Here is a 116,069-nt window from a genome sequence, read left to right as displayed (position 1 = left end):
CATAAAGGGTTAACGCCTGTCGAAATGAGAAAACAAGAATACATGCTCGGATTTTGTCCATAGCCACCTATTTAACGGCAGTTGCTATTCATAAGAGATAATTCAGATGCATCGTTAAGCCACAACGATTTCCGTCTATAAAGGCATGTTTTAAACGGATTGAGATAAAGCTTAACAATTACCTCATTCGCATAAAGTTTTCATCATTCCTGAGTGTCAACCTGCTGTTCATAAGAGTGAAAGACAGCAAAATGCTGTTGATAACTAGGAGTTATTGAACGCTTTCTCAGTCAAGTCTAAACTAACGACAGCCTTGGCAGGCTATTTTTTTAAAAACATATTTTATTACTACACTTGCTCTGTTATACAGTTTGACCTGTGTTCACAATAAGCAGTTTGGACAAATACTGCCTGTGTGAACCTGTTTATTTTCATGAAGCATTACAATATACAGTATACCAGTGCTGCTGATGCAGTCGGTGGGAAATTTGGTCTTGCTTAGTATTACAAAAAACACTGATCGAGCCTCAGTGCGAGGCTCAATCAGTGTTCGAAAGGGAGTCTTTTTTTTCACGCACCACAAAACAATCCATTTTGTGTACAGTGTGCAACTATGACGTGAAACTTTCACAGATTCATAAACATAAACTCGCCCCTGATTGATTCCCTGCTTTAAGCAGGGTTTATTATTATTATTATTATTATTATTATTATTATTATTATTATTATTATTATTATTAATAATAATAATAATAATAATAATAATAATAATAATAATAATAATAATTAAGAATTTGTAAGATTAACATTTAAAGTATTATTATTATTATTATTATTATTATTATTATTATTATTATTATTATTATTATTATTATTATTATGTGCTTTTTCGTTCTTGAACGACTGTATACCGATTCATAAAGTGCTTTGCGTCACCCTTATGCTCAGATCATTTTATGAATAGCAATATGGATGACTTTCGTTAAATTTAAACTAAATTCAGTCGGCAAGTACTTTTATGAACAGGGCCCTAAGTGACTTACACTCAAGCCCGGTGAGATGAATCTGACTGATATCTCAAACTCAGCTTCAGAAGGTGAATGGTTAACTCAGGATTCCTGCTATCTTGTAGACTATGGCCAGACATGTCCATGCTGATTGTATATGTTACGCAACTGGTGTTGTACAGAATATATTTTACATTACATTCTATATACAACGCATAGAAATGTTTAGAAGACTGTTTGAGTAGGTCACACTGGGATAACAGTGTGACTTTTATAGAGGTTGACCTTAAAAATTGGATTCTTCAGGGGCCTCATATTTTCACTTGCAATGAAATAGTGCTCTGATGGGTTTTATCAAAGTAAGTGACTATAAAGCCAATCTGAAACACACAAGTAATCACAGACAGACATTTGAGAGCAATCTCTTTACCCTCCTTTGAAAAGAGACGAGAATGCTTTTCCATTAAACTATTAACACCTGCTCCAATGCTGAATGCCGAAGGTGAATTAATAATCGTAACATTTTGTGCAAATTATAATCCAAGGTTTAACTTTCTGCTTACAGACGGGCTGTGTTGACATGACCTGCGTGATTATAATTATGGACGGGGAGGGGGAGGGAGAGGAATACTTGTAATCCCCTGCCCACATAATTCAAGAACATTACTGATGAAAAGAAATGTCAGAATGAATCACTGAATCATCCCCCACATGTTTCATGCTCCTTTGTATCAAGTGGCAGGGGCTCTAATTGCTATCCACTTGACAGTGCCCTCAAACATTTGTACTGAACATATAGCCAGACATTTTCTTTCCTTGCTAATATGAATATGGTTAACAAGCATGTCAGCAGTATTCAGAGGGGGTTGACAAAAAATAACACTGAGTGGTTAAACGAGTTGTCCCTCACATTGATTATGTGAATGGCACATATGTTTCCCTGTTGTATATAAATGTTGTCTCTCCCTGTTCAAATCAATTCAAGTTGTGATAGGCAAGTACACTGGAAAATGCTTACAACCTTTCAACTGAATCTGGTAAAAATCTGGTCACTTTGGCTCTGAAATTGTATAGATGCATTGTATTTAGCTCAGTATGGTGCAGAATTGTGTACAATAATTTCCAATCAATTTGTAATGTTTACTGGGATGTACACAAGCGCAAATCAGTCTTTATTGTGCATCATTAAACCGTTTTAGTTACTGTCATGTATTTTTTTTTATCTGTGATCTTTAGTTGCTTTTGTGCATTTTCATTTGCAAGTGAACTGTGACATTAGAACCTTATCGAGCACTATATTCTGCAATGTTTAATACTGACTTTGGATACTGTTATAATTCAGGAAATTTTTTGCTAAATTGCTTTGCCTTTTACGTTTTATGCAGTTCTGTGCATGGGTAACATTTTAATTTAATTTTGCTTTTGGGTCATTAATGAGGAATTTTACATACTGCTACAATACGTACCGGATTAAAAAGTATGTTTTATTCCAGTCCATGTGTCCACAGTCGTCTCTTTTTTAAGTGATATTTTCAGAATCATATCGTTCTGAATTAAAATACTTATTCTGTTTAAAATATAGTACTGTACCAACTAAACCAACTACATAGATCTAAGTGGAAGCCTATTTATTTTAAAACACGGTCCTTTTAGATATGTATTTTTGACATTGCATCTTTTTTTTGTGTTCCCTGAAAAACGGACAAGAGTTGGAACGGCCAAAATTAAATAATCAGATATGCGTCACACTCTTTTAACCATCACTGAAATCTAAATTTTATAGGGCTGACTGTATTAATAATATGGTTATTGATCACAGGCATAAGGTTTTATTTTCTTAATTTTTTCCAGATGTTTCTAAAGGAGGTGGAGAACTACTGGGAAATAAAAAAAATGGCAGATGCAAAAGGCATTGCAGTGACCTGTAACCATGGACAGGCTTGTTTGATGTTAATCCAGTACAGAGAGTCCACACACAGATTGTGGTTGTGCAATATATTAGGGCTGAGGTAGCATATGAACCGGTGACCCCCCACACAGCTGGACTCTTCTGCTTTCATGATAATAGAACGTTTAACCTCATCTGATTTCATTGACAGGTGAAAGAATCATAGCACTCAGCACATTTATTTTAGTAGTCAAATCCTTCAAGCCATACATAGTCTAGTTCACAGATCAGATACTTCTATTATTTAGCCCACTAGTTAACCCACATTGCTCCAGATACATTCAAGGCAATCCACTCTCCTCACAGCTAAGGTGCAAAGAAATATATAGCCAATTTTATTTAAAAAGATCATTATAGACCCACACAATTGGATCCACACTTAAGCGGGGAGGGAGTACCACAGGGGGGCAGTGTGCTGTCTTCGCCAAGGTGAAGAGCTCAACCTGTGCCCTCCCGAATCGTTCCCAAATGCGCTCCACTACCTCAGGGTGGGGTCGCCACTCTGACGGAAGGGGACCCTCCCTCGAGAGGAGGTCCGCTGCCCAGTTCACCACTCCGGGAATGTGCGTCGCCCGCAGGGACAACAAGTTCCTCTTAGCACTGGGAGGAAATGGCGGAGAGCAAGGGAGACCACCTGCAGCTCCAGCATGTTTATATGCAGGGACGTCCAGTGCTCCGACCAGGATCCGTGGACTCCTCTGCCTTCCCAGACTGGCCCCCAACCCAAATTGGAGGCATCTGTCGTCACCACTTATCAGCTGAAGACCTCTCCCATATGTGCACCCTCGTGCAGGTGAGAGGTCGTCCTTCACCAGCGTAGGGCTGCCAAGCACACGTGAGACACCATCAGCCGATGGTGTCTGTCGCGTTTGGGATTTAGGTGGAACGCACTAAGCCACGCTTGTAGCGGGCACATGCGAAGTAGACCCAGCTGAATGGCCAATATGGCTGGGGCCATCAGGCCCAACATTTTCTGGCACAATAGGAGGGTGACCTGCGATCCCTGTCGAAACAGGGGGAGGCAATCCTGGATAGCTGCAACTCTGTCATCTGACAGGTACGCGCATCGTACTGGAGTCCAGCTGGAGCCCCAAGTACGTTGTGCACTGCACCGGTGTAAGCCGACTCTTTGCATCGTTGATGGTGAGTGCCAGCCTCGCCAGATGCTCTGTCACGACCGCCGTGTGGGCCACTGCTCCCTCTCGCGACTGGGAACAGATCAACCAGTCATCAAGATAGATTATTACTCTGATCCCCTGCAGCTGCAGGGGCTCCAGGATAGCATCCACACAGCACAGCAAACTCGTAAACGCTTCCCTGAAAAGCGAAGCGGAGATATTTCCTGTGCTCTGGACGAATGGGAACGTGAAAGTACACGTCCCGTAAGTCCACGGTGGTGAACCAGTCACCCGGCCGGACAGACTGGAGAATGTGACGGTGAGTCAGCATCTGGAACCTACTCTGTTTTAAGAACCCTCAGGTCTAGGATGGGGCAAAAGCCGGCATCTTTTTTGGGCACCAGAAAATACATCGAGTAGTACCCCTCTCTGTGGGAGGTGGGGTCTAGGAGACAAATGGCTCGCTTGCACAGCAAGGCGGCCACTTCCTTCTGATTCAAGCATTCAAAATTCTAAAAGGTATTGACAATGTCGACCCAGGGGGCTTTTTCGACCTGAAAAAAGAAACAAGGACCAGGGGTCACAAATGGAGATTAGATAAAGGGGCATTCAGAACAGAAAATAGGAGGCACTTTTTTACACAGAGAATTGTGAGGGTCTGGAACCAGCTCCCCAGTAATGTTGTTGTACTAACAACCAAACGAGCAAGAGGAGCCGAATGGCCTCCTCTTGTTTGTAAACGTTCTTATGTTCTTATGTTATTCTTATGTTCTTATGAAGTACCGAGGCCTGGAGAGGGCCTGTCACGAAAGTATTCATGATACCTCGAAAGGGAGGAGGTCCCAAGCAGAACTGAAGTGCGTAAACGTTGTGAACGGTGACGAGCACCCAGGTGTCCAAGGTGCAAGTGTACCAGTACTGCAGCTGTTGTGCTGAAAAGGGGGTCTGAGGCCTCCAGCCTTCAGGGGCCCTGCCGGGGCTGCTGAAGATTGCGGCGGGGCAGTTTGGGATGGCAGTCTAGGGCATTGGCCCTGGAAACGCCTCCTCAGATGCTGGTGTGTGGGCTTGCCATGTCCTGCATTCCATCTGCCTGCTGGGTGGGCCCAGTTGTTCACTGCTGGTGTGCCCTGTAGGCGATGCCTTAGGTCACCCAGCAGAGCCATGGGGACTGGAACTGAAATGACCTGCCCCATATGGGAACGTGGGGAGGGAGCAACGTGGCCACCTGCCAGGATGCCTCACATTCCCGGTGGGCTCTCTGCAGGATCTCCTCCACAGCTGGCCCAAAGGTGTGTCACAGGGAAATAGGCGCGTTTAGCAGCACAGCCTTATCTGCATCAGGGACCCTGGTTTGTGACAACCACAGCTATCTGTGAGCCACGATCAAGCTAGCCAGGTTCCGGCTAAGAGCTTGCCGTTGGAGACCGGAGATCTGCAGCAGCGTGCCGGACAGGAGACATAGCTCTGTGGCCACCGGATTAAGGAGCAGGGCCTCGCGCAGTACACCGTCCATATAGGCCATCAGCACACTCACCGTGTTTGACAGGCGAGTTGCCTGCACCTCCGCTGCATACGCCCGCTTGAGGTGCGTTCCTGTCACCCTGCACTGAGGGTTCAGGCACGCCAGGTCTCTGGTCTTTCCACCCACCGACTAGGCCTTAACCAGGGTCGCAATCGTGGAGTCTACTGGGGGGAACCCTGCTAGGCCCAGCTTTTCCGCGCCTTCTAGAGAAGCAAGCGGTGCAGCCTGGATCAGCACGCTAGGACCTGAGGCCGGACAATCCCAGGAGGAGTGTACCTCTTCCATGAAGTCTGAGAAGGCCGGGAACTTTTGAGGGCGAGGAGCCTCGCCTGCGTCTGGAAAACGGACCGGCATGGTTCTGTCACTGGCTTCCAGGGGACCTGCAGGAAAGCTGCAGCACATCTCATCAGTGCCAAAACTGAGCTAGACAACGGGGGAGCGCTGGCTTCCGAGCCTACCTTGAAGCCAGGTTCTTCCTCAGCAGGGGGCTTGAGCTCCCCTCCTACCTGCATGTCAGAGGAGTAGGAGGCCCCATCCCCAGAGGCCGCTATAGAAAGCGTGTCTTCTTATACCAGCTGGGACGCCTCTTCCCATCCACCCTGATCTCCCCTGGGGGAGGTGGGGTATGGCAATTGGGGCTGTAATGGAGCTGGGACTGCAGCCAGGGCTGCAGGTGCCTGTTTGGCCAAAAGCTCCAGGACCTGGGCCATCTGGGCTTTGAGGTCCATAATGTCCCTCGCCTGTTTCGAACACTTCACCTTTCTTGCCTGCGGAGATGGGAAGTGACTACGTGGGGGCTGGGTGTCAGGGATGTCCAGCAGGGCGTCCTGGGACAGTTTTTCTTTCTGCAATAAATCCTAAAGAACTTGCTGCATACAAGCAATAATCGCAATACCTTATTTTTGTTGTGTTTATTTTTTTTTACAATTTCTTTTTGGATACTTTTCTGCAGTTTCTTTCTGCATGCAAATTTTACCATCGTTTTTTTTTTGCTCGTAGTTTCTCCATCAAGTAGTCTGGCTCCAAGTGGTGACAAACACACACATTTTTCGGGGAAATGAATAGGGCTGAATGTAAAGAGTTAAAGGGAGAATACAACTGATTTTTGGGCTGTATTTACTGGAATAACATAAGACTGATTGACTTCTCTGAAAGAAGCTAAGTTGTTTGAGTAAACAGACATCCAAAGAAAGCAGACTTACATTTGACATTTTCAATTGAAATAAAACATACTGGCACTCCCTCTCTACAATGATCTGTTAGTAAACATAGGATTCATCCACAAATAGAAACAGATAATGTAACATGGAACTTGTGAATTATTTACCAAGTAAAAGGATTAAAGTACACGGTCTCGCTTTTATATTCAGCCTACAGAGGAAAATGGCAGCATATACACAATTTCCATGCAGTAGAACGAATGGCAGCTAAAAATAGATTATGTGGGATCAATATTGTTTTCATTTATTTCATCTTGTATCCTAAGGGCTTCACTGAATTTATCAAAGCTTCGATAAAGAGAAGGTATTTCTCCACTAATGTAAAGCTGGAAAATATATTTAAAACTTGTATCTCCCTTGTGTTTAGTCAAAAAGATTTTGTCCAGTATGGTGTATTTTAGAAGGTCTGGTTTCTGAAAAGAACAAAATGTGATTCTTAAGTCTTACATCAAATACTTCAATATCTGTTGGCTTTGGTGGGAATCTTGATGTGCTGTATAACCTTCTAATGTAAAGTCAAGATGTAAGCAATCAAGTGTTGCTCCTTGTCTCTGTTCTGAGTTGTTTTTGTCCTGTTTCATTTCAAGAAATGAAGCTTTCTCAGCAGGTTTTTGTTAGCGCTAGATACGATTTTACATCATGAGGTGCACTGAAGCACTTTCATTTGTAATTTCTTCAGACACTACATGCCATTTCTTTAGTTTTAACAGTATTTAACCTTGTATTCCCATGTTGAAAATACACTCATTTCTTATTGTTGTCTGCTCAACAAAAACACCATATTGAATATCATTGTTGTTTTTTTTTATAATATATACTGATGCACAAAAGAAATGCAACACTCAGGTCTACTGGATTTAATCAAATATTTTAAACATATCAAACAAAATCACAGAAAATGTGAACAAAAATACAGATCAAAGTTTTCAGTATGAAACATGACACACTGTCAAAATGAAAACATTACAAAGTTAGTATCGGGTATGACCTCCCTGAGCATTAACACAATCCTGGCAGCGTTGATACATAGACCTAATCAGCCTCTGGATAGACTGCTGTTCCGCCACTCTTCCTGTGCAGCTGCAGCCAGTTGGCGAAGGTTGGCTGGTCACGGTGGTCTCCTGTGGATGGCACTGGCGATTTGGTCGCACAGATGTTCTATTGTACTCAGGTCAGGAGAAAAAGCTGGCCACAGCAAGATCTCGACATTGTTTTCTTGAAGTCGTGCAATTGTAATCCTAGCACTGTGTGGTCTTGCATTGTCCTGCTGGAAAATCGACACTTCCGGATTGGCTTGCAGGAACAGAAAAACTGTTGCCTCAAGGACTTTGTCAATGTATCGCTGAGCAGTAAGGTTGCCCTCAATCTGCATGTGAGGGGCACCCCGCCCCTGTGTGTATTTTTGTGTTTTATGTTGTATGTGGTGTGTGGTGGCATATCTGGGGGAGCTTGTGAATGCCAGGTCGCCTAACGTGAAGTGATTGTGCAATCCCTGTGCCTAAATACAAATATACATTTTAACAACACTTGTGCTACATAGCCCAATTTAAACCCTGTGCACCAATATATCCACACCAACAATAACACCCCACATACAACATAAAACACAAAATACGCACAGGGGCGGGGCACCCCACCACACTTCACCAAAGGCATTCTTGTGTTAAAGGAGATTCCTCCCCACATAATCACACTTCCACTGCCCATCGGTTGGCTTGGACAACCTAACAGTCAGCATAACAGTTCTGGACCAGCGTGGTGACCCTCTGGCTTCCAGGACGTGGCCTGTCCCTCACAGAGCCGGTTTCCTGGTTTCTCTGGACTAGTCGTCTGATTGTTGAAGCAGAACATCTCATTCTCCAGGCAACTTCTCTCACAGACAAGGCCTCCTTCAATCATGGTCATAACTTTCACTGTTCTTGCATTAATTAAAATCATGTCTTTTCAAATGGCTATTTATACAGATTCTTAATCAACTCATGGAGGAAAGAATGAGGAGTCACCATGTAAAATGAACATGCCCTTTTATTCACAATACACACAGGTCAGGAACTGGCAACACACTACAACCCCAACCAGACCACTGCTCTCTTATATACAGCTCAGGCGAACCTGCTTGGTGAAAATCAGACAATCAGAGATGAAATTTATGTAAATTAGGCACAGGAAACACCAATACAGATACAGACGTAACCAATGAGAAACAACACCCTCAGTCCACAGTCCAGGGGCCACGCCCCCTTTTTGTGCTGCACCTTAGTATTAATGTACCCTTCATGATTACATATTACCCAGGGCACCATATCAGTCAATTCTTAAAGGGCATCAGTTTCAACATTCGGCAGGGAATAACAAGAAACGACAGATATAAAGACAAAAGAGAATGGCTAAAAAATATTGTGGTTCATAAGGCTAAATTCAGTTACTAGGCAACAAGAGACTGGAATGTAAATGTTAACTCAAACAAATCCAATGCATGTTCCCATAGGTTTTAAACATTTAAATATATATACAGTATATATATATATATATATATATAGTACATATTTCTTACAATATTTTTTAAAAAAACCCTATTTTATCAATTTAACAAGAGTGTCAAGGGGGATAGAAAACATGTCCTCGCAGCAAAAACCCTTGAGGAGTGCAAATCTGGACTGTAACCAAGATATGCTTTCACAGCAGATTACACAGGAGGTTTATAACCATGGAAGAATAATGCTTAACTATGAAATTACATAGTAGTCAGACACCAAGGAATTATATTTTACTGTCAAACTGGAGTTTACTGAGGGACACTGCAGCTTTAAGTCAAGTGTCTTAGTAGGCTGAAAAAGCAATGCAAATATTAAATTGCAGCATTGCAAAAAATAGCTTGCCAATTATGATTTTATAGTTCTGTACCTAATAGGACAAGGAACCATCAATATTATTTGTTTACATAGCAGACGCCTTTATCCAAGGCGACTTACAGAGACTAGGGTGTGTGAACTATGCATCAGCTGCAGAGTCACTTACAATTACGTCTCACCCGAAAGACGGAGCACAAGGAGGTTAAGTGACTTGCTCAGGGTCACACAATGAGTCAGTGGCTGAGGTGGGATTTGAACCAGGGACCTCCTGGTTACAAGCCCTTTTCTTTAACCACTGGACCACACAACCATACAACATTAAGAGAAAATAATGGCATATCTGTTTGAAATCACCAGTACAGTCAATTGTTTGTCTATTTTTGTTATTTAACTTCTTTTTTTATAACCAATTGTATAACTAATCTTTGTCCTGTTATTAATCTGAAGCAGACAGTGTTTCACATTTCTCTTCATGAGAGGTGCATTAAATGAATGTGTTGTGCTCATGCATGGAATGGTTCCAAGACCGTCTGAATCCATGACGACATTCTTGGTAAGTAACCCACAGCGTTATAGCTATTGCTGAAGGTCAGGGCTGAATACAGAAACAATAAATACCAAAACCCAGGTCCAAAATTACAAGGAGAAGTGACCATAACATAAACAACACAAATGTAAAGAGATTGCAAATGTTGTTGAAACAAACCCTGTATGTTAAACTCACATATCCATGATTGTTGTCATAGAAACGGATAATTCTGTGTCTCTTGAAGTAGCCGTTTTTTGGTTGTTGATGTTGTTTTTTTTTACTTGCTTTTTTGAAGATTTTAAAGATAATTTAGTGAGAGGAATAAATAAACTGCAGGCATTCTTTTCTGGGTAAAATGTTCTCTTCGTCACATTCACAGACAAAAATAATATTTAAAAAAAAAATTTAAAGCAGGAAATGATTACTGCAAAAGCAATACATTTATTCAATTTCTTTTAAACTCCATTTTAGAGCACACCATGATTACTGTAAAAGCAATACAATTCAGAGGGAGTGAGACACTTCACACAGAGATGTGTCTATGAAATGGGTTTCCTAGTCACCTGGCTCCATTAAGACCCAGCTTGACATAGTTTTGCGATTAATCACTTACTATAAAGACATGCATAGATGGGCCAAATTAACTTATGTTCTTATATATTAAATTACAACATTGAAAAAATATTGCCTGCCAATTGGGATGAAACTTTAAAACATTTTTGTATTTGTGGCAGCCACGACCTCCTCTACTCTACAGTCCAGGTTGCTATCCAAACTACGCCATCTACAGTTTAACGAGGAATAAAACCTCCAATAACCCTATCTATATACCAGCAATATTTGATTACCCCACACAGAGCCCCTCTCAAATAAATTAAGACAAAAGAATGGAAAATGGTTGTGCTCTTTGAGCAAAATCTTTATTATTGACAACAAAATAACAAAAACCAAAATCAATAATTGCTGCAGTGCAATAGAACAAAACACAGCGACACCTAGAGGAGAGATAGATAAACGTCAATCCAATTGATAAATAATGTTGGGCTGTTCCACCCAATAAAGCCAAGAAGGACAGTCAAGCACCACCTGTGATAAAATAAACAAAAGAAACCACACGTGAATAATTAAGTAAATATATATATTAAGTGTACCTACAAAACAAATCACCACATAATAAATAATAGTGCACAATTCAAAATGAAAATAGAACCCAGCACCTGACTTGACTGAACGTTCAAAGCTCTGTGGGGCAGAGCAGCCACAATAGCGACGCTCTCCCTTGCAGCTCCTATAGACACACACATTAAAAGCTAGCTAAACGCCGCACGGTACTAGTAAAACTATAAAGAAAAATAAAACCGTGCGTATACACAAACTAAAACAAAGGGGACAATAATTACAAAAGCAATGTGCAAGATATAAACACAGGGAAAGAAAACTACCACAAACAGTGGCTGGCGGCGTTCCACTTCCTACAATAAAAAAAGAAACCCGGTTACGCTGCACCGCCACAACAGAAATTTAATACAAAAATTACATTAAAACACTGTTTACGTTACCTCGGGAGAGTCCGGAATACTGACATGCACAGTATATCCAACGACTCGCCCTACAATATACCAATATTACAATATACCAACAAAATAAAACAACAACACCACAAGAGTACTACATTCACCAACAGAGATTCAGAGGGAGTAAACCAATAGTGCAACCAGCTTACCTCATCACAGGGGGACCCACAGGACCCCAGGAACACAGGAACACCAATTACCTCGCTCTGCTGCACCTTTGCGCTGCCAGTATTTATAATGCTGGCAAATTCACACTTCCTGGTTTCCACGGTCCCACCCGCTACATACTGAATTTCAAAGACAGAAAACAACGGTATCTCGTATTATGCTTTAAAATTCCAGCACATTTACTATTATTTCATGTTTGAAATACAAGGACATAAGTGCATCTGTAACATCCATTCTCAGAGGAGCTACAAAGAGAGGCTGTGTGGTCCAGTGGTTAAAGAAAAGGGCTTGTAACCAGGAGGTTCCTGGTTCAAATCCCACTTCAGCCACTGACTCATTGTGTGATCCTGAGCAAGTCACTTAACCTCCTTGTGCTCCGTCTTTCAGGTGAGATGTAATTGTAAGTGACTCTGCAGCTGATGCATAGTTCACACACCCTAGTCTCTGTAAGTTGCCTTGGATAAAGGCGTCTCCTAAATAATAATAATAAAAGAGAGGAGATATTTTTAATATGTAGTCTGACTACGCCAGTTCAGTGCGCTAAAGCATAGAACAATATTAGATAATAATTGATCAGGTTCTTTTTATTCGGATACAAAGCTAAAATACAAGGAACACTGTCACCAAGAAAAAGAAACAGACACTAGATGCATATAAAAAAAAACTAGTCTTACAACTATTCAGTCAATCAAAGTGATCAATTACTGAGTTGACAAAAGTCGTTTTAATCACAAAAGTGCAAACTGCAATACTTCACTTTAGAAAGTGCTTAGTGCATATAGTAAGGGTACGGTTCGTTAACCAGGCATACAATAGAGGACAATAATAAACACAAACACTGACCATTTATATTCAGGTGGGTAAAACTATCAATAACTCAAATAGTAGGTACACAATAAGGAATGACAAGTGAACTGTGTGGAGAAGCTACTAGAAAGTGATAAATCAATTACAAAGTGTTAGTCAATAAAATATAAAGCGTGCACTAATCAAATCAAAAGTGTAAAATTATATAAATAAAACACACAAGTGACAAATACATACATGAAAGATAACAGGGGCATTATTGATCCTGTTACACATCCTTTAAATTAAGGGCAGGAGTACATCCTGTGGCTGCCACTTTAATGCAGATCTTCAGCTGCCTGAAGGATTGAGTTTGCCACACACCAAAGGGAACATGCTGTGGTAGACCTTTAGCCTTCACTGAGATTTTAATACAAGGAGACACTAAGGATTTCTCTACTGGTTGAATTGAACTAGATGGCCTGTTGGTGTAACCTTGTGGCAGCATGGTTTAAAGCACCAGCCTTTTTCAAGCTCAGCTACACACACCCCTATATGTCTGTAAATATTTAACCAAAAAGAAAAAAAAAACAATGTACTGCACAAGTAAGACTACTTGAAAAAGTTTTCACTTCTATATATAAATACAAACCCTCCCTAAACTACACGCACATACTGTTAATAAGAGTTGTTAGAGCAACCCTACAGTAGTCTATACAGCTATGGCCAAACGTTTTGCATATTAACTAATTTTGCATAAAGTCGAATGAACCCTGCTGATTTATGTTATGTTAACGTATTGAATTGCACACCTCTTTGTAGTTTTCCATATACTTAACGAAAAATGTGACATTTTGAAATCTAACATGAAATACTGTATTACTATTATGGCTTCTGGTAGACTTTTGCAATATCATTTTGTAGTTTCTTTGATTACATGATGTTAAATAAAAAATATCTAATTTATGTTCATATAGTTTATTTTTATTTTTAATACCTCAATAGTAAAATCCGAGGTGATGCAAAACTTTTGGCCATAGAAGTAGATATTAAAATAGAATGACAGGGGGTCCCAAGGTTAAAGATAAAGCACTGCCGCTGGGAGTGCAGGATGTCATACAGCTTGGACAGCACCAGTTCACCTCCAGGCTGTGCAAAGAGGCCAAACTTTGCTGAGGACCCCAAGGGGGGGCGTCACATTGGCCCTGATGCTCTCGGGGTGGGGGATGGGAAACCTGCAGGGATTGCTTCTCCTCATCGTGCAACAGCGAACCCTACTGGCCAGACATCAAGCAGATTCAGAGTGGATAAAAAGAAGGGCTGATCTCTGTTCTCCAGGATCGGTAGCCCGCCCATCTCTGCTCTGGATTGCTCGGTGTAAAAGTGATTCTGGATTTATGCTTGTGAGATCGGAGGACACTCACACACCCTCAGAACGTCTGTGCTGTGTGGGGACTCGCTGTGGTGATGAGAAAAAACATAATTGGACATTCCAAATTGGGGGAAAATAAATAAAAACAATAATTGGTCAAAAATAGAATGACAGCGCTTTTTATTTGTTCATAAGGGGCTTGACAATAGCAGGAATATATATATATGCATATAATGAGATTATAAATGAGTCTCTTCAGTTTACGCAAAAAAGTATTTTATCACAATGACTCTCATAGATCTTATTACACTGCTGTTACTAATTACAATGGACATCCTTTCATGCTTTGTCTTAGTAATTAAATATCTGACATTGCTTTTTTGTAAATACTGTTTAAGAGAACATTCAGCTTTTAAAAAATGAAGCTGGGCAAAAAAAAAACCAAAAAAACATCAACACACTGAGATCTCCGCAGATTGAATGCCTCAAAGCCATGAAATTAAATTAAGCAGTAACAAAAAAAGAAAAGCATTGTGTGGTGGTCCAGGCTGTTACAAATTATTTTCTTTCACTAGCGTTACATACAGTACCATAGGAACTTGCTAGGCCATATCCAGAATGCCACAACATTGTTTCATTGTACTGTAGCTGTTTAACCCTGTGTTGTACAGTATATCTCATTTTGAAAATTCTAATTCGGTTTCCCATTCTAAATTATAACATTTTCCCATGTTTTGCAAATTATTATTAATTTCACAAAAGCTTAAATGTTTGAAAAGATTTTGCTCAGTATTTTGGTCAGGCGGCCATCTTGCTTTACACACAAACACCTTTTTGAAAGAGTCAATTGTGTTGACACAGGAATGATGCTTGTCAACTTTGGAGTCAATCAACTAAACTGTGTTCAACTGAAGCGGTTTTAAATTTAAGAAAAAAACCTAGGTCTGGCTGCCATCTTGTTTTACGAAAGGACACCATTTTGCCATATTTGGATTTCATTGTCCCCAGGATGACACCTACCAAGTTAGGAGTTAGTTGGTTAAATGGTTTGCAAACAGAAGCAGTTTGATGTTTGGGTGCGTTGAAGCAGGTTTGGTTGCTGATGACATATGCAAAGTTTCAGATCAATCGGTTTACCGGTTCCCAAGTAAAAGATTTGGAAAGGTTTTTCCAAAGAATGCATCATCTTGGTTAACGCAGGAGTGCAATTTGTTTTGCATCTTAAATGCAATATACATTGGATGATACCTGCCAAGTTTCATGTTGATTTGATACAGTGCATGCGAACAGGAGCAGTTTAAAGTTTTGGGAGGAAAAACGACAATAAAATAAGTAAATAAATAAATAAATACAATCTTTACAATAACAATATGCTTCCCAAGCCCTGCCAAAAAAGCATTTATTGCACATTTCTACATACAACCCTTTACAACAAAATCCCTTGTCAGAATTAAGAAAATTGCCCTTTGCCACAAAAGTTCAGCCTCCTTTCATTGACGCTACTATATATTTTTGACCAATAGTGAATATATTCCACTCAGGCCCCTTATTAAATATCTTGGTTTTCCTGAATAGATAACTGTCTCCTATTTAAATATCTGCAAAATATTATAATTAAAAATCTGTCCCATGGGTGTAGTGGTATTTTCCAATCAATTTAATGCCAATGCAGAATGACTGAGAGGGAGAATTGTTCCTAACTTATTCTCAGACATATTTCAGCAATGGTCACTGCCAATGTTGGTAAAAAATGTAAGCCTTCAAGTGTGTTTTTCTGTTTTAAAAAAGGTGTGGTTCATGGCTATAAAACTGTGATTTTCCTGACTGGAAAGAAATGAGATCTGAACTGAATGTATTCTTTTAATTTGAATGTCAGAGGCCAAACAGAATACAGGAAATCCCCCAAACTTCTTATAAAATTACACTATATTTATTTATTATCACAAAGCATATGCAGTAAGCCACATTCTCAGACACCAACACGTGCACTGTTGATAAAGTACATTATATCACATTACATTAAATTAAATAATAATGCTGTAGTTACTGTACAATATGTGGTATTTCCCTCCAAGGGCACATAGCTTGTCTTTTTCACACCATAAATGATCAGGGAAGTTGCTGGGCGAGAATCACTACCAATCAGAAGCTTGGTTGCAACATTGTTGTCAACCATCTGGGGATCGAGAACGGGAAGCCGTGTCTGCTTGGGATTGGTGGCTGGTGCACCAGGGGTGTACCCTGGACGTGGGCATAAGTAACAGGCTGCTGCTGCTGGGCTGGAGGAAGGAGACGAACAGGCTGCTCCTGAGATGAACAAGCTGCTGTTGGAGTACCACGACAGCTTCACCACCAGCTTAGAAGGAGCAGGCCAGACTCACATGGTACAGCATCACATTGAGACAGGGGAGGCCACACCTGTCAAGCTGCAACCTCACAGCCTGTCCTTGGCCAGAGAGAAGGCTGCTGAGAAAGTACTGAAGGAGATGCGGGAGGCGGGTCTGTTTGAGCCATCAGCCCCTGGACGTTGTGATGGTTCCCAAGAAGGACGGAGAGTGGTGCTTCTGCATCGACAACAGAAGGCTGAACGAGATGAACAAAAAGGGAGAACCCTTTAAATGGACAGAGGAATTACAAGCTGTGTTTGAAACCCTCCGGGAGGCACTAACTCAGTCCCCAGTGCTTTCCCCCCCAGACCACATCCTACCATTCCTGGATGCCAGCAATGAGGAGATCGGAGCTGTGCTGTCCCAGGAAGGGCCCACTGTGAGAGGGTGATGGCCTACTACAGCTGGTCCCTCAACAAGGCTGAGCGGCGGTACTGCATGACCTGGAGGGAGCTACTAGGTGCTGCAGGACCACCTGGAGTTGGCCCACGGCTTCGCCAGGAACCACTTGCAGGCTGTGGACTCCTGGCAGAAGAGAAACTACGACACCAGAGCACGAGGAAGGCACTTAACAGCGGGGGAGCTGATATGGGTGTACAGCCCCAAATGGAAGCGGGGCCATTGCCCCAAGCTGGACAGCCACTGGCTAGGACCTTGCCAGGTCTTGGAGAGAATCGGGGAGGTAGTCTACAGGATCCACCTACCACCCTGAGGATGGTGGGTGGTACTCCACCAGGATTGGCTCGCTCCCTGATGAGGGCGGGACCCTGTGCAGCCTGGCACAGCAGCACCTGTCTCCCCCTTACCTGACAAACCTGCTCTGCCACCCTTAAGCCCTGGCCCTGGCCCTGCCTGATAGTCCCCCGCCACCTGGACTCGACAGACCACCACCTCCATACACAGAGAGCCCTGAGTCACCTGGGCAGCCAAGACCCCAACGCCAACGCAGACCCCCACGTCATTTTCGGGACTTTGTTGGTCCCCTCGGGGATGAGGGACTTTAAGGGGGAGCTGTGTAACGACTCTGCCATCAATTGCCACCAACCAGAAGCACGGCTTAGCACGCAAGCGGGACCGGTTGCAACATTGTTGTCACAAACCAAGGGACAAGATGTTGCAACCATCAGTGGATCGAGAACAGGAAGCCGTATTTAACACTAGAACTACGGGAGCGGTCATTTTGACCGATCACGTTTTTTAAATGCATTTAAAAAGCTAGGCGCCTGTGTTTTGTTACATTTCCTAAATATACTGTATGTATTAGACATCTCGAAGCATCGGTAGACCGAGGCTTGCAGAAACTTATGCAGATATAATACGTTATACGTAGAACTACCAGAGCTGTCATTTTGACCATCATAGTAAAAACAGTGGGTTAAGCTTAGTGCATGTGAGATCAATCACATGGTTGAGCTGCTAAACTTGAATGATTCACATTTATTTTGTATAGCTACAACAGGAGACTTTTTCAGATGTGACTTATTATTTATTTATGTACAAATACTTATTGTTTAGTGAAAATGAATAGACCAATACAACCTAGGACTTCACAGCAAGTCATGCAGTACTGTACTTTCAGGAGTTATCAGAAGACAAATATGGACACGGAAATCAGTGATGAAACTTACTCTAATCACAATGAGGTTAGTGATAATGAAGGTGATAATGAAGAAGCAGAACTTTTGGGACAGGGATAAACACAAGCAGTGGAAAGTGTGTGGCAACGTGGCAAATGCACTGTACATGTACAGAACTGGCATGTCTGTGTTGATTGCACAGACTAGACTGCACAAGGTTTTTTTTTCACATTCCACATTTTGAACAGTTGTAAGTTCCATCCTTTGAAGAGTTGTAAGCTTTTAAACATGTTAATAATCCATTTTTTATTTAGACTTGTTGTGCATGATTATATTGAAAAATTAAAATAAAAGTTACGGAATAATAATGTAGCAAACCAGCCACTGCAAGATGAGATGGAAATTACCATTGAATAGCCAACAGAGTCAAACTCAGGCACAAAATAACAGACGGGTAAACGGATGGGCACTTTGCCAACTGCCCGGGCATTACGGCAACTGCCCGATTTCGGCAACGGTCCACAACATATATATACTGTATATTATTTTACCAGGGAATGGTATAATGCTATAGCTAGGGGAGGAGCCTAGACTAGACAGGTCTATATATGGAGCAACCTAGTCTAGAGTGGGTTAGTTAGTTTTGGAGTGAAAACAGATGAAGAGGTAGCAGCATACCTCTTAAAATATAAGAAAAAGCTTTTGTTTTGATTGTGTGTGCTTCCAACTGCTAAAAGTTGAGTCTTTTTTTTAAATTTATTTTATAAAAACGTATTATTTTTCATTACAACTACGCTGAGGTCATGTCTGTTTCTTGCTAATCAGAACCGCTCGGCAATCCCTCACAACTAAGCAAGCAGGTTTTACTCTATGGTGATTCAGGCTTTTTTAATACATCATCAGTGATGATGCGTATGTCAACGCTGTAAGCGCAGTGTTTGCAGAATTCCTAGCCTACCTGCTGATAAATGACTCTCTCTTGAAGTTATATTTGGATGACAGTGAAACCAAGCTGGTTCAGCTTTTATTGCAGTTGAAGGAAATTGAGTGACTATTATTCTGCTGCATCTTTATATTTCACTTGGCATTAACATGTCTCTGCAATTGAGATGAATGTCAAGTGTGCAGTTTCAAATGTCATTTTAATTTTGTATTTACATGTATTTTACTATTCTATGGCGTTTGCAGTCACTCTGAGTTATTCTGGATTATTTTGCTACAGTTTTAAATTACAAACTGCCTTTACCTGGCTTTGAACTTGATTTAAGATTGTCTGGAGAAACCACTACTGAGACTGAACAGCCTTCCTCATTCTGTGAAAATCATTTGACTATATGACCTTGGGAAGCCTTTGTGATAGTGTCTACTTTTGCAACAGGACATAAACAAACACCTCACATTAGTGCTTTTCTGTGTGTTCACACTCCTTTATTTTGATATTCAAATCCGTGTTTACTTTCCAGGAGTGTGTGTCTTTTTTTTAGCTAAGTAATTTCTTCTTTATAACTTTATAACTACTGGTTTGTACAACATGTTGCCTTTTTTCCTTGCAGAGATCACTTGTAATATTGTTTACAATGCTATTTTTGTGGTGCTGTCTAGTATGCACTCTAAATATTAAATGAGAGAAAAGCTACAATCGTCATTTACTTCAATTAATTTTGTGACTTTCATTGTTTCATTTATACAGGATAAAAACATATTAAATTGTAATAAAAGGAACACAAAAATGAAGGTAAATATGCATTGTAAGTGCTGTAGAATATATATTGTAACATTAAAATGCGAGCTGAGGGTCTTTGTTTCCCCCCCGGCCGGATTATGGAAGTGCACGCCCTCGTTAGCCCTGCCCTGTGGGCCAATCACCAGCCTAGACTGATGGGTCTCCAAATGGCTCTATGAGTGATGGCGTGGAGACACAGGACTGCTGTTGGTGGTTGGCCACAGAGACTGGGGGAGGGGGGCAGAGGGCGGGACTAGCAAAGGTTATAAGACTGGGGAACGATCATGTTCCCTCTCTTGGTGAAGGGACAAGAACTGTGAAGGAACTACGTGTAAATTAAAGTATCAAAATATATTTATAGCGTGGTTGTGGCCAACAGGAACCACTTACATTCCGTGCACTGGTCAGTAACAATAAATGTGGAGTTTAGCCCTGTTTCAGCCTCCGAGTCAATGTAATTTTCGAGTATATTATATATATATATATATATATATATATATATATATATATATTGCCACGTTCGGGACCTTTTCACTGTCTTATTGTGTATAAAAGAAGTACTTCCACAGAGTAAAGGGAAAACAGGACGGTGCCAGTATGTTTATTTGTTTTCACAAACACAAAAAGAAATCAAACTAAACAAAAGCCTAACTCCATCAAGTTGTGCTTAAGCTAAACTCTTCACAAGTCCTTAAACTAATACCAGATATTTTTTAAGTATCACAGTACCTTCCGCTTGATACGCCACAGATCTCAGACCTTAGCCTTAACACAGACCCAGACCACAGGGTTTCCCCTTCTTTTTATCTATGACTTAATCAGCCTCAGGTGTTTCTCACTGATGACCCAATTACTCAGCACATTGTCTCTTGGGTAATGTAGTCCTAATTCCCCCCTGGACTACATTTTCTCCTGCCGACAGTTCTCATGGAAACATACTGCGCTGAATTCTAGAACTTATGTACCATCCATCCAAGATTTTTCCTTGTGCTTCACCACGAAAAATATATATTCTGTGTATATATATATATATATAGTATAGTGGCAGAATAGAGGTATGTAAAGGGTACACTGTAAAGATTACAGTAATGTACGTAACAGAAATGTAAAACCACATGCCACATTGTACATAAGAACTCAATTTCCCAACAACCCTAGCAAGGTCAGCCAGTGTCGTCTGGGTAACAGCGGCAGATTTAAAAAGCTGTCTGAACTAGAGAGTGGGGCAAGAGCGAGAGGGGGAAGTGAAGGGATAGTGAGCAAAGTAACAGAGAAACGAGAGCGAGACGCTGTACATCACTAACGTGAACATACTGCAAGTCTAACTTTAAAACAAAAATCTTCTAAAAAAGTCTTCTAAAAAATAACGACGAGTGCATTTAAAAGCTTGCATTCATGATGCATACAAAATAATTATTCAGTGTCGATATTGTGCTTTAACGAAGCAAGCTGGGTGTCTACAAGGGTTGTTTTTGATGCAGTTCAACAACCAGGATATACAAAGCAAAACAAAGTTTGAAGACGGATGCCCTGCTGCAAGGAGCCATTGCAGGAGCCAGGCGTAAGCACGGGAACCAGGAAGGACAGAAACGTGAGTACTGCTTGTCCATTCAATGCTGGTTCACTGTTTTATATGGAATGGGACTGTTTGTGTTTGGCTTTATAAACTTGAAACAGTTTGTTTACCTGTGGAAAAGAGATTCATAGGTCTATCAGTGGACTGCAAGGAATTCATTTGTTTGTGTTAAACAGAAGTATCAAGTCTACTGGTGCTGGTTACAAAGGGAGGGGGGGGGGTGTTTTAAATCTCCTGCAGTTGTTAACAGGAGTAAAAGGACCACTCTGAGACCAGCATTGTTTAAAAAGAAAACGTTTATTTTGAGCCAGAGTTTAAAAGACCAACAGCTTGCTTTTATTACCCACATGTGCCAAAGCATACTGGGTTTCCATCGCATTCCAGGAGGGGGAGTCAAACCCTGGAAAAGAATAACTGTGGATTACAAACTTACAAGTATACTTGGAATTGTGAATGTTTCCACTAATACACAGACAACAGTAATGTGTTTGTTCCTCCAGAAGGGAGGGGACAACTGTGGAAAAGTACTCAACTCACCTTGTACTCTACATCAGAGGATCAAGCTGACATTGAACCGAGCTCTGGAGAACTCACTCTGGACTGTGCTAAAAGAGAACTTTTCTGTGTTATTTTATTGTTTATTTGCACTTTAAGTTTTGGGACCAGCCCAACCCTAGATAGTCCCTGGGGGGAAGTTTACAAAAGGGCCCTAAACAAGGTTTTATTTTGTGTTTTGTTTTCTTTGCACTGTTGGAAAAATAAAACCAACTGCCTCTTGTCCTGCCTGTTTCTTCAACAAGTTCCAAGAAGCTGCTTGATGAGATTCTGGGATGAATAAGCTACTACAACCAAACAAGCAAGATGGGCCGAATGGCCTCCTCTCGTTTGTAAACTTTCTTATGTTCTGATGTACAATCAGTCAGCGATCCTGCAATGACATGAGTCTCCTGGTTCACAGTTGGTGTTAGGAGTGGGATTGCTAAACCTGCAGATTTACACTACAGTACCCACCTGTCTGTAAAATGCCACAAACAAGATGGCTGATCTCCTCACCCTGCCTTGTATGCTTACAAGAGTCACGGCCGCACAACAGGAGACTCTGGTGAATGTCACAGCTGCCCAGCAGGAGACCAACAGGCTGCAGAATGAGCAGCTACAGGAAGCTATGTTGGAAAGAGTTGCCATGTTCCAACATCTGGAACAACTGGCTACCATTCAAGCACCAGCAACCACCTCAGTCAGGTCAACGCATGAGCTGAACAAGATGGCCATCGGAGATGACACCGAGGCTGATCTCTTAGCCTTCGAGAAGACCACAACATGGGAAAGATGGTCACATGAAAAGTGGGCTGGCATCATCGCACAATTCCTAGTTGGAGACCAGAAGGCCTACTTTGATCTGGCTACAGCGGCGGCTGACAACTATGACGTTCTTAAAGCTGAAATCCTGGCTAGGGCTGGGATTATCACCACTTTAATAGCACAGAAATATCACAGCTGGATCTTCAAGATGTCTCTTCCACCTCGATCCCGGTTGTTCGATTTAATCCATTAAGCCAACAGGTGGCTAAAACCGGAAGCGCACAACAGTCACAAGGTCATCGAGTTGCTAGTGATGGATCGATATCTCCGTGCCTTGTCTGCCCCAATGAGGAAGTGGGTAGGCCAAGGAGATCCAAAAACCCTAAATGTGTTCATCTCACTAGTAATGCACCAACTAACAGCCAACGAATTGTCTCGTACAACCCCGACATCTGGTCCCAAAGCTTCAGCGGTATGGAAGCAACGTTCCCACTCCAAGACGGGTAAGCCAGTGGCTTTATGTCACAAAGGGACAATTACATGGACAGGGGTTACTTAAAAGGGGGGGGGGGGGTAGATTACTCCTTTTGTAAATGTTACAAATGTAATCAAATGGGTCACATTGCTAGGTGACTGGGGAACTAGAAGGAAAGGGTCCCTATGTAGCACAAGTATGTGTCAATGGAACTAAATTGAATGCTCTCATTGATACTGGTAGCACAATTAAACTGGTAGCAGCAGATTTAGTGTCTACTAATTAATTAGATCATAATCTCACTACAGGGATTATCTGTATACACAGGGATGTGAAACATTACCCCACCACTCTCGTTTTAAGGGCACTTGGGAGTGGTTCATAAATTACCACAAAGAGTAATCCTTGGAAGGGATTATCTAGGATTTAAAGACCTGGTAAAAATAAACGAGAGATGGGCTAGCCGAGAATCAAAAAACAATGTTGGCAGTACCACTACTGAAAGTTTTGTCACCTTATTTCCATTTACCGATGTAATGTTATTTTAAGCGCTGTTTAGAAAAACAGAAGTGTCCACTATTATTATTATTATTATTTATTTCTTAGCAGATGCCCTTATCCAGGGCAACTTACAATTGTTACAAGATATCACATTATTTTTTACATACAATTACCCATTTATACAGTTGGGTTTTTACTGGAGCAATCTAGGTAAAGTACCTTGCTCAAGGGTACAGCAGCAGTGTCCCCCAACTGGGATTGAACCCACGACCCTCTGGTCAAGAGTCCAGAGCCCTAACCACTACTCCACAATGTATAAATGCTTTGTTGGGGGAAAAGGGAAAGAGGGCTGTAAAAGGTGTAAGCACAGTGTTCTCCCAATGAAATCTTAGAGGAAACTGGAGAAGAAGTAATTGAAGCGTTTTCACCTTCAGCCAGAAATTTTGGGCGGGATCAAGCTCAGGATCCAACTTTAATAAATATCCGGGAGAGGGTAGTTTCCCTAAATGGTGCACCAGTGGATGGCATAGTTGTAAATCCACATGAGCACTTTATTGTTAAAAATGATTTGTTATACCAAGTCACCGTAATTAACGATAATCAGGTGGAACAACTACTGGGACCTCAGGCATACCACTTAATGGTGTTGAAGTTAGCCCACAACTATTTGTTTGGTGCACATCTAGGTTAGGGTTAGGGTGAGAAAACTTTGCAAAGAATTGTACAAATATTTTATTGTATAGGGATTAACAAAGAAGTAGAAAGGTTCTGTAAATCCTGAGTGCCAGAGAGCCAGCCCAAGGCCACATTTCAGGGCTCCCCTCAAATCCATGCCCATAATTGAGGTACCTTTTGAGAGAGTAACCATGGATTTGGTGGGACCAATGAATAAATTAGCCTGAGGACATGAGTACGTTCTCGTGATACTAGATTACGCCACTAGGTATCCCAAAGCTATTCCTCTAAGGAATATGACTTATAAAAGGCTAAGGAGCTAAGGAGTTAATTCAGGTGTTTTCTAGGGTGGGGATCCCCAAAGGGATCCTTACGGATCAAGGGACTCCATTCGTGAGTAAATTAAGGAGGGACTTATGTAAATTGCTAAAAAATCAAGCCGATTGGGACTTTCGTATACCACCCTCAAACGGATGGTTTAGTTAAACATTTTAACAAGACCCTTAAATCAATGTTGAGGAATGTAATTTCTAAAGATGGGAAGGACTGGGATCTACTCTTGCTGTATTTAATATTTGCTGTTTGGGAAGTGCCCCAATCTTCCACAGGTTTTTCCCTGTTCAAGCTGTTATACGGACGTCAGCCCTGCGGAATTTTAGACATTGCCAGGGATACGTGGGAGGAACAGACTAACATGGGTAAGAACACTGTAGATCATATTATCCAGATAGAGCTAGTCACACCCATCTTTACAAGTCACCTGAAACAAGCACAAGGTCATCAGGCCCATCAGTATAATAAGTCTGTTAAAATAACAGTTTAACCCAGGAGATCGGGTATTAGTGTTGGTTCCCATACCTGAAATGAAGTGCTTGACCCATTGGCAGGGACCTTATGAGGTTATAGAGGCAGTAAGGCCCGTGAACTATATGGTCAGACAATATGATAAAACGCAATAAGAAACAGATTTATTATATTAACCTGTTGAAGCTGTGGGTAGACCGAGAGGCTTTGATGGTTGAGACTGAGAAGGGTAACCACAGTCCAAATCCGTCAAATAAGAGTGATAATGAAGTAAAGGAAAATAAAGCAGGTCAAGTAAATATAGGACCTGAGTTAATAAAGGAACAGGTGCAGGAAATACACAATATGGTACGTCGTAATAAAGATGGTTTTTCGTCAATGGCCGGTCGAACAAATGTCGTACAGCATGACATTGTGACTCCGCCCGGTGTAAAAGTAAAATTAAGACCCTACCGTATACCTGAAGCCAAGAAAGCAGACGTCCTTAACCCTTTGCGGTCCATTTATTCAGCGCCTGTCAGGCGCGTCAGGTCCAATTTATTTTCACACGCGCCGTTTATTTTACACTCACTGTTTTAAAGTAATTTTATTCATAGTAAAACAGGTTTAAAAGGCACTGCATATCAACAGGACACTCAGTACTGCATCTCCAGCCCTGCCCCACTCCTTGTTCGCTGTATTTATCACATATCTCTTCATAGTAGTGTGTCACAGATGGTTCTGACACGTCCCTTTTGTGCTATAAGTCATTAGATCCTTTTTGCATGGAAGATCTCGGTTGCAAGGGTGTGCGGTTCTTTGATGGACCCAGATTCAGTTAAAATGTGTTTGCCCACTGATGATGGGAATGGGAATGTAGAGATGGGAGCCCAGCTAACAAGATTTAAGTTTTTGGAGGTAGCAGACTTTTAAAGACTGTCACCCACACCTGTGAGCAGAAACTGACACACTGAGAGCTGAAAGACAGTCACAGCTACTGGAAGCAGGCTGATCTTTGGGATACAAATTGAACATCTGTGAAACTGCAACAAATATTGTAATGACTAATGTATTTTAAAGAATATACAACCATTAGAAAATATTATTAGCAGATCTGTGTAAGGCCTGTGAGAAGGAGCTAATTGCATTGAAGGTCAGACTGATCTGCTGAAAGTTCCAAACCTCCCTTATCAGGGAAAAGCATATTTTTTAATTAGACTCAGAGTCTCAAAACATTCTGATCCAGAGAGAGCAGAAGGGTAGAATCTATGGAGCACAGTTAATATGCTAGGTTTGATTATAGTAAGAAAAAAATTATTTAAATAAATAAGAAACCTAATATAATAACATTAAGTAAATGTATGAGCAGTCCTAAGTTTAACTACTCAATTAATATTAATAATAAAAATGAGCCTCTTGCCTTCTGTGTATATCAGTGAAGTAAAGTACAATTGACATATTGCTATACTGACATATCTGAATTAGAACTACATGTTATAAAATCATTTAAAGTATAAACTGTAACTCTAACAGTAAACTTGCTGAAGGAATGCAACTAATGTTGTAACCTCATTCTCACCTGCTTGTGGTACATTAATAAACGGAACAAACGGAAATACCTTTCGGATAACAGAAGATAGGAGTTTATCTTACAATAATCATTTTCTATCTATAACAGAAATTAATTAGAACCTGGCAGAAGAGATGGGAATGGAAAGCGTAGGACGTGTTAATATGTTAAGTTAGATATTGGTTTGAAATAATGAGTATTGAAAAATGCTTACGATAGCGTTTCAGATTAATTAACCCTAAAATTGCCAAAAAGCAAAGGTTGTCTTAAAACCTGCTTTGACTGGATTTTGTATGAACAGTGAAGAAGGTCAGACTTAGTTCAGTCACTGTAGCACTATGGCATTCTGGTATATTAATGCTAGCCTGTATTTAGATATAAATAACTGGACCTTCCATTAAAATCTTGAAAGATTTATCAATGGAGTAACATAGTATTACAATTTCTAGGAGCATTGATACAGACGTGCTCAAATTTGTTGGTACCCTTACAGCTCATTGAAATAATGCTTCATTCCTCCTGAAAAGTGATGAAATTAAAAGCTATTTTATCATGTATACTTGCATGCCTTTGGTATGTCATAGAATAAAGCAAAGAAGCTGTGAAAATAGATGAATTATTGCTTATTCTACAAAGATATTCTAAAATGGCCTGGACACATTTGTTGGTACCCCTTAGAAAAGATAATAAATAATTGGATTATAGTGATATTTCAAACTAATTAGTTTCTTTAATTAGTATCACACATATGTCTCCAATCTTGTAATCAGTCATTCAGCCTATTTAAATGGAGAAAAGTAGTCACTGTGCTGTTTGGTATCATTGTGTGCACCACACTGAACATGGACCAGAGAAAGCAAAGGAGAGAGTTGTCTGAGGAGATCAGAAAGAAAATAATAGACAAGCATGGTAAAGGTAAAGGCTACAAGACCATCTCCAAGCAGCTTGCTGTTCCTGTGACAACAGTTGCAAATATTATTAAGAGGTTTAAGGTCCATGGAACTGTAGCCAACCTCCCTGGGTGTGGCCGCAAGAGGAAAATCGACCCCAGAGTGAAAAGAAGGATAGTGCGAATGGTAGAAAAAGAACCAAGGATAACTGCCAAAGAGAGACAAGCTGAACTCCAAGGTGAAGGTACGTCAGTTTCTGATCGCACCATCAGTCGCTTTTTGAGCGAAAGTGGGCTCCATGGAAGAAGACCCAGGAGGACTCCACTTTTGAAAGAAAAACATAAAAAAGCCAGACTGGAATTTGCTGAAATGCATATTGACAAGCCACAATCCTTCTGGGAGAATGTCCTTTGGACAGATGAGTCAAAACTGGAGCTTTTTGGCAAGTCACATCAGCTCTATGTTCACAGACGAAAAAATGAAGCTTTCAAAGAAAAGAACACCATACCTACAGTGAAACATGGAGGAGGCTTGGTTATGTTTTGGAGCTGCTTTGCTGCGCCTGGCACAGGGTGCCTTGAATCTGTGCAGGGCACAATGAAATCTCAAGACTATCAAGGCATTCGGGAGCGAAACGTACTGCCCAGTGTCAGAAAGCTCTGTCTCAGTCGCAGGTCATGGGTCCTCCAACAGGATAATGACCCAAAACACACAGCTAAAAGCACCCAAGAATGGATAAGAACAAAACATTGGACTATTCTGAAATGGCCTTCTATGAGTCCTGATCTGAATCCTATCAAACATCTATGGAAAGAGCTGAGACTTGCAGTCTGGAGAAGGCACCCATCAAACCTGAGACAGCTGGAGCAGTTTGCTCAGGAAGAGTGGGCCAAACTACCTGTTAACAGGTGCAGAAGTCTCATTGAGAGCTACAGAAAATGTTTGATTGCAGTGATTGCCTCTAAAGGTTGTGCAACAAAATATTAGGTTAGCGGTCCCATCATTTTTGTCCATGCCATTTTCATTTGTTTTCTTATTTACAATATTATGTTGAATAAAAAATCAAAAGCAAAGTCTGATTTCTATTAAATATGGAATAAACAATGGTGGATGCGAATTACTTTTGTCAGTTTCAAGTTATTTCAGAGAAAATTGTGCATTCTTCGTTTTTTGTGGAGGGGTACCAACAAATTTGAGCACGTCTGTATGAAGTAACTTAATTAGAAATACATCTTATAATGTCATTTAAAGATAAACCGTTGAAAGAACATAGTAAAAGTTTATTATAACAGAAGCATGGCGTTGACAATATTGCAACCATATTGTTGACACATTTGCGATAATGTTCATTTCATTTAATCGATTTAAGAATTAGTTCAGTTTCTCCAACTAAACGAAAAGTCTTTTAGACATTACTGTATCAATTAAACCAAAGAATATACATGTTTAGTTTATATAAAGATTTTACTGCAGTAATAAACAGAGGTACTTATTTACAGGGAAACAGAAAAATTTTAAAGTGAAAGAATTAAATGTTTGTCTCAGACACACAGTAGAATTCTGGAAGGGCATTAGACCTTCAAAAAATAAAGTTTAGTCTTTGGCACCACAAAGTAGGATTCGGTGTTGGCTCTTAAAAGTGGGATTTTCCAACCTTCAACCTTCCAACCAACGGAAGGTGCTTTAAGAAAGACAGGAGTATATATCTTATTATATTATAAGAAAATAATGAGAGCTGAGTTATAAAAATTAGGATGTAAGCGTTTTTTGGTATTATCTGAAAAGATACCGGTCCAGGTGTCTCTTGAATCGGCCAAAAAATGACTTCATGCGGTGAATTTGTTAAAGTGCTTACTGTGGAGTTTCATATTAATTAAAACACTAGCCTTGGCAAGTAAACAGGGTGTCTGAAACCTGCTTGTGCAGGCGAATTTTAGAAACAGAGAGAGAGGTCAAGCTTGGTCCAAGTATGGTACATGTTAATATAAGGCTATTATATTTAACATGTTTTATTATAGCTTGAATTTAAATGAAAATAACTGGACTTGCCACTGTATGTTTAGTGGTCTTATTCAAAGGCTCATGATAAACCCCTACACTCTTTGTCAAAAACTTTGTTAACACACATTTGTATATGAAGTTAAACTGACCCATTGACCATACACTGAAAAGGTAACATAATATGTGGCTAGGAGGGACATATATTTTTGACTCAGCTAATAGAGCTGGTTTTACATATTAAAAATATACTTGTATTATATCATAGCAAGGATTCTGTGAACTTTGGTCCACCTGACTTTTTAGATAAAGGAGGAGTTGGAAAAAGAGAGTGATGAAATCATGTTCCAATATTTTTTGGCAAGAAGATATATCTCAGTTTTGAAAAAGGAGTTGACCAGATCCTTCTAGAATGCATGATTAACTTAAAGATAAGAAATGTCAAGGCCAAGTGATGATTAGATTTACTTGGGACTTCTGATGTATTCAATGGAGGGAAAATCCTATAAAAACCAAGGTAAAACCCCAGTCAAGTATCGTGCGACTTGCAAACTACAAGTTGTGTGGTCCATGCTCTGAAGATCTCTGAAAAAACAGATTGCTTTTTGGTCGTATTCACAAGTCTCTGCCTTTTGATGACAGTTCTAATTTTTCAATATATCCTACACTACATTTCCATATACTGGAAGGTAAGCATATATTTTAATTTAATATCTCTTTTATATTGATGCATTGCTATAAGGTATAGAAATTATGTTTTAGTCTTATGAGAGTGATATATATTGAATGTTCTAGAATTTAGAGGTGTGCGTTTTTAGCTTTATACATGCATAGTCTGAAGGCTAAATATTCGTATTACAGTACTGAAGTACTAATGCTGTTAAACCTGTAAAGCACTGGATCACCCAGACTGCTTTTTACTTGGGATTTACGGTGGTCTGTGCAACCAACCAATCCAATTTTTAAAGCATTTAATAAACCGAAAAGAGTACTACTACTGCTCTGATTTGTTAAAACTTCAAATTAAATGAGTCTGTGTGATTTTTTCGAATATTAAAAAGTTGTCTGGACATATAGTCAGCCCAGTGCATGAACAAAACCACTACAGGAATTTAAAATATCTCTGTCCTTCTTGAATGTCTCCCTGAGTTTAAGAGTGTTCTCAGAGCATATATATAAATAAAAAGAGTATGTGCGAGAATTGTGACAAGTGCATACTGATAAATCATCTCCTGATCACTCATTTTATCACCAAACTCCTCAATAATGCTATCCAATTCATTATTTTAATACTACAACATCTCAAAAAGCTTGGCAAATGTCTGTGATATTCTTTGAGTGCTGGATGCGGAAGCAGCTCTCTTCTGACTATAAGTATTGCTCAGATCCGCCTCCTTTTTTTCAGCTTCTCTCGGCTTCTATTGGACCCACTTGGCCATTGACAGCTTTTCTCTACTTTTTCCGGAGAAAAAACGACTAGAGAAATGTGCTTGACGTCTTTTTGATGATGTCGGCCAGGACCGCAAAGGAAAAATTGTAAAACCGGACCAGAAAGGAAAAATTGTAAAACCACAAAGGGTTAAAGAAACTGAAGTAATGAAAAGCCTGGATGTGATTGAAGAATCACCTAGCCCATGGAGTAGTCCAATTGTCATGGTGGCCAAGCCCAATGGCACATGGTGACTTCCACCAGTCAAACAACGTATCTAAGTTCGATGTCTACCCAATGCCTAGAGTAGATGAACTTATTAATAAACTAGGTGAAGCGAAGTACTTAACAACTTTAGACCTTACCAAGGGGTACTAGCAGATCCCGTTAACCCCAGACACACATGAGAAAATGGCCTTTGCCACTCCGTGTGGGTTATTCCAGAACAAAGTGATGCCTTTTGGGCTACACGGAGCTCCCTCAGCTAAACCTCTGGGTAGGAGAGGATCCCTCATGTCCTTTGTGTTCATCACCTGCAACATTAAGGCACATTTTGACAGGATGTAAAGTGGCTCTTAGCCAAGGATGGTTTACTTGGCGCCATGACCAGGTGTTGCGATGTTTGGCCTTAGCATTGGAAGACAAGCATAACATGACCAATAAGTTGCCACCAGTTCCATCAAAACATTACACACAAAAGACAACATTCCTCTGCCCAGGAGAGCAAGCACCAAGAAAAGGTGTTAAAACCAAGCCTTGCCCAGGACAACTGGAAGCTGCTAGAGACTGGAAAATGCTGGCAGATGTTGGTCAACGGCTTATTTTTCCACCTGAGATTGCCACCACTAACCTTCGACCAGATATTGTCTTGTGGTCTGGATCAGCACGCATTGTTCACCTGGTAGAGTTAACAGTGCCATGGGAGGATGCTGTAGATAAGGCGTATGAGAGGAAGAAACTGCGGTATGCTCAACTAGCCACTGAAGCGGAACAGCGAGGATGGAGAGTCCGAGTTTACCCAGTGGAGATGGGTTGTAGAGGATTTGTGGCACACTCTACAACCTGGTTTCTCAGAGACGTCGGATTCAGTGGCCAAGAATTGCGTCGCACAGTGAAGAACTTATCTGAAGCAGCAGAGAGGAGCAACAACTGGCTGTAGTTGAGATGGAAAGATTCTGGCTGGGGATCTCAAGCACAATAGAAAGAAAAAAACGCTGATGTACGGGTAAGTAAGCTGGGCTGAGTTGAGTGGGGGACGGAGGGGGGTGATTCTGGGACGCCAGAATCACCGTCGAGCCCTCTTGAGGTGTTGTGGGCTAGTCGACGAAACACCGAGGATGGAAGGTGCCCACTTGAAGACCCCAGAGATGTACCCTACTTAGCTCAATCCAGACGGTTGTCATGCTGATGCGCTGGGGAGACTGCACTGTGGTTGATCCCCGGAGCCAGCATCGCAGCCGTTGTGTGTGCTGATGCGCTAAGGAGGCAATAAGCTGATCTCTGGAGCTAGCATTACACTTCAGCCATCAACACCAGACAGAAGGATATCTACATCATCATATGGAAGGAAGCGCAAATGGATGGAGACACATATGGATCACATTAGTTTACTGTAAAGCTATGTCTTAGTTGGTGCTTATCTTGGCGAGAGCCGAGTTCAAATCAGCATGAAGTTTTAACATCTACTCTCGTGTAATGGAAATCTCAAAAAAGTTTATTGTGCAAACAGATACTGACCACTCTCCACTCAAGCGGATGAAAGAGAACAAAGAGAGCAATGCTAGAGTAACTAGATGGTTTTTGACTGCAGCCCCATAAGTTTAGAATTGAACATCTGTCAAGAGTTCACTGCTGGGGTAAAAAGGTCACTCAAACCGGTAGGTTAGAGTTGGGAAAGAAGATATGTGGCAGAATAGAGGTATGTAAAGGGTACAATTGTAAAGATTGTAGTATTGTACGTAACAGAAATGAAAAACCAGATGTCACATTGTACAGAAGAACTCATCGCATTTCAGGAGGGGGAGTCAAACCCTGGAAAAGAATAACTGTGGATTACAAACCTACAAGGGTTACAGGACATGACTGCGTGTCTATTACCGCAAACTTACAACCACACATCCATCATCGCGTGACCCAGTACAGCGCAACCCCATCACCGCGTGACCCAGTAAAGCACAACTCTACCACCGTGTAACCCAGTACAGCACATCCGCACCACCGCGTGACCCAGTACAGCACAACTCCACCACTGCGTGACCCAGCACAGCGCAACCCCATCACTGCATGACCCAGTACAGCGCAACCCCATCACCGCGTGACCCAATACAGCACAACCCTACCACCGCGGGACCCAGTATAGCACAACCCCACCACTGCGTGACCCAGTACAGTGCAACCTCATCACCGCGTGACCCAGTACCCATGACTGCGTGTCTATTACCGCAAACTTACAACCACACATCCATCATCGCGTGACCCAGTACAGCGCAACCCCATCACCGCGTGACCCAGTAAAGCACAACTCTACCACCGTGTGACCCAGTACAGCACATCCGCACCACCGCGTGACCCAGTACAGCACAACTCCACCACCGCGTGACCCAGCACAGCGCAACCCCATCACTGCATGACCCAGTACAGCGCAACCCCATCACCGCGTGACCCAATACAGCACAACCCTACCACCGCGGGACCCAGTATAGCACAACCCCACCACTGCGTGACCCAGTACAGTGCAACCTCATCACCGCGTGACCCAGTACAGCGCAACCCTATCACCACGTGACCCAGTACAGCGCAACCCCATCACCGCGTGACCCAGTACAGCGCAACCCCATCACCGCGTGACCCAGTACAGCGCAACCCCATCACCGCGTGACCCAGTACAGCGCAACCTCATCACCGCGTGAGCCAGTACAGCGCAACCCCATCAACAACGTGACCCAGTACAGCGAAACCCCATCACCGCGTGACCCAGTACAGCACAACCTTACCACCGCGGGACCCAGTATAGCGCAACCCCACCACCGTGTGACCCAGTACAGCGCAACCCCATCAACAACGTGACCCAGTACAGCGAAACCCCATCACCGCGTGACCCAGTACAGCACAACCTTACCACCGCGGGACCCAGTATAGCGCAACCCCACCACCGTGTGACCCAGTACAGCGCAACCCTACCACCGCGTGACCCAGTACAGCGCAACCCCATTACCGCGTGACCCAGTACAGCACAACCCAGCCACCGCTGGACCCAGTATAGCGCAACCCCACCACCGCGTGACCCAGTACAGCGCAACTCCACCACCGCGTGACCCAGTACAGTGCAACCCCATCACCGCAGGACCCCTTACCGCGGGACATCTTTCCAGCGACAGACCACCACTGCGAGCCCAACTTTGTAGCTATATTTGCTGCCTGCCCGAGATGCATTCAGGGTCTTAAGTTATTGTGAAGTACCTGAATGATTTGTTTCAAGTTATTGTTATTATTTATTATTTTTTTATTTTTTTACACATTACCTTAAAAGTTCCTCTTCTTGAGTAAAGACGTATTTTCCATGCAGAGTTCCGATAAAGGACACTTCAGAAGCAATTCATGTTCAAAGCACTTTTTTTTTTGAAATTATTATTATTTGGCATACAGTACCAAAATAAATAAATAAAGTCAAAACAAAGTGAAACGACATTCTGCTTCCCTCTCTAACAAAAATAGTTCCAGTGTCACACTAATATCTGCTCGGATGGAAAATAAAACGTACAAAGAATATACATTAATAATAATAATAATAATAATAATAATAATAATAATAATAATAATAATAATAATAATAATAATAACCGTGGCTTCTTTAAAAATAAACATGGTTCCTCTTTTTTGCGTTACTTTACGATATGCTATGGTAAATTACGATTAAGCATTGAACAAACGAATAACGAAAACAATGTTAAAAAAAATTCTCAGAAGATTTCTATTTAACTGCTAACTTTAGCCTTTAGAAGTTTTGACAGTAGGTTATGCAGGATTTCTTTTCTTTTCTTTTTTTAATTGTTAAACATTATTTTGTTGTCTTTGCTTCCCACCACAACTTTTAAGCCTGGTCATCCCATACTGTTGGTTGCTGTTAAAACGGAATTGTGCTCTTTGAAACTAAAAGGGGGCTGTAGTCGGGTAATTTACCTTTATTGTAATTCCCTAAGCCATCTACTGCATGTTGCAAGTTTTTACCTCTTTTAAAAGATTTACGATTGTACACTCTGAGCTAATGCAATGAGTGAATAAAGGCTATCGTTAAAATGTATGGTTTAGATTTGAAACCATAGTTTTATTGCTTAATAATAGGTCAGAAAATCCCCCATTTTGTTATCTACCTCCCTTGCCACCTGCTACATTATTGTAGCGATCTTGGTTAACGCAGGCAGGCGCATCACACAGGGCGAGGCAATCCACACTCAGGCGAAGGGCAGGCGCAAACCTGGGACCTCTCGCACTAAAGCATAGATCCTCCTGGTTCACAATATATATATATATATATATATATATATATATATATATATATATATATAATTTAAATATTATTTGCACATATTCTGTACCATCATTGTTTTTGTATTGAATGCCAAGCTAATGTGTTGCATTAAGATTACATTCACAGGTTTTAGCCAGTGTGAGTTCACATTTTTGCGTGAACCTGGTTTTGTTATTTTTATAGACAGAAAATTACTTTTGGAGAAAGGTAGAGCACAGGTCACTTTATTAATTGCCATTGTTTATTTTACTCCTGCTGTTCTTCTTTGTAATAAATCGTGGGTTATCTTATTTAATTTACCCTGTAGATATGCACACTTTATTGTATTCACAAATAAATAGTATTGATGTTTCTTGGTTTCAATTACATAAAGATAACATTTCATAAACCTTTGGAAATCTACAGTATCTAATACACAAGATCTGCAAAGTACACAGAATACTTCTGTATGTATGGCATTTACAGCAAACAGTGTGGGTGGAAAAGTCATCACGTTCATCAGAGACATTTACTGGTACAGTACTATTGGGTTTTTAATACTTTATGGCTTCTGGGGCTTACCAATTTACTGTCCAGATGTCATTTATTTCTGTGTTTCATATCCACCATATCTTCATGGTGTGTTTCAATGGCCTTGTACAGCGATTGGTGCCTGTCATGGATAGATCAGACTGAACTGCAATCTCTAGACCATTTTTTTCAGAGATTACTGAACTTCTAGACAGAGTCAGCCTGATTCAGGATTCTTATATACGTTTCCATCTTCACCCTGGATAGATCAATAAGTGATTTGCATCTCTGTCTGCCGATTGGCTGGCAGAAACAGGTCAATTTATGACGATGTGACTGTTTCCATATGCATTTAGGGCACTTTCACAGCTAGTTTGTTTGACCCTTTGAAGCGGATTGAAGTGCGGTTCGGTTCGCTTGGAGTGATCTGTGAAACCGTTTGATAACCACGTAATCGTACCAGGATGTGCATCAAATCAAGTGAACCGAGATCACTTGAAATGGTGGTCTTGGTTCGCTTGGAAGTGGACTGGGTATGTGTAGCAGGGCGGTAGAAAGCCCTGCTGTTTAAATATATTGTTTATTTATTTTTAGAACGGGGTCTCCCTCTCCTCCACTGTGCAGTTTGTTATTTTGAATTTGTTTTGTTTTAGTTGTTATTATTGTGATTCTTGTTGTTGTAGCTGTAGTAGTATTATTATGGTATTGTATATATGACGGCAAAGCACCGCGTGTGTTTGTTATTGTTTTGTTTTCATTTAAAATGTGCTCTGGCAGAGGCGAGATTAGTGCTCGTCCTCTGCCAGGAATAATTAAAAATACGGGAGAGCGAGAGGAGAGAAATTTATTTTTAAAAAATAAACTAGGAACGGTGAAGGCGATTTGCCCAGCCTGACCTGGATCTTTTATTTATTGCTTGTGTTCCTGACTTGTTTTGTTTAAGTCTTTTATTTTGCTCTGTGAGCAAGTCTGTTTTGTTTAAATATTTAATTTATTTTTGTATTTAAAATAAACAGCACGCAGCGTGTTTTTGGCTGCAGTATCTGTCAGTGTTATTCTTTCCTGACTGGTCTGACGTCACCACTCATCCATCCCTGTCACAGTATGTTTGTCATTTTGCTCCATTTCAAGTTTTTGCAACATGATACCAAACGTACTCCAGTTCACTTGGTAATGAACCGCTCCAAACAATGAAGCAAATTGTGGAAGTGATGAACTTCAGCAAGCACCAAGCAAAGTGTCTCCCCCCCTCTCTCTACATACGCAATGCAGAACTTGTCAAAAAAAGAAATAAAAGGATAAAAAATGTACGCATGTCTAAGGAGCCGTATATGCGTCTCTGTCATTTACTGAGACCTTTCTGGGAGTGCCAAAACACACAGATGAGACTTTTGGTATCAGTGGAAAAACGAGTTGCGGTCGCACTGTGGCGTTTGGGGATGCGAATTGTCCCATATTGTTTTATTTAAGTTGCAAAACCAAAAATACAATTTTTTTTTCTTACAGCAGCATATTATACAACTGTATTTTGATTAAATATAAAAAAAAGTATATTATATGTAGGGCCGGCCTAGGTGGTGATGAACATCAAACATCTGTGCGGTGTCCAGATCATCAAATGTATACTACAGTAGCAACCGTATCTTAAAATTAGTATATAGGTGCAGCATGTAATCATATGCACCTACATATACTGACGTTAAGATATGGTAAATAATATTAATGATATTATAAATACTGTTAATGAGTACAGTTTGTTTGTTAGACTTTATCATGTTATAGAATTCACAACTTCAAAGCACTCAGAATTCCAGTCTACTTCAAACACATCACATATTAACATTTCCTAAAATGACCATGCCCCAGTAGGCCTATTGAAAAATACTGTAATGCCTAACTATAAGTGGGTTCTGACAAGTCGTGGCGAGAATAACCAGTGAGAATTAAATAATAATAATAACAAAAAAATCCCTCTTTGACACTGTGTGCAATGCCACTTTTGTATTTATTTCTTAGCAGACACCCCCCCCCCTTCAGTTTGTGTTTGTGTTACAGTAAATATTTTTAACAAAATGTACCCCATATCTAATCACACCCATATTTGTAATATTTTGTAAAACCGAAATTCTGCCACATCTATCTCCATGGCAAGACTTATAGCAGCCTGTAATATTACAGTCAGCAGTCATATATCCGACCCTATCAAATTTTGACTTCAGTGATGGTTATACACATGCGACGCATATCTGATTATTTCATTTTGGCCCGTTCCAACCCTTGTCAGTTTTTCAGGGAACACAAAAAAGATACAATATCAAAAATACATATCTGAAAAGACTGTGTTTTAAAATAAGTAGGCTTCCATTCACATGTACTGTATTTGTTATGTTGGTACAGTGCTATATTTTCAACAGAAGTAGTATTTTAATTCACAACGGCATGATAATGAAAATATCACTTGCCAAAAGAGACGGCACATGGATTGTAATACAGTACATACTTTTAAATCTGATATGTATTGTAGCAGTATGTAAAATTCCCCGTTAACGACCCAATGGTAAAATGAAATAAAAATGTTACCCATGCACAGAACTGTAAACAATGTAAAGGTAATGCAATTTAGCAAAAGATTTTAAAAAAAAACAGACACGCACACGCTACACGTCTATGCTACCAAGTGGGGTCTATGATTCTCCATCAGCTAAGTGGGCACCATGACTTACCAACATTTTCTTTAATATTTGTTTAAATTAGAAAAAATATATTTAAAAAAAAACACCAAGTAGGGACTTAAACCACATTTGCGCTACAAAGTGGGGTCCTGCTGGTGCCAGAATTTAATGTAATGTTGCTGGTGCTATATAAGGTAACCTAGCGCATGAATCTAGCACCACAGCGGCAGATTTGCACCCCTGAGCGCTTTGCGCACACGTAATGAATACATTCTATCTCATGGCAGTCCGGTTGAGCTCGGGGCCCCTAAAGGGTGGGGGCCCTAGGCTGCTGCCTCGCTTGCCTTGCCTTAAGGTCGGCCTTGTGTATGCACTATTTACTATTGTTATGAATTTACTATTCATCAATATTACAAAATCAACTTGGCTCATCAGGCACTTATATTGTTCTAGCCATGTTTATCACATGGAAATGTCTGATAAACTATGACATCATTACTTGTGCAGAAATCCACCTACTGTGGTTGTTTTAGTGCCGTTTTAATACATACACACAGTTGCTGCACATTAAGTAACCAAACTGAATAAATAACCGCACTCGCTACTTGTTCCGAACACAATTAATGAGTGTGGTTGTCGTTGCCTTTTGCACCCGAACTGTGTGTGTACACAAACCATATTAAGAGCAAAAGGTGAATTTAGGCTGTGTGTGTACACTGTTCCATATTAAGAGCAAAAGGTGAATTTAGGCTGTGTGTGTACGAGGCCCTGGTGAGGGATGATTGTTTCTTCAGCAATGATTTGGTTATGTAAACACCAAATAAACCAAAAGAACATGGACAAGATCACAGTAAGTACTCTCCATGTTGGGCATGATTGAAAAAGTTTTCCAGAGAGAGCTTCCACTCTAGTAATCAGCAAGAGAGCCGAGCTGCAAATGAACCAAACAAACAAATTTGAATTAATTTTAAATGAAACTCAAGTTCTCTTGATTTTTTCTGTTGTGAAATGAACTAAAGCAAACCTGAAAGAAAATGTGTTTGTTTGCAAGTGAACTACAATTTGAATCACTTGCAAGTGAACTAGGTGTGAAAGTGACCTTAAGCGAGGGTATTAAACTAGATTGGAAACATGTAAGTGAACCTTAATTTCTAACAAACTATAGTATTGCAGATTGTAGACTGCAGTTAGAAGTGGAAGCACTAATTTAATATTGGAGTGGTCTGAGATCGAGTTTGCGTGTAGTTTTATTAAAGGCAAGGCATGAAACTGTCACTCCTAGTCAACAGATGTACAGTACTGTAGTTTGTATCTCTGGGAACCTAACCTACAACCCACTGTTTAACAAACTAAGCAGACTTTTTGAGAATTTGGGTAACACCTGTTCTATCAATTCTACTCAAGAGAAATCATTTTAATAAGTGATATTAGCCACATGAGTTTTTGCATATCTCAAATGGATGCAGACCACACAAAACAACTATAGGGTTTGTTTAAATACATTTGTTACAGACATTTGAAATGCTATTTTATAGATTAGACATCACTGGTAGGCATGCTCTGTCAGAAGCAGAACCAAACTTTTTTTGAATCTTTTTTAAAAAAAAGATATATTGTTATGCCTATCTCTAAAGGCTATTGCAGGCAACACATTCAGCTCTGCAAAAAATGAAAGGTAATTCATCAGCAACAGCAGAATGCATCAGTGATCTGTTTGTTATCCAATTATTTGCCATTGGCAAAAAAAAAAAAAAAAAGAAATGCATTCAGCTCTGAGTTTACATCAAAACCCCAGTTTAAATGGTTTCTTTTTAAAATTTTAATATAGTTTTTGTACAATGTCAAATAGCTCAGTCACAAGTTAATTTAAATTAAGATTGTTTTTGAAAAGCCTTCTTAAAGCTAATCTTGGGGAAGCGAGTTAGGAAAGAATATTTGCATGTCTCTATGCAGCAGGTAAAGCACTAAAGTATATTTGGTTTATATTTCACTGAAGCCTGTGCAACATCAATCTGCATTCCCCATTATCAGCCCGAGGAGCCTTTTTAGAAACGATTTTAGTGAAATAGAAAGTAAACATGGCTAATAATGATCTAAGCAAAACAACACCAGAGAACCACATATAAAACACACAATTGGGCGTAAAACAGGGAAGAATGTGAATATTAGGAAAATGTAGATGATATAAAGTATCCCCTTGATTCTTGAAAGTCCCTCTATGGATCATATAGGAGTCATTTGTCGACCCAGGGGACATTTTTGACCTGAAAAAAGAAACAAGGACCAGGGGTCACAAATGGAGATTAGATAAAGGGGCATTCAGAACAGAAAATAGGAGGCACTTTTTTACATAGAGAATTGTGAGGGTCTGGAACCAACTCCCCAGTAATGTTGTTGAAGCTGACACCCTGGGATCCTTCAAGAAGCTGCTTGATGAGATTCTGGGATCAATAAGCTACTAACAACCAAACGAGCAAGATGGGCTGAATGGCCTCCTCTCGTTTGTAAACTTTCTTATGTTCTTATGTTCTTATTTATTTCTGCCACTCTACAGTACATGTCTTTTCACAGTAAAAGGCCACCGGCTGATGTTTCCTGTGTACACCTATAACATACAGCTACCCAGCATCCACTGTTTTATTGTTGAGTGGAATATGACTGAGATTATGTTTAGTCTCCTGGAGGTTGGTATTCACATGATTACTGCAAAGATGCATGTAATCTAATATAGAAAATTCCTTATGAAATGTTCCAGGTTGTGCCTAACAACAGGGCAGTTCATATTTGTCATGAAGAAAATAGAAAATACAAGTACTAGAACAGAAATTAAAATACATCTTTTAATTTAACACTGTTGAAGTTAGATCCTCGTAATAATCTTACAATTAAGAAAACATAGGGCCCTATTTTGAAGAAAAGGCAAAGGGACACTTTCACAGAGGCACATCCCATAAATTAACACTTGTATTAAATGTGTATAACTACCATGTTATAAAATAATATTATTATTACTTTATATTTTTATATATATATATATATATATATATATATATATATATATATATATATATATATATTACAGTAGGCCTGTCTTACTGACCAGTGAACAGATTTGAACCGTATGGTCTGTTGAGACACCCAAACAATAAATCAGAGCAAGAATAAAATACATTCTACATGCAACTTCTGTTGCAGCTAAACCGTTTGGGTGAGCCACAGGCTATTACACATTTGAAGCGGTCATGCAGAAGCTTAAGCTTGCTGTTAGTAGTGCTTGGAAACCTTGGAAACCAGAATATTTAAGATACCACTGTGTACTTTCAGAAGGTGCAACAATAAATTTCCATCTATAATATAGGGTTCTAACAATTGAATAGCTGTAACTGTAAAAGTCATTAAATGAATATCGCAGTGCTTTTGACCGAGTGCTGGTAAGCAATTTTGTTTCCAGTTAATAATATGGCTACAATCTACATTTGGTAATATACTATTTTACAATTTACAGAGCAGATTCTAATGGGGTTATACCCTTATTATATATATATATATATATATATATATATATATATATATATATATATATATATATATATATATATATATTAGCACGAAGAGCCAGCTGCTCAACGTTGCCATATGTTGTACATATCTTTCTAATATATATTTCACTGTATCAGATTGAAATTTCTCTGTAATAATGCCGACTGTAATACACGAATGACCACAATTAGCTATTCTCACTGAAGTTCAGTGAGACATTGTAATTCATTTTTTAAGCTATATTGGTATTGTCAATGTGTAGATCATTTTATGTATTTATTTGTTTATCTATTTATTTGCGTAAAGAAACATACCCTGTTTAATACATGATTACCTGAATTTATATGAGCTGAAAGATTTGTGATGGTCTTAAAAAACACGCCCCTTAAAACGAGATGGAACCAATCACTTCAGTTTGCAGGGAAGGGTCGTTTGATTAATTGTTTGAATTTCTATATCTTAGCAACCAATTCACCAAAACATTATTGTGCAAATGAATAACTATGTAAAAACAATCTTAATACTAAACTATTGAATTTAATTACAATGAATTAAGAAACAAAGAGTCGAATTTGTATGTCGCTCCCCCTAGTTTCCCATCTGTTATTGACAGACCGATTGAATTAGTGCTGCGAGACCAGAAGAGGCAGCAGTGGAAGTATACATCAGCATAGTTATTAAAATAAATTATATACACCGGCACTTTCCTTCACAGGCAAAAGGTAAGACGATAATCATTATTGGTATTTTTCATTGATAGCTGGAATCAATAAAGGAGCAAAATACTATACCAGTTTTGCAAATCGTTATTGATTTAGCTTCTGCAAAACAAACCGAGCTCTTAACTTAAGTCTCCCCTGGTCTTACTAGTGTTTGTAACCTAAATATGCTTACTGGAAAGGCATGATGAAGTTTATTATTATTGTATGGTATAGTATTGTATTGTGTCTTTTGTTTGTTATTTTGTCGTCAATTACAATAATTGGCAGTTTCAGCCCCCCCCCGGCTTTAATCTGCCTGTTCTCGGCTTACACAGAATGGTTTTTGGTTGTGTTCCCTCTAAGTTTAATTTTTAAGCTGTTCTTTAATTCAGGTTTACAGTTAGGTAAACTATGTGCCAACTGTTATGTTGAGGTAACTTTCTGCTTAAGAACATCACAACTGGCTCATGAAAACAGTCACACTAAACTAACAAACGGTAATTTTCAAAGGAATTAAGAATTAATTGCTACTTCTCGATAGGGTGGTCCCTCTAACAATGCGAGGGAGTTTTATTTTACTGCTCCTGTCTAACTAACTGCCCGTAAATTGGGCAGCATAAGCTGTAAAAAAAAAAAAAAAAAAAAAATTGTGCCAACTACACACAATATATTATATAGCTTAATACTAATCCTGTATGTTTTGACACAGATTTCTGAGACATCGATAGATACGAAACAAATAATGAGCGACATTTACATCATTCAATGATCAAGCAGTCACTTTTATTTTTATATAAAACTTGGGGGGTTTAGCACTGTGAGCCCCCTACTGCTAGTGTAATGAAGACAGAAAAACAGAAAACCTTTTGAGACAACTTGACACAAGCTGTAACCTCCTGTGTCCTCAAGTGACCCCGGGAGATTTATTGTATAGATCTCTGCTCTGCCATTTATTTTCCTAAGAGAGCATTTTATTAAGATTCATAATTTAAAACGTATGGAAGTTATAATGAGGTGATATACCTGATCTAAAATTCATTAGTAGATTAGAACTAAGGAAGTACTCTATAAGTTCAACTGACCCTGACAGCAGTGCTCAAAGCAATTCGGAGCATGACTGGATTGTTAACTAGGTATTATTATTCATGTTGTGACTTAAGAGGTTGCATTGCAAGATTTTATATACAAGTATAGGGGGGGGGGGGGGGGGGTCTGTAGGTCTGTACCTGGAAAATTCATATGATCCATTTTGAACTTCTTCCCAGAGCTGGAGCATTTTCCTGGAATTCCCATCTGATGAAACTAGAGTTTTTCTTTGCATAAAAAGTTTAATTTATGATTCAAATCAATCTTGCTATGTAAATTCGTTTTTTTTTTTTCATTCAAATGTTTACAAGTTTACCGTTTTTGTTGGAAAGCTGCACACTAAGTAGTAAAGTAGGTAATGTTTAACACTGGGATGCAGTTACAGGCAGGAACACTACTTGATTATTTTGCCCAAAACAACAAACCTGAATACAAATACAATCTGGCATAGTTAACACAGTTTATCAGTTCTGTCGGGAGGTGCTAGTTCAGAACTTTAAACTGACGTAAATGCTTCATTGGACTTGCGAGGGGGGGTGGGTATTACACGATATCAGAATAGAACAGTCTGGTGGCAAATAGCCATGGGTTTTATAGCAAGTATATTCAATTGATTTAAATGGTATCAGACATAAATACGCTAAAGAAACTCGTATGCACTGTTAAATACACAAAGGGCCCTCACTGATAATATGCATTGTCAGAACTGGGTACACCACTGTTTAACTCAGTTGATTAAACCACATTTATATAGAATACTTTTTTCTCTTTTTCATTAATGTACCACTGTAACCAACTGGAAGCATATTTTCCACCTGGGAAGTATATTCCCAATGAATATAGTAGATGTGTCTGTCAGTCCGTACGTATGTATGCATGTTCAGTCTTTTATTCGAGTTTTATATGAACCCCAATACTGAATTGTCTAAATTGTGTATTTATAGATGTGTATGTTCATGTCACATCTATCGTATAGCCATGCCAGTCTCAGGTAACTTTGAACAGTATTTTAAGTGTTACAATGCAATTACAATAAGAACCACTTAGAATTATAACTCTGTATAACAGTGTATTCTGGAGCTGCTATTCTGTTCCAGTTGCCTGCCAATGTGTCGATAGCAGTAAGAGCCAAATGCTAGTGATCTTCCACTTTGGATCCGCTTTTCTTTTGTTACACTACTTTGCACTATACTGGGCTCGTGCTTACTTCTATAAAGACACTTTGACTACTATTGAAAATAAATCCATAACAATGTATTTTACATAAGGGTATAGTAACTACTGTTAAAGACTTTGTAGCACTTGCCAGTACCATGTATTGACGTTTTCTGCAATAAACCAGTTATTTTCTTCACCTGGAATCTCGCATCAATTACATGACATTATGTTACTGAGGTGGTAAGCTGCCAAACACGGATCTTTAGCTAAAGTTGCAGATGCTGCTAATACCAGTCATTCTCAGATAAATAATGAATACACAACCTTAGTCCCCCCACCCCCAAATAGCCTATATCACCTATTGTGAGTAGGCTAAAACAAGATTTGAAACCAAGAAAACAGTCCATTCCAAATCCCACGGTGAATGATGGGTGAATTGGCATGGTCACCTGGGGTTCTAGTTTTAATTCAATACCATTAATATATTTTTGACATGGTTTGATCATAGCATTTGCATTCGGCTAAATATATACCTGTTATTATCAATATTGTAGTCCTGTGGTTATTCTCAAGAACACAGATTACATGTGAATGGTGTTTTTGGCTTTCAAGTTAGAAAAGACAAACAAAGGGCCCCTAATTAAATTCCCCTGGATTTTTAACTAAGGCAAGTACTGTAGTCTGTACTGTAGTATGTGACTATATAATAAACACTACTGTTTACTGTGTATACCCCTGTGTAATTTCAACTGCTGAACACTGTGCCAACCCTTTTGGACGTCGTAAGGTAAGAACATGAAATAGTGAATGTTGTACTAATATTTCTATTGGATTATAGCCTGATGCAATCCAAAACATTTATAGGAGGCTAGGAGGCAGTCTTCACAAAACTAGTTTTGTGAAGACTGGTGCAAAATCCAAGCTGTTACTGTGTTCAACATGTAGGTTGTGGCAAATGCAAAGAAAAGGCAGGCCTAAATTGAATGCACTGCAAGTATAAGGAAGTGTAGCAATTTATGGTAGAAATCACTTGCATGCTTAAAATATTTTAAAATCTATAGGTATTTATTTATTTATTTATGTATTTATTTATTTAATTTTGGCCAACAATACACTATAGTGACCCATTACATACTGTGGTGGGTATCCACTAACCCCCCTGTTCTACACAATCATTTCTCAAATGTTGTCATTCCAGTTTAAAGCAAAGTGGAAATGGAAGGGGGTGTGGGGTGTGGGGTGGGGGTGGGGTGTGGGGTGGGGGTGGGGGTGGGGTGGGGTGGGGTGGGGGGATGAGTGTAATTATAGTAACGGAGTACAAGAATAATGCATTTAGCTTTCTGTTTATTTTTACCTAGAGAATTAATGTGCTGTCTCCCCTATTAACTCTTAATCGTTATGACAGTCTTTTAACTTGGACAACTAAATAACAGTTTACAAAATGGAGTCCGTAATCAGCAGCTTTATAATTCAAACCGCTGAAGTGGAAAAAAAAAAAAAAAATCTAAATAGAGAGGTCTGCCGAATCATTAATTACTTGCTTCTCTTTTTCTGATACTGTGCTCAGTCCATTGGCTAAGCTGTAAAGGTTTGGCATTGTTATAATTTGTATTGTACTGAGCCCTTGTGGATAAGGAAATCTGTTCCAGCTGTAGCAATTAAAGAAACTGGCAGAGGCTATTATGAGCAAGGCTTGAGAGTAGACTTGTATCACTTGGCAGAAGCTAAGATTTTGGATGGCGTGTAAAGTGTACTTAGCTCACTTCATAAAACTTGCCATAATAGCCCATCTTTCTGGGACCCATGTCCATTTTTCTAATGCTTAATAAACAAACACTTTAATTACTGCATTGGAAAAGGTGTGTCACCTGGAACTGCGGTTGTAAAGCAAGCCTCATTACTGGACAGGCTGTTGGAGATGGAAAACTAGAGACAAAAATCAAAGCGCACTAGTCTTGAGTTGAAAAGTGTTACAGCAAAAATGTTTTAGTAACAGAGTGAGGAACAGAACAGTTTATTGAAGATATTATTATTGAATGTTAAGTGATAAAATACAGTAGGCTTGTAACGATAACGACAATAATCAAATTATTTATCGATTGGGACCCCACGAAAACAAATCGATAATATTTTAATGAAATCAAATATTCCATGCAATTAAAAACGTGTCTTGTATATATCAACTTACTGTCAAGAATGTAATCTTTGTTGTTGCTTCTAAAAGTTACTGAGAATATGCGTCTGTGAACAAATACAGGATGATGATGCAGAGATCAAGAGTAACCTGCTTTGTTAATGTATTTTATACATATTATTTTGTTTTAAATCAGTCCCAACTGTTGTCACCTGTCTTAAGTGAAATTAATAATATTTAACATTACTACATTGTCACGTTTTGAAGCAATGCACGATCCACAACCTTTTTTGTTTTTCTGTCTAAATGCCGCTGGATCTTAGCTCAACGTATGTGATCCAATGAAACATTGCAGGCTGTACAAAATAGTTTTCCACCAGTAGAATGCAAAATTATTGTACACGATCCACAGCAGCAATTATTGTAGATTTTTGGCTGGACAGGAGTTAAGTGTCAATCAATAAATCCTGTCCAGTTTTCTTTTTGAAATTGAAACAAGCTTATAATCACATCAGGAACCTGGACCGATGCACATAACTTAATTGGACTTAAGTGCAGGGTAAAAGTACACAATATAGACAGTTTTCACAGTGAAGAATTAATTTCTTGGTCCGTGTCACGTTTTTCACAGCCGTGAAATAGGTAGGGCCTTAATAATGTACTGTATAAATGTAAGCAAATCCACGTTGGCGAAACGCTTCTCTGAGCACTCCAGTATGTGACTCATTTTTGGTTGCGACGTGGTATGTAGATTGATTAGGCCTACACATGTATGAAAGAGATATTCTTCATATCTTGGTTGCGATGTGGGCAGTAAGTCAATTAATAATAAATCCACATACATGTATGAAAGAGATATTATACATATTCAAGTATGGCGACGCAAAATAAACTTATCAACCAGAGTTGTCGCTGTCGAAAGTTCTGTTGCAGGAAAGGGTAGGCTACCTCTAATGTACTGTTTGGAAAAATGATGATATAGTTGTATTCATTGAAGATAATGCAAATCTAAGTGGCTATGCCAAGTCATGTAAAGTTTTGATTAAAATATGACAGCAAAAAGTGAAATGCATCTCTGTAGCCGTGGCACACTGGAAGAGACTGCTGCTTTCACTAGCAGAAGCTGGGCCACGTAATTCATAAATTTCCATGTGAATAGGCCATAATGTTAATGTAGTTTTCAAACCTTGTTTTTTTTTTTCTCCTTTGGACAGTGGGGGCTGATTTCTTTTTTTTTTTCTTAATTTACCATTATGGTACACTGGAAATTTGTCAGATTTTACACGAAACAAGACAAAGGCTAGTGACGGCAGGAATATGAAATTTGGAGAGTGCTATATTTAAATGCCAATGTATGTGTCTTAAAACATCAGGATTTGTTTGAATGAGTTTTTTTTTATACCGTGCTCTATAAAAAGAGGACGTATTGTTCCTTTAAATTGTTACTGTGGGGAATTATTATTATTATTTTTTTTTTCAAGCATCTTAACTCGATGATCGATAATTGTCGTTAGAATTTGCACGATGATCTATGTCAATGTCAGGGTTCGATTTACAACACTAAAATACAGTATAAGTGCACTATACCGGTAGTTTTATAGCTCAATAAAAATGCTCCATGAGATGAAGGTTAAAGTTTGACATGTCTATGAAATGTGCATATGAGCAAGACTGTTTGGATATTTATATATTTAAGTATTTTCGAGATTTACAAAGCTGTTGAGCACAGGAGGATTATTGAAGTTAATGCATCACTCTGCATTCATAAAATTATGTGCTTGCTTCTCAGAAGCCCTGTATCCTTTTATTTTTCTTCACCTTAGGGAAACTTTAACTGACAGTTCATAATTTACAGGTTTACCTAGAATAATTGTATTGTTGCATTATTTTAATTGCCAGGCAACATTTCCTAAAAGTTTACATTCTGAAGATTATGATTTGAAATTAAGAAGGTGATATTCATGGCCACTACCAGAATTGTATTCCATGGCTAATGTAAGACAATTTTGCTGACATTTTCCTTGCCTCACAAGCTTGTGTGTCTATGTATCCTATGAGTTTGCGCCATGAGTGTTATTTTTCACAGTAACATCGCCTCTAGAAACATTCTTTCTTCTGCGGTTTAAATTAAATTAGAAAATGATTCACTACCATCAGTCAATCAGCTTATAGCACTAGCAGGCTTCTATCAGACAGTAGATGCCCGCTGGAACGTCACAGCAGCATCAACTGTGAATCAACCTTAAAATCAGTTCACACATGTGACGGCTTTGTCATTTTGACTTGCTGTAATGAAAGCTCAGTTCACATCTATTGGACAGCAAATACTAAACAAAGACAAAATTGGTCCAAATTTATTTAATTATCCACAAAACCACCCAATTAATACTTTGCATTGATGAAAACAACCAGTCCTATACTGGCAACTGCTAAATCAGCCTGTCACCTTGGCTGGTGCTCAGCAAGTGATACAATTGTGTAAAATAAGTTTGTCCTCTACTATTTATATCCCACTGATATAGTTAACAACTAAAAAGAATGCAAATACGAACTGTTTGCCAATAATTGCTACCGACAAGCTGTAGTTGTAGAAGATGACTAAAACAGTACTTTGTTCTTAATGCTGGGCTTCAGAGCTAGGGCTTTTGGGTCAATTTAATAATCTCAAAATATGACAGGGATGGCTGAGTCATGACGTCAGGCCAGAGACACACACAGACATGTAATGCAGGTGTAAAGGCGCTGCGGTGCCGTTTTATTTTCAAATACAAAAATAAAATAAAAGGTTTAACAAAAACACTGCTCACCGGGCAAAATAAAGATAAACAAAAACAAGTCACGAACACAAAATAATACGATCAGGCTGGACAGTAGCCTTCACTGATCCTACTTATTTTTATCTTTTGATTTTTACCCTCCTCTTTCGCTCCCTGCAAATATATTTGTAAAGATAAAATTGAAATCACAAATAGAGAAAAAAAATCTTAAAAAATCCCTCGTGCAAAACTAGCAACCTTGTTTATGGTATATTTTGCCAAAAATGTAATAAAATTAAATATGTAGGAGAGACAGGTACAACATTATACAAACGCATACAGAACCACCTATCAAACATAAGAAATACAAAAGTAAATGAACCAGTGGTTTAGCACTTTACAAAGAACAACATGAATTACCTAAAATTCATAGTTTTAGAAAAAATGTAATTAGACAATATACAATATAGAAGACTAAAAGAAAATACATGGATAAATAAACTCAGTACCATGATGCCTGAAGGTTTAAATAGAAAGGAATAGTAGATCATTACATCATCAACTACAGTATGTGGTGAATGACATCACAATCACATTAATAGATTTAAATGGAAATAAATGAGTGTAGTTGCCATGACATCCAAAGCCATAAGTACCTTCACTGTTTGTTTTCAAACACACTTTCCCTTGACAAAGGTATGTAAACATATACGAAAGTTGGCTCTTGAGCAAAAACTACATTTAGCATGTAATGGACATAAGATCCAAAGTATCGCGATAGTATCGAATATCATGATACTGTGCATGGTGTCGTATCAATACTCCATAAATGAGGTATCGCAGAACACTAGACTGAACACGATTATGCCAGCGGGACTCAACAGAAAAGAATGAACTAATTAACTTCAATAAATATATAACATTCAAATAAAGAAACAAAATTCATTCAAAAGTTGTGCATGCTGATGCGCTGGGGAGGCCAAATCAAGACTGATCCTCAGAGCCAGCATTGCATGATATAATAAAAATATAAGTTTATATAAAGTAATGTTAATTATAATTAATACAGATTCAAAGATAGAAGTACAAATGATGTCACAATATATAGAACACCATTACATCATGTAAGAATAAACCATGGATTTGAATGTAAACAATAACAAGTAGTTGTCATGCCGTCAAAAACCTATAAATACCTCCAATGTTTTGATTCAAACACAGGCTCCCTTGAGAAAGATATGTACAACATATCGAAATGTTGGGCAGCTGGCTCTTTGAGCTAATATATATATATAAGCTCAAAGAGCTAGTTGCATATATAATGAGCATCAAAAGAAACTTATCACTTCTATTTGAGCATCAAAAGAAACTTATCACTTATATTTGGATAAAATTCACTTGATCGAAAAATGACAAACGCTCTTTTAGAGCAGGTGCAGTGACTTTATTGTGCTGATTAACAATTTACATCACGAACATGCTGCAAAATGATCTGTCGATCTTGGGCAGGTATTGTGACTCTTGGCCAGTTCGTGGCCTGTCATTGACAGAGTGTGTCTAGTTATACTGTCTCGCCAGGTTTGATATTGCTGGCTGTGAGCACCCAAGATGGCAAGCCACAGTACGCTGCCCTAGTCCAGCCTCCAACATGCCGATTGCACGAAGGCACTGCTGTCTTGACAGACGTGGAATATTGTTTTTTTTTTTTCTGTGCTTTTCTTTATTGCTTGCAATTCAACAGCTGAAATCACTCCATATCCAGTGTCCAATCAACTGTCTCATTAATTAGGTGATTAAATGCATATGCTTTAGTCATAGTCACTCAAGCGTGTCATGGTCAAGGATGAATGACCAAGTGATTAAAAAGAAACCAAAAATATTTTGTCAATGTTGATCATTTATATACCTTATATTTTGTTTAAGTAAATGTGTTATAATAGTGATAAGTTTATTATGATGCACGGTATATAAACCTTTTGCTGCGTTTCAGTCCTTCATTATAGTTATTTTTTTATTTTAAGTTTTCAGGGCATTTTGTTAATGTATTTTTGTTTTTCGATCTTGTTCTAAATTTCTTGAATGCAACGTTTTATTTTAAGCTACATTTTTAGTAAACAGTACTCACACACGTTTGGTCACCATCACAACTGCTGCATGAAACTGGGGTTACCGTATTCTGCTGGTGTTAATACAGCACCTCTGGACTTCCAGGCATTTGTGTTCAATCAGATTGCTATCGTCCCTGTGGAAGGGTGGGGGAAATCACTGACACGGGAGACAGAAAGTTGGGTTTCTAAACACCCCTTGGGTGCACTATTTATTTCTCGCCACCAGGTGGCACTGAGACACCGTTGTTACCAACGATGGTAAAGGTGTCTCAGTGCTCACCTATAGCGCACACGCCACCGCAATAAATCATAAGAAACAGAAGGCAAAAAGAAAACAAAAACAAATACACAAAATCTACAAAATAAAGTACCGCACTCAGCAGCAAAACAAACCCCAACCGTCGCTAGCCGCACGGCCCGGGACTCCGTCCTACTCTCACCCTGTTCCCTCACTACTCTCTACAATTCGGGGTTCTGCCCATTTATTTTCCCCGCTATACTTATTCTTTCTTTTGGCGTTGTCTTTTTTTTTATTTCTTTTCAAGTTGCGCGTGGCTCTCTTCCAGCCCCGCTCTGTCCGTCCGTCGGGTCTCTGCTGGCCCATTCATTAAAATCTGGCAGACCTGAGGAAACAGTAGAGTATTATCTTATAGGGCCAACAATCACCCCAAGACCCGCCTCACAGCCATTCAGAGAGAGGGAGAGTCCACACACCCCCTCTCCCACCTCCCCGTGTCACGGCCATGACTGACAGGCGGTTGTTGGATGACTGCTGCCCTCTTCCTGCAGCACTGTGAACACGCCAGCAGAGTCAGCACAGGTCTCCCCCCTGTTACAGTCCCTTTTGCGCTTCAGTTTAAAACATGTGATGTGTTGGCTTGTTTTTTTCCCTTTTACAGGTTAACTTCATAGAGCTTTCAGAAATATTGACACAAGTGTGTGTGGTATTGGTGCACCTTAACCATGCAAATCCCATAATCATGTTATTGTTTGGATCCAAACAATTCCTAATACAGACGTCTCTCTAGCTGATGTAGGTGAAAGGGCACTGTGGACATAATTGCTGTGAATAGACCTACATTTTGAGGGGCATTGCGGCAATTGATACATGGCCACCGTTAATATCGAGCACTGCATTAGTAGTGTGTACCTGAGTGGTTTGTGGCACCGTGAGAACTCTTAAGGAGAAAATACCCTTAAAAGACTTATTTAGCCCATACAGCTGAGCCTCTCGTATCCGATTTTAATTGGTTCCAGGGGTCCATTAGATATGTGAAAATATAGTTTCTCAGAGAAATTTTTAATACTACATTGTAGTTGCTTTATTACTATTGGGCCATTATAAATTAAAAATGTCAGGTTTACCGCACATATACAAAGAGAATTATTGCAAAACAAAGCACTATAATACAGTATTTGGCAATTTAGAAAACAGCATTCCAAAAATGTTTGTGTTAAGCCGAGACAGAAATGGTGTTTTAGAATGACAATAAAAAGCACCCACACAAACAAAGACTGCATTCGCCTGGCTTTTATCTGTATCCGTTCTGTCCTGCTCAGAGCTGAATTTCCAGTTTTAGTCTCAGTTTTAGAAATAAAATGTGCATTGATCAGTTTCCATTGGTACTGTTCAGTTGGTAGCAGCATGTGTAAATGACACATGCCAGAGGTCCATCGGTTAAGAGGGTTCTACTGTAGTTCGTAGACTTCTATTGGCATAGTGTGGATCTACATCCATGACTGTGTTATTGCACTAGCCTGGATTCCCCTGTTGTGAAAGGGTTGTGCTCCTCAGAAGTAAAACAAACCCTACTACACTGAGACAGACTGACCTGATTGATCTTGATGCATCACTGCTACAGTAATGTTTTTCTGTTTTATTTGACATGATAGATTTGGGGTAGGGGATTAAGAATGTATGATTCAATACATCTAAATGTAAACATCTTTAATGGACCATATGGCAAAACAACCTTCAGCCATTTTCCCCAGTTTGATTCAGACGGACTTAAATCCCCTGTGTCTTCTGGAATTTCCTGATTACATTTCTTTTTTAGAACTCCTAAGCACATTATGCAGTTCACCAGAATACAAAAGATTAAATAATAATGTAAAGTACAGGTAGCATGCTGTTATATAAACACTTCATTGGTGTATAACTTTTTAATTTTAGGTAATTTCATGTTTTCAGAATGTGTGATATTTGTTGTATTGTAAAAGCTTTATTTTGGAATACACCGCCCTAAATCAAAGTAAGGGGATAACAAGAGGCCATGATGGTCTACACAAAACTTCTAAAATGCTTACAGGAGTAATAGTCAATGCCTTGTGCCTGAGATGTGGGCTGTTGTGTACTGCAATGCTCCCTGGTGATATGGTGATGATGACCTTGAATATATTTTGAGAGATTAAGGCCAGGGTTCTTACTCAGAAAAACCTGTCTTCCAAAACTTCTGAAGTGGAATTAGTTTCCTTCCAACAAGTGTTGCATAGAGTTTTTTGAAGGCCTCTGTTTTCAGTAAAACATTCAGGAATAACACAGATACAGTATGCAGCCATTGGGGATACAGTAGAATTGATCTGCTTTAACATTGGCATAGTTTGTGTATGAACTTTTACAAATGGAGGAGCAATTAAAGCAGAAAGCAGAAATGGCATCTGGGAAAGAAACCTTATTTCAATGTGAGCAGTGCAAGTACTAAATGGATTGACACTAAAGGGGACTGGTATTGGTATTTAACCTAGAGACTATGACACTGGAGAGTGCGGTTTATTGACATAAGTTTATGAGGTATGACTATCTGACCTTTAGTTTGACTGACACCTATAGCTTTGTAACATCATCTCTGTGTGACCTTGTTAATAAAAATGAATGGCATGTTTCTGACCGTGTGAGGTTTGCAGAGACTCCTATGTTAAGAAAGCAAGTCTATGAACTCCTTGGCAAGCTAGTAATCAGTAATACTCAGATCCTTGTCACATTTTGGATGTGACAATGCTTTTCATAACATATTGCGTACATTCTGCCTGTCCCAATAATTCAATAACAGACCAACACCATTGTGAAGAACTACAACATCACAGACTTAAACTTAGTTATTATTTGTACAGTACAGTAGTTCAGTCAAAATACTGATTACTGCATAGAGCGAATAATGTCATATTTATTTTACATTTAGGACCTATGACAGTTGTTATAAATGTTACAAATACCATATGAACTGTTTTAGCTCGGCCAAAGGGTGCAGAAATGAAGCTATTATAACTACAATGATACAGGCACCAGTTTCTTATTTTTATTGGTCTTTAAATTTGCAAATAAGAAGGAGTCTGATTTACAGATGGTTGCTACTAATTGAATCATCAGATTATGTGGACATTAAGCAGAATGAATAAGGCTTGAAAAAACTTCATGGCTGTGACATTGGATGAATCAACAGAAGGGATTTATAAAAGCACTGTTGTATTAAGTGGGAACAGATGGTGCACCCTTAAAGTTTCATCAGGGACAGTCAGAAGGATTTAGATTGCAAAACATGAAATGTCTGTGTGTGAAGCACAAGTTTGTGTTTAACATTAAACATTGCTAGGAGAATAATAGAGGATATTTAAGAGTTATTAACAGGGACAGATCTAGCCTTGTAGCTTGAAGAGTTCACTAAATTCTTCAAAATACACAAAAGGTTCCCTGTGACCCCACCTCACCTCAGCAAATGTATAACATACTTTAAGTAAATGTTCCTTTCAGTGCAGTTTGGAACACATTCGCTAGTAAATTAATCTACTAAGAGTACAACTATAATAAGCAGTACTTGGGAGTTATTCAAATATAAAGATAGCTTCTGCCATGTCCACTCTTTCTCGATAAGCTGAATCCAAGTCCTGATGTACAGGTGTTTTAGTTTGTTGCATCACAGATACAAAATCATTGCTAACTATTACTGCTGCTTTGTGGAATTCTGATTATTCTTGACGTTCTTTCAGTTTTGTGACTGACCCAGATTTGGGGTGAAAGGACAACATTATTTCTCTGCACTACTCTCACCGAAAAATAAATACATAAATTAATTAATACATAAAAACAGTATTTTATTTTAAAATAATAAAATGTTGTACCGATAATCTCATATATAAGCATTGCATTTCTAGCATTATAAACGCATTTGTCAAGCTTCATGTTTTAAATGTCACAAATCGATGGATTGTGCATGTCCAATAAATAACTAATATCGCTTCTGTTCAACTCTAGTAACATTTTTTATTTTTTATTTTTTTAAATAGTGTTTAAATCTAAAAAAAATATGGTAACTATCAAACTATGTTAGCAAGGCTAAAATTGAAAGATGAAATTAATTTTGTCAGGGAAAATTGGTCTTGAAATGCTTCTGACGGGTCTTTTAATCACATCATACACAGACATTGTAAAGCTGTGATGTTTATGCAACATAGTGTTATTACCTTATGTTCAAAACTATACATATGAACTAAAGAGTGTATTGTCTCTGTTCTTGACCTCAGTGTAGGAAATACCTACTAATTATCATTCTCCAAGTAACCCAAGACTATGAATGGTGCTGCCACAGTGGATTTAGTGTTTTCTTCCCCATGGATGTCAGAACAACTTGTGTAGGCACTTTACAGGAATACAAGCTTCAGATCTGTCAACTGAAGACTCTCCACCAGCACACCACAAACCAAAAGTGATGACAGTTTCAAAAGCTGTGCAGTTATGTCATTTTTATGGGCTTATATTTAGCTCTGTGGGTCCTCAAGTTACCTTGTTAGCTTTCTGTTAGCAAAACATTAATATAAATTATTGTTTTACATAGTCTGCAATAACCTAATATAGAAATCTGATACAAGCACTATGTTTAATGAAAAAAAAAAAAACTTAATACAACTTTTAAAATAAAAATGTTGATGGCTGTCTGAGTTTGTCAATAATATCTAGAACTGCTGCAGATCTGCTGATTTTCTATACAAGTACTGTACTTAATATGCTGCTTAAATGTTCACAGTGTAATAACATTCCATTAAAATGAAGATTCTACTCTCACTGGTTAGAAGGGTGTTACCACAAATTTTAGGAGAATGTGGTGCAGTTTGAATGTCATTGTAATAACGTTAAGGAGAGTTTTAAAAGTTGGATCATGACGTTGTTTGTAATTGTTACCTTTCTAGTGTGATCAGTATTATTGTTTTTAAAAAGGTGTAGGCGGGAAATAAATAAAATCTGCAACTTTCATGTTCAGCTGCTGACTACTGTGTCAGTAACTGAAAACTTCATGTCTGTGGACATACTGTACCTATTGGGTTATAAGTAGAGCTCTGTGAAATTATTATTATTATTATTAAATAATTTTTCATTTTATTTTTTACATTTCGTTTTATTACAGATACACATTAATAAAACAACTCAAATAGATGTATATCAATAATAATATAGTATACATGATGTTTTAGCTACATACATATTTTTTTATTAAACATCCATTAAAAAAAAAAAAAAAAAAATCATCAATTTTGACATAAACAGACCTCGCATAGAAAAACAATTTAGTTACCATAATTTCTTATTAGTGGCAGTAACGGTAACAGTCCCCCACTCTTTAATTAACTGCCTATTTGCAGTAGATTCTGCCCATACCCTCTACAAAAATACAATAAGATAATAATAAAGAAATATATATATATATATATATATATATATATATATATATATATATATATATATTATTTATTTCTTAGGAGACGCCCTTATCCAGAGCGATTTACAATTGTTACAAGATATCACATTATTTTTACATACAATTACATTATTTTTGATACATTATTTTTACATACAATTACCCATTTATAGAGGTGGGTTTTTACTGGAGCAATCTAGTGTACAGCAGCAGTGTCCTCCAGTCAAGAGTCCAGAACCCTAACCACTACTCCACACTGCCCTGCTATTGTGGGGCTATCCTAATAATTGCACATACAGCAATCTACCTATTAAAAAACCCCAATAGGAATTGTATTTCAATCCCATTGCACTGAAGCAGGGCTCCAGTATACAAAACAAGCTTGGGGTTTCTCAGTATTTAAACACTAGGCAAAGCAGATTCATTCATTAAAAACCAAAAACAGCATTTGCTCCAGTGCAAAGTTTGCACCACTTGAAATAAAACAAATAATTAGCATACTAATACAAAATATAAGTAAACCAGTCATATTTCCCCAAAAGGAATAAACAGCTAATGCTTAACGACGGTATCTTTCGACTCCAGTTCCAGCCGACAGTTGCAGAATCTGCACATCATTATTTTCTCACCGTCAGCTGCATACATCCCCTCTGCAGCGTTGTTTAATTGTTATGTGCGGTTTAGGCATTTTAGAAACAAACAAACTTCTCTTCCATCATAATTTTAATTCCCTAGTTCCCTAGCTCTAGTTATAAGATATTTTAAGATGAACCCATTAAAGTTGACTATTAAATGAGTACATACAAGTTTTGTTTGTAATGACAGCAAGTATAAAGTATTGAAGGCAGTCTTGAGATACTTCCAACTGTGCTTATCATTTATGTTCTGATTTCTGGAACAAATGAACATATTTTAGAACTTGCTGACGTAAAAGTGAATGCACAGAATTCTCAAGTACATAGGATTCACACAACCTTGACTGTTTTGCCAAAACAATCCTGCTTTTTGTGTCAACAGGATGTTATGAGATGGGATAGAAGACCTACAATATGATGTGCTGACCCAATACTGATTATCATGCAAACCAGAATGGAATCGGATACTAATTTTAATACTAGCTCCTGGAAATTCAAATCTTTAGACACCAAATACTTTTGGCTAATTGTTTACATTAACTAAGACAGATTTTTGCTTCAGGCATACAACCTTCCTCCATCTTGTAGGTTTCTGGCCACTCAGTGTTGTGACTTAAACTTATTGTCCCCTGTGGGGATTATTATTATTATTAATATTATTATTTATTTCTTAGCAGACACCCTTATCCAGGGCAACTTACAATTGTTATAAGATATCACATTATTTTTTACATACAATTACCCATTTATACAGTTGGGTTTTTACCGGAGTAATTTAGGTAAACTACCTTGCTCAAAGGTATAGCAGCAGTGTCCTCCACCTGGGATTAAACCCACAACTCTCCAGTCAAGAGTCCAGGGCCCTAACCACTACTCCACACTGCTGCCCATGCATATCTTGACAACAGGAACGTAGTGGAAGAACCCGCATGAATGTTACAAATATCGAGAAAACAACTGTTCCTATTGTAATGAAACTTTAGTACTTTGGATGCGTTAGAAGGCATACGAAAGCTGTTTGTCACACTTGTTTTTTTGTCACAAATAATTGTTGGACGAGTGAGAGATATTGGTATACATCCTCTGCCCCAGGTGCTAAGATTTCAGGTACTGTAGTCCTCTCCACCTGCTTTATTGGGGCCCTTCTTTGATCTCTGTAAGAGAAGTCTACCACCTGCTGTCTTTCAGTTGGTTCTCAGTTCTTATGTCCGCTAAGACTTTTCTTTTTTGATATCCAGGACAACTTTTCAGGTTAGCTTTGATAAGCATGCTTTACCTTTCACCTGACAGTCGACTTTAGCTCCCTTATGTCTGCAGATATACACATGTGTGCCAGACAAGTACTCAATAGACAGGGACCATAGGTAAAAAAAAGAAAGCACTTTGCCAAGTGATTGTCAAAGCATCCATTGTTTTATACTGCTGTGTCATTGATGGCTGTTGGCATTCAGTGCAACAAATAAAAGTATGGAGGGTTTTATTTTTCTTCTTTTTGGTGTAGTTCTGATTTGGAATGGTATCCCTATACTGGATATCTGTATCCTCTACCCTGCATGATTGACATCTGCCCTATTAACACAGAGTTCAAATCACAGCCTAAACAGTGATTTACGCATTTTGTGGTACATGGTCAATAAAACTAGCACACTGAAGCAATTAACTGCTGTGCTAACTTGTCTATCCCTGATCAGTATAGTGATACTGCAGTGATAGTCCTGTTTTAATCTTTCCAGAAAAAGCTGGCTCAGAACATGGAACTGGGATTAATTTGAACTGTTTACAAATCTTTCCTCTTCCTGAAATGTAGAATTCCAGTTTACATTGCGAGCACCAATGGTCACTGGCATCCTAGTTAAATTTAGTTTGCTGTTAAATATGAAAAACGCTGGTGTTTATTTTAACCTTTATTCTTTAAAAAAAAAAAAAAAAGCATTATGCTGATGTCAGGCAGTGATTAAGCAGGGATAGTCAGAAGGAATTAGAGTAATAGAGCCTGACAAGGGTTTAATCAGCTGTAAGTCTAGCTACTGCTGAGGTGTGAGGCATGAGCATTGGGTGAGGCATCAGCACAGTGTCAAGGTTATATAATTCATGGGGATGCTGTGAAACGAAGGATTCAAACAATGTGCACGGTGATCCTTTGCTTTCTTATCCGTCAGATCTGGAAATGTTATGTCAGAGTAGGCCCTTCTGGAGAAGCCCAATGCAGTAAGTGTACGAGGTTGTCGTGTGTTTCTGTGTTCATTTACTGATGGGGGTTGTTCAATGCAAGTGAATTTGAATGGTCATTTTGGCAATACAGTCGGCACCCATTTATCCACCTCTTATTAATCCATCACTTGCATTTAGCTGCCAGTCAGCGGTGAAACAGATTGGTTTTATTATAAAATATTGCACCCTCACACACATTTTTCCGACTTCGTTTGTTACACTAATACTATATTGTTTGTTATTAACTCTCATTTATCCGTCCCAAGACATGCGCTTGTGTTAGAAACCCAGGTAATGGAATGTGCACGTCAGTAACTACTCAGCTCTGTAAGTAGCTTACTGATAATTATATTTATTGCTTTGTTATCTAGGTTTTACCAGTTGAAAAGCCATTCGGAAGATATTTAAGTTTCATAGTACTGTATCGTTGCTGATATTGCATTTGATTAAGTAAAAGCAAGTGCTAACCAACCGTACTGCTCATATCATAAGAGCACTCACGCTTTATATTGTGTGTGCATTACTCTTTTTTTTATGTTTTCTTTTTATTACTGCAGGTTTGCTATTTTTGTTTTGATGCATATTTCACTGCTTGAAATGCCATTTAAATACAGCACAGTACAGAACTGTAGTGGAAATGTTTTCCAGTACTGTGACTTAACTTGCAGTATAAACAGTATGCTTGTAATTGTACATTTAGTGTTTGGAAATTTACATTTTTTTATATGAAACGTATGTGCTTTTAGTGATTTATTTCTGGTTTAATATATAACCTTCAATTGCTAGTCTATAAGCTTACTAGACCTAGTCAATTTCAGGGTCGTGTGGCTGTTAAGATTCTTATCAGTTGCAGATCCCGTTTGCATGTATACAGTAAGGGTCCTAAGCCGGCTTTGGTACTGAATGTCCGGGCACAACTCCTCAACTACAGTGAGACCTTGCTATACAGTACATAGGATGTAACTTTGTGGATATCCATATAATCTAAACATTCCGTGTCTATTTTATGGTAACCCCAGTCCTTATTTTGCCATCAACAACATGTTTTCTTCTGCTTTTGGGTTACTGCCTGACAATGCAGAGAAAGAATGCATAGGTACAGTTTCTATGTCTGGAATTAGGAATGATTATATTAGGAGTTCAATGCATGCTATTCTCTGACATTACTTTATGGAATCATCAGGGAGTATCAGCAAAGCATAAATACCAACTATATTTAATTGTTGGAAAACTATATAGAGTATCCACATGACCATAAGGATTTAATTGTGGAAGACAGCAAAGGAAAGAAGGTACAAGTACTGTCGAGTTACTATACATATTGTGCCAGGAAAAAACGCCCAAGAATTTTGGAAAGTAACTGAAAGCAATAATCTGATGCAGTATATAAAAAAGCGACAGCCTCAAAAAAAAAAAAAAAAAACTATTTCTGGGTATCAACATAAAACTCAAAAATAGCCAGAAAAACAGAAGCCCAACATATAAAGTGAAAATACATTTGTTTGCATATGATGCATGCTTTAAATCCACAGTATTTCATGGTTGCATGTGACATACCTCTCCATAAGCCAACATAGGGCTGTTTTTTAAGTTTACAGTAGAGGTAGGATGATTCTGATGTAGCTCTTAGTTCTTTCCAGGGTGGCTGACTTTAACCCAGTTTGGGTAAAATGGCTGTGTTTACACAGCATAAATAAAGCTGTCCCATGATCTTAACCATCCTAAAAGTCAATCTTGAAGTATGAGACAAGGGGTTAGTGAGTATAGATTACATAATGTACTGTCAGTCTTTAGAGTTTAATACAGAGAATCTCTACCCAGTGGGACTGATCTTTCCTCTGACTGCAAGCCAAAACAGTAGAATCCTAATTCATATTATAAATACAGCACAGTTTTTTGTGGGCTTGATCAGTCATAACTGCATCTCTCAGCAACTTTCAATTAAGTTAGCAGTGGCCTCTGAGAGTCCAGATGGGCAGACAGGACACAAATTCAAAGAAAAAGCTTATAATATTTTAGTTTGCTCCACATGGTTGCATTATTTATTACAGCCACTGTTGATGATACCCTTTTTGTATTTGACCTTGAGCATATTGCGTTTTTACCTTTCCAAACAACTTTCTACTGGGCTAAACTAACTAAACAGGCAATGGGCATGATAATGTTTCAAGCACTCTTCTAGCAATCTTGATGAGTTTGGCCGTACTGTTTTAGAAGTGGAATTTAAACTCCAATGTTTGTTGATGTTGTGTGAGGCTTTTTTTTATTTTATTTTATTTTAAAATAATTTTCTACACTGATTTTGTAAATCTATTTGTTATGGTGCATGCATTAAAACACTAGTTTTTTTTTTGATAATGTTGACAGTCTAATTTTGCTATTTTTTGATACACAATATAAGCTTTTTAGATTAATATTTGAAAAAAAATAAATGTATTGGTGGTGGTTATTTGGTACCAAATTATTTTCAGCTCTCAACACAATGCTGGTAGGACTACATTTCAAATACACTTATGTTTTAAATAGTAAAACTAAGCTTTATTAAATCCTTTTGTTTCAACTGGTAATCCTTGTGGACCTCATCATTTTGAGAAAAGGACAAATTACTGTATAACAATAGCAGTTCATAGCATAGCATTGTAATTCATTTGGCAAAGAACACTTCCAATAGTTGGCACATAGATCCTTATGCTTCTTTGTTTTATAAATGAAAAGCCTTAACTTCTGCATAAAACATGCTGACTAAGAGCTAGAAAGGCAACAAGCAGCATTCCTGATGGACTTCATGTGCATGGTGCCAGATCATTCTGCAGGCTGAAGACGAGCTGTAAAGAATATTGAATATTTATACAGGTTGGTTCGTGAAATAGGAGACATCTAATTTTTTACTTAAGCAATTAATTTCATGCCATTATATATACTGGCTTAAATTAACTACACTGACTAGCCAAATTAATTGGAGTGACTTGCTTGCGAAGCCCTTAATGCTTAGCTACCATTACATTATTCGAGTGAAAACCGGTGTTTTGTCCTGTGTTTATGTAATGTGGGCCACTGTAGCACATCTGAGGCTTGTCATAATACATCTGCAGACTCGATCCGTCATGGCTTGCCAGCGGAGTTCTCTTTTCTGAAAATCGTGCCATTCTAAGAACACCCGGGAGATAGACCCAGTGGACTCATTGGTTAATGCAACCACAGTGTTGAAATGTATAGACTTAGACCTAGACATTGACATTGACATAGTTTGTGTTTAGTTTTGCTTTCATATTATTGAATGTTTTAAAGCACTGATATTCGGTCACAGCAAATGATGTAAATCATGGTAAGGTAGTGGGTGGCAGAGGATCTGTATTCCAGACTGCGTTCTGCATCCAGGAAATAAAGGACCACTGTGTCTTGCTTCTGCAAGGAATAACCCACAAGCTCAGTTTACTACAGAATGTAAAATTCTGTGATAAAATGCTGTTGGATTTCTCATGTTTCAGTGCCCCAATGTCATAGGGTAGATCCTAATTTCACCTTGAATACATTAATACCAGTTTCATGATTCTAAAATGCATCTACAGTATGTTACATCACAGTAGTGAAACGTGGGAGGTTTAAACTTTGTAGAAGGCACCTCAGATACTCTTCCTGGGCCACTGACAGGCCCCCTAAGCCAGCACAGTTGTGGTCATGCATTATGCAGCCTGAAACCGTCAATCTTATCAATGAGTGACCCCTGACTTCGGTCTAAATGAACCACTAAAATCTTAAGATCATGATATAAAAGATTAATTTCTTCATTTTAACAGTTACTGGCAATCTAATCAGAATCCCTGAATAAATTAAGTCACAACAAAGCTGCTAAAACCTATTTACCATGGTTGTTTTTTAAGCATATTTTGCAGTTGAGGTTTATGCAACTTTATCTGTTTTGTTTTTTCACTAAAATGGTGCTAATGCAGCACAGGAGTATCTGCTTAGTCATTCTAAAACTGCAGTGTCTCACAATCCTGTTCTATTTAAACTTAAATATAATTCCTTGGTGCCCTCTACTATATCAGTGCTTTATGGATTTTCAAGTTTGGTTTAGATTTCCCGAAGGGAAAACTTCCTCACCTATTGGAACCAGAATGCTATTCATTCTGTGAACAACATGAACGTGCTCCTCCTAGTACTTTAAACAGTAGGACATCATTCATTACATCTTCAAGCTTTGTTATGGCTCAGGAAACAAAACAGGATTTTAAAAAGGGGTTTGTATTTATTATCTCAAAAGGGGATTGTGTTTATTTAAATATGCGAAGCCTGTTTTTTTGTTTTAAACCTCATGGCATACTATGCATTTGAATGCTTCTTTTGCAGAATGGACTCATGATTCAATATTGCCCTGAATTGTGTAGTACTGCAATTAGAATTGCTGCTGTACTGCCAAAACAAAAGCAGGAATGGTTGCAATAACTGTGTGTCTGGGTTCAAGTGCAATAAAGGTTTAACTCTAAAAAAAGACATGCTTGGATCATGTTGTTTCCAAAGGATTTCACTTGCTGATACCCGCCTTCCCTGCACCATTGTACTGGCAAATGGACATAATTCGATTAGCAGCCAGTTTAGAAGCAGTGTCAGTGTCTGAGGCCCAGCGAGCATGTGCAGAATACTGCAGGTGTCTGTCTTCTACATGGAGCTGACGTCACAGCTTGACAAGTTATTAGCCTTCCACAGTAATCTTCAGCACTACATAGGAGAGCAGTGAGGCAGGCTGAGGTACCCTTTTTGCTTGGAGAAGCAGTGAGTCGGTGGAATTTGTAGAAGCACAGGCATAAGGTGGCAGTGAGAGCTGCTTTGTTTGTATCAATACCTAAAGGTCAGCGTCTAGTGGCGGCTGCAGAGAGATCAGCAGTCCATGGTAATTACTTTAAGGACTTTCATCTTTTCCATAAAATGTAATCATGGGCTAAATGAATGCTGTTTATTATGTCATCTGTTTAATTTGATCTGGCTTGTGTGAATCGCTGTAAATTGTATTTCAGTGATGAGCCGATTTTATATGAATATGATTATGTGAAATGCTTGTTTATAACCAGATAGCTTTATTGAAAAGGAGTGCAGTATTCAGTCAGTATTCCTCGTTGCTGTTCAAGTGGTGGCAGTAGGTTTTAGTTTTTTTTTTTTTCTTCCTGTTAGGATAGTGTTTGTTTAGAGCAGTAACCAGTAAACCATACCAGGATTTTAGGTTGCTATGTTACATTCTGTATTAAATTTAGTTTTTATACCATATACAGTACTGCATGCACTGTAGAACTCTGATCTGGCATGCATTTTTAATATTTAGTTTGTCTGTACACATTTATCATTCTTTAGAAAATACACTGGAGACATCATGTTGAACTCATTCAGCAAGGGCTATTGTTCTGTGTTTACCACAGCTTATGTTTGGGTGGGTGGTTTTATATTGTTTGTATTCTTCTTGAATTTCCTTTTGAGAGGGTTTTCTTATTTAGGTAAATTGACATATCCTTGTCAAGACAATTGTACATTGTTCCCAAAGATGGTATTTGGCCCAAGGCCTTGTTTACTGTAGGTACTGTATATTACAGTAAAGTTTTGACATTTACAAAATGTTATGAAAATTATGGAATGTTCTGATAATGTAAAACGGGATACAATTTCATAGAGCTGTCCATGGTTTATTCTTTCTGTGTTTGTTCCCACAGTATTCTTTATGTGTTACCTTTTGTGCCTGGACCTATGCTTGAGTTACTGTAGTGCTGCATGTAAAATTTAGGTGAAATTTTTTATTAATTAAGAAAAAAAATAAATAGCTACTACAACTACTAATAAATTCCAACTGGACAGATGTCATGTAAAATCTACCTGTTGAAGAAAGAGTTATCATAAATGTATACAACCAGTTACAGTGTTTGTGTGTTACACTATTTTTGACCGTCAACTACCATACTAAATTACAGTCCATATACTGTGTTGCGACTTTCTTCTGCCTGCTCTTTTACCGTAAGTCCTGCTGCATGTTTTTGAGGAGATGTCTATTACTGTTTGATTTAAACTCTGTAAAGCAAATTTTGTCTGATGCTGTCTCAGAGTTTATGATGCAGGGGTTATGCTACAGTAAGGACAAGCAAATAATAAAATGCCTCCCTTCCCAAGTTGTATTTTATTTTGTGTGTTTTTTTATACACATTATGATTTCATTTATAGTACAACACATGCTCCTTTTTTTTTGTGCACCCCTCCCTCCGTCCGTCCTCTTTCCCCTCCTCTTGTGTTCCCAAGCCTTGACCTACTGGATTAAATACTGCAATGATTATACAGTAGCAGTGCTTACTAGGCTGTATTTTTGCAATTGCTATGTTTGTTTTTTATTACTGATCATTCAATTAACTGAATAATACCAATATCAAATAAAACACAATAAAACAATCTCCAGCTACTGATAAAGTATAAACACCGGCTAGACAGAAATAAATGTATCACTACAGTAGTTACTGTATTTTTACATTTATAACAAAAATAAAATAAAATACTGTATGGTAGACACTTTTCCTGTGTAAGTTGTTCCTGTTATTCGTCATCAGTAAATGATGTAGCCTTAGCCTGATGCTTTGATACAGTACAAGACATTTTATTTTTATTCCACCACAATCTCTACTGTAACAGGTGTGGCTGATGGAAGTCAAGTTTTGCTCATTCATTTCAGTCAGTCAACGATAAATAATTGCTGCGTGGCAGATGAGCACTGTTTCGATGGCATGGATTCCTGGAAGAATCCTGCCTCAGTGATGCAATATCTTATTTATAACAAAGGCAGACCTGCCAAGTCTCTCGATTTTGTCGGGAGACTCCTCATGTAGCGTTTGATCTCCCATCTCCCCGTGGGGCTCAAACTACTGATTTAATTTAGATTGCCAGTTGTAATGCATTATTACCTTAATTTTCTAAAACAAGCTATATATATATATATATATATATATATATATATATATATATATATATAAATATTACATATTAAGGCTGGGGCGATGCCTAATGTTTCACTATCGATACATCGTTCCCCAAAAAAGCCGATGCATCAATTCATTGACGTTATGAAAGGGTAAAAAAACACAGTAATACATGTGGAGCTGTGGATTACTGTGTAACATTGCTAGTAAATCTTTAAAAACTATTATGCATATTAAATTGATTACATCAGTTTATGCATATAGTAATTACAAAATACATTACATTTTTTGTTGCCTTATTTGTGTTGATTTGTACCAGTTTGGGGGGGTCAAATCAAAATCCCCTCGCCCCAAAAAAAGAAGTTGTATGTCCATAACCAGTCAGAGTAACAACCAATCAAGAGAAAAAAAACTAATTTAAAAAAAGTTATCACTGTCCACAGCAGTTTAGTAACAAGAGTGTTGTCCATTGCTTATATTTTAAGGAACATGATAGTGTCCACATTTTGTTTTAAATTTAAGCGATGACTTGCTTACAATCTGCCCAGTATTACTGAATACCTCTCTGTAGGGTCTGACGCTGCCGGGATGCTTCATACTTCTGAAAGATACAACTTTTGGAACGATGTTAGTTGTTTTACTTTATTTTTACTCGTGGGGGGGTGGAGGTTAGTTCAAATGAATAAATGCAGATTGTTGGAAGTTTTATAGAGTGCCATCTCCAGAGGTTGCATTTATGCAGAATTATGCGTCATATAGGCAGGACATTTTAATGAAACACAAAAAATAACAGCAGTGAGTTTCTAAAACACAGATGTAAAAGACCACATTTCCCCTTTTCGTCCCTATCCAATAATTGTTTATATTACGAAGTAGCGTTATGCAATGCGACATGTAAAAAATAAATAGATAAATAAATAAAAAAATAATAATAAAGCAGAGGTGTCAGTATGCCATATAGCACTGCACACATTAGAGTATCTCAGTAATCTGTATCAGAGCATCTTACCTGTTGGCCCTCAGCCAAGAATTTGGGCAAGTAAAACACATGCTCATAGTTTTAAGACCATGGATGAGGCCTGCAGGGTTTTTATTGAAAACTATTCCTACATCTTTCCTGCTTTCGCAAAACTTGCATTTACAATACCTGTATCTTGGATGAGGCCTGCTGGGTTTTTATTAAAAACTATTCCTACATCTTTCCTGCTTTCGCAAAACTTGCAATTACAATACCTGTATCTTGTGTACCAGCAGAACAGGGTTTTAGCTGTCAGCACAGAGTGCAGACCAGCAAATGCTCTTGTTTACGTGAGGATCATCTAAAACGTATGGCAATTTCAATGGAAGCTCTTGTGAATTATTAAGACTTTGATTTGGAAAGAGCACAAGTCCATTTTTGCCTTGGATGCTAAAAGGAAAATGTAAAGAACTTTTAAACAGCAAAACTGTAAATAGTTATGATGTTGACAGCTACCCGCAGAGACATTGGTACATGTTCTACAACACTGATTTTTACGTCGGAATTGAGAGATTTTCAAAAGAAAGTTTCATGGTAAGCTTGTCTTTGTCTATTTCTACTAGCATTATTTATACTGTGTACTGTTTTGCATGTTAACTTTGTTAATCTGAAATAGTTACACTGGAAAATAATATAAGTAAAAACGCAGATGTTATGGTTGAAAGTGCAGATTGAGATGGTATGCTTTTTACAAATGCACATTTTGAAAGGCTAACGCGACCAGTGCATCTCATTAAATGGTCACGCAAATGAGTTGTGTTTCCAGAGTATCCCAAACCTTACTTTCTTTACTTTTCTTTCTTTAGAAAACAAATGCCAAACTTCGGAAAGGCATTGTAGCTCAGTCAATACAGTATTTGTAATTCTAGCTCTTAACTTGCTCTTTTACTTTGATGACTCCTGCACAGATGCGATCGGCACTTGTGTTTATTGTGCAATTAATGTGTGTCAGTAGTTAAGGAATATGGGAGGTGAAAGTAACACAAATTAAATGATGAATGACAATTCATTAAATGTTAAATTTAAGCAAGTACCGCATATTGAATTTTAGCATCAAATAATAAATGCTAGCATTAAATATTAAATTAATGTATCAAATGTTAAATTTTATCAAATAATAAATTCAACATTGAATATTAAATGCAAGTATTGAATGTAAATGCAACAGTCGAATGTTAAAAACTAGCATCAAACATTAAATATGAGCTTTATACATTCAATGTGCCCATTATCCATTCAATGTGCCTTTTATCCATTCGGTGTGCACTTTGTCATTCGATGTGGTTTTTATCCATTAGATGCATGCACTTGCAAACTGTCAATCAATCCCATCTGCCCCGCCCATTCCCACCCCTTCCACATCGGGGAGATCGTTGTTCCTCCTTGTAACCTGTTCAGCCAATGAGAGGCTTAGATTTTCACACTGAAATACAGTACCTGTCTTGTGCCGTCTGTAGAAATTAAAAAGGGTCTTGTTGTTTTACCTGTTTTGTGTGTAAAAAGTTGCATATTGAATAAGGTTGTAAAGCCTTGCGGTTGTTTTTACAACGGTTTTTATTTTATTTTATTAGGTTCACTTGGCTGAAGCTGCTAGGCCCGACGTAGCGACCCAGCTGCAGAACTACGCTCGACAAATAATTATTCCAGCGAGAAATATGCTAGAAACTAATACCAGTGATGATACCATTTTGTACATTTTAGAGTGGCTTCAAAGTATTTTGATTAATTCAGAGGCAAGCGGAATTTATGCGAAATGCCCATTGGTGAAAGTTTTATCTGAAGTTATTTTCTGAGTTACAACGTGAGTTAACAGGTGTTGTAACCAATTCAGTACCCCCTCAGAAACCTGTATCCCCTGGTGCATTGCCCATGCGTAAAATGAGATCGTCCCACAGGCACGTCTAATTTTTCTTTTGCTTGTGTCAGGTAAAATACGAGTGATGTGCACGCGCAGCAGTTGTCGGCTGCATTTTGCAATCATTTACTAACTTTTTATTATTATTATTTATTTATTAGCAGACGCCCTTATCCAGGGCGACTTACAATTGTTACAAGATATCACATTATACATTATTTCACATTATACAGATATCACATTATTTTCACATACAATTACCCATTTATACAGTTGGGTTTTTACTGGAGCAATCTAGGTAAAGTACCTTGCTCAAGGGTACAGCAGCAGTGTCCCCCACTGGGGATTGAACCCACAACCCTCCGGTCAAGAGTCCAGAGCCCTAACCACTACTCCACACTTTTAGACAGGACGGCATGATTACTTTGTGATGTGTATAATCAGTTATAGTTTGTTTTTATTAAAGACGTCTTTGACATGCGCAGCTAAAACAATCTTTAAATAATTAATGCTTAATGTATTAACTATGCGACCTACCTGTTTATAAACGATTGTGCCGATTTCAAAGTAGCCTATTTTTTATTTATTTTTTGGATTTCAAAACTTGAAAGTTGAAAGTAAATGATGACGAAAGTTGTTGCTCTGTGGCTTGTGCTGTTCTGTCTGGAATAAACACGAGTCATGTAAATTATATTAAAATACATAATGTATTACATATAACATTATTGTTTACAGATACCGTATTTGTTTATATATTTCTTTTATATACAGTACACACACAAGATTGGTATTGACGGTGAGAAACACAGGGGATACCAAATTAGACAGCTGACAATATCTTAGTCAGTGGGGCGCCTAGAAATGTCAAACTTCCATAATATGCAACTTTTTACATACAAAACGGGTAAAACAACAAGACCCTTTTTAATTTCTACAGACAGCACAAGACAGCTACCGTATTTCAGTTTGAAAATCGAAGCCTCTCATTGGCTGAACAGGTTAACAGGTAATAAGGAAGAACACCGATCTCCCCGATGTGGAAGGGGTGGGAATGGGCAGGGCGGATGTGACTGATTGACAGTTTGCAAGTGCATGCATCGAATGGATGAAAACCACATCGAATGACAACGTGCACACCGAATGGATAAAAGGCACATTGAATTGATAAAGCGTACATCGAATGGATAAATGTCAAATGTATTCATTAACTGAGGGTCGATGTTGTTGTTGTTTACTCCAGCAATCAGGGTAATCCACAGAATTAATACTTGTAGGGGGTTTCTTTGCTCTTATCCAGATATTGAAGGTCCTGGCTGATGAGAAGTTTGCTGATTTAGTTTGGGCTTGGTGCCGACTTCTTTTTGTATGTCTGATGTTTTTGTTTTGTCCAAACTGTCGAATTGTCCTGTCACTCAGTGATTGCTCAGTCTTAGATTGCTTTGGCTGGCCTAGACTGCTCTTTTCATTTTGACGTGAACAGATGATTAGCAGGTAGAAAAAGTGTTCCAACAGTTTTACAATTCATTATAAAATCAAGTAAGTGTTATTCATGTATGTCTGTGTGTCAAATGGGAAGGCACTTAATTCTCAACAGTGGAGACGTACAGTAAAGAAAGACTGCTTTACACACTCGAGGCTAAGGCTAACCAAATGTATTTACACCAAATATTAATAACATATTCACATATATTTTTCATTTTTACATCATAAAACCAGTACAAAAAAATAAAACAGACAAAATTAAACATGAAATGTATTAGTAGGATTCCCAATACCTAACCATTAAGAATGATCGGATGCCCTCAGGACAGTTTTTAGTGGATATTCCTTTGTGCTGCGTCTGGGTAGGGTGTTTTGCTGCAGTATAACATTGATATCATTTTTTTCCTCCCTTTATTTTCTCTTTTCTTTTGCCGATATGCCATACCGTCACTTTTTTATTAAATTAAATCAAGCACTTTTCAGGATTTCAGGGACCTGTACGGACCCTGATATTTACTACATGTGATGTGAAAGCATGTAGAAATTAAAACAACGAAATAAGGGAAAGAAAAAAAGAAAGAAAACATAAATAAATACATAAATAAATAAATAAATAATGTAAACAGAATCCAACCTGAAACATCACAAGTATCCGTCACGGTGGATGTGGATGGTGAAAAGAATGACGGGTCGGTTGTCTTATGTTTCATTCGTTTTTTCTTCAGATAAGACATGATGAAGCTTGTTTTGCTGCTTCATCTGTTCAAGCGCTAGATTATTAGATCATGCAGTGCAATGTGGAATGTCATTTGTTTGACAGCATGCAGAGCTTTCCTTTGAGTACAGTTTGCATGTAACTTTTAATTTTAGTTTTTAATTTTAGTTTTTTAGTACAACATACAGTACGTATTGTTCCATTCTACAAAATTAGCGGATCACTTTTTTATTTTTATTTTTTTTAACTGGCACAAGATGAGTAATATGTCCCAGTTACTTATCCAAATTAAAATAAAGGTCGAAGTTAATAACTGTGCTGTGTTTTTTATTTACAGCTTTTTATTTTTAAAATACCTATAATTCTATGCACGTGGTGACATTTATACACAAGATAAGAGGTATAGGAATGTTTGGAAAAGCTGCTCTGTGATTGGCTGATTTCTCATATTTGATTTATAATTAAAGATTTTTTAAAACCCTCTATGCCATGTGTTTTATAATTTAGGCTAAGTTCAACTGGATTTCATATAACATGTTGTCCGCTGGTGAAGTGAACGTTTAATCAATGCATTTTTAAATGTGTGTTAAATGTATTCTTTCAGAAATTGAGATTTTCACGGAGAATTGGATATTATTATTACATACATGCCACTGGTTCTAATTCATGGAAATCGTGAAATCCATGCTCACCATGAAAAATATACACCCTTAGTGATACAACAGGACAAATAAGCAATGTCAGTGAAGGGAACGTTAAAGATAGATTTTCAGGCAAACTGGCTGAAGATTTACCTATGGTTGGAGTGTAATAACGATAGTGGTCAAATGAGTTGTTCGGTCTGCAGTGTGTCTGCGCAACTGTAGTTTGCTAACCACTGTAACCTGTGCAACCTGTGCAAACAACATGGCTTTGAAAATAAAATAAAAAACCTCGAAATAGATGCTTCGTCAGGCAATGGAGAGTGCTCTGCATCACAATGATGAACAGCTGGATATACATAATGTTACATGTTTACATTTGAGAGACTTTATATAGTTTCACATTTCTTTGAAATTTACAGTTGCAAAGGATTAACAGTTTTGTTATGGTGCATTGCTGGACACTTGATTCAGGAAAAATATGCTGTTTTAAAGCATACCCATTCTAACCCCACACATTTTACTAGTTAAAAAGCAGAACTATGTAAGGTAGTGAGAAGGAATTACACAACAATAAATGAAAACAGAAATCGATCCACTTCTCTATATCGTGTTTCGTTCACTATTATGTTATCTCTCCTCGTATCATAAAGCAGGGAGCTGCTACTTGAACAATGTCATACATAGCTACTTGCTTGTTTTTTTGTGTGTGTGTTGAGCCTAACTAATAATTATCCACCTGTTTGTGTGTTTATTTTTAGGGGAATAACACCAAATTACAAAACAGCAACGGCCATTTAAATGTCCATATAAATTAGCAATGTATATATATTGAAGGAGTCAGGATGTGTATTGCACTGTTGCACTTTAAAGTATTGCAATCTTAAGCATAGAATCAGATCTCCTTATATCATATATGATCACAGAATATGTGATTGTGTAATGTGGTATGCATTATATGTGTTTTCTTTCTTTTTTTTACTAAGCTGTAAATTTAAAAAGTTCATTTAAATATAGGTCTACATTATTTGAAGGATGCTCACGTGTATGTGAAATAGTGGACAGCGAAGCATCAAAAACAAATTAAATTGCAGGTGCTAAAGAAATGGCCTGAAAACCCTCTGCTGTTTTTGATATTTTTTTTGTGTAATGCCTAAATGATCTAAACACAGTGGAATGCAAACTGTGCAAGTGGCTCTTAACATATGAAGGTACAGCCAATATCTGCAGTACTTGATGTAAGTTCACATTAATATTGTTGTTGTTGTTGTTATTATTATTATTATTATTATTATTATTATTATTATTATTATTATTATAGGGACGAATTGTTGTGCACCCATTTCTTACCTGAACATTAGAATTTGAGCAGAACTAATAATTATCTACCTATTGTGTGTTAATTTTTAGTGCTGTTGTTGTGGGGGGAATAACACTGAATTACAAAACAGCAACTGTCATTGAAATGTCTATATAAATTAACAATTTATATACACTGAAGACATGAAAGGAGTTAGAATGTGTATTGCACCGTTGCATTTTAAATTATTGCAATTTTAAGCCTGTTCTATCACAAATCCAATGTCATTCGGTTTAATCTCTGTTGTCTGCAGTACTGTACTTGACAACTGTAAGTTCATATTATTATTATTATTATTATTATTATTATTATTATTATTATTATTATTATTATTATTGTTGTCAGACAGCTCATCTTCCTTCTTTATTTTTAAATGTTTTTGAGTTAGCGTGGAGCTCAGACGGAAAAATCACAGTGACACTGCCAGTGAACACGTGTGATAAAAAATTCTTGGAGGTGCAGTCTAACTGCGTCCCTCCCTCTGTTTGCCCGTTATGCTGGTAGGTTCACAGTAAAAAGAGTGGCAACAATAATACATTACAATTTTCTCGCAGGACAAGATTAGACCGCATTCAATTGAACTGTGGCAGAACGGGCCAGCTGAACCTGAGCAAGTTTGTGAATGGGTTGTAGATCAGATGTGCTGGTGTTGATGGACACCGGCGGCAATGACGGGCAGGCATATAGGCAACTTTTACTGGATAAGGTTTTTTTTTTTTTTTTGAGAGGCATTGCGGCAAATGGCTTGGGCACTGCAGCAATTGTCACTGGTGCCGTTGGTTATTTCGTGCCCTGTGTGTGTGTGTGTGTGTGTGTGTGTGTGTGTGTGTGTGTGTGTGTGTGTGCAACATATTGGATGGATACGGAGAGTTGGAGCCTTGTCACATATTCTAAATCAGTGCGCTGCATCACAGAATTTAAAGTATTGGTAGCCATCTTGCTTACACTCACTTACAGATGTACAGATGTAACTGTGAAACTGAGTGACCAATTACCTGCAAAAAATCACAAAGTAGTAAGTGGACAATGCCGATTTGGATGAAGAACAATTAAATGAACTGGAAGATGGCAAAATCAAAAAAAATACCAAGAAAATAAGAAATCGCTGTCTTATGCTCACTCAGCCTGACATTGTCACTTCAAATGTATTTTTAGAGGTTTGTAAACGCTAAAGAAAAACACAAAAAGACACTTTTGCACATTATTCACCCCTCTCTGACACCGACCTTGAACAAAATACTGAAATCCGAGACGTCGTTGAATTTATTTTTATTCCTCATGTCTGTTCTGCTCAGTGTCTGCACTGACAAGAAGAAAAAATAGAACTCGGTGCCGTCTCCACTCCGCCCTCTGGTGTATTTTTTCAATGGCAATGTGCTCAGTATCAAAAAAATATGTCCTTTCTTTTACATGTTTTAATTTAATTTACTCATCTTCACTTAATGTGTAGTTCAAAGTTATACATGGGACTACTTTATTTGTCATAAGGATATTTAATAAAATAAAAAAAAACAGTAATAATTTTTTGCTTTAAACATGATTCATGCTTTTTTTTTTTTTTTTTTTTCCAAAATCCACTGTTTTACCTGGACAGACACCCAGCCGGGCCTTATTGTTTATGTGTGTGTGATATATATATATCACACACACATACACAATAAAGGGGGGGGGGGAGACACATAACAACACACATCTTACTAAAATACAAAATAAAATAACTCCTTCTATAATGCAAATATAGTGAAGCAAAAATGTAACTCTGTGAATTCACCATGTAATAAACGCTATATTTTTTAAACTATAAATAGCCTGGCTAAGCGGTGGTCATGAGTTCAGTTCGAAGCGACAGACAAGCAAACCAAGTGCGAGAAGGAGAACAGGTCGGGCGAGGGGAACAGGGAATGGGCTCGCTCCAGGTTCGGCTGCTGGAGCGGGGCTGAAGTGAAGCTGAAGCGTCTCGTCTCCTGGAGAAAGCTACAGCTCCTTTCGAAGCAAAAAAGTAAATACATTAGGAAAGAGAACCACGTAATAGGCCTAATATTCATTTAATTATAAAACAAATGCTGAATAAGATGTCTGTGTTATAAAGTGCCAGTGCAGCTTTTCTTCAGTTAAGATACTGTATCAAATGGGAGAGACAGAAATGGAAGTTAGACTGAGAAGTTGTTTATAGTTTGAACAACACCGGTACTGTATTTACTGTAGAAATATTGCATGAATCACTAGTGGTGCATTATAACTGAGAGCCTTATAGCGAAGGAGCACTTTGTATCTGTGTGTGTGTGTGTGTGTGTATATATATATATATATATATATATATATATATATATATATATATATATTCGTAACCGACCGGCACTCACGGTCGTTCGTTTGCCCCTTTAAAAGCAGACCCAGGACACAGGAAATGTGTTGGAGCACTGACTATACAGGCAGGTCCCTGACTAGCTCGCAGGACGGCTAAGCCGTTTACCTGCCAAACAAACACACCAAACCACACAGGTTTAACACAAAAACAAAAAAGGTTTTTACACTACCTTTTCTTTGTATGCTTGAGCACACTGTCAAGCGGGCTTCTAAACACACCAGCAGCCCTGAACAGACTGGCTGCTTCCTTTATATACCCTGCACCTGGCTCTAATTTACAATGATCACCAGGTGCAGGGTATAATTACTAATAAAACAATTAGCAAAAATATCCATACGCACATGTTTTATGCAGGGAGGATATTAACCCCCTCCCTGCTGTGTTACTATATATATATATATATATATATATATATATATATATATATATATATATATATATATAGATGGATAGATGGATGGATAGATTTTTTTGTACAATAGAGTGCAGTACCTATGTTAGAATCCTAGACAGCTCCAGACTTCCTGTGTGACCTTGGGGCCTTTCCATTTGGTCCTCTGTCTAGTGCCTCAGGAAACCCCATCTGTGAAACAGGTTAATAAGCCAGACATTATGGCTGATTATGGTGTTATTATGAGTCGATAATTCGAGCACAGGGGATTTACTCGATTTGTATTACCTGTCCTCAAATTAAAGACACCAATCCTATCGGTTTCAAACATTGTATTTATTTACAAAATATGTTGGTTATCTTTCTAACTTTTTATAGTACTGCCACAAAACAAACAATAAATAACTCATATGAACTTTTTCATTTCTCTTGCATAAACTAAATCTGTGTTAAATATCACAGGTGCAAACAGAATAGAAAACAACAGGATTAATATCCCTTTGTAAATATTTGCCAATATTTAAATGGCAAGTTTATGTTTATTGTGATTGGTTTCTAGGTGTCAGTCCCGCCAAAGAGCCCCAGGAAGTAAATGAGAAAAAGGAGACTGCAAACACCTGCTCTCAACCTGAGACGACCTGACACACACTCAGGTAAATACTATTATTCTGCCATACACCTTTTGAAAGTATGTATCAGTTGTGAAGTGAGCTTATAGCATAGGAGTCTCTGTAAAGTAGTGGTTAGGGCTCTGGACTCTTGACCGGAGGGTCGTGGGTTCAATCCCAGGTGGGGGACACTGCTGCTATACCCTTGAGCAAGGTACTTTACCTAGATTGCTCCAGTAAAAACCCAACTGTATAAATGGGTAATTATGTGTAATTTTTTTTTAGCATCTGCTAAGAAATAAATAAATAAATAAATAAATAAATAAATAAATAAATAAATAAAATAAAAAAACAACACATTTCTGCATTAATTACCAACACACACCTGCTTCGTGTCATTTCTAGTATCATGGACAGCATGCCACCTAATTTGGTAACTGCTGGGCTAATCAATACCGTGACTAGCTTTTGAATATCTTCGTATTTTAAGGTATATTAAAACAAATCATCCACAGAGCCCACATTCTATGTCCGTCTTATGTCGTCCATGTCCTACTTAAGTTGTATTGATAACTGAAGTTATTTAAAGTATTTAAAGCCTGTTTGCTACAGCAGTGTTTGATATACACTATACTGTATGAGTCTATGATTAATCTCTGTAGAAACACAGCTATGGAATTACAGTAATACAGTACAACCTCACTTCAACTCTGAACACATTCCTGCTGAGCCCTATTCTACTGTGTGGCATAGGAAAAATGACAGTTAATACTCAATGACTCTAATACTTCATGCTACTTGCACTGGATAAGTATTCACTACAGGACTTCCCTTAACCAAACCTTTTGTGTAATCCAGAGATTTCTGTCCTGTATTTACAGTCCATCTCCCTTGATGCCCTTGTTCCTTTGAGTTGCTACGTGCTTGGGTCTATTTTGTTATACTGTAGCTGCTGTTGCTTGTAGACTGGCCTGGCTTCACTGCAGTGGCTGGCTGAGTTTTACCTCTGCAGTGCTGCATAGACTGATGTGCCTCCCAAGCTGCTTGCTAACTGAGGTGTTGGCTGTGTTGCTTTCAGATCTAATATTTGTATCCGCTGCTTAGTCTGGTCTAGCTGATTCCCATAACTGGATATCATTCCAACTGGAGGCCTGGCCACGTGGCAGAAAATAGGATTTTTCTTTGCAGATTGACTGCTTTTCATCATGGCTATCAGCAGGAGAGAAGCGGTGTTTCCTGTACAGCCACAGGCAGGATTCTCCCCAGGACTTTTCAGCTGGGCGGGCCGCCCGGCAAAGTGGCTGTCGTCGCCCGGCTGAAAAAACCTGTCTTGCAGATGCTACTGTGCCTGATTGTGCCTGAAGGATTGACTGTGCTTCTAGAAGACTAGATCAGTTGCGCATTACTGGATGAAAAAAAATCTTGGAACCACATGACAGCTGTGTTACATCTTGACACAACATTTAACCAGTCAGAGAGTTGAAGGAGCGGGTTTTTTGTGTTAAGCACTTTGAGAGGCTAAAACGTTAAAAATGACTGCTAAAAAAATAACCAATTATTTTCAAAGGAAGAATAGTGAGAATGAATGCAGGGAGTCAAAATAAACCAGCGATCGGCGCAATCCACCGCCTAATACTATGTTTGCGCCGGCTACTTTATAAAAAAAATATTAAGATTATTTTGGGGTGTTATCATTAAGTCCATTTTCTGTCGTATTATTGTACTGTAAAGTGATATATAGTACATAATAGCTATACATATGCACCAAAAAAAAAAAAAAAAAGCATATTCGTTTTGTTGTGATATTGTAACAATATGTACCCAGGTGCTTGTGAGAGATATTGGGGGTTCATTTATAGAGGCTGTACGCCTTTAAGAAGAAAGGCATAATGGGATATCAGCTGTTGTCAGCTGATACATAGATGCTTAAGTGCAGAGGTGCTGGATTATTACACTCCTGTTTCATGCAACCGTTATGATGGAGACCGAACCGTGTGTGAGTACTGTGTGTAAAAAAAAAAAAAAAAAAAAAAATGGTTAAAATGAACAGTTGCATTCAAAAAATGTTGAACAGTGAAAAACAAAAATGACGTCCATCAACAAAATGCCCTGACAAACTTAACAAGAAAACAATTTAAATGAAGCAATAAGCTCAATAATTAAGTGAAAAGGTTACCGTTTTATATATTTTTGTGAGCTCCAATAAACCTACGTTATCTTTTCCCAGTCAAATCGTATGAGTATTTCACAAAGGAGTGAGCAAGCATTTCACAAAGGGGTGCACAGAGTGCATGCAATACACCAGGTGCAAATTATTTTCAGAAAATGACTGTATGTTTCAAATTGTTTTAACTAAAGGCCCCAGCTCTGCACATTAATTATGAGCCAAGGCTTAATGAAGTGGTCATGCTGATCGCAGTTGTGTCTGGCAGCCAGTTCTAGTTGCCTTCTTTAGTAACATCCCACAACTTAGTAACAACTGGATTTGGCCGATACAACCATCATCAGTACCTACGATTTTCTTCACAAATTAGAAATTCGAATTACAGTACATTTCCTCCCCGCAGCAATTCTCCATAGCAGCTCAGGAGAACTGAAGGTCAATGAACACAAAGTCCAGCCCTGCAGGTGCCTGCTTGAGCAACATTAATATTACTAAACTAAGAAGTAACTAACATGTTTTATAGGATCATTTTAGCCTTTGTTCTTTCTTGCCAGTTTTATTCCTTTCAGAAAAACTGGGGCAAATCTTTGCAACCGTATCAAAATAGTGGGTGAGCCTTCTTTGGCAAGGCTGCAAAGAACATCACAGGTGTAGAATCGGTGTCAAATTATGATTAATAAGGATTTTTATGATACCACACATGGCAGAGTAAATTACATTATTCCGTGATAAGGATACAGCCCTGAATTGACTCCCATCTCTACCAAAAAAGAAAAAGAAAATCACTAGTTGTGTTTGGGTCCCTGTCCCTCCTTTTTTATTGTATCTTTGATTGCTGAGATTTTGCTGTTTGTAGCTTATGAAATAAAATATTACTTCATTTTGTTTACGTTAAATCAGGGTGCGAAATAACCCTTTTTGAACTTAAACATCAAAACAGGTTATACAATGAGATGATTTTTTGAGTTTCCAAGGAAAATGCTGTTGCTATAATTATAAGCAACGCTTCAGATAAGCTGCATACTGGATGTTTTACACATTGAAAATATATGAATTACATATGATATTTAAATTTAATGCATAGCAATTTTGCTGCACAGCTTGAGTTTGTATATTATCAAGCTTCTTCTGCTTTGTTGAGTCCAGGCGTCTCCATGGTCAATTGTGACTATACTGCATGCAGCAGCTAGAAAATGGATCATAGAAATACTGATACAGCTAATTGTAGCCTGCCTGGGAATTGTCAGAAACATGTGACCAATAAGTCTGGGTTTTCAATTAAAACAAAATAAAACAAAAAAAACATGTTTGAATTCACTCTCTTGCAATGCGTTTTTGTAAATAGTGAATAAGCAACTGGATTCTTGATCCTTAGAATTTCTCTGTGCCGTCTTGGTCCCCCTCAACCTAACCTACCAATTATGTACCAACCACATTTTTGTAAGGTAAATCTATATAATAAATACAATATTCAGAGTTTGGGATGCTTTATATTACTATAGCAAGGCGGTCAATAAGGAATGCAATATTATAGTTTATTTTATTTGTATTCATGCAGTATCGGTACAGTTTTTAAAAATATGTTGTTGGAATTTTTTGTTGGTTTGTTTTGAATTTTTTAGGTAGCATGTCTGTCAACTAGAAAAGCAAGAGCACAAGAGACTGAGAAAGGAACACTATAAAATCTGTAACAGCCTACTATTAGTGGGATGAGACTCGATGAACACAGTCGCTAACTACATTGAGAGTAGCAACTTCCTAGGCTATAATATTCTTAAGGCAGCACTAAATGGCTGCGAAAAAGACTGTTGGATTTTTTCAGGTAAGGAAAGGGAGGTTTTTATTGGAAGATCAGGTTTTTTTTACAGTAACATTACAGTTAAAATGGAAGGCTGTAGTTAATGCAAAAACCGTATAAGTTAGCATTAAGTATGTACAGTATTGATTGGAAGGACTTCAAGGTAATGTTGCATTTTACTCACCCAAAATATATTTTATTCACAGTGCCAAAATTTATAAGAATTACATTACGCAAAAAAGTGAAATTAAATGTGTTCATTATTTATTAACAATTTGTAAATAAATTTCACCCCAGGGCTGCATTGAACTTACACTGTTCAATTTAAATAGTGGGATAATGATTTACAGTAAACTGTGTGGTTTAAAATAATTCATTATAGTATATTGACATTTTAAAGTCTATTCAACAGTTTAGTCTGAAATATGACTTCTAGTGTCTTTTTCAAAAAAGCTGGCAAAGATTATTTCCGATGATTGATGTTTCCTGTTATCCAACAATAGGCATTTTCCAAGGGGAAGCTGCTTTGCTGTAGCAATAGCTAAAGTAATGAGGGTTTAAAAAAGAAACTGGTAATTGTTTTAGTAAGCCTACCTGTTTTCCTGTAATATATATTTAGCAATTTTATATGACCTTTAATATATAAAATATGCCCCTGACTGTCACCATCTTTACTGTAATTATCTTTCAAGGGCAACATACGGTAAAAGAAAGGAACGTACAGTGCAATAAATTCATTTTCATTGTCTGAATCTTTCATTTGTCTGAAAATTAGATTTTCTTTGCAATGTCTTTTGTAATTGCTGTCAAGTAATGCTTATCTTTATGGAGCATGTGATCACATATATACTTCAAAGAAGGAGGCTGAAAACTAGCCTGGTTTTGAAGGAAGTGTATATTAAATAGTGTTAGCTGGAAAGCTGATGATTTGATTGCAAAGGATTGTTAAGATGTGTTCACAATGGGGAAGGGAAGGCTAATGTCATTTTAAATGACATTGTATTTCTTTTTTGGTTCCATTTTGCAGTTAATAAGGTCTCATGTTTGTACATAATATTCTTAAAACTCACAGGTGTATAGGGATATAATCAATGGCAGATGAAAAGGACAGTTTATGCAAATTAGCAGGTCACTTGGCTGTCTGCAGCAAATGCAGGAAATGATCTTGCATTGTTAATAAAGCCTGTTGTCAGGGCAACCTTTTTGCTAGCTTGCAGAACCCTTTGGCTTGTTTCAGTGACGTTAATTCTCTACTGCCATACAAAGAACACATTAATGACCCTGTGCCAGATTAATTTGGGGGTACTGCAGCAATACACACACTGTACATTGTTTGAAAATGTGGAAATGTCATATTAAGAAACTTAAACTGTATTTTAATTAATTTAGTGAGGCATGTAGCAATCTGTTAAATACTGTGCTGAGGTTAAAAGTCTGCTCTTACGGTTTGCTCTTATGGAAAGTATAGGGATGCAGGTGGCCTATTATCCACTGTACTGTAATGATAAGGTATGACTTATTAACTCTAGTAGGATCAAAAATGATGCTATAATTACACTTTCTGTAATGAAATCTGTTTTATAATTATTTCATTGTCCTTTTATTGGGATATATAACTTAAATAAATTGGCATTTTCAACCCACCCTAATAAGGAGAAGTGAAAAATCTAGGTCAAAGCACCTTAAAAAGTTCAAATAACCAAATTACTTCATACTTTGAGAGATTCAGACAGAATTACTGTGGTATTTCATCATGTTATCCTCCCTGAAAAATCAGCTTCAGTGTGAGTACAGTTAAATGCGTGGGGAATCTTGCCTCTCCAGCACTGAAGATTGAACGGAAATTCCTGAGAATATTTCCAGTAACTAATGAAGTCTTCCAAGTATACAAATACAATTGCAGACCACAAATAGCACAATACTCTTTTTAAATAGCAAACAAAATCTGCACTGTTACATATTATATATTTCTTACAATTCTTACAAAGGTGCCTAACCCTAACCCTAACCCTAACTCTAACCTAAAGAGATGGAGTATGTAGATCTGCACCAGTTCATATGACTTGAATGGGATAGATAGATAGACATGGTCACACAGAAGAATATGTAAAACAACAATGCATCAGATAACACTCTTTCTCTTTGTTTTACTGAATACTAGCGCTGTGTTCGAAGGTTCGCTCGCTAGCCAGGAATTCGAAGGTAGTTCTGAACCTTCGACGGTTCGTCAGGTTGCATTCATGTACTGTATATTTTTTTTCTTTATCCTTCTCAGTTAACAGAAACCGTTTGACAATGTGTTTAATACTATAAATCACACATTAAATGTCACTCACATGCAAAATTCGATCTTTTGATTTATATAATGCATATTACTAAAACAAAAGTTGTTATATTAAAATCCACTACCAAATCATTATACGTAGCAACTCCATATGGCGCAGCTGCCGTGTATTAGAGCAGGGTATATTATGCCAAAGCACTGGATAGCAGTTGTAGTGCTTCAGTAAAATATGTACTGAATACCTAGTGTACAAGACATTGTAAGAGAAGTGCTGTGGTAGTATAAGTATGAAACACTAACACTAATCTATTTTAATTTTGAAAACTGAGTACTGTCTCCAGCTCATGATATCCAGGGCAGAACTTTAATTTTTTCATTTGCCATCTCGACAGCAAAGTGTTATATAGTGTAAACTGTATTGAAAGAACTGTCTTTTTTATGTTAAATGTTCATATGGCCAAAAAAAGTTGAATGCAAACTGTGCAAGCGACTCGTATCATAGGCACAACCAATCTCCGGGATCACTTGATAAGCCGCACGTAAGTTCATAGAATTATTATTAGAATTTTTATTTGTATTGGTAGTAGTATTAAAGTAGTAAAATGTCACTGACTGATAATCTGCTTGGTATGGTGACTGTTAAATAAAACTTTGTTTTGCCTAAGTCAGCTGCAGTTCTTACTGTATATATCGCAACAATTTGTATTTAAATTACAACAAGATTACTGTTCTATATAACGTATTTTTAAACTACATGTGAATGTTTTAGTCATAATAGGATTTTCAATCAAATATAAACTAGTAGCTAATATCGAAGGTTCGAATTTTCCTTCAGTAATGTGTTCCGAACTTTTGAAGGTCAAAATGTACCTTTCGTTACAGCCCTACTGAATACACATAGGCTCAGAAAAATTTCATGCCCAATTTTTACATAAAAACATAGGAAATTCAAGAACGAGAAAAGGCCATTCGGCCCGCCTATGCTTGCACGCTTTGATGCCAGCGTGGTCCGTTAGCACTCGAGAGGAAAAACAAAAAAACCCTAACCAGGTTAGTAGGGGAAGTGAAAGCTCTGGGAATCCTTGGCTAGACGGAGTGCCCTTCCTCCAGGCGGCTAGCTAAAGCTCTTATTGTGGTCACAGATAGGGTACTACACTATTGTTCATGACAGTATCCGATAGTCTGTGCTTCAACAACTCTGTCCGGCAGATTGTTCCAATGGCTCACCAGCCTTTCTGTGAAAAAGCTCCTTCTCCCCTCTGTTAATATACCCTTCAGCTTCCACCTGTAGCCCCTGGTTCTGTTCTGGCTTGTATTTCTCTTAGGGGCTTGTATTTCTGTCTGCACCTGTCTAACTTTGGTCCCAATGGTCCTTTCATTAATTTGAGGCTTGCATCCAGGATGAATTGATCTCATCTGGGAAATTACACCAACAGCAACCACCCTACTGAATCATCCTGTGCCAACCATCTAGGTTTTTGTTTACCAGAACATACTTTAGAATCAATAGCATTTTTTGAAGAAAAAAAAAACAAAACTATTCAACATGACTTTGAAGAAAATGTAACTGGTTATAGTTACAGTAATTCAAGAATGTTATCTGCAGTATGCTGAGTTCTGCTGTGTTACAGTGGTTACAGTAACAAATAGTTCAAGGAAAGTTTCCATCAGGTTACATTTACTTTTGTATTTTTTTTTTTGGTTTGGTTAAGTATAATTTGAAGATCCATCTATCGAATCCACTTGTTCCCTCCTCTGATGCCATTTTCTAGCAAGATGATTTGACAAGCGCGTGGTTTAACGTTTTACATGCACTGTTAAAATACTTTCTAATTTCCATGTTATATTAGTAGAGCCCCGTGAAATTATTTTTATTATATATATATTTTTTATTTTTCACAAATTTCGTATTTATTTCAGATATACATTAATAAATCAAATAGATCAATAATAGTACAGTATACGTCATGTGATAGCCTATAGGCGTATTTCGGGGGACGAGATCCGGGGCTCCACCCTACTTTCCCTGTCAATCTTCTCCTATTTTCTATTTAAGTCTGAATCTCACACAGCTTGCTGTCTAGCGTTTTCAGTTTGTTTTCTCATCTAGTGTTTTCGCTTTCTAGCAATCTCTCAGACGCCATCAAACATGCTTAAACTTTCTCCCTTTACTAATGTCTAAACTTCGTCTTCTCGTTCTCTTGTCCGACTCAGATGATTTAGAACAATTTTCCTACCTGCTCCGAAGATTTCTCATCCTTCAGCTTCTTTTTCTGTCTGCAGCAGCTGCATCGCCAGTTAAGCCTGTGCAGCAGGTAAACAAATAATTTCACTCTACCCATTCTTTCGTCCAAAAATCACAGATTAATCAATCTTGTTTGTCTAGTATGTCCTTTTTTCCTCCTTTCATAAATGTTATGCATTGGCACGTGAACTATTGTTTGTCCCACAGGTGTGGGGTTATGCAGGGATCCGGGGGTCCAACCTTTAGGGGTAAGTGAAGCTCACTTCACCGACCTCTATGGCCATCGCCATCCGCTCCTCCGCCGAGGGGGGGTTCTCACCGCGTGAGTCAGAGGGGACCCCTGGCCACACACGCTATCCTTTAGCAGCTCCTGCTCTTTATCAAACTGAGACTGGGCTCTATTTCCAGCTCCCTATTTGATCATTCCTTTTCCAGGTTCTTCAGCGTAAGAGCCTATTCCTACATGACTGCCGCTCCGCAGAGCCTGTCATGCACTCCGTCAAGCCAATCTATCTTATGTGTTTTCTGGTTCCCGAGGCTGCTGAATAGTCTGCCATCGAGACTGCTCTCTCCTCTGGCCAAGAAGGCTCCCGCCAGCCCTTTGCTGATGATGTCTTTCCCTCGGAGTTCCATGCCAACATCACCTTAGACACCGTTGCTCGTGAAACATCAGCAAGTTGAGCTGTCTTGGTCACTGAAGCTCCTGCCAAACGCGCCCCAACAATCACCCCTCTTTCAAAGTCACTGAGGTCTCCTCTTGCAGCCATGCTAGCCATAATTATAGGCAACCAGGCCTGTCCAGCATTTTTATACATGACCCTAAACATGCTGGGATGTTATTTGCTTAATTAACGCATGAGCCACACCTGTGTGGAAGCCCTTGCTTTCAATATACTTGGTGTCCCTCATTTACCCAGGTGTTTCCATTTTTTTTGTCCACTACCTGTGCAGTCCCCCCTCTTTCATTAACTGCCTACTTAAAGTAAATAATGCCCATGCCCTCTATAAAAATACAATAAGATCATATATATATATATATATATGTGTGTGTGTGTGTGTTTACACTGCCCTACTATTGTGGGGCTAATAATTGCACATACAGCAACCTATCCATTTAAAAAATAGAAACAATAGGAATTGTATTTCAAGCTTGGGGAGGTATACAAGTATATAACAGTATATTTGCTCCAGTGCAAAGTTTGGACCACGTGAAATAAAACAAAGAATTTGCATACTGTAACGGGGGAGATCTGTGTTGACTATCTGGCACATGCGTGGTACTGCAGGAAGAGGGCAGCAGTCTCGTAAGATCCGCCTGTCAGTCATGGCGATGACACGGAGAGGTGGGGAAGAGGGTGTGTTGGCTTTCCCTCTCTCTGAGTGGCTGAGAGACAGGCCTTGGGAGATTGCTCAGCCCATAAGAACTGCGCAACTTGGTTATATACAGTGATGCTGGCAGAAGACACCAGTGTAAAACAAGGACCAGGCAAGCCCAGCTGAGGGAGACAGTCTGCCTTAAAATAATTTAAAAATTCAAAGAAATAATTACGTACCCGAGGGGACGTGTGTAGGTATACGGGGAACTCTGGCCACCCCAGTGTATAGAAATATCTGAGCGTAGGTCGGGGGCCCGTACTGACCGGCTTAGCGGCAGTGGGGGCACTGCGTAAGCAGCACCTTTTATTTTGTAGTTTTATTACTGTGTTTTATTTTCCATTTTCATTTCGCCTTTTGTTTTCATTATTATTTTGAGCACCTGTGTGTGCGCCAGTGTTTTTACTGTTTACCAGTATTGGTATTCCTGTGGTCCTGTGTACCGTCGTCGGTACTCAGGCCATAGACAACATTGTCCTCTGTGGGCTAAAAGAAAAACATCAAAAATAATAAAACTGGGCACCAGTGCGGTGTTTTCAAATAAACTTCTGTCTCCTGTGTGTGTCAGTGAATTGCCCACCACCCTTCCACACATACTAATACAAAATATAAGCAAACAAGCCATATTTTCCCCAAAAGGAATAAACAGCTAATGCTTAATGACGGTATCTTTTGACTCGCATTCCAGCCGACAGTGGCAAAATCTGCTCATCATTATTTTGTCAGTGTTTAGGTTTAGGCATTTTAGAAACAAGCGTCTCTTTTCCATCACAATTTTAATTCCCAAACGACTCGCTCTAAATTATACATCTGCGCAAGGGCTAGTTAGAGCTTCTGTTTCCCTTCAGATCGTATCTATGGGAACGGCTGAGCCTTGGCAACTATGATTGCAAGTATTTATTTAAAGTGTTTTTTGTATACACTTCCCAAATTTAAAAATGTAATTCTATTGTAGCGCTCTGTGCAGTTGTGTTTCTGTACTGTAATTTCCGCTGTAATTGTGTTCTCCTCCCGCTCTGTATTTTCCGCTGCTGATTTGTTTACCTGTGTCTGTGTAATCCTAGCCTGCGTATGGACATCTGCTATGTCTCCCCTGTGATTGGCTGTTGTCTGTCTGTCCTCATTGGCTATTGTTTGTCTGAGCCCATTGGTCCTAGTGTGCGGCTGAAGGCCAATGGGATGTGCGGCCAATAAGGGGGTTGGGCTAATGTTAAAAGTAGGCATTGTGGTGTTGCTAGTCTTGTAACAAGGGCTGCCAGATTTGGTGGTTTTCCAGCCAAAATTGGCTTGTTTTTAAAACATCTAGTGGGTAAATATTGTCTTTGCCGGTTTGGCTATTTTTGGGCTATTTTTACCGTACATGTTTTTTTTTTCTATTCCTTTTGATTATGAGGTCATCATCAGTGCAGGACTTCAATCACCACAGTACCCTGCATACTATACCATGCCCTTAATTTATTTTATTATTATTTTTATTTATTTATTTTTTTAAATTTGTAACAAATTTAAGAACTGAGTCAGTACAAATATAATTAGAATGTATTATTTTATTTATTGTTTTATAGACTATACACCAACAGTTCAGGACAATTTCATTTTACTATAAATAAAATAAATCGTGGATCGCATTTGATCTCATCAGATAAGAAACAGCAGTGCTTGTACTGTAAATTGTGAGAAAAGAACAAACAAAGCCCATACATAAATAAATAAATCATTTATAACATTACTTCCCTGTGTTATTTTTTTTATTTTAAATAAATATGTAGCATTTCCCTTATGCAAATATAGACCTTCTGGCAAACTAGTGGCAAGTTTGCTGCAAACATGTGGTGAACATTTGCAGAAAACTTGCCACAAGAGTCCTATTTTAATTGGCTCAATGGCAGATACTTAGATCCCACACCATCATTAGCCCCCTTTACTAACCTAAAAAAGCACTGAAAACTAGCTTTAAAACTTTATTCAATAGACAATCAGAATACATAAAACACTGTACATCAGCTGTACATCAGTTCCCATTCACTAAATATTACATTTTAAATGGAAAAAAATTCTACATTGTAAACTAAGCTAATAATTTGAAAATGATAAGGTATCACAACAAAACAAAATAACATTCACATACTTGAAATAGCAGTAGAAAGATACAATTGAAATGTCTTAATCAAATACAACACACTCTGTTTGATAATTTGATTCTTATATGCGATTGATTCATAAAAGTTGACCGATATGATTACAATTAACATGGTGCGAAATAACCGACGGCACCGGCAGCAATTGCCGACGTGCCCAAGCTGCTTGCCGCAATGCCTCCCAAATTTAAAAAAACTTACGACAAAAGTTGCCTGTAAGCCCATCCATCATTGCCGCCAGTGTCCATCAGCACCAGCACATCGTGATCTACATCCCATTCTCAAACTTGCTCCTCGTCAGCTGGCCCGTTCTGTCCCAATTTAATTTAATTCTGTCTAATCTCATCCTGCGAGAAAACGAGTCATTATCATAATGTATTATTGTTGCCGTTGTTTTTACTGCTCCCCTCCCAGCACTAAGCCACGAGAAAGACGTACTGTATCATTGGTTAATGACGGGCAAACAGAGGGAGGGATGCTGTTATGTTAGACTGAGCTCAATATGACCACGCTCCCAGGATTTTTCAATCGCACGTATTCACTGGCAGTGTCACTGTGATTTTTGGTCTGTGAACCCTGTGCCAACTCAAAAACATTTAAAAAGAAAGAAGGAGGAAGAGCTGTCTAAATCGGCAGCAAAGTGTTCTAGGATTTACTTAATGTTCAGGTAAGCAATGGGTGCACAACAATTCGTCCCCGACAATAATAATAATATTAATGTCAATTTACAGTTGTCAAGTACTGCAGAAAGGAATGAAATTGAATCGTGACATAACAGGCTTAACATTCCAATACTGTAAAATGAAACTGTGCAATACACATTCTAAACCCTTTAATTTCTTCAATTGCTAATTTATATCTCATTTCAATGACCATTGCTATTTTGTAATTTGGCGTTATATCTGTATGCTTTACCAGTGTTAACATATTTTTTGCCCGTGTGTTTTCTTTTTTCTTTTTCTTCCAAGGTGTCGGTGTCAGTGTAGTACTGTATGCTGCTTTTGACCTCCTTCCTCCTACTCTTGATTTTCATGTTTGGCTAGTTTTGTTGTTGTTTTCATGTGCCACCTATCCACCTTCTCCCTTTATTGGCTGTTGATATTTGTTCCTGAAACTAGCTTTTCTGTTGCGATTGGCAAGATCACTGACAGCAGAACTGGTGTTAACAATGTGTTACAGTCTGTGCCCCTTCCTTTTGAGAACATTCTCAATGTGAAGTGTTCTTGCAAGAACCGTATATGTTCCTGTTCAGTTTCACGGCAGCCTTTTTGAGCACTGATTATTGACTTTGGTATTGGGTACAGTTTTTTTTTTTATTTATTATTTTATTTTTTATTTTTATTGGGGTGAATGCAATTTCACCAAATAGGTAGACGTTAAGAAATGCAGTAAACCATTAGCAGAAAACCAAACTAGAGCTTGAACAGGTATGTATATTATGGAGGCAACTTTACAATTGTACTTCCACGACTGGGTAAATAACAAAATGTAGGGCTGGTATTCATTTAGTAATTATTTATGCAATGGAATCAATTTCCTGTCTCAACTGCATAGTACACAAAACTGGCAACAAGTCATTGTAAATCTTATCCCTGCTTTATGCGCTACATGCCACTACATGATGACAAAAAACATTACATGCCCATTGGGAACATAAGTGGGAAAAGCATCCACTGCTTGAAAAACAATAATCGATTTATCAGTTTCAAGGTAAGAGAATGTTTAATACTCTCAAACAAACGTTGGTAGAACAGCAGATCTTGGTCTTGATTTACAGGGAGGAAAGAGCACATGTACATATTATATACTTGTAATTCTATCCAAGGGCAATACTGTAACAAGACGGTAAAAGTCAGGAGTAAAATATTTAATCGTTTGTGTATCCGTAACAAGCCGCACTACCTTTTACACAGGTTTTTTGGGGGATGGAGGGACACATGCAAAATAATAGATTAGGTAACTAACTGATTTAGTTCCAGTCTTCTTTTAAAAAAAAAAAAAAAAAAAAGTGGCACTGTCATCTGTTGTACCCTTGAGCAAGGTACTTTACCTAGATTGCTCCAGTAAAAACCCAACTGTATAAATGGGTAATTGTATGTAAAAATAATGTGATATCTGTATAATGTGAAATAATGTATAATGTGATATCTTGTAACAATTGTAAGTCGCCCTGGATAAGGGCGTCTGCTAAGAAATAAATAATAATAATAAGTGTTTAAAATGTTTTTGTTTTTTTTTATCAATTTACTTGCATGATTTAGAAAAGGCTGTCTTTTTGTTTTGTCCCATTTTCTGTAAATGTATTCATTTTTTTCACACAACATAAGTTAACAGGTTTTGAAATAATTCCCAGTATTGTATAACGTCTAAAAACAAAATAATCTTATCTGAATTTCAAAACCAGGTCATTACTGTTTGTTTTGACCCTTTCCACTGAAAAGGTTAGCTGACAGAAAATAAAAACCTTTAACCCCTAAGAGCAAACAAGAGTCAAACTAATGCTTGACTATACATTCTAATAAGTTAATAAGAGTAAGACTAGACTGAGTGTAGCTCACAGAATGGGCTCTTCATGGCTGATTTGAGGGGGCCCTGTGTGCTCTGCTCTGTGGATAAAAAAAGACTTTAGTCTCCAGTGCTGAAACATTTCCACCAACAATTTAATAGAAAACAAACTATGAATATTAATTTGATAAGTCAGAAAGGTCTATATCAACAAGCAAGGGGATATTTTATTGTGCAAATTTGTTTTTTTTAATCCAGCATGTTAAACATGAACATTTTATTTTCATTATATTATAGAAATATGCCAGCAGATTTTAAACCTGAATGTATTAACAATTCACAGTATAATTTCTGTTTGTCATCCAGTTTTTGGTGATCTCCCAAATGACTTAACTGACAAAACAGGAGTCTCATCTCTTGATTCAAACAGTTAACAGATAAGTGAAAAATGTTGGAGATGGTGAATTGGAACATGTTTTATAAAACTGTTGCACTAGTAAATAGAAGGTAAGTTCTAATAGCATTAGTCTCAATTCGCAACACACAACTAGGTTTCATGCTGCTTATGTGGAAATGCATTTATCGTATTTTCTGTTGCCCTAGAAGAGGAAATAGCACAATATGAATGCAACTTAATAGCAGACAGTAATTCAAGAATGTCATCTGCAGTATGTTAAGTTCTACTGTGTTGGTTGTAGTTTTGCCAACACAGATAACATTTTAAAAGCAGCATTGCAGCAGAGTTTGCTGACCTAGGGCTCTGCAAGACTGGTGTGGCTATGGATACTGAAGAGAGCTACAGTACACCATTACTTTTAAAATATGTGGTTTTTATCCAATCTCCCTCCATAAAAAAAAAAAATAATAATAATAATTCCAGTGGGGGGTACCACTATATGTTTCATGGTTTCTAAAAAATATTTATATATTTTTAAAAGCAGAACTTGCTGTTTTTTATGTAATTTTTACCAATAATTTGTTATCGTTGTTTTAATTGTATTATTTTTATTAAAATGAAAACATTCTAATCTGCTTTTGGTTAATATTGGTAATGGTTCATATAATGAGGAGCTAAATATTTTACTTCTGGAGGAATAAAATAAAATACTGTGTAGCCATGTAGTGGCTGATGCATTACCAGCACCTTACACCAGAATCATATTTAGTTTTCCCTGTTTTTATATACACCAGCTCTTACCATAATATGCTACATGCTTTTACGCTACTCTTAGTGATCACCATAATTAGCATACTATTTAAAAGTGTAAAATATTGTAAAGAATAAAATTGCTTACAGATACCGATTTCACATGGATAATATCATTGAATTTCAATTACCTTAGACACTGCCAAGATTTTTTGTTTTATACAGGAAATAGCACTTAATGACAACCAGATGCATGTGTTTTTCTCTCTCTAGACCCCCAGCTGCTACTCTGTCCTGTCACTGTACCTTGTAAAAATATTTAAATGCCCAATTACAGGGCCCTAACAAGCTGATGACAACAAAAAGGAAGGGGGAGGGGGCTGCACAGGGCCAGCTGAAAGCACTCTTTGGCATTGTTTATGTAACAAACGGCAGAGATGAGGTGAAGTTTATTTGTCGATGCTTCGGCAGACAGCTCACAAATGATAAATGAAAACCTGTTGGTAAAGGAAAACCTTCTCGTTTACCTGCTGTTTTGGCTCAATTTAAACAAAGGGTTCTTAAGGAGGAGTAGGTGAAGATCCCTTACAGCTGGAGAGGTTAGCTGCTCTGGCTCCCTGTAGGGGATTGTAACTGACTGGATTATGGCTGATATTGGGTGGGTGAGCACAATTTCATTTATCTGCATTACTTAGTTTAGCACTCGTGCATGTTAATTATTTTTGTTTGCAATAGCTTTTTAAAAAGCTTCTACTGTGTAGCAGATTTTGCTTTGTAAGAAAAAAAAAAAAGCAGATAGATTCATGTTCTAAATCATAATCAGACCAAGCAGAATTTAAGCATACAGCATTGTTGAAAATTCCAGTTTGTAGCCTAAAACCTGTACTACATGTAGGGCTGTAATGTATTGTAATGGTGTGTGTTTTATTTTATTTTTTCAAATTGTGATTGAACAAGCTCTTCACTTGGCAGCTATTCAAGCTGTAACAGTAAAACATTCTTTCATCGCTATTTCAGTCTCCATACTGCTCATTATTTAGGCAGTCATGCATATGTTATGTAGTGCTGATGACCTGATCAGTCATGCATGAAAAGCATACAGTGATTATAACCGCAGTGATCTTTTTTTTTTCATGTGCACATTATTGGTTATATCCTTTAATGGCTGACAACTCCACAGTAACAGTGGTATACCATGAACCCAGTCCACCGTATTAATTGTTGGATCAACACTCAGTAGAACAGACGGGTACTGTTGTATAACAGCAAATGACCATTGGAAAATGCATTTGCACAGACTGGAGCAGTGAGAAGTTATCTGTTTTAATATTTATCTTCTTTTTGGTAGTTATGTGCAGGATTGTGTTGATAGTTGTGAATCCACTTGTATTATTGGAGAAAATACAACATCATATTTGACAGTGATTTAAAATATCATTAATAACTTGCAAGCAGTATCAGGACTACTTGTACCTATTTAGAAAGGGGTCAAGCAGTGGCAAGCAGGTTTTTGGGGAATGTAAAGAAACAAGTTTCCAATAAAGTAGTTTGCAAAGGAGGCTGAATTATAGACGTGTGTGTGTGTGTGTGTGTGTGTGTGTGTGTGTGTGTCTAATATATATATTCCCAGAAATTACAGGAGAATGACCGATTAGAAAAGCATGAAATATTTTGGCCTATCCCTTCCATCAGGGGATCTCAAACTTTTTTGGGGGGGGGCCCCCTTTGGGAATGTTTCAGGCTGTGACGAGTACATTATCATATGAAATTGCTGTTCATACTACATGGGAACGCTAAATGAAGCATGGACATGCAATCATTATGCCTGCAGTCAATAGCACCAGAGCCTTTCTAAAAGTGTGTGTGGGGTGATGTGCAAGATCCACGGGTGAGGGGGTAAAAATATATATATATATATATATTTGTAGCTAATATAAAGTGCACTTTATTTCAACCAAACATCTCAACTGTAAAATAAATAACCAGATTACAAAATGAAATTAGACCCATAGAGGTGGAAGTGTTTAAATCAACAGCAAGCCTATCATTTGTGTCACATGTGTTTCTGCTTCAAGATGGTCATTCTATGTGAATTAAGATTTAATTTTGCCATTAGAAATGGAGCGAAGCATCGAAAACTTGCATATAGTACCATTATTATACACAACTATATACACATACAAATAAGCATCTGGACACTTCATAAACACGGCAGGAGGTCTGGCTTCATATTACATAATTTACTGTTAATGATTAAGTGTATATGCACTGTAATGTAATGCTAAGGATCTTAAGTAGGGTTGGGCATTCGCATTGTATATTGATCATGCCCTAGATTATTTATTATTATTTATTTCTTAGCAGACACCCTTATCCAGGGCAACTTACAATTGTTACAAGATATCACATTATACATTATTTCACATTATACAGATATCACATTATTTTTACATACAATTACCCATTTATACAGTCGGGTTTTTACTGGAGCAATCTAGGTAAAGTACCTTGCTCAAGGGTACAACAGCAGTGTCCCCCACTGGGGATTGAACCCACAACCCTCCAGTCAAGAGTCCAGAGCCCTAACCACTACTCCACAGTATATACTGTATGAAATTATTGTTTTCGGTTACTTTCCAAAATGATTGGGTGTTTTTTTCAGTCCCAGTAGTTGTGACTCGACTTGCACACTTAGTTGTACCACCTTTCCTTTGCTGTCTTCCACAACATAATCCTTATGGTCATGGGCATATTCTTCAGGGATTTTTGTGTGTCTAGGCATTTCTTTTCATTTTGCCACAATTTGCAATTCTGTTTTAAATTCTCACTGACTGTAATATAGCTTTAAATCCCGCAAACAAGCCTTCTACTGTAATTATAATCTTGTTTTAAATCTCACATTTTTTTGTAGTCGTAGTAGTTTTTTTTGTTTTGTTTTGTTTTGTTTTTAAATGATAAAGGGGTCCACATGAATTAACCATTTCCAGTGTTTCCATTTTTGTATCGGGTGTTTTATCGATTTTTATCAGTTAAAACCAAAAATCAGAAGCCCATAATCTTAAGGTTATGTATTTGTTGTGATCACGCAATGCCCCCCCCTCCCCCCCCCCCCCCCAATAGCCTTGCGACCCCCTTTTGGGTTGGGACCCCCAGTTTGAGAAACGCTGCCTTACATGACTGGTTGTAATATAAAATCTGCATTTCTGTGTTGGAAAATTAATTGCAGTTGCAATGATCAATACTGCAGGTTTGACAGACTTTGATAAGGGAATGGTATTTGTGCTTGGTTGGCAGGTGCTTCCACATCCAAGGTAAAACTGTTAAAAAATAAAGTAGCTTACAGGTCCACAAATGCAAACATTACTGATGTGTCACAAAGGACGGTCTCAGATAAGATTTCTCTATAGGGCAATTTTATATAGGCCTATTTCCAGAAACTAGAAGTTAATGAATCACATATCCCTTCAGATTAATTAACACCTCCCAGACTCATCATGTCTAATTGGTGCCTCTCTGGTTGTCATTGGTGGCCCTACAAATTATGGCAGATGTTTCTAATTATTTTAGTGTGCGTGAAAGTGGGACACTGCAGCTATATATATATATATATATATATATATATATATATATATATATATATATATATATATAGTTCTCTTCTGGAAAGCATTAAGCCTGTCCCACAGGACCCTTTGATTTCTAAGCACTTAATAAGTATGTTTAATTATTTCAGACTGTATTATGCAAATGTAATGCCACTGGTTTCATGGTTACTTTCAGGCTACCCTGAGCCGAAAAATCGAACTGTTTTTTACTTTAGCGTTCCAACTTAAATTGTTAAAAACCTTTTAGTGATGGTATATTTTGTCTAATATTCTATTTTCTTTGATCTTGTTGCTTTGTTTATATGCAGAGTAAAGTCCACAAGTCCTTATTCCTGCAATGGCAGCCTTTTAGCTTGGGCTGTGCTTTATTTGGTATTAAAATGACGTGAACAGTAAAGCTGATCAGTTTGTGTGTGTGTGTGTGTGTGTGTGTACTGTACAGATTGGTGTACTCATACAGCCTGAATTTCAGAACACTAGAAAAGACAGAATTGTACAGGTTGTGTGTTAAGATCAGAAACTTTAAAAACTTTGAAAGATGTCCCAGATACCCACTGGAGGGAGAGATTGGGTGTTAAAGAATTTGTAAAGCCTGCCTGGAGAAACCAAGAGTCAGAGTTCTGCACACCATTAGTGGCTGTCTTGCCGTGGCCATCTTTTTCTCCTGACCTGAGTCCAGTAGAACATCTGTGGAACTAAATCGCCAGTGCCATCTATGGGAGACAACTGTGACCAGCCAACATTCGCTAACTGGCTGCAGCTGCACAGGAAGAGTGGCAGAAAAATCCCACAGCAGTCTATCCAGAGGCTGATCAGGTCTATGCGTCAACGCTGCGAGGATTGTGTTAATGCTTAGGGAGGTCATACCCGATACTAACTTTGTAATGTTTCCATTGTGACAGTGTGTCACGTTTCATACTGAAAACGTCACGATTCTTTGATCTGTATTTTTGTTCACATTTTCTGTGATTTTGTTTGATATTTATGTTTAAAATATTTGATTAAATCCATTAGACCTGAGTGTTGCATTTCTTTTGTGCATCAGTGTGTTATATACACACAGCGCTCCCTCGCTATAAGGCTCTCGGTTATAACATGCCTCGGATGTAATGCACCTACACCATGTCCCCCAATTCCCCATACTAGTGATTCATGCAATATTTCTACAGTAAATACAGTACCAGTGTTGTTCAAACTGTAAACCACTTCTCAGTCTAACTTCCATTTCTGTGTCTCCCTTTTGATACAGTATCTGAACTGATGAAAAGCTGCACTGGCACTTTATAACACAGACATCTTATTCAGCATTTGTTTTATAACTAAATAAATATTAGGCCTATTATGTGGTTATCTTTTTGCCCCGAGAGGAGCTGCGACTTTCTCCGGGAGACAAGACGCTTCAGCTTCGCTTCAGCCCCGCTCCGGCAGCCTAACCTCGGGCGAGCCCATTCTCTCTTCCCCTCTCCCGATCCGCTCTCCTTCTCGCACTTGGTTTGCTTGTCTGTTGCTTTGAACTGAACTCCCGACCACCGTTTAGCCAGGCTATTTATAGTTTAAAAACTGCTCATTAAAATGATCCATGAGTGGGAATGTTACCCTTTTTTTGTTGCCCCTTTAAAACAGACCCAGCACACACAGACTGGAGGTTTAGCACTTTCGTGCACTTTTAATATTTACAAAAATAAATAAAATGAAAATAAACACCTAGCTCTTTCCGAGCACTAACTAACACAATCAGGAACCTAAACTAATGACCGGACAGGTAAGCTGTTTACCGGCTGAAAAACAAAACAAAACACACAGGTTTACACAAAATCACGAATAAGAAAGTGCTTCACACAGTACTTTTCAGGACTATGACACACAGTTGGGCTCTTCACACAGCAGCCCCGAAGAGACTGGATGCTCTCTTTAAATACCCTGCACCTGGCTCTAATTTACAACAATTAATAATAAAGCAATAATACAATTATAATTAAATAAACAATGCACGTTTTACCTACTGTGTTACACAACCTCCTCCTTAAGTGTGCAACACTGATCGGCCATACCAAGGCCACTTCCCCCCCACCCTTAAAGGACCACCCACCCTCAAGTCCCGTCTTTTTGATCTTCGACCACAGGCGGGCTTGAGGGTGAGTCGGTCCGGATGGCTTGCCCTGGGTGACTGCAGCACAGGCTGGTGACCAGAAGTGAGCAATGGCAGGCAGAGGTGTGCGGCTTTTGACCGGCGCAGTGACATCTGCAGCCTCGGAGAACACAGTGGGAGGAAGGGGGAGCGCATGTGACGTCTGACTCCCATGACGTTACGTCTGCGGCTTCAGGGGGAGAGGAGTAAGGGACCAGGCAAGCAACTGTGCCTGGCAGTGCTGCGACCTGGGAGCACGGTCATGTGGAGGGAGGTCCGGGCATTCCGGCCAGGTGTCCACGATGCCGGGACAAGGAACCGCACTCGACAGCGCCGGTCTGGCTTACAGGCGTGGTGTCTGGGGCTATGATGGAGGTGGGTGGCTCCAGAGATGGCCATGGCTCCACCTCCTCTGACTCCGGGATGGATTCCTCCCGTTCATGACCCAGCACCAGCTCCTCTGGTGCAGGAGACTGCAGGGCTTCTCTTGCCGACTCCAGTTCCCACTTCTGGAGCAGCAGCTCCAGCTCTAGGCTCCGGCTCCGGCAGCCCTAATTCTGCTCTCCACCTCTCGATCTGCTCTAACTGAGCAGCAGTGCTCCTGTTGATCCTGGAGATCAACTCTTCTATACTTTCCATTTCTGGGTCATAGGGGTGTCCACACACGCTGCCACCATATTTGATTGAGCGACCACTCACTCACGTTGCCCCTTTAAAACAGACCCAGCACAAAGATACTGGAGGTTTAGCACTTTTGTGCACTTTTAATATTTACAAAAATAAATAAAACAAAAATAAACATCTAGCTCTTTTCGAGCACTAACTAACACAATCAGGAACCTAAACTAATGACCGGACAGGTAAGCTGTTTATTATTATTATTATTTTATTTATTTCTTAGCAGATGCCCTTATCCAGGGCGACTTACAATTGTTTCAAGATATCACATTATTTTTACATACAATTACATTATTTTTTACATACAATAACCCATTTTTTACTGGAGCAATCTAGGTAAAGTACCTTGCTCAAGGGTACAGCAGCAGTGTCCCCGACGTGGGATTGAACCCACGACCCTCTAAGTCACTGCAGTAAGCAGTAATTTTCATTAAAAAAAATATATATATATTTTCAAAAGAGCTATGAAACAGACTTTAAAATTATAAGTGTAAAAAGTTGTCAGGATGTTAACAATGAAAAGAAAAATGCCATGTATGTTATTTAAGCAGTTGTAGCAACACATGGGGACGTGTAACGCTATATTTTTCGGAACCCTGCTACTTACTCTTTAAGGGAACAGATACTTTGTTCAGTTAATTTTAAAAACAAGACAGATAAATGGATGCTTTATGCAATCAAGGGTTTATTGTGTTCGTGGATATGCTATTTTATACTTAACCCTGTACACTTAACCCTTTGCGGTCCTATGTCAGACCAGGTTGTTATAGTCCAATACATTTCGTAATCTGCTGAAGGGAATTCAGTCTAAAAAGGGAAATTATGTTTAAATGCATTCAGTCTTCTCCGTTGTAGATGATTTTTTTGTTGAATGTTGGCATATCAACAAATGTTAGTTCAGTACAAGCACGGCCAATATTGACCCGCTGTAGAGGCTATTTAATCCAGTTTGATTAATTATGCATTAAACTATAAGTGGATCTCCCCAATTCATTTGAACTCGGTAGGTTTGGTACACTGACATAATGTCTTTTGATAATGAATCTTAATATATTTTGTTACTATGATTCCTAAGAGACAGCAGTTTGAGGTGACAATGTACCTCACTGAAGAATTCTTATGTCGGCTCAGATAGCTGCCTTTGCAGTTTGTTGCTGTCATGAGACAAGAGAGGTGATGTTGGAAGAATTTGACACTAAAAGAGACACTTGATATTGCATTAGTCACATTTTGCTTTGTCATGGTACATTGCAGCAGCAATATTAAAACCATGGCAAACCTTCCTAATGACCCTTTAGAAGTTCTGTAACCTTGCCTTTTTGCCAGCATGTTTATGTAAATATGCAAAGATAATCTGTGTTTAGTTTTCATTACTGCTAAGTATAGAGATAAGACCATTCTTACTACACTGTGGTATCACATATTGTGTGTTGGTACCTGTACACAAAAGTGTAAGGCCACAAGTTTAAAAAAATTAAATAAAAAAGCACTACTTGTATATATTGTAGGATTTTCCTCCCCCCTTTTAACTTCTCACAGGGAAAATAAGTAATTCTACCAATACATATGAATTACAAAACTGATTTCATATGCAGAGGATATTTTAATTTACATTTTTTTTTTTTTAAATGTGTGCATCAGTTACAATATGCATTATGTTACTGACTGTGTTGTGTAGGACAGTACCTAATCAAAATGTGATATTTGTATTAATTTGTGTAATGTGTTCATTTGCATTGGTTATGTGGTACAATCATTTATTTATAACCTTTCAGTTTGACACAGTTATTGAATGGATTATTGAACTAAATAAATGCTATGGGTGTAGAGTAAAAAATGCTTTACATTTAATATGTTGCAGCACATAAATGGCAAAGAAAGTCTGTTACAGAAATAACTGTTTTATACTTCAAGCGTGTTCCTAAATCATGTGTTTTGTTACAGACACGTTACATGTCTGAAAAGAGACTTCAGCTTTCCTTGTTGTTGCTATAGATGTGATGTCACCCAACTGCTAACACATGGTTGGTTATTCTGTGTTTCAGATAACTGCCTGCATTGAGCACAAAAGAAGAGGCTGAATTCCTACGCTCTTCATTGGCCTAAAATAAATCACCGGAGCAGATTAACATAGACTTGTGTCTGGTGGCCCCCTTTTTTTGTACAAAGGCTGCCTGTAAAGAGAATGCAGTGGTATTTAATGAGCTGTGAAATGAGGCCTTGCTGCTAACAGTCAGAGGAGAAAGGATTCTTCATCTATTCATCGGGCTTGATGTACATGTTTCTACTCCGTACTCTGAGGAGAGTCTACCACGGAATCCAAAACGGCAGCTGGGGAAAGTGCATCAAACATGCCTACAGAAACACTACAGACAGATAGCATGGCAAAACCTGTCAGCCCGGCAAGCACCTTTACCTCGGCAGTACCTCTCCGGATACTGAACAAAGGGCCAGACTATTTCCGTAGGCAGGCGGAACCAAATCCTAAAAGACTCAGTGCAGTGGAGAGACTGGAAGCAGACAAAGCCAAATATGTGAAGAGTCAAGAGGTGATAAATGCAAAGCAGGAGCCTGTGAAGCCAGCAGTAATGGCAAAACCACCAGTCGGCTCAGTTACCAAACGGGCAGGGAGCAGCCCTGCCTTAATGGCAACAAACAACAACTCAAAGACTGACAGTAGTGTAAAACGAGAAAATTTGAACCTGGAAATTCTGAAAAATATCATTAACAGTTCAGAGGGCTCTTCTTCGGGGACAGTACATAAACACAGTGCCAGAAGCTGGGCTCCCCACAGGTCAGAATCTACAGAGCTGAACAGACGGTCGTTTGCAGAGTCGCTTAAGGTGTTCCCCACTCCAGGTCACTCAAGTCCCCAAGGAAGTAATTTAAATATTAGCAAACGTCTTTTTGAAGAGCAGTCAAGTGATTCATCTCTACACATATCTCATAGCTCATCAGACATTAGAAGGGTATGCAATGGCAAGCCATCAAAAGCTATGCCTAGTAGTAGTTCGGCCCCACCTCTACCACCTAAACCCAGCGTCACAGCTTGCAATACACTGAAATCATCTGGGATGGACACATTAGAGCCTGGTAATGGAGTGAGCAGGAGGCCCTCTGTGCACAGATCAAAGTCTGATCTAAGTGACAGATATGCCCGAGCCAGTGCAGACGTTGAACGCTTTTTTAACTACTGTGGACTGGATCCTGAAGAACTTGAAAACTTTGGAGTGGAGAATTTCACCCGGGCAAACTCGGATATAATTTCTCTCAACTTTCGCAGTGCAAGCATGATTAGTTCGGACTGTGATCAGTCGCGGCACAGCAATGACGACCTAACGGATGATGAAGATGCCAATGAGCGAGTGCCATATGGCATCTCTGCTGTTGAAAGGAATGCCAGAGTCATCAAATGGCTATATAGCATCAAGCAAGCTCGAGAATCTCAGAAAGTGTCTCATGTGTGAGAAAGGAAGGACCCCCCGCTTTTTTTTTTAACACTTCTATTTAGTCTGTAAATCTTATATTTGTGAAAGGTTGAGAAGTCTATTTTTTGCACACTTAATTGCTTTGCGTTATATGTGCAATGCATACAGAAACTGCATGCTTGTCAACATGTGAACTAACTTGACCTCCACTTATAGAAAAAATAAATACATATAACTATACTATGGAGACAGCTGCAGGCCTAGATATGATTATTATATCAATCAAAAACCTTAAGACTGATCTATTAGGGTTACGTGTTGAGCCATTTTGCACAACCACACAGCCATATCAGTATAAGTGCATAGATTCAAATGAGTTACAATGCATAGGTAAATTATCTGATGTGTAATGACAGTCAAATATGTATATAATGATGTGGCTGTATAAGCATGTTACAGTCCTTGCAAGTACAGTAGTAAACTCAAGAACGTGTCCTAAAGTTGTCCAGTGTTGCGAACCATGTGTTACATATTGTTATTTAAATCATCAGCATTTTATGTATTTTATATGGCTTTGTCTTCCACTGTTCTGACTGATAACTGCATTGTGGTACAATGGAATGAAAGTCCAGTGAGTGACCTCATTTTCTGTAGTATTTGACAGAACTGCATTATGTAAAATCTGCAGAGAGGAAACCTAGATTTTTTTTATTATGTAAATTCTGTAAGGATTTGTATATACTTTTAAAGTTGTTACCAAATCTGTAAAGATAACTCTGTTACGCTAATAAATAGCTCTTGGCTCATTTATTCTTTTTTATTTTACTCATATTGCAGGAGTTTTTATTTCTTTTTTTTTCTTTTATTGATATCAAATTTGAAATCTTCATTTAACATCAACCAGGAATCCTGGTGGAGTGAGGGTCTGAACTTTTAACATACTGTGTGGAATGATGATGATGATGATGATGATGATGTTGATAACATGATGTTATATCATCCTTGTAAATGCACATTGTTGCTATGGCAACCACATTGTGATAAACAGGCAGAAGTTCAAGGATCTTATTTTAGATTAAGTATCTTGTTTTAGAAATCATTAGCTTCAGAGATAAATCTGTTGTTGTTGAAAGTGTAAACTGCACACTTTACTGAAGTGTGTTTTTTGTTGTTTTATGTACCAATAATAAATCACCAGTGGAGCAGTTCTGGAGACCTTTTGGTGTGCACAATTCTATTGTTTAGAGTAGAAGCTTCAATTAACCAAGCATGGGTTTATTTACAATCTCGTACAGTTCTGGGTTTTAATTACAGTATATGTCATTTTCCCCATAACTTTCTGATACATAAGTGCCTATTTCAGGCTGTGGCAGCCATCCTGATTTAAGATGCTATTTGGTGTGTTTAAATCCAGAGATGCAGTATGTAATCCCAGAAGATGCTTTGTTTACATATTTACACAGAAAAAAAAATGGGATTATGTAGAGAATTGTACTTGCTGTCTAGATTCTTAAACTGAGATAAAGTAAATCATTGCTACTAATAGCTGAAGGGAAATAAATACATACATGAAATAGACCGGGTTCAATTTAAAACTAGCTCATTAGCACTGGCGCTCAAGTAGGGCACGAATTGCATTGTTCATATCCTTCATATATAGCATTGCATACCAATGTTTAAACATGAAAACGTTTACAGTGAAGTGTAAATAAAACAACATTCAATATTTCGAAATGTCACTGTGCTTAAAAGCAGTATAATTATGAGAGAAATTAAAATTAACTTTTGAAGTGGAAATTGATGTTTTCTGCATCAGACTGTTACACAATATGGTCAACATAAATAAAATGAAAACTCAAAAGTAATGCTAATCTTTCCCTAGAGGAGTTATTCAACATCTGCCAAGAAGATAGACCATGGAAACATGAACGTTCAGCATGAAACTTTTGATTTTAAAAAAAAATCTGTTTACTATAACTGAATGCAGTTTGAGTTAACTTATTTTCCCTTGTAGGCTTTGTCTTCTAGAATTGTAATCCCATTAACCAGGGAGACGCCTGTGGTTTTGCAAGTAGACCAACCACTGCCCTTGATGTACTTGAGATAGAATGATGCACAGAAACCCTTTCTCTTTGTGCCACGCATTTAGCTTGCAGATGGCAGATTGCAAGCACTGAATGTGTTGAACTAGATTTTACAAATAATGTGTTAAGAAGATAATGTATTACAATATATACAGTTATTTTTTGTATTCAGTATTTTGTGGTGAAAAAAAAACATGTTTACACAAAAGATTTGGCATGTATGCTACATCTGGAATATGTAAACCTTATCGAACAAAGGGAGGCATCTGGTAAATTGGCCATTCAGTATCTCTCAGGCACTCACTTTACAACTGCTGAAGGAAATGACCTAATTTGTTTAAAATGTAAGTGGTTCAAAACCTAATAGGACCTTATCTTTCAGATGTAATCTAATGACCACGAAGTGTTTAAGCCCAAGATAAATGTTAAAAAATCATATGTACAAATGCTTATTCTGGACTTCATGTGTTAGACATTTATTTTGGACCTACAAACTCCCAGTATTTGTTCTCATTTTACAGTATTTACCACATTACAGGAGGCTTGTAAATCTAATGGTGGCATTTTCAGATAGATGCAGAACTGCTCCATGTGGTGTAATATACCAGTAAATAGGTATGAATGTCCTATTTGGAACCATTGTTCTCAAACATATAAACGTTCTAAGGGTGACAACCAGTGTCATCTTTACCTGAGGAATCAATCTTTTCATGAAGTCATTCCAACTGTGACCACAAGAGGGAGAATGACACTTGCTGAAGCCATTATGATCAGAACAGAATCCAGTGACCATTTTAGATTGGCAAAAATAACAAAGATAACGTTGTCAAATTTTGAATACCAATACAATTTTTTTTTTTCCTTAAGAGCTACGTTAAAATACATATTAAATCAATGTATACATACTACTCCACATTTGCTAGGGATTTCAACAAAGATGAGATTCATACTGCTGGCATTTTATTGAATGGCTGATTGTGTTAATATACAGTTTAACCTGTGGAAAATGATGCATAACAAAAAGAAGGTGCCTCAAGGTTCTGATAACAACGGAAAGCTATCCGAACCATGCAAAAATTGCACACATACACCATACTGATCATGTGCAGTGACATAGGTAGTCTCTACTAACTTCATTACTTTCTATTGTTAGTAGAGTCTAATTTATGACTTTATCAACATTATTTTTGTTATGCTTCATTTTCCACAGGGTAATCATGTATATTAACACAAACTCTGATGGTATTGATGACCACAGTAGGTCTTAGGTATTTGGGGAGGAAACGAGTACCTTTGGGGAAAAGACAGGAATGAACTTATTAAACTCATACAGTACATTCAGTACATTATCATGCTGTGCCCTAATAACAGTGACTCTCAAACAATGCTCATTTTATATGCAGCAGTTAGTTTTCTCAATGTTATTTATATAAGGAAATCCATAAGTAACAACCCTTTAATATATATAATGTAGTGTGTGTGTGTGTGTGTGTGTATATATATATATAATGTATGTAGTATAGCTTAGCAATAGCTGTTTTCTTTCAGTCTCTCTTCACTTTCTATGTTCTCATCAGACTACAGCTTACATTGTTATACCAGGTGGTCGAGGTATTATTGATTAGACCAGTGAAGCATGCTCTCTACACCGAGTCATTTATTTGCCAGGTTAAAAATAAAACGAAGAACCAGTTTACATGTGGTTTCTCCTTTATTAGCCAGGTAAGTCATCTCATAAAGATTTCTGCAGTGCTTTTAAAGAGTTAGGATAATCAGCTCCATTAACCACTTGTCCTCACCCACTTTATTGAATCTAATATTTCCTCATAGGTACTAAAATGAAAACCTTGATTAGATTTACTAGCATTACAAATAAAACTAATAAATCCATTGGTGAGGTCAGCAGATACTGTATGTATTTGACATTAACAAATGAAACCCACTAAATTAAGGGTGGGTGCTAAAAATATTTTTAAAATGTATGTGGTTAGGATAGGAGATAGGAGTTTGAAAAAAAAACTCTAGACCCCTCCAATTAAAACCTGTGCTCAGATCATGTGATCTGCTACTGTGATAGCTACTGCTTCCTGTGTGTAGACGGCAATGTGGAGTTGGGGTTTTCTGGTAACCAGATTTTCAATTTTAAATCTGAAACATATGCTTTTCTAAGGAGGCTGACAAGCGTGGAAGAAAAATAAAACAGTCCAGATACATTTTTATTTTCAGATCATTTCATCAAGTCTTTTCACAATTACAATTCCAGTTATCCTACTGTAAGTACAAACAGTAACAGTGAGTGAGGCAGTTTGGCTGTGCCTGGAAGTAGTGAAATGTTGCCCTTCAGAAAATCAAAGTCAGATATTTTTCAGGTTTATGTGCATCCAACATGATGACACCAAGGAAATCAGAGGCTTTGCTTAGAAGGATAATGTCAATAGATACAACTGAATAGAATCGGTGAGATTTCAGCCACTGTTAATAGCATCTTTTTCTACATAAGCTCAGATAGGCAGGTCAGTCACATAAGAACATAAGAAAGTTTACAGACGAGAGGAGGCCATTCAGCCCATCTTGCTTGTTTGGTTGTTAGTAGCTTATTGATCCCAGAATCTCTCATCAAGCAGCTTCTTGAAGGATCCCAGGGTGTCGGCTTCAACAACATTACTGGGGAGTTGGTTCCAGACCCTCACAATTCTCTGTGTAAAAAAGTGCCTCCTATTTTCTGTTCTGAATGCCCCTTTATCTAATCTCCATTTGTGACCCCTGGTCCTCGTTTCTTTTTTCAGGTCAAAAATGTCCCCTGGTTGACATTGTCTATACCTTTTAGGATTTTGAATACTTAAATCAGATCACCATGCAGACACAATAATGAGGTAAACAAAATGCAAAAAAAAAATTGGGGAAAGTAATTCAAGCTAACTGCATTTTTCTTAACCTCAAAGTCTGAGAGGGTTCAAAAACATTTGGCAGGATAATAAATACTTCTTTTTAGCAGGACCCAAGGCAAACCCATTCTAAGACAGGTTTAACATTTGTACTGCCAACAAAAAAGATTTGATGCAACGATATCTTAACGATCAACCAGTTTTTCGGCAGTACATTTATGAAAAAGAATGCCTTGGACTAAAGGACAGCTTGTTTGGATCATAATGAGTGCACTCACTCATTCCTGACTAGCAGATTCTACAGCTGTGCTCACAGCACATTGAAAGATTGACAAATTGGTTATCCAGTCATTAACGTAAGCCTGTGTTTCTTTAGATTTTTTTTGGTATTTAATGGGAAGTGTGTTTTGTGATTTTAAAAGGAATAAATACTCATAAGATGATGTTTTAATTTAGTCACAATAATGTGCAAATGCAAGCTAGACCATTATCTTCCATATATGACTATTATCTGCTAATTGTAACTAGCTGTACAAGTACTGAAGAATGGTAATTTTCAATTGTTTAATTATCATTGGAAGCATTGTTCTACAGTTCTAACATATATCCATGTTCCCATTTTTACAGGATATTCCCACAATTAAGTTTTTCATTTCATGAAGTCTTGTGTAAAGTAAAGCAGAATACAGTTTGACTATCCTTCCACTATTTCACATTTCATTTGTTTTGTTTTTGGTCATTGTATTGTAACCTTTCGGCCACAGGGGTCGCTGATGCGCGGTGAGCCGTGGATTCCCCTGCTGACCTAAGCCCTCCCTACCCGGGCAGCGCTCAGCCAATTGTGCGCCGCCCCCTAGGAACTCCCGGTCACGGTCAGCTGTGACATAGCCTGGATTCGAACCTGCGATCTCCAGGCTATAGGGCACATCCTGCACTCCGCGCGGAGCGCCTTTACTGGATGCGCCACTCGGGAGCCCCTTGCATGTTTATTTCTATTTTCTCGTTTCCAGCTCTCCAGTCTCCCTGTGAAGGAAGTGAAGCTCCCTACTCAGCCTCGGAAGTTCAGCCGTGACGACCTTTAGACTTCTCTTCAAATTTTCGATTTGTTACCTTTTGTTACCTCTTGGGGGAAGTAAAGTAGCTTCCCTGCCTTGGAGGTCGATCGGTTCCCTTTCAAGTACAAAATGTAACCATTACCTAATGGGGGTTTACCTCCTAAAAACCCAGAAACCTGAATATTATATACCAAAGCTGCTCAGCCTAGCCTGTGACGCAGTCATGCCCGCTCCCGAAGGTACAAAAGGACTGTGCACACAGAACTTTATCCTTTCAAGATCTGACGTGACAGAGGAGCCTGGTATCAGATAAGTACTTGTTGCTTATGACTGTAATTTACGCTAATTATTTTGTTTTGCATAATTCATACAATATTCTATTACGCTATAATAGTTTTTTTTTAATGAATTCCATGCATATTGTGCACTACACCGTGTTGTTTGTTATATCCCGCAGCAGCCTTGTCGCTCCTTCCCAGGTGTGACGGACCGGATTACCCGTCACTAAATTACCCATATTGTTTGTAATATGACCTGCCTGTAAACCTGGACAATTATAACACATGTAATAACCTGTATTGAGATGGGAATGTGGGTGTCTTCTGGTGGGGAAACGGGCCAGTAAAACTGTTTTGAAAATGGGTAAAATGAAACTGAAACTGACCGTGAACAAACATTGCAGCCGCCATTAGCTGGAACTAGATTAGGGGCATGAGTGCGAGTCAGTGCTTGTAGAGCTTTTCAGTATTTTGGGGTTAAAAAAAAAAAAAAAAAAGAAAAATGTTCACACAACAGTTCTGTATGCTACATCTGGAATATGTAAACCTTATTGAACAAAGAGGCATCTGGTAAATTGACCATTCAGTATCTCTCAGGCACGCACTTTACAACTGCTGAAGGAAATTACCTAATTTATTTAAAATGTAAGTGGTTCAAAACCTAACAGAACCTTATTTTTCAGATGTAATTAAATGTAATCTAATGATCATGAATTGTTTAAGCCCAAGATAAATGTTAAAAAAAAAACATATGCTACAAATGCTTATTCTGGACTTCATGTGTAACAGACATTTATTTTGGACCTACAAACTCCCAGTATTTGTTCTCATTTTACAATATTTACCACATTACAGGAGGCTTGTAAATCTAATGGTGGCATTTTCACCAGATGCAGAACTGTTCCATGTGATGTAATATACCAGTAAATAGGTATGAATGTCCTATTTGGAACCATTATTCTCAAACATATAAACGTTCTAAGGGTGACAACCAGTGTCATCTTTACCTGAGGAATCAATCTTTTCATGAAGTCATACCAACTGTGACCACAAGAGGGAGAATTACACTTGCTGAAGCCATTATGATCACAACAGAATCCAGTTAATAGTTAGTTAGCCTTGTGAGCACGCACAATTGATTCCAATGGGGGGAATTATTTGTAATGTTTTACTTGGTTAGGCTGATGTGTGCCTTTTCAAGGTAAAATCAAGGGTGATTGGACAGAGTGGACTGGTTCACCACAGTGGACCTCAAGGATGTCTATTTCCACACCCCCATAAAACCAGCAGGAAGTACCTGTGGTTCATCTTTCAGGGAACAGCGTACTAGTTCCGTGTCTTGCCATTTGGCCTCTCTCTAGCTCCTTGTGCCTTCTCGAAGTGCATGGAAGCCATCCTGGCCCCATTGAGACTCAAAGGCATCAGAGTGCTCAGTTATCTGAATGACTGGCTCATTTGTACCTAGTCTCCAGCACAGGCAGAGGCCCACACATAACTTGTAACCGGTTACTTTATAGGGAGGAGCCATGTGAAGAGCAAAGCTCACGCCTATCTAGGAGTGGACTCATATATACATACAACATATTAAGAGTATACGTAATTGTCACAAAGACAGCCGGAGTGGGTGGCGTCAGACCAGAAACAGGAACACAAACGACAGAGAGATGTGGAGTTTGGTGGAGCTGAGCGAATGCTTTCGCTCAGCATTTAATGAATAAACAGACAGAAAATAAACGTTTGTAACAAAACACAAAAACAGGACACGGCACTTGCGCCAAAATAAATAGACAAACAAAACGGACTAGACAGTGCACAACACACAGACGAACAAACACGGTGAGTGAAAACACTTTAACTATTATTATTCTTATTATTATTATTACCTCCGTCTCCAATCCCGTTCTCCACTCACCGAACACCTAACCACGACTGAGTGAAAATGTGCATCTATATATACTGTTGTGCTGGGATTCAATTACTAATTAATTATTCACTTGAATCCCAGCACGTGAATTCATTACGTGAAACCCCGTGTTCACATATTATATTTTAAATGCACGTGCGTGATGTGCAATCCCGTGCCTAAATACAAATCTACACTTTTAAATACACGTGAAACACAGACCCGTTTATATCCCGTGTACCAATGACTATACACCAACATTAACACACGCAACACACAACACATAAATGCACACAGGGACGGGGCACATTGCCACAGTAATATAAAAAGAAATTACACAACTCAAATACCAAATCATGATAAAAATGCCTGATCGTAAAAGTGTGTCTTTAACTGTTTTTTAAATAGCATCCCTGATAGATTGAGGAAGGTTGTTCCAAAGTTTGGGAGCATAGCGGCAAAAAGCCCTATTGCCCATGGAGCGAAGCTTAGTTTTGGGTATTGCCAATAAACCTGAAGATGAAGAACATAGATTACATACGGGTGTGTAACGTGTAAGCAATTCAGCAATGTAACTTGGAGCTAAACCGTTCAGAGCCTTATAGGTTAACAACAGTATTTTAAAATCAGTCCTGCTCTCAACCGGCAACCAGTGCAAAGAAGCAAGAACCGGTGTAATATGGGCACCCAGTTTAGTTGCAGTTCTGAATATATTGTAGCCTGCTAATAGCAGCCTTGGAGACACCTGCAAACAACGCGTTGCAATAATCAAGCTGGGAAGAAACAAAGACACGTACTAGCCTTTCTGCATCAGGCACAGACAACATAGGGAGGAGACGAGCAATGTTACGAAGGTGAAAAAACCTTGGTGACATTGCGGATATGTGACTCGAAAGTAAGGTTAGGGTCAAAGTCCACACCAAGATTCCTAACTACAGATCTAGAATTAACTTCAAGCCCATCAATCACAATGCTAAAAGAGTCTAAATTTCTAAGTTGTTGAGGAGAGCCAAGTAGCATTACTTCGGTTTTATCGCTATTTAATTGTAGGAAGTTTTGCCGCATCCAAGTTTTAATCTCAGACAATTATCAAGAGCCGAAACTGCCACATTTGTATCAGGTGTAGTCTTAAAATATACAGTGGCTCTCAAAAGTATTCACCCCCCTTGGACTTTTCCACATTTTATTGTGTTATAACATGGAATCAAAATGGATTTAATCAGGAGTTTTTGCCACTGATCAACACGAAAAATTCCATAATGTCAAAGTGAAAAATAAAATCTACAAATTGTTCTAAATTAATTACAAATACAAAACAGAAAATAATTGATTGCATAAGTATTCACCCCCTTGAGTCAATATTTAGTAGAGGCACCATTGGCAGCAATTACAGCCATGAGTCTATTTGGATAAGTTTCTACCACGTCTGGACACTGCAATTTTTGCCCATTCTTCTTTGCAAAATTGCTCAAGCTCCGTTAAGTTGGATGGGGACCTTTGGTGAACAGCAATTTTCAACTCTTTCCACATATTCTCAATTGGATTGAGGTCCGGGCTTTGACTGGGCCACTCCAGGACATTGACCTTTTTATTTTTAAGCCACTCCAATTTGGCTTTGTCTTTATGTTTGGGGCCATTGTCCTGCTGGAATATGAGTCTTCTCCAAAGTCCCAGGTCTCTTGCAGTCTTCAGCAGGTTTTCCTCCAGGATTTCTCTGTACTTTGCTACATCCATTTTGCCAGCTTTCCAGGCACTGACGCAGAGAAGCATCCCCATAGCATGATGCTGCCACCACCATGCTTCACAGTAGGGATGGTGTTCTCAGGATGATGTCCGGTGTTAGGCTTGCGCCAAACATAGTGCTTAGCGTTGAGGCCAAAAAGCTCTATTTTGGTCTCATCAGACCATAGAATCTTCTTCCATTTTTGGTCTCAGAGTCTCCCACATGCCTTCTGGCAAACACTAGCCAAGATTTGATGTGAGTTTTTTTCAACAATGGCTTTCTTTTTGCCACTCTCCCATAAAGGCCAGTTTTGTGAAGCACCCAGGCTATTGTTGTCGTATGCACAGTGTCAACCAGCTCAGCCATGGAAGACTGTAACTCCTTTAGAGTTGCCATTGGCCTCTTGGTGGCCTCCCTGACTAGTGCCCTTCTCGCCCGTATACTCAGTTTTTGAGGACGGCCTGTTCTAGACAGATTCACAGTTGTGCCATACTCTCTCCATTTCTTAATAATGGACTTTACTGTGCTCCGGGGGATATTCAATGCCTTGGAAATGTTTTTATATCCTACCCCTAATTGGTACTTTTGAAGAACCTTATTCTGGAATTGCTTTGAATGTTCCTTCATCTTCATGAGATTTTATTTTTCACTTTGACATTATGGACTTTTTTTGTGTTGATAAGTGGCAAAAACTCCTAATTAAATCCATTTTGATTCCATGTTGTAACACAATAAAATGTGAAAAAGTCCAAGGGGGGTGAATACTTTTGAGAGCCACTGTAATTGTGTGTCATCTGCATATGATTGAAAACTCACACCATGATGACGTATGATCTGTCCAAGTGGCAGCATATAGATACTAAAAAATAAGGGTCCTAAAATAGAGCCCTGTGGCACACCTGTAGATACCGGGCTAGGGTCAGATGTATAGCCGCCCATAGAAACACACTGCCTATAATCTGATAAATATGCCAGTAATACCCACACAACATTCCAAGCAGTTAATTAGAATTGCGTGGTTTACAGTATCAAATGCAGCACTAAGGTCTAATAGGACCAGAATGGTGAGTGCACCCGAGTCAGCGGCCATGAACAGATCATTGTTCAAAAATTGTTCCTTCCTACTGAATACTTTTCCATTTTTATATTTTATTTTAAACCTTTTAAAGACAAACCAATGCCAAACACAAGAATGTATAATACATATATAATGAACGAAAAAAATTGGAGGGAGTTTGACACCTGCATATTCAAAGTGGGGGGGCACGTGCCGTTTCTGCCCCATGTGTTAGGCGACTATGATCTCATCACTGTCTAAAGGCACTCTCTTGGTGGGAACAGCCGACCCATTTAAGCCTCGGCGTCCAGCCTGGCGACCCACTGTCCCCTTGGGTTCTCCATAATAGGAGGCAGGGACCTGCTGGCGGTAGATGCCTTGGCACACCTGTGGCCGAGGCAACTGTTATATGCCTTCCCACCGCACGCCATGCTCCCACTGTGTCTGAAGATAATCGGGCAGGACCGGGCCAAGGTGCTCCTAGTAGCCACTTATTGGCCCAGGAGACTGGTTTTCAACCCTTATGCAGCTCCTGAGCAGCCAGCCATGGAGACTGCCGAAGTGTCGTGACCTGCTCAGTCAGGCGCGGGGGATCTTATGGCATCTCAAACCTCCAGCTCTGGGTCTGGCCCCTGAACGGATGTATTTGAGCCATCTGGGTCTGTCCAAAAGGGTTATTGACACCCTACAAAATTCCAGCGCATCGGCCACACAGTCCCAGTACGGGTACAAGTGGGGCGTCTTTCAGACTTGGTGTGTTCAACCCCACAACTTGTCCCATGGCAGTCATACTGCAATTTTAGCAGCATCTGTTAGATGAGGGGAAATCCCCCTACATTAAAGGTCTATCTGGCAGCTATTTCAGCTTGCCATGTCAAAATTGACACTTCTTGGAATTTTTGAAAGGAGCATGGCGGCTTCGGCCACCTATGAAGGATATTGTTCCTTGCTGGAGGCTTAACGTGGTGCTTGATGCACTCATGAATCCTCCATTTTGAGCCCTTGCATTCAGCTGAGCTGAAATATTTATCGCTCAAAGTGGCTTTCTTGCTTGCAATCACCTCCGGAAAGTGGGTGAGTGAGATACAAGCATTTTCAATTGCAATAGCCTGCTTAATTTTTGCAGAAGCCAGGACAAAGGTTGCGCTCTGTACCAATCCTGCTTTTTTGCTGAAGACTATCTCAGCATTTCATGTCAACCAGTCTGTGGAATTGGAGGATTTCCATCCACCTCCTTTCCAGTCTGACAGAGAGTGATAGGACGAAAAGTTGGAGGCAGTCTGAACAATTCTTTTGTCTGCTATGGGGCTAAATCCCATTGCCAAGCCCTGTCTAAACAGAGGCTGTCCAAATGGATAGCAGATAGTCAGGCCTGCCTATAAGCAAGCCAGCTTGTCCCTCCAGAGAAGCTCACTGCCCAGTCCACCAGGGGCATGGCAACTTCATGGGCTTTATTCCAGGGTGCATCTGTCCAAGCCCTATACAATGCAGCGGTGTGGG

At 38.5% G+C, this 116,069-nt stretch overlaps 1 protein-coding gene across 7 annotated transcripts; it reads left to right on the top strand.

Annotated features, from left to right (window-relative positions):
- Positions 1–42,728: 42,728 nt before the first annotated feature.
- LOC117399687 (protein FAM110B-like) lies at positions 42,729–104,409 on the top strand. 7 transcript variants are annotated; one of them, XM_033999017.3, is made up of 3 exons: positions 42,729–42,954; positions 78,042–78,135; positions 102,202–104,409. In XM_033999017.3, exon 3 carries the CDS (start codon positions 102,508–102,510, stop codon positions 103,621–103,623), a length of 1,116 nt encoding a protein of 371 aa, XP_033854908.1. In that variant the 5' UTR covers positions 42,729–42,954; positions 78,042–78,135; positions 102,202–102,507; the 3' UTR covers positions 103,624–104,409. The 7 variants fall into 7 exon arrangements, with proteins under 7 accessions (XP_033854908.1, XP_033854913.1, XP_058878154.1 ...); XM_059022171.1 differs by lacking the exon at positions 42,729–42,954 and adding an exon at positions 60,552–60,705; XM_033999018.3 differs by lacking the exon at positions 42,729–42,954 and adding an exon at positions 65,434–65,599.
- Positions 104,410–116,069: the final 11,660 nt, after the last annotated feature.

The sequence above is a fragment of the Acipenser ruthenus genome, chromosome 4 (genome assembly GCF_902713425.1).
Source record: "Acipenser ruthenus chromosome 4, fAciRut3.2 maternal haplotype, whole genome shotgun sequence".
Classification (NCBI taxonomy): Eukaryota; Metazoa; Chordata; class Actinopteri; order Acipenseriformes; family Acipenseridae; genus Acipenser; species Acipenser ruthenus.
This window is presented reverse-complemented; position numbering and strand designations above follow the sequence as displayed.

Coding starts and splice junctions, on each gene's coding strand:
- LOC117399687 (XM_033999022.3), top strand. CDS start 102,508: ATGCCTACAGAAACACTACAGACAGATAGCATGGCAAAACCTGTCAGC.